The sequence below is a fragment of the Myotis daubentonii genome, chromosome 6 (assembly GCF_963259705.1).
Source record: "Myotis daubentonii chromosome 6, mMyoDau2.1, whole genome shotgun sequence".
Taxonomy (NCBI): domain Eukaryota; kingdom Metazoa; phylum Chordata; class Mammalia; order Chiroptera; family Vespertilionidae; genus Myotis; species Myotis daubentonii.
Window position 1 is genome coordinate 95572560 of NC_081845.1, and position 135038 is coordinate 95707597.

Here is a 135038-nt window from a genome sequence, read left to right on the forward strand (position 1 = left end):
GTATGGGTAGTGATTAGAGCGTTGGCCCATGCACCAAAGGGTCGTGGGTTCAATTCCTGGTCAGGACACATACATTGGTTGCAGGTTTGGTTCGGGAGGCAACCGATCGATGTTTCTCTCTCCCCTGCCCCCCTCTTCACTTCCTCCCTTCCACTCTCTATAAAATCAATGGAAAAATATCCTCGGGTGAGGATTAACCGCCCTCCCCCCAAAAAAACTTACATAAATTATATCATTCAACATCCATTTTTGCAAACTCTTTTTACTCATGGTACTGATAAATACGGCTATAATCCATTTAACTACGGTGCAGCAGGCCATTGTAAGAAAGAAGACACCATACTTTACCCATTCCTTCATCTAAAGACAGATTAGCTCGTATCCACTCTCCTTGCCAATCACCAGTCCTGCGCTGCCCTCGTGCACATGTGGGACGCTCTCTGAGGAACACTGTAGAAGCCGGTGTTAGGGTTGGGCATCTTCACCACTGAGCGTTGCTAAACGACTCTAATTTGTTAGCGCTGTTCATATCTCCACACAAACTGTAAGTTCCTATTGGTGTTATCAGAGTGATTTTATTTTGCTGATTCAACTTGTATAAAGCAATATATCATAGTTTTTATATGCATTTCTACATTCCCGGTGACGCTGAGAATCTTTCAATGTTTATTGGCCATTTGGTGGCTAGAAATAGTAAAAAGTCATAACCTTGTATTGACGTCAGAAGCTATTTACTATTCCTAGCCATCTTTGGTGTCTTGCCTGGCATAGCTTTTGCTAATTTTATCCTGCTTTATCTTTTCTTTTCTTTCTTTCTTTATTTAATTTTGTAAAATTGATTTCAGAGAGGAAGGGAGAGGGAGAAAGAGAGAGAAACATCAATGAGAGAGAATCATTGATAGGCTGCCTCCTGCATGCCCCCCACTGGGGATTGAGCCTGAACCCGGGCATGTGCCCTGAGGGGCAATCCAACTGTGACCTCCTGGTTTACAGGTCTACACTCAACCACTGAGCCACAGCCAGTGGGCTCATTAATGGAGTTTTTAAAGTAGCCTGTCCTTGCATTTCTGGAATAATCCCTTTTTTGTCACACATACACATATATACACATACACATATAGACACAGTTGCACTGGATTCGGTTTGTAATGTTTTATTTAGGATTATTAGTCTTATAAGTGTGATTGGCTCTCTTTTTCCAGGGTCTGGGACAGTTTATATAAATAATCATTTTCTTTAAGAGTTGGCAGAACACATCTATAAAACTATCTAGGGACTGTGTGTGTGCACTTTTTGGCTTCTAGTTCACTTTATTAGAATTCACAGATTTGTTTAGGTTTTCTATTTCTTCTTGAGTCCCCTTAGACTACCTTCCATCTAATTTCCCCGCCTCCTCGCCTGCCCTCAGGCGGCTAAAACTCAGGCCCCTAGTAACAGCACTGGTCCCCTTCCACCCCCTTTTAGTAACCAGAGCGTCAGCTGGTCCTCTGCCTTCAGTTTCCTCTTTGTTCCTAGCGCCTGTGATTTTACTTTCCCTTTGAGAACTCAGCCACATGTTTAATTTTCCTTATATTTTACCCATATTTCTAAGTGAGGTGCTTTTTCTAATTCTTCTATCTGGCTTGATTCTGAGGGTGTTCCCATTTTATAGGTGAGAAAGCGAGGGTCAGAGTGGTCTCGCAGCCTACTGAAGGTCACACCACGAGTCCTTTCCACCTCTTGTTGATCCCAGATCTCCCAGTCCGCAATCCTGTGCGTTGCCACATTATTCCACGCTGTCTTCTAAGGCCTGAAATACCTAGCGCCCTGCCCAGATCCTGGCGCACGGCGTCCATTCAACCAATATTTCAACTCACTATTTATGGTGCGTTCAGTTCTAGGCCCAGGGAATGCAAGTGAGCACGAGCGGCCATGGCCCTGGCCTGGGCGGCTGACCCGTGGCTCACCAGGAAACGCACGCTCGCAGTTGTGCCATATGCGCAGTAGGTGTGCACTGAGCTGACCGGGGCTACAGATACCGGGAACGGTACTCTTTGGTGTGGGAGCTCAGAAAAGGGGAATTTGACCCTGAAAGGAAGGTTAGGGTACCTCCGGGGGAGGGGGGGGGTAAGGAGCTGAGATCTGAAGAATGAAGAGGCGCTAACAGAGGAGTGGAAGAGCCTTTCGGCGGGGGTCCAGCTGGCACAAAGGCTCTGCCAGGGAGCAGTGTGGACAGGAAGCGAAGTGGCGGGCTGGGGGGAGGGGGGAGGGGGGAGGGGGGCGGCGTCTGGAGAGGCGGGCGGACCACACCTCGGAGGGCCTGAGCGGCGGGGGCAGGGACTCGGGGGTCTTTAACCTAAGATCACTGGGAAACCCTGGAAGGAGTTTCAATAGGTGCCCGGAACAATCCGATTTGCATTTCAAAAGGTCTCTCTTACTCCACAGTGCAGCCATTCCCAGCCTCTCCCGCTCTCGCAAGGGTTCAGAGAGCCCCATGGTCCAGGGGGAGGAGTGGACAGAGAGATATTACAGGGGATGCACCGGATCGATTCTGGATTCAATATTGGGGTGCTCACTGTGAACACGTCTAGATCCAGCCCTTGGAAGGCAGGGGCCGCGTCACATGTCTGTGTGACATCCAGGCCCCAGAGCAGCCCGCGGGCGGCATCGGGCTCCAGCATTTTCTGAAAGCGTGAAACTGCCCCGCGGCCTCCGGGCGATTCCTTCCCGCGTGCCGGTCTGCCGGACCAGTACCAGTCCTCCCCGCGCTGCCCCTTTGCGTTGTTATTTCTCCCACACGCATCCAGCGCCGCGTCAACAGTCAGGTTCTCGGTGTACTTTGTGTCTCCCTTTGCCTGACCAGGACGCGCAGGCTTAACCGAGAGGCTGAAGGACTTGGGGGCCTGACCCAGGGAAGCCGAGTGGGAGTCTGTGCCCCCCGCCTCCTCTGCCAGCACCGGGCACAGGTGGTGGGTAGAGGAGACTTACCTAGGTCAGCACGTCTGTGCACACCCCCCCCCCCCCGGGTGTCACCTGAAAGCACAGGCGCGTCTTCCAAGTGCGCTGTCCTGGGCCCAGGAGGGGAGAGGACACGGTGGCCGACAGGGGCTGGAGGAGACACGGAGGGTTGAGAGGAGACGGGTGGGCAAAGGCATCCACTGGGGACTAAGGCGGGAGGGGGGCTGTGAGAGGGCAAGACGGGGCCCCTGGGCCGCAGGCTGCTCCCGCGGGAAGCGGAGGCCGGGAGGGAGACCGAAGACGCCCCTGGAACCAGAAGTGGAGGCCAGTGCATTTCGTATTCGTGGGCGCCCTCTCCGGACCGCGGCAAGTTTCTCTTTGAAATTCCGGGAGCGACGCCTACCTCCTCCCGCCCCAACCTTCTGGGAGCGCCACCCGCCCTGGAAACTGGGGTGGGGGTCGGGTCTGGTTCCAGGAGGCGGTGCACCAAGGGCTCCTTAGAGGGCGGGGTGCGTGTCTATCTGCAGGGCAGGCGGGCGCAGAGGCTGGAGGACTCCCCGTGTTCCCGGACTGAGGGGACAAACTGGGAATCCCGAGCGTGCTGGGGGCCCTGGGCCGGTCACCCCGGGCTGGCTCCTCCGCCAGCGCCAGCGGGGCAGAGAGCGAGCACGCAGCAGGAATTTGGGGTGCACCCGGTGGGGGCGCGAAGGGCGCGACGGAAGCAGGAAGTGAGGGGCAGAACCGGTGAAGCCGGGGAGGGGCTCCGCCAGCCCCTTGAGGCCAGGCGATGGCTGCTCCCACCCACCGGCCGGCCGGGACCCGCCGGCAGCCCGCGCCCTGCTCGCCCGCCCGCGGAGGGAGGCTTCACTTCCACGCCCCCCGCTCCCCCAGCCGCTGCCCAGCCACCGGGGGACCTCAGGGGCGGCCCTCCCCCAACTCGGCCGAGGCTGGGGAGGTGGGGCAGATGGGTTCTCGCAGCCCTCCCCCTCCCCCCAGCTATAGAACCAGCTTCAGTTTCCCCTGCAAACCCTCTACAAAGAAGCCTGGCCCTAGAGCAGTGGTTCTCAACCTTCCTAATGCCGCGACCCTTTAATACAGTTCCTCATGTTGTGGGGACCCCCAACCATAAAATTATTTTCGTTGCTACTTCATAACTGTAATTTTGCTACTTTTATGAATCGTAATGTAAATGATATGCAGGATGTATTTTCATTGTTACAAATGGAACAGAATTAAAGCATAGTGATTAATCACAAAAACAGTATGTAATTATATGTGTTTTCCGATGGTCTTAGGCGACCCCTGTGAAAAGGTCGTTCCATCCCCAAAGGGGTCGCGACCCACAGGTTGAGAACCGCTGCTCTAGAGCCACTTCCTTTTGGAATTGAAACTGATTTCAGCCTGGGCTTCTCAGGATTTAGGGGGCAAATTCAGGACCTGACCTCACAGGGCCCTGAGCTCTTCATCCTGTCTCTATCAGCCTCAGGGATGGTCCCGACCCATTTTTGTACGGATTTGCTATTTGGAGGTTCAGAATAAGGGAAGGACACGCCTTTAATAACCTTTGACGTTTTCCCATCGCCAAGGCTGATTCTACATGATGTCCCGGCTTCCCACCTCACCCCCCTTCTAGTGCACCCCCATAGAGACACAGAACTGCGGGTTTCAAAGAGGAAAAAAGCACGTTTGTTGTTGCTGGTAGGAGGTTCTTCACCTGACCCAACACCTGGTGTAGGTGGGAAGTTTGGGGCAATAGAAAAGGCAGTAGATGTGGGTGCGTCTGTACAATATAGAAGAATCTGATATACTTTGTATAAAAGCCACGTCCTCATTTGTGTCCTCTTGCTGGCTGGCTGGGCTGGGGGCACTGGGGGACAGAAGCTGGGGTGGGGGGCCAGGACACAGGGATGCCCGCGGTCCCCATCTGCTGGCTGTCCCCTTGTGGGGTCACTTAGGATCCTTGGTGGGGGCATAGCAGAGCTCCAGTGGTCGGGACACTTTCCAGAATTTCTCATTCACCAGCTCCAGGGTCAGAGAGCCATTTAGTGTCTGCAGAGGGGGTGGAGGAAGAGGCAGGGAAGAGAAAATGAAGTTGGAGAAGACAGTAAAGGAAATGAATGAGAGGTGACCACGGGAGGCGGCAAGGAAAGGAGTGATAAAGAGATGGGGCAAAGCAGGGGCGCGTGGAGTAAGGGAGAAGGGAGAGGGAGAGGGGGGGGGGAGGGAAGGGGAGGGGAGGGAGAGGAGGAGGGGCAGCGAGAGGTGGTCAGTCAGAAATCAGGATCCTGGTTGTGGGGCCCCAGGCCGCCCTCCCTGCTCCCCCCACACCAGGGCCCTCAAAGGCTCTCACCGTGAAAGCTCCACCCCCGGGGGCGATGTAGATGGTGTACTGCTTTTCGCTGACACCCTCAAGGCTGGGCAAGGCAGGCTCTTCAGGGCTGTCACCTCCGCCAGCGCCCCCACCCTCCCCACCACCCCCATCAGGTCCCCCAGCATCAGAGGCACCCCCTCCAGGTCCCCCTGGTTCCCCCGCCTCTTGCTGCTGTCTCCGCTCGAGGGCTATGCGCAGGGCCAAGTACTTGGAGAGATGGTCCACGGTGGCGTTCCCCGTTGTCTTCACATACCTGGGTGGGAAAGGGGGCAGGCACATTTAGGGCAGAGGACGCCTCGAATGCAGAGGGAAGTAGGGACTTCCAAAAGGGCCTCTGGGTGAGGGTTTTTCTGGGTTGGGCAAAGCCCACTCCGAGGGAAGGCTGTATGATCTTTGGGTTCTCAGTGGGCTGGGGAAAGACAGGGCTCTCACCTCGTCTGGCAGTATTCTCCCTTCTCCACGAGCAGTGGGTGGGGCCGGAACACGAGCTCAATTTCTCCACCTGGCTCAGGGGGACTAGGGGCCCCAGGAGGGCTTGGGGGGCCCAGGGTGCCCCCTCCCAGAGTCCCTCCCCGGTCACCAGAGTCTTCAGAACCAGCGCCCCCACCCACCCCACCAGTGCCTCCTACCCCTGTCCCTATACTGCTCCCCCCTGCTCCCCCTCCACGGGGTCGCTTGGGGGCAGGGCCTGGGGCAGAGTCAGGAGCAGAGTCTGAGCTCACATCCTCCCCATCGCCCTCTCCCTCCCCTGGTTCTCCTTCCCCTCCACTCATCGTGGTGGTCTGATCTGACCCAGGCATCGGCCGCCTCACACGCTGGGCCCTGTAGAAGAAAGCAGTTGAGGTTAGAAAGCATCAAGGATAAGAAGATTTAGATTTTAAACTTCAGAGATTGAAAAGATCAGGGAAATCTTAACGATGACACCTAATATTTGTTAAATACTAACTACCCGCCAAGCACACTGCTAACTATTTTGCATTGATCGTCTCCCGTAATACAAGTCTTACGAGGCAGGTAATCACATTATCTCTATTTTCTGGCTGAGGAAACTGAGGCTTAGAGAGGTTAAATAACTTGTTTGAAATCATATAGTCCCTTCCTTTCAAAGTGTGCTCCAAGAACCTGTAGCATAGGCTTGTAGAAATGCAGAACTTCAGGCCAACTCCAAGCCGACTGAATCAAGTTTTGCATTTCTAAGGCGACTCTTAGGTAACCTGGATACACATTAAAGACCGAGCAGTGCTGGCCTGGGGGGGTGTTAATTCCCAGAATGTGAGCCCAGAGCTTACACTCCAGGTCACTCTCCTATTCTGCCGTACAGAAAGTTAGAAGGTGAGCTATTCTCCTTTTAAGATAGTACTGCCCGTTGCTAAGAAGCTGCAATTTACATCCACGACTTCCAGGCCTGACAATCGGGCCACAGTTAGCTCTCAGGGCGCTAGGTTTAGAAGATGGCGGGCAGCAAGTGGATCTGTCCCACCAGCCCTGCGGCGGCTTCGCTCCTGGCCCCGCACCTGTGCATGGCCTGCATGCGCAGCCCCTCCTCGATGCTGGAGCTCAGCGCCTGCTGGTTGTGCAGGCGGCTGAGGCGGATGAGCACCCGGTCTTGGTGGGCCTCGTATTCCTCCCGGCTGGGGTAGATCTTCGAGATCAGGGCATCAAAATTGGGGTCTGGTCGCAAAGACCGCTTGGATACCAGCTTCTTGCGGCAGGTAGGGCACTCCTTGTTCCTGGGGCGGGAGAGAGGAGGCCCTGAGCGGTCAGTCGCCAGGGCACTGAGGCCTCAGCTCTGCGCCTGGAACCCCATCTCCAGTGCGTCCCTCCCATTACCCGCTCCGCAGCGCCGTGACAATGCAGTCGGAGCAGAACCGGTGGAGGCACTCCTTGGTGGTCATCGTGTTCTTCAGCATGTCCAGGCAGATGGGGCACATGAGTTCCGAATGCAGCGACCGAGGGGACACTGCGATCTCCGTACCGTCCATGATGGCTTCCTGGAGGCACCAGTGAGGGGAAAGGTGGTGGTGGGTTGGGGGTAAAGAGCTTTAGAAGCAAGTGGTCTGCCCTGGCTGGGTAGCTCAGTTGGTCAGAACATTGTCCTGATACACCAAGGTTGCAGGTTCAATGCCCGGCCAGGGCACAGATAAGAATTAACCAATGGATGTATAAATAAGTGGAACAAATTGTTTTTTCCCCTCTCTCCTCTCTCTCTAAAACAAACAAATAAACAGACAGACAGACAGACAAGTGGTCCATGAAATGGGAGTTTTGAGAAATACATTGAGATGGCAGAATCTGGATACCCCATTATGGCCACTTGAGAAAGATGGGAATTCTGAGAGAGAAGGAGCTACTGACTTGGAGGGAATGGAGAAGAGAATTAATGTCCCTTAATTAAGTGTAGGAGCTTTGAGGAGGATCTGAGGATGGAGAGACACCTGAGGGTGAGGGTGGCACAGATCTGTGGTTTGGGGAAGCCTTAGTTAACAGAATTTCTTAAAGTGTGGCCGTGGTGCTACCTATATCAGGGTCTGGGCTCCATCCCATCCTGCATCAGAAGCTCCATTTTCAATAAACTCCCAAGGAGAGGCTCACAGCGCCGCTCTACCACGCAGAACTGTTTACACCTTTCAGAAGAAGGCAGTGATATTGCTCTACCTCTCTGGCTGCTTTGAGAATTAAATAAAATAAATGTGGAAGTGGTTTGAAAAGGTTAAGGTGATTCAAAGGTAGGACCAGGGTCATTAGAAGGGGGCGGAAAACGGAGAAGAGGCCGGGCGCGGGGTCCGGGATGGCGGGGCTTGGGCACGGGCGTGCTGAGGGACCCTGTCACCTGCGGGGTGCGGTGGAGCTCGTACAGACTCAGTTCCCACGTCTTGCTGGCGTTCTGGGCATTCGCGGGCGTCGTCATGGTGACGGAGCGCGGACCCCCGCCGCGGCGGAGGCGAGGTGGGCTGGGAGAGGGGGAGGGGAGGGAAGGGACCGGGTTAGGGGCCTCGCGCAGACCCCGCCCCTCCGGGGCCTCGCCGCTCCGGCCCCCGCCGGCCCTCACCCGGCTCCGCCGTCCGCGCAGCCGCCGCAGCGCCGCGCCCGGGTCCGACTCCCGGGCCGAGTTTGCTGGGTCCGCAGCCGCTGCTCCGACAGCAGCTCCCGCCGCCGCCGCCGCCGCCAAGGCCCGGGCACTGGGGCCCGACGTCACTTCCGCCGGCCCCTCCGCTCCGCTCCCCCCGCGGCGGAGACGTCACCGCACTCGCGGCCCGGGTGGGACGCGACGTGGGCGCCCTGGCCCCCGCCCTCGGGAGGCGCCGCGCCCCGCGTCCCCGGAGTCTCACCACGTGGGGCCGCGCCCCCGCCCCGGCCCGCCCCGCCGCGCGCCAGCTCGGCCGCCGGTCCCTGCCCGCCGCCCCGCGGGCCTCCGCGCCGGAGGGCGGGGCCTGGGCTCGCCTAGATCCCGGGAGGGACGGGAGGGGGTGGCAGAAGGGCCGCCTCCCCCACGCCGCGGCCCCGGCGGCTCTCGGCCCAGCCCCATCCCGCACAACTTCCCGGAGCCCCGCCCGGTTCCGGGAACAAAGCTGCGAGGACCCCTCCGCTCGGCCCTCCGGTCCCGGGAAGGCACTAGGTCCCGAAGGGCCCGGGACCCCCGCCACCGGGGCCTCGCTCCGCCCTCCGCGGGGGCTCCCCCAGGCCCTCCGACCTGCTCGCCCCTCGAGGTTTGGGGGCGGCGGCTCGGGACGTCCAGACTCAACTCTCGGCCGAGCCGGAGACTCGAGAATTGCGTTTGGACAATCAGGAGCCGCGGCCCGTGCGGGGAGGAGGCGCACGGGAGCGCCACGCGGAAGCGGGACACACCGGCGGGGCCCTGTCGGGGCGGGGTGCGCGCGTGTGCGGGGGCCCGAGTGTCTGGAGTGGGACGCGGGCAGGGGCCCCCGCCAGGACTTGGCAGTAAAGGAAGGGGCCCGGGAGGAAAGCGGAGAGGAAGGGGCCGAGCGATCCCCGCTGAGGGCAGGGGGTGAGGGACACAGGGGAAAAGAGACCGTGATGGGCGTCCCGTCCCCGCCGGCCTGAGCTCCCGGGCTTGGGCTGCAGCTGCCAGGGGTGGCCTGTTTCTGGGACAAGGCAGCGGTGGGTCCCCTCGCCCCTTCCCCCAGTTACCCTACTTCCCTGTCCTCTCTCCTCCAGTCCGTGGCCAGTCCTCATGTGGCTCCAGAGCCGATCAGCGCAGACCCCCTCCCTTTCCTCCTCCTCCTCCCGCCCCCTCCCTTCTACTCTCCTCCAGCTCCTTTCATCGCTGGTCCATTCCCCTAATCCTGGCCCCCTCCTGTAATCCCCCCCATCCGACCCCAGGCCGGCTGCAGCTATTGTAAGGTGGAGAGAAAGGAGAGGGGGGACTCGAGAAAGGAGGGGGTGGGGGAGGGCCACCTGTTCCAAGACCCCCTCCTAAGGCCAGACTGGACACTGGGATGGGGCCACGAACAAATCGCCGCTGGGGACCACAACGACCAGGGTATTGGGGGGAGGAAACTGGGGCTGCAGGACTGGTGCTGGGGGGTGGGGCAAAGACCCTCTCCCTCCAAAAAGACCCAGAGAGTCAGGAATACACAGTGACACACACTCCCTCAGCACACCCGGTGGCAGGGGTTGCCCTGGGAGACCAGGCAGTGAAAGGGAACAATCCTTTGGGGAAAGGGGGAGGTGGGGAAGGGTCTGAGGGCTTGGACACAAGAAGAACCGGAGGTGGCAGGGAAGAGGATTTGGAATTTATTAAGGTCACAAGCACCCCTGCCTCCCATATTCAGCATTCCTGAGCCAGACACTGGCACCTCTTTTGTAGCCTGGGAACTCGGAGTCCTCGTCAGCAGGAGGCCGCAGTGGTGGGGGGCGCGCAGAGTCCAGGCTCCTTGAGGCAGTTACATGAAGAGTCCTCCTGGGAGGGGCAGGACATTTGGGCAGATGCACAGGTGGAGACAGGTGGGTGGGGGGCGCCCACCCTGCTCTGTCCCTGGCCCTCGGGAACTTCTGCCCTTCCTCCAGTGGCTCCAGGCTCCCCTCACTGGCTCAGATCAGCCCTCTCCCTCCCCAGGGCGGCCTCATACCAGTGACTTCCACTGAGGCCCCGGTGATGTATCCACTGTCGTCAGATGCCAAGAATGCGACCACATCTGCCACATCTACGGGAACAGCGAGGAGAGGGCAGCTCCTACGTACTCCCGTGGACCCAAAGGAGCCATCACCTCTCACCAGAAACCCTCCCCCGGAAACAGAACCAACCGTCAACCCTGTGCGACCCTCTCTGATACCACAGGCTGTGGGGCCTGTTCACTCAGGGCCTCCCAGAGCCTCCCCTTCACTCAGCGCTCACCCTCAGGGGTCCCCAGATGTCCCATCGGGATCATTCCAGTCACCTGTAAGGAAACACTCATGTGTGGCTCAAAGTTTCTTTTATGGATTTTTTTTGGAGATTGAGTCTGCGACCCTTTTTCTTCTGTCTTCATTCCTGTGCACATACTGATGTCCTACTTCTAGCCAGGTACTGTGTCCAGCATTCCCTCGCTCTCTCAAACCCAGAGAGGCTGGGCTCTGCACGGCTCTGCTCTCTGCCCTCCCCCCATGCCTACCTTGTCCAGCACTTTCTGTGGCACTTTCTGTGTCATGGGTGTTGCAATGAACCCTGGGAGGACAGAGTTACAGCGGATCCCATGTCTGTGGAAGGGAGAGCAGCCGCTGACTGTGGAGAGGACTGGACAATGACCTTTCCCCCGGAGCTCCCACCTGCCTCAGCACAGTCCTCTGTACCCCCAGGTGTCTGACCGACCTTCCAAGTTCCCGGGCCACAGTGTGGGTCAGCCCAATCACGCCAGCCTTGGATGCTGAGTAGTTTGTCTGTCCCAGGTTCCCCACCTACAGGTGAGCCGGAGATGTGGGATGAATCAGGAGGCCCAAGGAGCAGCTCTCCTCTCTATGCCCTGACCTCATCCCAACTCAACCTGACCTTCCCTACGATGCTACTGATGTTGATGATGGAGCCATGACAACCACTGGACACCAGGGCTTGGGCTGCAGCCTGAGTGACGAGAAAGATACCCTGGTTGGGGGGAGGGGGAGGGGAAGAGGAACAAGGTAGAAGGGTCAGCTGGGGCGAGAGTCATCCTCCAACTCCCTTCCCAAGATAAAGGGGCCAGAAATCAGATTCAGAGTCACCACCTTGAGGTTGACAGCTATGACTTTGTCCCAGTCATCCTCAGACATGTGGAGCAGAAACTCATCCCTAGTAATGCCCGCGCAGGACACGACGACAGACGGCGGGCGAGAAAAGCGGGCCTATGGAAGAGGGAGGTCACACACCAAAAACCATGGCGAGCCGCGGGGGAGGCAGGGAGCGCTGTGAGGGGAGGTCGCCCGCGTTCACCTGCACTTGCTCCAGCAGGCGCCTGGCGGCCCCGGCCTCCGACACGTCAGCCTGGAAGGCAGCGTGGGCCCCACGGGGCGCCCCCTTCTCGCTCCCCGGCCCGCCCAGCAGCCGCACAGTCTCCCGTGCCGCTGCCCCGTCCAGGTCGCAGGCGGCCACGGCGGCCCCCTCTCGGGCCAGGCGCACACTGACGGCTCGGCCAATGCCGCTTCCCGCACCTGCGGGTGGGAGAACACGCGGGCGTGGGTGCGGGAGGCACGGGCAGGGGTCAGAGGTTAGCAGGGCGGCTAGTAAAATTCGGGCCAGCGGCTGCAGAGGCCGCGGGCACCCCAACCCGCCCTGAAAGAGCACCCCCTCAACCTGTGACCAGGGCCAGCGCGGAGCCGAGCCGGAGCGGAGCCGCCATGGCTGGCCGTGGGCGGGGACCAGCCCGGAGCCAACCGGGCGCAGCGGGGGCGTGGCGAGGGCAAAGCCTGGCCAATTGTAGCCGCCGGCGGCCACCGACGGGAGCCGACCTCCCACCGCGGGGGCGTGGCCAGGCACTGCCACTTGGGGCCAAGAGGAGTGGGAAGACGAGGGGCCCCCATTTCCCCCCAAAAGACAAAGAATGCATTTGGGGCGGAAGATCCGAGGACTTTATTTCCGGTCACCACCCCACCCCCTCGATTCAAACAGCGATATAAAAAATATTAGAAACAAAAATCAGGCAATGAGATTAGCAACTAAAGCCCCTCCCCTCCAAATCAAGACACACGATTGAAGTTTAGGAGATGTTTATCGCGACGCCTGCTGCTCCCACTCCCAGGGCTCTAGCCCTCCCTGCAGCCCCCACCCACAGGTGGGAGGGAGGGAGGAGGAGGGCCTTGGGGAAACCTGTGTGTGGCAGCTTGGTTCTCTGAGAACAGGTGGGGTAGGAGACTCCGTAGGCCGCCATCAGTGGTCTCTTCCAGCCTTCTCCATGGCCCCATTTAGTGCCCCACACCCAACAACATGGTCAGCACATGCCCAACACTATGGTCCCTCTGGCCTCTCATACTCGTCCCTACAGCTCCTATAAGACTGTCAAATCTTGCTGCTTTCATGCCAAAATCAGGAAACAACTCCTTCCTTTGGCAGATGAGTCTGGCCAGGCCCCCAACCTCCACAGACCCCAGACCCAGAGGACTGAGAGGCTAAAGGCTTGGGGTTGGGGTGGGGGCAGTTTATCCCACCTCTCACTCGAGGTGGGCAATCAGCACCATCATGACAACTCCCCCCAGCAGCCCCAGCACCTCCAGAAGTGACTGCAATGGTGAAGCCTCCTTCAACAGCTCAGGCAACACAGACACCGTCGCTACGTAGATAAAGCCACCTGCAGTGAATGGCAGAATCCAGCCAGGGCCTGTACCACCTGCAACTTCACTGCCCACTGCCCCTCCTTCAGTTAGGAGGGCACAGGCTGTGCCTGCCAGCGCCCCTATTGCCGTCAGTAGTTGCAGACACATTGCCTGGTGGGCAGAAAAGAGAGAGAGGCACTCAGCATCATCTAAAGATTATCGGTAGGTTAGACTTGGCTGGTAGGATATAGGTATATACGGGTAGGGTATATATCTTTGGAAACAAAAGAGTATGATAAAGTCCTAGCTGGTTTGGCTCAGTGGTGCAGTGCTGCACTGCAGACTGAAGGGTTCTGGGTTCCAGTCAAGGGCATGTGCCCAGTAGGGGGAATGCAGGAGGCAGCCAATCAATGACTCTCATCACTGATGTTTCTATCTCTCTCTCCCTTCCTCTGAAATAAATAAAAATGTATTTTTTTTAAAAAAGAGTATGCCGAAACTGGTTTGGCTCAGTGGATAGAGCGTCGGCCTGCGGACTGAAAGGTCCCAGGTTCGATTCCGGTCAAGGGCATGTACCTGGGTTGCGGGCACATCCCCAGTAGGGGGTGTGCAGGAGGCGGCTGATCGATGTTTCTCTCTCATCGATGTTTCTAACTATCTCTCTCCCTTCCTCTCTGTAAAAAATCAATAAAATATATTAAAAAAAAGAGTATGATAAGAAGAGGGGATCTAGAATAAACATTTTCTGAAAAATCTTAGATATCAAAAAGGTCCTTTTCACAGACCTTTTGATTCAGTAATCCAGGGTGGGGAGTGTGGTCTGAAAGACCCCAATAAACCATTCAGATGGTTTATGGACCACAGTTCAAGAAATATTAAGCGCCCTGGCTTATGTGGCTCAGTTGGTTGGAGTGCTGTCCTGTGCATGGAAAGGTTCTGGGTTCTATTCCTGGTCAGGACACATACCTAAGTTGCAGGTTTGGTCCCGATTGGGACTCGTGCAAAAGGCAACCAATCAATGTTTCTCTCTCTTTCCCTTTCTCTCTCTAAAAACAAAGAACATGTGCTCAGGTTAGGGTTTAAAAAAAATACTAAGCTATAGAAAAAAGAAACCGAACTTCCCCTCATTTCTAGACTTATTGTCAGTAACAGTATGACTTGTTTGAAACTAAGGAGAGGCAAACTTGGGTTTGGGGTGGATGAGCAGGGAGAAGAGGGTAGGAGGCACGTCATCACTCACCTGCTTCTTGCTGCAGCCGGACTGGACCAAGATGGCGAAGTCCCCAACTTCGTGGGGCACTTCATGTAGCAGCACAGTCGTCGTGGTCAGGACCCCCAATCCCAAACCCCCTCGAAATGACGCACCAATGGCCAGACCGTCTGTGAAGTTGTGTGCCAGGTCAGCAGCCAGATTGAGGTACCCTGATACGCGGAGATCTTATACAGGAGGAAAGGAAGACAAAACAATTAGATGCTCCATCACCCCATCCCAGCCCTGGTCAGTCATTATCACATATTCCCCCAGAGAGCACTTCACAACCAGCCCCTCCGTGTTTTGCAGACATCTACCATTACCCACTGCACATGTTCCACGTGATTCATGATGATGTCCCTTGCCCAGGCTTATTACCAACCCTGGACCTCACCTGAACCTGTTTTTTCCTCTTCAGAATTCTGAGGTCTCACTGACCCATCTTTGGGCCCTGTGCCCCCTCCTCTCCGCTTCCTCAACCCCTCTGCTTTCTTTTCTTCTTCCTCTGAGTTCTGTTTCTCCTTTGCAGAACGCTCTGAGAGAAGGAAGGAGTTGATAAGAGTGGGGAACTCCCCTCCCACCTAAGGGCCATAAGATGAAGGGATTCTGAGGCAAGCGAGGTGGCTAGCAGTAAAGGTGTTCCTGGGCTTACCCTGTGTTCCATGTCCATGACTTCCGTGTGTGTGACCATATCCATGAGTGTGTCCGTGTCCTCCTTTCACGTGTCTCACAAATTTCTCCACCACAAGAAAGGCGACAATTCCACTGAGGACCCACAGTCCCACTGACAAAATAGGGCCCTGGCCTGGCGATGGATGCATTGAGACATTAAGGGAGATGTGGGTTCCAGACTCCTCCTCAAGTATAGAAAAATTGGGAGGGATAGACCTTCCCCAGCTCCCCAATCCCTGCCTCCATCTTCCCCTTCCTCACCACTGTGGGAGTGTCCATGTCCCGGCTGCTCCTGAAGGTGGTGAGAATGAGGTTCTGAAAGAAGGGGGAGAAAAGGGCAGATGAGAAAATACCTGCCCCAAGCGGGGTATATTTGCAGAAATATTGGAAGGCCAGAGATCACAAAGGGGAAAGGACCCTTGCCCAAAGAACAAAATATATTAAGACTAGAGGCCCGGCACACAAAATTCGCACGGGGCGGGGGGGCGGGGAGAGGGTCTCTCAGCCCAGCCTGCATCCTATCGCAGTCGGTGAGCCCTTGGGGATGTCCAACTGACGGCTTAGGCTGTGGGGAGCTATCAGTTGGACATTCACTGCTGCTGCTGCTGCGCTAGCCAGCCGTGAGCCGGGTATCTGACTGAGTGGTGCGCCCCCTATGGGAGCGCAGACCATCAGGGGGCAGCTCCTGCATTGAGTGTCTCCCCTGGTGGTCAGTGCATGTCATAGAGACTGGTCGTTCTGCTGTTCGGTTGATTTGCATATTAGCCTTTTATTATGTAGGATTTGAGGTAGTGACTTGAAGTTACTTACCCAGGGCATGAGGGATGAGGTGCAGGAAAGCATCTCCCAGGAGCCCACCAGAAGCAAAACTGAGCAAGATCTGGAGCAGAGAGCGGTGCCGGGGGGAGTTTGACTCCACAGGGATAAGGAAGAGGACGAAAAATGGAGCTGCAGAGATCAGCACTGTGGCCCCCAGTGCCTGGTGAGGGAGAGTCAGGGGTCAAGTGTGCAGGATTTCCCAACAATCCAGAACCAGTCCCTCTCTCCCCCATCCCCTAGGGACTTACATAGGCCCAGAGAGTGACAGTATCCAGGTCCCGCTTGCTGCCTGGAACCTCCCCATAGCCTCCATGGCTGTGCTCATGGTCATGTCCATGTCCTCTGTGGTAGAGGCTCTCATGGGAGTGACCATTGCTATGGTCACGATGCAAATCCTCATGCAAATGTTCGTGGTCATGACCATGGGTATGCCCATGCCAGATGCTCTCGTGAGTGTGGCCATGGCCGTGGGCGTGGCTGTGTCCATGATGGAAATCCTCATGTGAGTGGCTGTGGCCATGGAAGTCTTCGTGCCGGTCCTCGTGCAGGTCGCCATGACCCCCGTGTCCGGCCACTAGCAGCCCCAGGGCCGCCCAGGTCAGCAGTCCCACGGCCACCCAGTGGGGGGCCCCCAGGCTTCTGGCCATCACGCTGACCAGAGGGACAGAAACAGTGACTCCGCTTGATCACCTCTATACCTGCGCGGGGTCCGCTTACTCCGCTCGCGCCCTCCGCGCCCGTCTACCAGCCGCTCCCCCATTCCATGTTGCCCCCAACCGCGCGCTTCCCAACTCGTTCTTTTCCTTCCGAACCTCCTCCCGACTAGGGCCCGGGACACCGCTCTAAGCGCCGCTCCTCCACTTCACAGACTCTCTGGGCCCTCGTCTCTATGATGAGGTGGGGAAGCCTGGAAAGGACGTGGGGAAAAGCGGGGAATGCTCACCAGCTCCGGGATCCGCTCCGCGCCAGGTCTACTCGGACGTGGCAGTCCCGCCTCCAGCTCCCGCGGGAACAGGAAGTCTCGTCTCTCGGTTCCAGTCCTTTACCAAGATGGCGGCGCCCGGCGGCGGCGGCCCTACCCCGGCGCGCATGCGCGGGTGAGGAGGTTATTTGAGGGGAGGGTGGGCGAGGCCGGCTCCCGGGCCGGAGACCGCCTCCTCCGTTTTCAAGGAGGCGAGGGGGCGGGAACTAGCACGGCGACTTCCCTTCTGTACCAAGATGGCTGCCACATCGGCGCTGTCATTTTGGTGCAGAGCAGCGCGAAGCGCTTAATCCGACGCGGTTCAGGCCAGAGTCTTTTTCTCTAGGGCTGCTTCGTGCTCAGCCGGCCCCTCAATCAACCCTTGGGGACCTCTGGTGCCTCTTCGGCATCCGACACTCAGCCCGGAGTCATGTCTTGGGCCGCTCGCCCGCCCTTCCTCCCCCAGCGGCATGCCGCAGGGCAGTGTGGGCCGGTGGGGGTGCGAAAAGAAATGCATTGTGGGGTCGCGTCCCGGTGGCGGCGGCGACGGCCCTGGCTGGATCCTGCGGCGGCGGCGGCGGCGGCGGCCGGAGAACAACAAACCCCGGAGCCGGAGCCGGGGGAGACTGGACGGGACGGGATGGGCGACAGCGGGCGGGGTGAGTGTCCAGCGAGCGGACCTGCGAACCGGGGACCGCGCGCTCTGCACCCCTCCCCCTCCCTGGGTGCTCTTCCCCCGGCGCTCCCGCCCCCTTGTTTGTAAACACGCGTCCCCTCCCTCCCCGGGGCCTCAGCGCCCTCCCTCCGGGGCGGGGCGGGGAGGGGGCAGCTTCCGCCCTCCGGCCCCTGCGGTCCGAGGCCCCGCACACCGCCCTCCCCGGCGGGGGCCAGGCGTCCTGGTTTGAGGATCCTGACTTTGGAGGGCGGGTCCTGCGTCCCGGGAGGGGTCTCTCCCGCTCAGGCCACGAGCTGGGAGTGGAGGGCTTAGCCCACGTGTTGCCCCACCCACCGGAGACCGGCTGGGGCGCCTGGCCTTGGGTGACCGAATACATTGCTTGGAGTTTTCCTCGCCTGAATCACCCTTCTCTCCTTTGTGAACCCCCTCCTGTCGCCACAGTTAGGAGTGGAGCTGTTGTGTGATAACCGGGTGTCTCTGGGCTTGGGAACGGGGTAGGTGTGTGGGGGGCAGGGAGCAGTGGGGGATTTGCAAGTCTTCAGTTGAGTGATCGAAGACTCATTTTCTCTTTTTGTCTCTCCTGTCTGTGTGTCTTTGTGCCTCTGTGTACCCCTCCCTCAGACTCCCGAAGCCCAGACAGTTCCTCCCCAAATCCTCTTTCCCAGGGGGCCCCTCCCCATTCTCCTCCTGGGCCACCTCTACCCCCTTCAGCAGCCCCTTCCCTTGGAGGCTCTGGGGCCCCACCCCCACCCCCGATGCCACCCCCTCCCCTGGGCTCCCCCTTCCCTGTCATCAGCTCTTCCATGGGCTCCCCTGGCCTGCCCCCTCCAGCTCCCCCAGGATTCTCCGGGCCTGTCAGCAGTCCCCAGGTGAGAGGTTGTGACCCACATTCTGCCTCTCCACTTGCATTTCCTTGTTTTCCTTGTGACCCTAGATCCTTGTGTGAACTTCCCCATGACCCACTGACCTCCAGACCTCTAATTCTGGCAGGCCTGTTGTCCCTGTGAGACCCCCTGAGGTGACTGATCTTGCAGTGCATGTGTCCACCCCAACCCCAAAAGGAACCCCAATATTCCTGATGTCCCTTTCACCCGTCAGTGACTTTCTGCCCTTTTGGTCCCACCTGCCCTTCTGAGATAATACCTTTCAGGGCCACTGTGTTGCACTATCTCAAGGGACGCTGTGTGCCAGTCTCTGGGTTGTGCTCCAGGGCTGGCCCTCCCCGCAGACCGCAGTGTAACAGTGCTCTCCGGGGTGTGCAATGCAGGGCCCTGCCAGGTGTTAGGGCATGATTTCCGTCGCCTCTGATTCTCTTTCCCAGTGAGTCTCCCCATGACCTCCCTATTTCCCCTATCCCAGATTAACTCAACAGTGTCGCTCCCTGGGGGTGGGTCTGGCACCCCTGAAGATGTGAAGCCACCAGTCTTAGGGGTCCGGGGCCTGCACTGTCCACCCCCTCCAGGTGGCCCTGGGGCTGGCAAACGGCTATGTGCAATCTGCGGGGACCGAAGCTCAGGTATGGGGTTCAGAGGACCAGCAGACAGGAAGAGAGAGAGAGAGAGATGTCTGCCACTGACCATCCCCTGTGGGAGTCCCAGGGCCTCATGGGGTTTCTTTGGAGCGAGTAGCTGGGGGAGGCCCAGTGAGAGCTAAAGAACCTGAAGCTCAGACGGGATGGGGGTGGTAGAGGGAAGGGTGGACTGGACCACCTCACGTCCTCGTTTCCCAGCTCCGTGTGTGGCAGACACAGAGCAGACTTGGCAAGAGACCTAATGGTGAGCGGTCTGCATGCAGCCTTGCTGTTGCCGTCCCCGCCCCCTGTAGGCAAACACTATGGCGTTTACAGCTGCGAGGGCTGCAAAGGCTTCTTCAAGCGCACCATTCGCAAGGACCTGACCTACTCGTGCCGGGACAACAAGGACTGCACAGTGGACAAGCGCCAGCGGAACCGCTGTCAGTACTGCCGCTATCAGAAGTGCTTGGCCACTGGCATGAAGAGGGAAGGTAAGGGCCTGCCCACCCAGGCTTCCCAGTCTACCCTCTGGGAGAGGAGGGAGGAGGGAGGGGGAAGAGGGAAGGTTTAGGGAAGACGGGACTGTTTTCTCTCTCCTCCAGAGGGCGATATTTGATCTCTCTCTCCCTCATCAGCTCTTCTCCCCGAAACCCTCATCTGATCCCTTGAGTTTCCTTCCTAATGGTTGTGCCTCTGGCCTGTCCCTGTGACCCCTGCCTAGTCTGGTGTGAGGGTAGGCTCACTTTCCTTACCCGTGATGGGCTCTCTGTGTCCCTCTCTAACCTGAATAGCCCTTCCTCTCTTTGACCCAGCGTTCCCTCTCTGGTCTTCTCCAAACTCTGGGATTCCACTCTCTTAAGCTACAGAGTTTACTGAAGACCTCAGGGCACCTTCCCTTTTTCAATCTTACCTTCTTCAGTCTGACTCTGGAATTCTGAGAGACACCCTGTAGAGAGTATCTTGATCAAATCTCATTTTCGAGATGAGCCTGAGGCCTAGCTTCTCCAAGGCCATGCAATAAATGAGTGGTAGAGCTGTGATCAGAACTCACGTCTCTGAAGACCGAGGCCGGTGCTCCTCATACTGCCTCTGGGTTGAGTTAGAAGAGTACAGAATTTGCAGGCAGGCACTCTTGGATTCAGTTGCATGACTTACCATGTACTGTGTGAACTTGGGCATGCTATTTAACTTCTCTAGGCCAAAATTCTTCATCTTTAAAAATGGAGACAAGAGCCCTGGCCGGTGTTTCTCGGTGGTTAGAACATTGGCCTGCACTCCGAAGGGTCCACTGGTTCCATTCCAGGTCAGGGGCATGTACCTGTGTTGCAGGTTGGATCCCCACCCTAGATGGGGCGGGGCACCTGTGATCTAAGGAGTTAGGGAGGCAACCAATCAGTGTTTCTCCCTTCTCCCCCTCCCCCTCCCTCCCTCCCTCTCAAAATTAATGGAAAAAATATCCTTGGGTGAAGATTACCAAAAAAAAAAAAAAAAAAAAAAATGAAAAAGAGAAAAGGGAAAAAAAATGGAGACAAGAACTCACAGGGTTGTTATAATAGAGTGAATGTTAAAATGTGCTTGGCCCTCATTTAAATGTTAGCTTTCTCCCTTATTCCTTTATCCTCTCCTTCCCTTCTCCTTCTTGGCTTCTGTGCCCTTTTACAACCCCTGCTTCCAGACTGTCCCTAGTCTGTTATTTGTAATGACTTCCCCAGTTCCTATAAATATCTCCTAAGGGCCATCAGATGCTGATAAGGCCCTACGGACATTTCAGAACCTCCTCATGGCAGGCTGCTGACTTTCCACTTTTTGTCCTCCCTCCCCCACCAGCGGTACAGGAGGAGCGTCAACGGGGGAAGGACAAGGACGGGGATGGGGAGGGGGCTGGGGGAGCCCCCGAGGAGATGCCTGTGGACAGGATCCTGGAGGCAGAGCTTGCTGTGGAGCAGAAGAGTGACCAGGGCGTTGAGGGTCCTGGGGGAACCGGGGGTAGCGGCAGCAGCGTGAGTGATGGGGTCAATCCATTCTCCCTGATGGGGGTTGGGGAAGTGGGAGCCTAGGTCTGTCCTGCCTCCGCCTCCCCTCCGTTCCCCTCACAACCCTCCTAACACTGTCTGGGACTGGAAGTGCTGCCGAACAAGGTCTCTTAAATATCTGAGGTGGGTGTGATAGTGTCCTCTGTCCCACCCCCAGAACAACCCACTGGTTGGCAGAACCACAGCGAGTCCCAAAAGCCTGACTTACAGGGGTCAGTTCAGATGGGGCTTGAAGAGGTATACCACGTTGTAGGAGGGGGTATCAGAGTCTCTTACAAGGGGGCTCCCAGTGTACTTCTAAACCTCCCATAACTCTTACCCCACACCCCCTGCAGCCAAACGACCCTGTGACTAACATCTGTCAGGCAGCTGACAAGCAGCTATTCACGCTTGTTGAGTGGGCGAAGAGGATCCCACACTTTTCCTCCTTGCCTCTGGATGACCAGGTCATATTGCTACGGGCAGGTCAGTGACCTTGGATCCCTTTGACCTCTTGACATTTGACCCCTTTTGACATGACCTTTAGTGACCCCAGTGCAGACTTGCATACTCAGGGAGCCAAGCTCATTGACCTCGCCACCTTTTCTTCTCTTCCCCTGGTGTGCTTTGAATCCCATGGCCTGATCTCTGGCTCTTGGCCCTTGTTGCTCTCCGCCCAGGCTGGAATGAGCTCCTCATTGCCTCCTTCTCCCATCGATCCATTGATGTCCGAGATGGCATCCTCCTCGCCACAGGTCTTCACGTGCACCGCAACTCAGCCCATTCTGCAGGCGTGGGAGCCATCTTTGATCGGTCAGTGGCCCTCCGCTGGGCTGGCCTATAGGTGGAGGGGGTGGGGCTATAGGCTGGTCCGTGTCCAAGGCTGGCTGAGCTGTGACCTTTGAGTGACCTGCAGGTCCCTCTCCAGGGTGCTGACAGAGCTAGTGTCCAAAATGCGTGACATGAGGATGGACAAGACAGAGCTTGGCTGCCTGAGGGCAATCATTCTGTTCAATCCAGGTAAGAGGAGGTCATCCCATCTCTCAAGACCAAAGCAACCTTGGAGCCTCCTCTTCTCCGGAGACTCCTAAGTTACCCAGCTATCCCCTCAGTAAGACCCTCTGCCCGGAAATCTCCCAGATAGCTAAGAACATCCCATATCCATGATGCATTCCCCTTCTGACCCCCTCCCACAAACCCAGTGTGCCCTGCTCCCTGACCAGGCATCTGGAGAAGGGCAAGTAGATGGGGCCCGGAAGGAGACAGCTATTCACGTGGGCCACATCTCCCCGTTTGTGCTGATGTGATTGGCCTGCCTCCTCCTCCCTCCTCTCTTCCCTGCTGTTCCAGACGCCAAGGGCCTCTCCAACCCCAGTGAGGTGGAGGTCCTGCGGGAGAAAGTGTACGCATCACTGGAGACCTATTGCAAACAGAAGTACCCTGAGCAGCAGGGACGGTGAGAAGGAGTTGTGGGGGCGAGGGATTGTGGGGACTGAGGATCCCATGGGGTGGAGGTTGGGGGGCCACGGGTGTGTTCAGGGCCCATGCGATTGCAGCTCTCACTCCCTTTCTCTCGCCCCCCCTCAGGTTTGCCAAGCTGCTGCTACGTCTTCCTGCTCTCAGATCCATTGGCCTTAAGTGTCTAGAGCACCTGTTTTTCTTCAAGCTCATCGGTGACACCCCCATCGACACCTTCCTCATGGAGATGCTCGAGGCGCCCCACCAGCTGGCCTGAGCCCAGACACAGACGTGGTGCTTCCTGCACTTGAGGAGTGCACACCTGAGGGGGACGCCAAGCCTTGGGGCAGGGTGGGGAGGGCCGTGTGCCTGGAGTCTTGGTGGGGTGAGGACTAGGGAGCAGGACTGAGACCTCCAGGGGATCCATCAACCCTCCAAGGGGTTTGCTTGATATCTCAAGTCAGAGGGGACCCCAGGCCCTTATGAGAGCTGGACCTCTTCCTTCAGTGGCCTCTAGCCTCTGAGTTGGTCTGGGTCTGCCATGACTTGGGGTGAGTTCCCACCCCGCCTGGAATGATCTCCCCCAGCAGAAAGCACTGGCCTTCTCCCAGGGCCTGGCTTCCTTCTCATCTTGCCTCACTTAGCTCCCTGTGTGGAGAGTGGATATGGGAACTCTCCCAGAGATGGATATTGGGGGGCAGGCCCCCCAAAGTGATGGACATGGGAGTAGGGCTCTGACAGGCCTTCCTCTAGCCAAGCCTGGCAGATCGGGGCTACTCTGTCACTGCCTTCTGTCCGGAGTCACCTCTCGCACGTCACCTCCTGCAGTCAGACTGAGAAAGGAGGTGGTGGTGGTGAAGGGGTGGGTAGAGATGTAGGAACCCATCTGCTATTTTTAATTTCCTCTGAGGATAGAGATTTACAGTTAGACTCAAAGAAGTACTGTACTTCCCCAGGTTGACTAAGATGCCAGTGGTGGAGGTGGACTGTGGGAAAGGCAGGGCCCCAAGGCGGTGGCCCTGAGGCTCCTGAAGCCCTGGCCTTCTCACCCCTCGCCCGCCCGTCTCTCCCCGCCTGACTGACGGGGACGCCTGACTGACGGGACGGGGCCTGGGCTGCGATGGCCGGGCTTCCCCAGCCCTGGGCCAGGCCTGCGTGAGGGGAGGTGGCCGGCCCGTAGAGATGGGGTGCCGGGGCTGCATGACTTTTGCCCTGCATTTCTTCTCTCTGGGGTTTCTTTCCCTCTTTCACTCACGTATAAAATCGCTTTCAAATTAAAATCGCTGTTTTCTGGACTGAGGTGACTGTTGGCGTGGACAGCGCTGCATCTCGCTGGGTGTGGGGGATCCGGTCGGTTGGGACCTCCAGACACGCTCCCTTGACACTAACGGTGCTGAGGTTCCCTGGGGCCGGAGAGGCGGCGCAAGGGGGGGGACACAAGGCGCCCTTTGTCGGGGAGGGGGGAAGAGGGTGTGCCAGGCGGGGGGCGGGGCGGCCGAGGAGGAAGGGGGGCGGCGGTTCTCAAAGGCGCCTTGTTCGCCTGCGCCCTCCCAGCGCCAGCGGGCGGCGGCGCCTCGCCTCGCTCCCGTCTCACCGCTGCCGCGGGCTCCGGGCAGACCCGGCGCCGTGCCCGTCCGAGGGGCTCGCCGGGCGCCGCGGCCCGTGGCCTCCGGGAGGCGGCCTCCTGTCCCCGAGTGACCCTGTTTCCCAGGCTTCCAGCTGGGCAGACTGTGCCCTCGCCCTCCACGGGGTCCCTTTCCACCTGGGCTCCGGGCCTCCCTTACCCCCCCCCCCCTTTCATCTCCTGGGACCTGGTTAGCCCGTTTGTCTGTGCGGTCTGCCCCACCCCCCGGGGGTCCCAACACCCCCCCCCCCATGCGGCCGTGGAGCTGCAGGTCGCCAGCCGCTATCTATAGCCGCGTCTATAAATACCAGCCCCCGCCGCTCTGTAATTACGGGGCGCGCCCGGGAGTAATTACGGAGACCTGATGGGGGGGCGACCCCCAGGCCCGCCTCTCTCCTCCCACTGTCCCCTAAACCCCACCCAGGGCGCTGCTGAAGGAGGGTTCTGGGCCCCCAGGCAGAGGGAACCGGAGGGGGGGGCGCTGTGACGACGTCGGGGTCCTAGAAAAGGAGGGGGCTGGGGAGAAGATATTGGGGTCCCCGAGAAGCATCGTAGGGTAGAGCCACCGAGTCCTTGCGAGGAGCTGGGTCTGCGAGGAAGCGCTCCGTCCCGCCCCCGCCCCAGGTGGAGTCGAGGGTGGGGTTTCTGCCGTGCGGCTGGGGGCGGGGGCGGGCCGGGGGCCGGGCCGGGGGCGGGGGCGGAGTGGGGGCTCTGGGCCGCCGGGGTGGCCGGGGACACACAGGAGCGGCGGCCGCCGAGGAGGGAGCAGCGCCGGAGCCCCGACGGCGCCTCGCTGCATGGAGCCGGGCCGCTGAGCGCTGTCGCCCCCCGACAGCCTCTGACCTCCCGGGACCCCGAGACCCCGTGCCCGGGCTCGCCGTCGGCTCGCTCCCTGTCAGCCTCGGGACGTCCCGTGCCTCCGGCGCCCCTGGGTCCCTGGAGCCCGGCGTTCCGTCCGGCCATGGAGCGGTGCAGCCGCTGCCGCCGCCTCCTGCTGCTCGTGCCGCTGGTGCTGGGGCTGAGCGGGGCCCCCGCCGGGGCAGGTAAGCGGAGCCCCGACGCCCGGGTCCCTGGAGTCAGTCAGGCTGGAGCTGAGTGCCCCGGGACAGCGAGTTTGGGGGGGGGGTGCAGCTTTTGAGTCCCCCAGGGGGCTTTGGGATCAAAGGTCCAGGGCGGAGGGCAGGCACCTGGATCCCTTGGAGCCAGCGCGGGGGCCTTTTCACTGAGGTGACGGGAGGGCCGCTAAGGCTGAAGGCCGTTGAGTGGGGCTGGGTGCTGGGTCCTGGGAGAGCAAAGCGGCCAGCCCGTGTGGTCCAGCCGGTGGGGAGAGGGAGATGCCGGTGGACGGTGAGGGGTGCATGCCTGTCTTCTGGGCTTTCTCTCTGTATCTTGGGGCTGCGGGGCGCATCTGTGTGGGTCAGAGCAGAGCCGGTAAGTAGAGAACGAAGGGGGGCCTGGGCTGCTTTTTCCATTGGCCTCTCGGACAGGATCCCCTTCCCCCTCCCTGTGCCCTCGATGCTGCCACGCGGCTGGCTCTGGGGAGCACCGGGGCTGGCTGCCAACAGGACGGCCGCTGGACGGAGGGGGATCAGGTGTCTGAGGTGGGAGCCAACTCTTTGCATTCCTGCCCCGCCCCTCCCCCTCTGGCCAGCCGGGCTCTCCTGGGACCCTGGTGTCCACAACCCCAATCTTTTCCTTCTTTTTCCCAGGATCCGGAACTCCTGGCTCCTAGGAAAGGGGATTTGATGCGGGGGTGGGGTGGGGGGTGGGGATGGGGGTGGTGGGAGGGGAGGGGAGGGCAGGGAAGGGGACTGAGAGCACCCGGGTGCTAGGCAGGCTGGAGCCAGCCGCCCCCCACTCCTGAAAACACTGGAGACTGATTTGCATATAACTTGACTATTCATTTCCTCTGCTTTGGAAAGAAAGTGGTCCGAATAACAGCAGAAAGGATTTAGATTAGATTACAGAAGGAAGAACTTCCCAGCTGTGAGCAGTGTGAGCTCAGGGACAAGGAGCAGGGTCTCTCTAAGAGTCTTTCTTGGCGGAAAGGGACCCTGGGGCATGGAGGTGGGGAGATGCTGAGATGACGCTCTTATTTGGGAGCTGAGTTGTAGAGATGGGACTCCGCAAGGGGAATTCAGAGTAAGGAAGGGGGCACTTGACCCAGAGGTGGAGGGCGGGGGTGATGGGGCTGCAGGGGGAGCCTGTGGGTGGGTTGAGGCCTGAGATATGGGGCACGTGTGTGCCTGAGGTGCGGAGACAGGTGGGCAGCCTGTGGGAGTCATCTTTAGGATGGAGTTGCACTTTCCTGGGGGTTGGTGGGCGCGGGGCCTCTGAGGTCTCCTTGGCCTGGGGTCTCTGTGAGTCTCTGTGTCTCTGTCTCACTCACCCGCTGTCTCTCAAAGCAGCCCTTGTGTGTTGGTGTTTGTGGAGCTGCCACACGCAGGGGCCAGGCTAGGTTGGGGGGGAGGTGGGGGGGGGGGGGCCGAAGCCGTGGTTTCCCGGCTCCTGGACTCAAAGGGCCTTTTCTCTGCCTGCCGGCACCACCTCACCCACCCCACCCAGCTCCCTCTCCAGACCGCTCTGCCCTGCCCTGCCTCATGCTTCTATGAAAGTTTTGCAGGAACTTTCTTTGGGGCTTTTCCAATCTGGAGCTGATGGTGTGAGGAGTGTGAATGGCAGGAGCAAGGAATGGAGAGGTGACCTTTGTCTCCGGAGTGTGAGCCCGAGGAAGCCCAGTGCTAGGGGACAGGGCTGGTGGCCCGGGTCTTGGGTGCTGAGGGGTGGAGGTGGGGGGGAGGGTCAGAGTTCCAGGTGTGGGGAGCCTGCCTGGTTTTGGGCAAGGGCTCTGATGGGATCCACAGATGTGTGGCTCAGGGCCCTGGACTTGCTCTGGGTCCGCGTGGCAGCTGCAGGCTCCCCTCCACCCCCACCCCCCCAGCCCATCTCTCACGCTAGGGACACCGGCCCTGGGTGGCTCTTTCTGGCGCCTCCTGCCTCCGCGTGGGCAGAACGACCACCTCCCCGGCAGGGCAGCGGCAGCAGCCTGAAGCCCGCTCATTCCCCGCGGAGCGCCTCTCTGCTCCCTCCCGGAGCCCTGCCTCCCGTGCCCAGGATGATCGATTGCCCAGATGTTGTTTGTGCTGGAGACATGGGCCAGAGGCCAGAGGCCAGAGACCCAGAGATACAGAGAGGGAGTGAGAGAGGGAGAACGACCAGGAAAGGAGAAGGCGGACAGAGTATGAGGTTATGGAGGAAGACAGAAAAGACAGGGAGACAGAAGACCGGCGGATACAGAGGCAAAGCCTGGAAGGGACATAGTGAGAGAAGGAAGGGGCGGTCGCGGTGGAGAGTTGAGAGAGAGATTAAGAGAGAATAGAGAGGGATTCTCAGGCAGAGACTGGGAGAGAGCGAGCCCCACAGGCTGCTGGGAGGGAGGCGGCAGGAGTGAGCATGAACACAGGGTCTCCGCTGTGCTCCTGTGGCGGTTCCGCCCATCCAGGAGCAGGTAAGGGAAAGGTGGCCTTTGCTCTCAGGGGGTGCGAGCCCAGGAGTAGAGTTCTGCACCACAAATGTCCCCTCTGCAGGCCCTCCTGAGGGTGTGTCCCTTCCCCTGACCCTCACGGACTCTCCCAGGTGCACCCTCTGTGGATGTGCTCCGGGCACTGAGGTTCCCCTCCCTCCCTGATGGTGTCCGGAGGGCAAGAGGCATGTGTCCAGCTAATGTGGCCTACCGAGTGTCCCGACCTGCTCAGCTCAGCGCACCCACCCGCCAGCTCTTCCCAGGTACGGGCGACAGGGTGGAGCAGGGAGAGCTGGGCTAGGTCACGGGTGGGGCCTGAGAGCAGAAACCTGAAGGAAATGGGTTTATGGCTCTTTTTGCCTTTCATTCCACCTGTCTGTGTCTCTCTTGGGTCCTAGGAGGTTTTCCCAAAGATTTCTCTCTGTTGACTGTGGTCCGGACCCGCCCTGGTCTGCAAGCTCCCCTCCTGACTCTCTATAGTGCCCAGGGCATCCGACAGCTGGGCCTGGAGCTTGGCCGACCTGTCCGCTTCCTGTATGAGGACCAGACTGGCCGGCCTCGACCTCCAGCTCAGCCCGTCTTCAGAGGCCTCAACCTAGCAGATGGCAAGTAAGTTAGTTTGTTCCCCTGCTCTGCCTGGCCTGTGCTTTCAGGAACTCCCCTGTGGCCACTGCCCCAGAACCCCTGCTCCCTAAACTAGAAAACCCTGCCCAGCCTTTGGCCATACCTCACCTACCCACTGCCCACACTTCAGTCACTAGTAGCTCAGAGTTTGGGCTTTAGAGTTTAAATCCTTGTGTGTAGCACTAGCCTGTACCTTGGACAAGTTACTTAACTTTTTGAGCCTCCATTCTGTGTTTGTAAAGGAGGGATAATACAATCAAGAGAATCAAATGAGAAATGTATTTCTTGGTGCTGGGTGCATTGTAAGCACTCAATAAATAATGGCTACTGTGATTACTACTACTACTACTATTATTATTATTATTATTATTAGTAGTAGTAGTAGTAGTAGTAGTAGTAGTATTAGCCTTAACCCTTCCATCAACTGCTCCCCAGCTCTGTTGACTTCCCCTCTTCAGTCAGTCACTTAAGCCTCTCCCACCATGACCAGGTGGCACCGTGTGGGTGTGGCTGTGAAGGGCCAATCTGTCACCCTCATTGTTGACTGCAAGAAGCGAGTCACCCGGCCGCTCCCCCGAAGTGCTCGTCCAGTGTTGGACACCCATGGAGTGATCATCTTTGGTGCCCGTATCCTGGATGAAGAAGTCTTTGAGGTAACCAGGGCAGCCAGAGGGCAGAGTGACTTCTGGTCCCATATCTTGTGCCCATTATCCTCCTGGCCCCAGCATGCCATCTTCCTATGTCCTAGCTCGTCATTTTTCCTCTCTTGAGTTTATATTTTCATTTCCTATCCTCAGGGCTAATCTTCTCTATAGGAGAACTAGTGTCCACTTATATTGCAGGAATGTCCACAGCCACTTATTTTGTCACTCAGTCTTCATCACTCTGCCCATCCATCCGTTCAACCAACCTCTCTTTCCATTCACCCATTCACCCACTCACCCATCTGTCCAGCTACACAGTCACCCACCTACTCAAGCATCCAGGTTTGTATCCTTCCATCTGCCCATCCTTCCCCTGCTCAGCCACTCGCTCCTTCAAACCACTTATCTATCAATCTATCCTTTCATCCATCTATCCTCTTTAACCCACCCGCCCATCTACTCACTCATCCATCCACCCACCCACCCCATCTACCCATGCATATAAGGTTGCATGCAACCATTGATCCACCATTTACACAGCCCTCTCCTCACCTTCACACCCTCCATCCAACCATTCATTTATCCACATAGTTACTTCTATACATCTACCCACCAATCTGATTCTATCTATTCACCAACTTCATTCATTCATTCATTCATTTCACCATCCATCAACCTTCCCATTCAGTCATGCGTTTGAATCCCCATTTACTCACCTACCCGCCCACCCAGCCAGTCAGTTAACATTTTCTGAAGACCTGCTTACCCAATGCCAAGGGGAAAACAGAAGAAGAATATAAGGTTTCTGTCATTCCAAGGCGCTCCCCCGTTCTCCTCTGGAGATGAGACAGTATCTCCAAACGACAATACAAGGCAGGTTGTGTTAAGCACCACATATGAGCACAAATAAAGGCCATTGGAATCCCCCTCCCTCATTCTAGAGGTCCTGAGAATTCCCATCATTACTGCCAGTGGAAGGTCAAAGCAGCTAAGGCTGGGCCACTGTCTCCAGAAGCCCCTGTGAAAAGGCTCAGGCAAAACCACCAGGGCAGGCGGATAGGCAGAGTACTGAATGCAGAGTTGGACGGAATTCTAGTTCTGACTCTACCACTGTGAGTGACCTTGGGCCAGCCATTGGCTCTGAGCCTTTCTGAATGGAATGCATATGAAAAGTGGGCATAAAGATCCTGTGCTACTGATTTTCCCAGTGGTTGTGAAGGTCCCACGGGAACTGGAAAGGGCTGTGCCCATGGAGGGCTGGTAATGACCTTCCATTATATAGTTTTACCTAGGATTGGCCGCCTGCCTTTTGTCCCAGACTATACCCTTTGTCTCTCCCTGAAGCCCTTTCTGTCTCCTTCCATTGGTGTTCCTTCCTCGTATCTCTACAGGGTGATGTCCAAGAGCTTGTCATTGTTCCGGGGGTCCAAGCTGCCTACGGATCCTGTGAACAGAAGGAGCTGGAGTGTGAGGGGGATTGGAGGGAGAGACCTCAGAAACAACAGTCTCACAGAGCCCAAAGGTCTCCAAAGCAGCAACCAGCAAGACTTCATCGGCCCCAAAACCAGGAACCCCAGAGACAGGTGAGGGAGTTGGGTGGACCCCAAACTGCAGCACCCCCCAGGGAGGGAAGATTCCCAGATATCTCCCCAGGGGAATTCCCCAATGTCCAGAGCTCCCCATTTTTTTGGGCTCCTTTTATCCCCTCCCTCATGCCCATCCCCAACCATACCTCCCTATTCCCATCACTCACCCCCAGTCCTCATTCATCAACCTTTTTATTTTCACTTAAAAATAAAAAGAGTCGTTATGAAGAGTTCGTGGCTGGGAGCTGTGTCCCCTCCTTGTGTCTCCTCTGCCAGTCTTCCTGGACTATGTCCTGGGGTTCCCCATCCCTTCCTTGAATTAAGAGATTGGGAGAGAGGGTGTGGGTGAGACTTGGGGACAGAGGATGGGAGAGCAGATTAGAGGAGAGACCGAAACAGGGAGAAAGAAGTTGTAATGGTAAGGCCTAGGAGGAGAAACGGGGGAGGAACAGTAGAGGGAATCCTAAAAGAGTGGTGAGTCTGTGGAAGGTGGGGTGAGGCCATATCTGGCCCCTGCACATGGAGGGGTAGGATAAGGGGCTGCGTGGGAGAAGGACAAGAAGACTCTGGGTTGGGTGGAGCTCTGAAGGTTCGGGTGACAGATATGATCTGGGGTCTGTAGTCTAAAGTTGAAGAATCAATCTCTTAATTATGTCTGCTTCTGTCTCACATGCGGGACCCATCCCTCCTTCCTGCCTCTCCCCATCTCTCTCCTGTACCCCAACCTCTCTTTTCATCCCCAACTCTGTTTTCCAATTCCTCTCCTACCTCATTTCCCAATCCCATACCATCTCACCTCCCTCACCCCCCCCCCCACCTATCCCACTGCCCCTTCCCTAACCCCAGCCCACTGAGTCTCTCCACTATGACTACGAGCCCCTCTATTACGATGAGATGACTGCGGGGACAACCCCTGACTACCAGGTAAACTTGAGGGACCCCTTCCTTTCTCCTGTTCCGCCCACCACATCTGTGACACCCAGTTCAAGGAGAGAAGCCGTGTAGTTAGATTATGGGGGTTTCCTCACTGTCGCCTCCCATGTCTCTGCTGCAGCGGCCTCGGAGCCCCAGCCAAAGGGCTCCCTCTTCCCCCAGGGGGCGTCGCACCCCACCCCGAAAGCCTGCCCCACCTGCCAAGAGGTCCGCAGCCCCCTCATCAGGCTGGAGATCCTCTCGAATTGGAGGTTCTGGGCCAGCGCGGGGCCAGCCTTCCCCCTCCCGGCGCCCAGCCCGACGGGCAGCTCCCCCCACTGCCCGGGGCCCCCCCAGGACCAGAGGCAGCAGTTACCGGCAGGTAGAGCCGGGGCATCCAGATCTTTGCCCCCAAATCTTTAGGACCTGGGAGAATCATTCTCCCTCAGCTGTCCTCCCTCCAAAGGGGCTGCAAGATCTGCGATTTCCCCCACCCCCCCCCACACAGAGACACTGCCCTCCGCCAGGGACAGGGTGCTGCTTTGCCTTCCTTCTTGCTAACCGCTCTTCTTCCTCCCACCCCATCCCCACGGTCCTCTTCCCCCTCCCCTTGGGATTAGTACCCCACCCCCGGAGAAGAGGAAGGAATCCTGGAGTCCAGCCCCTTGCCACCCCCTGAGGAGGTAACTCCATCCCCCCCACCCAGCGGGGGGCAGTGGGTGGCTGTGACCCACCCCTCAGGCCCCCTGTCATCTGGATGAGTCAGCTCCCCTCTGGCCGGAGGGCTCTTTGTCATATCCACTACGGCCTTCTGTCTCCTGGTCCTCCCAGACCAGTGGGTCTGCTCGTCTCTCAGTACAGCCATTTTCCTTTAGTGTCCTTGTCTCCTTTCATTATTCCTTGATTCTGGAGTAGCCGCCTCTCCGTGTTGGTGTCAGATGTTTTACTTCCTGTGTCATGTTCTGTTCCTAGGAGCCACTTTCTGTCCAGTGCTATCATTTCTTCTCTTCTACCTTTCTTTCCATCCATTTCTTTGGTCATTTCCTGGACTCTATTGTCTATCATTATGTCCATGGACTGTCCACTCTGTGTCCAGCCCTCCGGCCACCCTTCTTGTTGTGCACCACGTCTTCTACCAAGCCCGTATTCTGGACATCTCTCCCGATTTCGGGTCTTTGATGGCCATCACCTATCTACACAACTGCTTCCCTTGCTCTTCTTGGGAGAGAAACTCCAGTCCCAATTACCCTCAGCATCCTTTGGGCTAGGAGTTGTCACACCTGGGGTCCAGGGAAAAACTCCTCTCAGCCCTAATGCCCCCGTCTACCCCTCTCCCTCCCCATCCCCATCCCCGGGAAGGAGCAGACAGATCTCCAGGTCCCCTCCACAGCTGACAGGTTCCTGACAGAGGAATATGGGGAGGGTGGCACAGACCCCCCAGCAGGGCCCTACGATTACACCTATGGCTATGGGGACGATTACCGTGAGGAGACGGAACTTGGCCCTGCCCTCTCTGCGGAGACAGCCCACTCAGGAGCCGTAAGTGCAAGGGGCTCCTCTTCTCTTGACCTCCAGTGGGAGCTACAGAATTGCTTCTTGTTGTTTTTGATTCTTGTCTGTTGGCTCTGAACTGCTTCCCACTGGTGGTTTGCCATTTTCTGTCCACATAAGATGTATATGTTGCTTGAACATACTCCTTCCTTCCTTCCCTTGTGATATATCTTACCCTGTGACTCCTTATGAATCCTTCTGCCTAGGGCAATGGGATTTAAAATATATATTATGGCCACTTCTTGTCTTTTTGGCCACTTGCTGCCTTTTTGGTCGCTTCCTGTCTCAATCAAGCTGGATTTCATAAAGCTTTTGGTCAATAAGCCCTACCTTGTGTCCATTTTGAGTCTGTCTCCATCATTTTTTCTTGATCAAAACAATTTTCTTATCCATGTTGCTGCCAAATGATCTAATTTCCTATGTCTCACTTTCTAACCTGTCTGTCCCTTCCTCTCTTCTCTAGCCATGCCATCTGTCTTGGTGACTGTGCCGTATTGGACAGAAAGGGACTTATTATTTGTGTTTCGACTCTAGTTGTCATGCTTTCCGTGACAGTTTCCTTTGACAGTAAGCTACTTCCAGTGTGTCTCAGGTCATCCAAATCATAAAGTGTCCATTGTGGGCCTAGATATTTGTCATGATCACTTCCTGTGTGTACTCACTTTGATGCTTGTGTTTTCTGGAAGAATTCTCTTGCATTGTCATCAGCTCCTATCCAGGAATCACTTTCTGTCTGTTTTCTGAATTTCTTCCACTGGTCATGGTAGCCAGGGTGTCGTTGAAGGTCCACTTCCTGAAGTCTCTTTTCTTGGCTGCTTCCTGTCTATCCAACCACTTCCTGTTTGTTCAGTTCACTTTCTAGCCATTTTGGCCATGTTTAATTTTTCTTGGCCCTGGCATCATTCTTGCTTCCAAGTGTTTGTCCCTTCATTCTGTCTCCCTTAATTGTTCCCCATGGCTTCAACCACTCCCTCTTAGATAGGATATTTCCTGTCCACTCCACTTCACCTTTTGCCTGTCTTGCAGTTAGAGCTGCCTTCTCTACCCTGCTGCATCGTCCCATACCTCCTTTCTCTAACATTGCCACCCTTTACCCTCTGCTGTCTTTCTTTTATGCTGCTTTCTGGAAATTTGAGGTTGATCTGTAATATGGGAGAGTTTGGAAATTGATCATTACTGTTCGGTCAGGATGGAGGTGGGGGGCATTCTGATGGTGTTTGTTGGGAGAGTTGCGGGTGGTGGTGAATGTCCTCTGTTCTCCCTGTCCTTGTCTTGGTTCTGGCCCTAGAGTTGGGGGGGGGGGGGGTTGTGAATAGAAGTGTGGAACAGAGGCAACTGCTATGCTTGGAGTACAAATGAGCACCAGAGTGAGAGTATAGTGTCCTTGCTGAGAGCGGAACTGTGGGGACTTGAGGGGGACCTGCTCTGAAGCTTGAGTAACGTGGCCCAAGAGCTGTATTTTTTGCTGTTAATCCTCACCTGAGGATATTTTTCCACTGATTTTTAGGGAGAGTGGAAGAGAGAGGGAAAGACGAAGAGAAGCATCGATGTGAGAGAAACACATCGATTGGTTGCCTCCTGCATGAGCCTGACCAGGGCCCGGGCTGGGGAGGAGCCTGCAACCGAGGTATATGCTCTTGACCAGAATCGAGCCTGGTACCCTTTGGTCCACAGGCTGACGCTCTATCCACCGAACCAAGCCAGCTAGGACAAGAGCTGTATTTTTTTAAAAAACCTATTATGGGGTGGAAGTTTCAGATATCAGTGGGGATTGCCCTCCAAATCTACTTAGAGTATGTATGTTTTCCCTCCAAGGAGTTCTTAGCTTGTGAACTCCTTGAAATTCTAGGGAAAATTCTGTGCATAAGGGCATACATTTTTTCTGAAGACTATAGATTACATCAGATTCTCATATGGCTCCATACTCTCCCCTCAGACTCCAATAAAAATCTATCCACAATCTTGGAGAGCTTCTTATCTGGTGGATTGGAGTAAGGGTGAGGAAGTTGATGGTTTCCTAAAGTTCTCAGGATGCCTGGGGTCAGAGAAAGTTTGGAGGATAGGGTGGGGTCCTCCAGAAGAGGCTTTGGGAAGGTTGGGGGGTTCAGATACCCAGGAAACATGTGGGGACCTTCCTGAAAGAAGTTCTCAGGGAGGTGAGGAGGTTGCCTTGCTGAGGTGGGGCTGAGAATCGGGGGGTGGGGAGCCCTGAGGTCTCCTTGGCAGGCCTGGAGGTCTGTGAAGAGAGTCTTGGGGGAGGGTTGGGGTGGGAGGTAGACTCAAGGAGGCCTCCAGAAGACCTGAGAATAAAGGTGAGAGTTGGGATGGGAGGAGTCCCTGTGTCCTGGCTGCTCACAGGCCCCACTGGGGGTTACATGTGTGTCTCCCTCAGGCTGCCCATGGACCCCGGGGGCTGAAGGGAGAGAAGGGGGAGCCTGCAGTTCTGGAACCTGTAAGTCACTCTGGTCATTGAGCTGAGGGCAGTGGGAAGAAGGGAAGAAGGCAGGGGTGCTAGTCCTGTAGCCTCTGACTTTTAACGTTTGACTCTGCAGGGTATGCTAGTGGAGGGGCCGCCTGGCCCAGAAGGCCCTGCGGTGAGTCTGTACACTCTCATGCATGTCTTCCCCATGTGTGCCCAGGCCTCCTTCTCAGAACCCCAGAGCATTCTTACATCCGAGCTCTCTCTTCTGTAGAGACCACCCCTCAGCTACATACCCCTTTTCTCTCTGAATGCCCACAACTGACCCCTTCCTCTTTTGTTCCTCAGGGATTGACTGGCCCCCCTGGCATCCAGGGCAACCCAGGCCCAGTTGGAGACCCTGGCGAGAGGGTAAGGGAGTGCCTTCTGTATGGGGGGTGGGGGGGGCACTGCAGAGGAGCCACTAGTTCCTAATGGGGCCACATGCTTAGTAATTTCTCATTAGCTGGCTGATCAATGAACAAGGGACTGGTGTGCTCCCCAGCACTTGCAAAGTAGGGCAGACTGGTTGGGGAGGAGGACAGTAGTCTGGTGTCTTACCCTGATTTTTCTCCAGGGGGTTGGGGTGGGGCTCAGGAAAGATCTAGGGAAGTCTGCATTTGTCCTGTTGAGGGGGGTTCCCAAAGGTCTCTAGGCCTAATATTCCCCTATCTGTCACCTCTCCTTCTCCTTCTCTCCCCACTCCAGGGCCCTCCTGGCCGAGCAGGGCTCCCTGGATCAGATGGGGCCCCTGGCCCTCCCGGCACATCTCTCATGCTCCCAGTGAGTGTCTTCTGGGCTTTGGAATGGGCTGCTGGGGAGGGCAGGGGAATTGTGTTGTGTCACCAAGAACCAGAAGGCCAGGAAAGCTGAGGAGTCTCTAAAGACCATCAATGCAAAGAGATCGATCTCTTGGTGGAGGTGACGAGGGCCTCATTAGATGACCTAGAGCCAAACATGATCTAGAATCAAACTTGGATCTTCTAGAATGGAGCAGAAAATTCTATATTTCAGGGGATCTAGAACCCAAAGGAGAGTCTTTGGAGGAAGAGGCTAGACATCGGGGGAGGAGGATAGAAGCTGAGTTTCTGAAAACCTCTAAGTCAGTGGTTCTCAACCTTCCTAATGCCGCGACCCTTTAGTACAGTTCCTCATGTTGTGGTGACCCCCAACCATAAAATTCTTTTTGTTGCTACTTCATAACTGTAATTTTGCTACTGTTTTGAATCGTCATGTAAATATCTGATATGCAGGATGTATTTTCATTGTTACAAATTGAACATAATGAAAGCATAGTGATTCATCACAAAAACAATATGTAATTATATATGTGTTTTCCGATGGTCTTAGGCGACCCCTGTTGAAATGGTTGTTCGACCCCCAAAGGGGTCACGACCCACAGGTTGAGAACCGCTGCTCTAAGTGATTATCTGAAAACCTCCACTAGAAGATGCTGGAAGAGGGCATGGGGCCTGTGTATGTGTGTGTGTGTGTGTGTGTGTGTGTGTGTGTGTGTGTGTGTGTGTCTGGGCCTGGGAGATGGGGCAGAAATGCTGGAGGACACCTCTGGCTGGGAAGGTCCCAGGGATTTCCTGGAAGAGAACCTGGACCTTCTCTCCTTGCCCACCAGTTCCGGTTTGGCAGTGGTGGGGGAGACAAGGGCCCTGTGGTGGCTGCCCAGGAGGCTCAGGCCCAGGCGATTCTGCAGCAGGCTCGGGTGAGTAGGGCTGGAGAGCATCTTGGTGGAGGGAGGGGAGGGGTGGGAAAGGGAAGACTCTAGCAGGGGTTGGAAGGGTAGGCTGGAGGGATACAGGGAAGGGAAGGTCTGGGTTGGTTTGAGGCTGAGAGGGAGGTCGGGGAGCACATAAGGCAGTGATACAAGGATCAGGAGTGGAAGGGGGAATGTGGAGGGTGCCCTGGTGATGGGAGTTTTCCAGCTGCCTCTTCTCAGCTCTGCTGTGTCTGCTGTCTCCTAGCTGGCGCTCCGTGGACCCCCTGGACCCATGGGATACACAGGTCGCCCTGGACCCTTGGTGAGCGAATGGGGTGTGGGGTAGGAGGTTCTTTATTTGTGTGTGGGGGTATGGGTAGTTCTGGAAAGGGCCCAAATCCAAAAGTCATTTTGCTTCATTTGGGGAGGTTTTGAGGTCACTGTTGGATATGTCCTTCAATATAGCCAACCTCTCTTCTCTCACAGGGACAACCTGGGAGTCCTGGTCTGAAGGGAGAATCTGGAGACCTAGGACCTCAGGTGACATCCCCACCCATTTGATTCCCAACCCAGTGCCTCCTCCTCTGTCTATGGCCATAGCCCTGACCTCAACTTTCCCTCATCAGGGCCCCAGAGGACCTCAGGGCCTCACAGGCCCTCCCGGCAAGGCTGGGCGGAGGGTGAGTGCCGGAGCGTGGGGTGGGTGTGGTGGGAGATGGGGCACACAGTGTGAGGACTGTCCCCTGCTTGCTCTGACATTGCCCGTGCCTCTGCAGGGCCGAGCGGGTGCTGATGGAGCCCGAGGGATGCCTGGAGAACCTGGAGTAAAGGTGACAGGCTGGGCCTCTCTCTGATGCTCAGCTCCAGCCCCATCTGAGCTCATTCGTTTTCAGGGTGACTGAGTTCCCAGGGTTCCCTCATGAAGTGGCACCTCCCCACTCAGGACACAGAGGGAGGGGTGGGGAGGGAAAGGGACTGGGGCTTCACACAGGGTGCCCCTCTTTCCCCTAGGGCGACCGAGGCTTTGATGGGCTCCCAGGGCTTCCTGGGGAGAAGGGACACAGGGTGAGTATATTGGGGGTAGGGATCTCACGGCAAGGGGAGGGGGCTGAGGGTCTCCGCAGGAGCTCAATGGATGAAACTGGTTGGTTAGTTGAAGAGGGTCGGTGTCTGTGTGGGGAGCTCTGAAGCCCCTCTTACCTATTTTCCAGGGAGATACTGGTGTCCACGGCCTTCCTGGCCCCCCTGGCGAGGATGGAGAGCGGGTGAGTGTGGCCAGGGCCGGGGCTGGTGTGGGGGAGGCCTAGAAGGTGAGGCCACTTCACCATGTCCTCCTTCTCCAGGGAGACGATGGGGAGATTGGGCCTCGGGGGCTGCCTGGAGAGTCGGTGAGTGTCCAGGGGGTCAGGTTGCAGGGGTGTGGGGAAGGAGGGTGGGAGTGAGGAGGGCTCTGGGAATGCCAGAGGAGGGACACACATGTGAAAGAGACACCTTTCCTCTCACTCATGCATCCTTATCCTCTCCTCACCTGAGTGTAGGGACCTCGAGGTCTCCTTGGCCCCAAAGGCCCACCTGGTATCCCTGGACCCCCGGTAAGTGACGGCCCCTGACTTCTGACCCTGATCTGACCCCTGACTTCTCCAAATCTCATCTTCCTAACTGCCCCACCTCCCCTCCAGTTCCCCCTTGCCGCACCCCCAGTCCCGCTTCAGCCTCTGCCCCCACGGGCCCTTTTTAGGGCTTATGGTGTGGGGCACCAAAGGCTCTGAGAACAGTAAAAAAAAAAAAAACCCTCAAGAGAAACAAAACAAAAACCCACAAACCCACAGGCCCACGCCCTGCGGGTCTGGGCCGGCTGTGTTTGCTTAGGTCTGGGATGAACGGGAGGACTGACCCGTGCTCCTCTGCCCTGTCCCACCCTCACCCTCGGGAACCACAGGGCCTCCCGTGTGGGCTGCCTTCCTGCTCACACCCCTCTCATGTTTCAGGGCGTCCGAGGCATGGATGGTCCCCATGGTCCCAAAGGGAGCTTGGTGAGTGATAGGCACGGAGACTCCACCCGACCCTTGGCCTGCCAGCGTCCTGCTCCCTTTGCCCCACTCGGAGCCCTGCCCCTCTGGTTCTCGCCCTCTGGATACTCCTGCTGGGACTCAGCTCTTCACCATATGTTTTGCCACCATCTCCTCTGACCCTCCTGGTCGCCTGTTTCTAGGGACCCCAAGGGGAGCCGGGACCTCCCGGACAGCAGGGAACTCCTGGGACCCAGGTGAGTGGTCTGTCCACTCCCCCCCCAACTTTAGCGACTTCCCCTGGGCTTCCACGTGGGTCAGACCCGAACGGGGACAGGAAATTAAGGGTCTCCAGTCTTCACTGCTCATGCTCTGAAGGGGGGTGCTGGCTGGAGGAGAGAGCGCCCCCCGCTTCGGGGCCCGTGTGACTTCTTTCTCCCTGCATATAGGGCCTCCCTGGGCCTCAGGGTGCCATCGGCCCTCATGGAGAGAAGGTGAGAGACTAAATGATCTGGGAGCAGGGATGTGCCGGGGCGGGTGCCGGGACGGCCTAAATGTCTGGCTGGGACTTGGCCGTGTTCAGACCTGACCTCTTTGGTGACCCTGAACCCCCTCGCCTTCCTGCAGGGTCCTCTGGGGAAACCAGGGCTCCCCGGCATGCCTGGCTCAGACGGACTCCCGGTGAGTGGACCCACTTCTTCTTCCAAATACCCCTTGACCTTCCACCCCACCTGGTGGCCTCCAAGGGCCCTCAGTGACTATCCGTCCGTGTGTCCCTTGCACTGGGAGGTCACCGGTGGCACCTGCCCGTGGTCAGTGGCTTCATCAGGTCACAGGGGAGTTTGGGGTGAGGAAGTATAGAGAGGGGTGCAGGAGGGTGACAGGGGCCAGTGGTCACATTCTTCTTCCCTCCCCCCAGGGTCACCCCGGGAAGGAAGGTCCCCCAGGAACCAAAGGAAACCAGGTGAGGTCTTCCACGCCTCCTCTCACCTTCCAAAGGGCTCTCCCCCCAGACCCTGGCCTGCGAAGTCCTTGGGATGCCCTTGTCTCATCATTAACGAGGCTCTGACTGTTTTCTTCGAGGTCACTTCCAATTTCCCAAGCCCTGAGGCTACCGCGACGACACCCCACGAACCCTTTATAGATACCTCTCTTTCTTGTTCCAGGGTCCATCTGGACCTCAGGGCCCTCTCGGGTACCCCGGACCCCGAGGTGTCAAGGTAAAGACCCCCAGGCCGGGAGATAAAGGACTGCTTTCGGGGGAACCAGTCGGGGTCTCGGGAGCTCGGTCCTTCCAACCCAAGCCCCGCCCTGACCTCTGTCTCTGCCCTGTCTGACTCCAGGGTGTGGACGGAATTCGGGGTCTGAAGGGTCATAAGGGTGAAAAGGTGAGCAGTGTGCCCCGACTTCCCAACACCCCCATTCTGCCTCCACTAGCCTCTCAGTCACCTCTTCCTCACTCGCTCCCCTCCTGCTGCCCCTGCTGCCCTCCAGCTCCTGACACCCACCCTTCCACTCGTGTTCTCCAGAACCCTCCATTTTAACCTCCCGACCCTCTACCATCTGGGGTGTCCTCTCCCAATTTTTTTTAGGGCGACGATGGCTTCCCTGGGTTCAAAGGTGACATGGGTGTGAAAGGTGACAGGGTGAGTAGAAACCCCCACACTGCTCCCCAAGTCTGCGTCCTAATGATCCTTCACTTTGGAGCCCCCAGCCGATTCCTCTGATACCCCGGAGTCCTGTCTCCAGTGCTCTGCACCCTTTAGGCCTGATCCCAGCAGGTTAACAGCCCCACAGCCTGTGTCCCTCCAACCACAACAGTCTCCCTGACCTGTGGCCCCCTGTCGTGCAATAGCGTCTGGGACCCCCGCCAACCCTCACAGCCTCACCGGGCCTGCCTCTCCCCTGGGGCCTAGCCCCACCCCAGAGCCTGACACTCACCTCTTCAACCCTCTCACTCAGGGCGAGGTCGGAGTCCCTGGTTCCAGAGGAGAGGATGGTCCCGAGGGGCCGAAGGGCCGCACCGGACCCACCGGAGACCCTGGGCCCACTGGGCTCATGGGCGAGAAGGTGACGGGGATGAGGGACCTGTGTGTTCTCCAGGGATATGGAGGGCTGCGGGCCTGGGCCCAGGGATCAGGGTGGGCATGGGTTGCCAACAGCTGGAGCAGTGAGCCAATCGAAGACGACCGTGCATTAATTATGCTCCTCCTGTATGTGGCACCTCCTGGACACTGGCGGTTTGAGGGGTGATGGATAAGAAGTCAAAGAAAAGTCCCCGTCCTAGGAGTTTACAACAGATGGATGGGGACAAGGCATAGAGGCCGCCATAGGGTGGCCGTAGGTGCAGGACAGAGTGCAAATGTGTCCAGATTCGCGCATGGGAGTTCTGAGAGGAGAGGCAGGAGCGGGTGAGCGGGTGAGCGGGCTCTCGGACTCATCAGAGACGCCCGGGCAAAGGCTGCACCGTCTGGCCTCCCAGAGGCCCCAGGAGGTTAAGATGCTCCCTAGTTGTGCAGCCAGTGAGTCAGAGCAGGGTGTGAGCCCATGCAGCCAGGTTGCAGAATCCCTGCTCCCAGCGCAGCCCACAGCTGCCTCCTGACAGCCCTGCAGCGTGGGAGGCAGGGGTGCACGGGAGTGAGTGGGGGTGCAGAGCAGGAGCAGAGGGCAGAGCTGTCCCGCCGTGTGGGGCAGGGGCAGGCGCGTGTGCTGGGGAAGGTGGAGCCGAGGGTGACAGGCAGGGACTAGGTCACAGCCCCTAAGACCCGATGGAGCTGGAGCGGCAGGCAAGACCCCAGCCCGCTGGGGAGGAGAGCTTACCAGGCCGCAGCCCTGGGCGGAGATGAGGGGCTGGGGCCTGATGGGCGTGTTGCTGGGTGGGGGTGGCTCCGGCCCCTGAGGGTTGGGGTCTCCAGGGATGGAGGGGTGTCTGTGGCTCCTCCAGCTCCTCATTGCTCCCCATCCCTCCGCAGGGCAAGCTGGGTGTTCCTGGTCTGCCTGGCTATCCCGGACGCCAGGGTCCCAAGGTGACGTGATGCCCCACTCGTACCCTCCTCTGTCCCTCCCAGGACACAGGCTGACAGAGCAGTGGGGTCCCACGGGGGAGGGAGCAGGCCCGAGAGCAGCAGGGTTTGCCGCGGAGCCAGGCCTCACACCACGCCCCCCACCTCTCCAGCCCCTCTGGCCTTCCTGGGCCTCCCTTTCCTGACTTTCATGTTTTTCCTTCTCCATCTTCACCAGGGGTCCCTAGGATTTCCTGGTTTTCCCGGAGCCGGCGGAGAGAAGGGAGCCCGGGTAGGCGGGGAAGAGGGAGCGGAGGGAAGGCTGCTCTGGGGGGAGCCAGGCCCTGTGTGATGTGCTGTCTGCTTCCTTCCGCCAGGGCCTGTCCGGGAAGTCAGGGCCTCGGGGCGAGCGGGGCCCCACGGTGAGTGCAGGGGAGACCTGTGGCTCGGGATCTAGAGCGGTGCCTTGGTTTTCTGACAACACCTCTCCCTCTTCCAGGGTCCACGGGGTCAGCGGGGGCCCCGAGGCGCCACTGGGAAGTCTGGAGCTAAGGTGAGTGGCCCGCAGGGCTCCCTCGGCGGCCTGCCCCTTGGCCCAGCCCCGCAGCCCCTCTAACTCCGTCTCCCCCCAGGGAACATCGGGTGGCGACGGCCCCCACGGGCCCCCCGGAGAAAGGGTGAGTGTGGCTGGCGCGTCTGGCCCCGTGCTCCCCGGGGAGCCTGAGCGAGCAGCTCCCTGTCCGCCCAGCATCCCACCCCACCCTCAGGACTCAACCCAGCTCTGTCTCTAGGGTCTCCCTGGGCCTCAGGGCCCCAACGGATTTCCTGGCCCCAAAGGCCCTCCGGTAAGCTGACCTCTGACCTCTGGCCGACCTTGGTTCTCGGAATCCTTCTTCTCCATTCCCTTCCCTGCCTAGAATTCACCAGCATCTGCACCCCTTCCAGGGCCCCTCTGGGAAGGACGGGCTGCCGGGACACCCGGGCCAGAGAGGAGAAGTGGTAAGTGATGGCCGGGCCCCCACGGGCCCTCAAACTCCAGAGCCGTGGGGAAGGCCCGCCTGGGGGTGTGGGGGGGTTCTCCTGGCAGCGGAGAGCATCCGGGTGCACGTGGGGGGCTGGGGGCTGGGCATGTGGGGGACTCCGACTGCGGGCAAGGACGACAGTGACCCTGCCTTCCTCTGGGGAGGGGCCGCCTGTGTTCTGACTGCTCTCTCGTCTCCTCTTCTCTCAGGGTTTCCAAGGGAAGACCGGCCCGCCTGGTCCCCCAGGGGTGGTGGGGCCTCAGGTACGTCTGCCTCTGGAGAGAGGGACCCCGACCTGGAGCCAGTGCCCCGTCCTTCTCCCTTTCCCGGCCTGGGGGCTGGGCACGTGGGGAGCTGGGGGCTGGGCACGTGGGGGGCTGGAGGCTGGGCACGTGGGGGGCTGGAGGCTGGGCACGTGGGGGCTGGGCATGTGGGGGGCTGGGCATGTGGGGGGCTGGGGGCTGGGCACGTGGGGGGCTGGAGGCTGGGCACGTGGGGGGCTGGGCACGTGGGGGGGCTGGGGGCTAGGCACGTGGGTGCTGGGCACGTGGGGGGCTGGGCACGTGGGGGGCTGGGGGCTGGGCACGTGGGGGGCTGGGCACATGGGTGGCTGGGGCTGGGCACGTGGGGGGTTGGGGCTGGTCATGTGGGGGGCTGGGGGCTGGTCATGTGGGGGGCCGGGCACGTGGGGGGCTGGGGCTGGGCACGTGGGGGCTGGGGCTGGAGCTCTGGTGCTGAACTTCGTGTGTTTCCTGGGCCGGTTCTCATCTTCTTGGCTCAGAGGAGAGGCGGGTCCCCAACCTGAGGCAGGTGGTGCAGGTGCTCCTCACGGGGCCTGCACGGGGCGGGCCGGGAGACCCCGCAGCTTTGGGCAGGGGTGCAGGGGTCCGGGGGGGTAGTTTAGGGTGGCCAGGGGGGCTGCTTTGGGCCCAGTGGAATGAAAGGCTATCCCTGAGGTTGGAGTCTCTCGGCCCCTTTCCCAGGGAGCAGCAGGAGAAACCGGGCCCATGGGGGAGAGAGGTCACCCAGGCCCCCCAGGGCCCCCTGGAGAGCAAGGACTGACGGGAACAGCTGGAAAAGAAGGCACGAAGGTCAGTCCGGGTGCTCCCTCCGGCAGCGCACCAGCTAGAGCGGGACCCACGGAGCCCCGCATGGCCCCTGCGCGAGGACGACACGCAAATTCGTGAAGCGCCCCCTAACTGTGGGCAAAGCAGGGGAAATGGGGCGAGAGGCGCACGATGCGTGTGCAGACGCTGTTTTATTGAGTTTACACTTAAAACCTGTATGGTTTTTCGAGCCAATGTCACCCCAATAAATTCAATTTTAAAAAGGTTTAGTAGAGGCTGGGCAGAGGGGAAGTTGGGGACCAGGTTGGGGATGTGAGGGGGTCAGAGATCGCTCTGCATGATTTGGGAGCATGGCTATGGCTCACCACCTCTCCTTTCCTCCTAGGGAGACCCGGGCCCTCCTGGGGCCCCAGGGAAGGATGGCCCCGCTGGGCTGAGGGGCTTCCCAGGAGAGAGAGGCCTCCCCGGCACTGCTGTGAGTGTGACCCCAGCGACCGCCTGTAACGAGTCCCCGTGAGCCCTGGCGCCCCAGAACCCCCGCTCCCTTCCCTCGGAGCCCGACCCACCCCTAACCCTGCGTGTCTCCTGGGCCCGCCCCGTGTTGTCCCACTTCCTGTCTCTCATCTGTTGCTCCGAATCTCTGGTTCATAGGGCGGAGCCGGTTTGAAGGGAAATGAAGGTCCAGCTGGCCCCCCTGGTCCTGCGGTGAGTCTGGGGTCCCTGGGGGCAGTGGGAGGACCAGGAAGGGGTGGGTGAGGAAGAGTGAGGAGCGGCATCTGCACCTCGGTGGCCGGGCGGTGGCCGGGGCGGGCACAGCACGGATGGCAGGGCCAGACATAATGCATCCAATTCGGGGCGCTTCTCCTGGGAACTGTGGTGGGGGGGGGGGGGCCTGTCCTGTGGTGTGTAGGCTGTGGTCTCCTCCTTGGCGTCTGACTGCATTTCCTCTCTTAGGGCTCCCCTGGGGAACGCGGTGCAGCGGGATCCGGGGGACCCATTGGCCCCCCTGGGCGCCCAGGACCTCAGGGTCCCCCGGGAGCAGCAGGAGAGAAAGGTGTCCCGGTGAGTGTGGCTGGGGGTCTGTGCAGCGCCGCGCAAGGGGCCGTCCAGGCCCTGACTCCTCTCTCCACTTCCACAGGGTGAGAAGGGCCCCATTGGCCCCACTGGCCGCGATGGGGTGCAGGGCCCCGTGGGGCTTCCCGGGCCTGCTGGGCCCCCAGGCGGGGCAGGAGAAGACGGGGACAAGGTGAGGGAACCACAGCCTCTGGACCCAGGTTCTTTCCAGATGACACTGCAGATCTGGACACATCCCCCCTCCCCGCCTCCCACTGTCCCCCCTCCCCGCCTCCTACTGTCCCCCCTCCCCGCCTCCCACTGTCCCCCCTCCCCCGCCTCCCACTGCCCCCCCCTCCTCCCTCCACTAACATCTCACCTGCCTCTCCTCCAGGGTGAGGTGGGCGACCCTGGACAGAAGGGCACTAAAGGGAACAAAGGTGAACATGTGAGTGTCCGTGAGCTTTGAGTTCTGGCCTCTGGCCCTCGGCCTCATTCCCGCCGGGCCTGCTTGTCTGGGTGTCTGACTCTCCTCTCTCCCAGGGCCCTCCTGGACCCCCTGGACCCATCGGGCCTGTGGGGCAGCCTGGAGCCGCGGTGAGTGGTGACGCCCGCCTGCTCCCGGCAGCCCTGCCTTTGGGATGGGGGTGGGAGGAGGCACTCTGGGCCTGCTGCCACCTTGGGGTGGGTTTGTGGATGGAGAACACCTGACCGTGGTCATCGGTGTCCTTGTCCCTCCCCCCCACTTCAGGGAGCAGATGGGGAGCCCGGGGCCCGGGGACCTCAGGGACACTTTGGAGCCAAAGGTGATGAAGGAACGAGAGGATTCAATGGGCCCCCTGGACCCATTGGCCTGCAGGTGAGCTGGGGGGTGGAGACGGGCTGAGAGTTGGGGTCAGGAGCCCATTCTGAGAGGACTGGGGCCAAGCCTGTGGGGTCTGAGGGAGGGAACTGGGCCTGGGGCGGTTGCTCACCCGGGTCTGTGCCCTGTACACCTGCTCAGGGCTTGCCAGGCCCCTCGGGGGAGAAGGGAGAAACAGGAGACGTGGGCCCTATGGTGAGTGTGACCCCAACTGGCCCCAGCCCCACCTCTGGTCACCCCCCCCATCCAGCCCACCCCGGCACCCTGCTCCCTGTCCTGCCCCTCCTCCTCTTCTCTGCCGAGATCTCTGCCCTGCCCAACCCCCCACATTCCTGGGCACCCCCCCCCCCCCCCCGCTGTGTCCCCTGCTCCCTGCTAGCTCTGGTGCATCTGTTTCTCCCCAGGGACCACCTGGCCCCCCAGGACCTCGGGGCCCCGCTGGACCCAATGGAGCTGATGTGAGTCCTCTCAGCCTCTGGTCCCTTCAGACCAGTGTGGCCGGTCCTCTACCTCCCTTTCCCCATAAACTCTGGTCTCATCTCAGGCATCTCAGGCGCCACCTCTGGGAAGGCCTCCCACTGTCTCCCTGCTGAGACCTCGGGTGCGGGGAGGGCCCTCATCCTGGCCCCGCCCTGGGATGGCACCTCCTCCCCTGAGCTCTGACCCCTATTTCTGTTCTCTTCCAGGGTCCTCAAGGTCCCCCAGGAGGTGTTGGGAACCTGGGTCCCCCTGGAGAGAAGGTAACTCGGAAGGGGGAAAGGCCTGGGCCTGGAGTCGGCCAACTTTGGTTGGGGGTCAGAAGCGAGGGAGGTGTGGGGACTATCAGGGGTTTTGGGGGGAAGGAGGATTCTGACCCCAGTCTCCTTGCAGGGGGAGCCAGGAGATTCAGGATCTCCCGGGGTCCAGGGAGAGCCAGGCGCCAAGGTGAGTGATGGCTTGGAGGTATCGCTCCCCGTCCCCTTTCACCCCCTCAGCCCACCCCACTTTTCCCATGACCTGCTCTGCTGCCCCACAGTCCGTGCCCCGGACTTCTTGATGGGGCCCTGTCCCTGGGTCTTTGGGAGCCCTGCCCCCTTTCCTGGAAGGGCAGGGCCGGGGACCGTCGTGGGCTTGCCTTTCTGTGCGCATCCTTCTGTCACGAGGGCCTGGGGGAGGCTGAAGGGGTCTTGGAAGCAGGGGCTGCATCCTTGACCTTCAAGATCCACTTGGGACCATCTGTACCTGCCCCTCATCCTCCAGGGCCCACGTGGGGAGCGTGGGGAGAAAGGCGAGTCCGGGCAGCCGGGAGAGGCGGGACCACCAGGGCCCAAAGGCCCCACCGGGGACGACGGCCCCAAAGGGAACCCTGTGAGTTGGGGGAGGGGCTGAGAGGAGGGTCCTGCGGCTGGGCAGCCTGGGAATGTGTGTGAGGGTCGGAGTGTGGGGAGCCCAAGTGTGGGGGGACCTGGGGGGAAGGCTGTGGGAGTAAGGTCTCCTGGGGAGGCTGTGGGGTCTAGAGCGAGAGGACACGCGAGCCGGCCTCTAGTTAATCCTGGGAAGGGGGAGGTGCGGTGGGCACTGCCCGCAGAGGGAGTGGCTGTGCCCCGAGGTCTGGGGTGGGCTAGGCGGTGTGAGCCTGCCTTTTGTCCTCTCTCTGCGTTAGGGCCCTGTTGGCTTTCCTGGCGACCCTGGCCCTCCTGGAGAAGGTGGCCCTCGCGTGAGTCTTGGCCAGTGCGGGGACGGGCAAAGGCCTCTGTGGCTGCTGGGCTGGGCTTGGGTGTGGCCGGCAGGAGGGGAGGGTCACAGCGCTCAGGTGATCCCAGCCAGGCCGGGCCCTCTGACCTTGCTCCGTCCCTGCAGGGCCAGGATGGTGCGAAGGGTGACCGTGGAGAGGACGGCGAGCCCGGGCAGCCTGTGAGTGAGCAGTGCCCCCCACCTTTGTGCCCTAGCCTTCAGACCACTGCTCCCTTCTGTGCCCCACTCCTGGGGGTTCCCTGGCTCGAAGCTAAACCCTTACCCACCCTATTCCTCCCTCCTTAGGGATCCCCTGGTCCCACTGGGGAGAATGGACCCCCTGGGCCACTTGGAAAGCGGGTAAGTGAGGTGGACACCTGGGGCCTTCCGGGGTGCCCCTGGGTGGTGGGCGGAGGACGGGTGATGGCAGGGGCCTGGCAGGGAGATGCCTGTGTCTGGGCTGTCCTGGGGGGGTGTGTATGTGCTTGAGCATGTGTGTTTGTAAGTGCTGTGCGTATCTGGGTATGTTTGTTTCTGGGGTTTCGTATGAAAGTTCTTGCCAAGGGTGTGGTGTGCACCCACCAATCAGAATAGACGGGGGAGGGCTGGCTTCCTGGCCCCTGCTGGGCCGGGCTCACCTTCAGTTGCTGGGGCAGGAGGTGGGCGTACGTGGCTCTTCACCCGATGCTCAGGGCCACTCAGTACTTTCACACCCGGCGCAGCTGTGCCCGCCTCTCCCGTGATGGGCCTCTCCCGTGATGGGCCTCCTCCCCGTAATGGGCCTCCTCCCTGTGATGGGCCTCCTCCCCGTGATGGGCCTCTCCCGTGATGGGCCTCCTCCCCGTGATGGGCCTCCTCCCCGTGATGGGCCTCTCCCGTGATGGGCCTCTCCCGTGATGGGCCTCCTCCCGTGATGGGCCTCTCCCGTGATGGGCCTCTCCCGTGATGGGCCTCCTCCTGTGATGGGCCTCTCCCGTGATGGGCCTCCTCCCGTGATGGGCCTCTCCCCGTGATGGGCCTCCTCCCCGTGATGGGCCTCCTCCCCGTGATGGGCCTCTCCCGTGATGGGCCTCCTCCCTGTGATGGGCCTCTCCCATGATGGGCCTCTCCCCGTGATGGGCCTCTCCCGTGATGGGCCTCTCCCGTGATGGGCCTCCTCCCTGTGATGGGCCTCTCCCATGATGGGCCTCCTCCCCGTGATGGGCCTCCTCCCCGTGATGGGCCTCTCCCGTGATGGGCCTCTCCCGTGATGGGCCTCTCCCGTGATGGGCCTCCTCCTGTGATGGGCCTCTCCCGTGATGGGCCTCCTCCCGTGATGGGCCTCTCCCCGTGATGGGCCTCCTCCCCGTGATGGGCCTCCTCCCCGTGATGGGCCTCTCCCCGTGATGGGCCTCCTCCCCGTGATGGGCCTCCTCCCCGTGATGGGCCTCTCCCGTGATGGGCCTCCTCCCTGTGATGGGCCTCTCCCATGATGGGCCTCTCCCCGTGATGGGCCTCTCCCGTGATGGGCCTCTCCCGTGATGGGCCTCCTCCCTGTGATGGGCCTCTCCCATGATGGGCCTCCTCCCCGTGATGGGCCTCCTCCCCGTGATGGGCCTCTCCCGTGATGGGCCTCTCCCGTGATGGGCCTCTCCCGTGATGGGCCTCCTCCTGTGATGGGCCTCTCCCGTGATGGGCCTCCTCCCGTGATGGGCCTCTCCCCGTGATGGGCCTCCTCCCCGTGATGGGCCTCCTCCCCGTGATGGGCCTCTCCCGTGATGGGCCTCCTCCCTGTGATGGGCCTCTCCCTGTGATGGGCCTCTCCCCGTGATGGGCCTCTCCCGTGATGGGCCTCCTCCCTGTGATGGGCCTCTCCCGTGATGGGCCTCTCTCGTGATGGGCCTCTCCCCGTGATGGGCCTCTCCCGTGATGGGCCTCCTCCCTGTGATGGGCCTCTCCCGTGATGGGCCTCTCCCCGTGATGGGCCTCTCCTGTGATGGGCCTCTCCCGTGATGGGCCTCCTCCCCGTGATGGGCCTCCTCCCCGTGATGGGCCTCTCCCGTGATGGGCCTCTCCCGTGATGGGCCTCCTCCCCGTGATGGGCCTCTCCCGTGATGGGCCTCCTCCCCGTGATGGGCCTCTCCCGTGATGGGCCTCTCCCGTGATGGGCCTCCTCCCCGTGATGGGCCTCCTCCCTGTGATGGGCCTCTGTGCCCTTATCCGTCTTCCTGCCTCCCCTGCAGGGTCCTGCCGGCACGTCTGGTCCTGAGGGGCGACAAGGAGAGAAGGGAGCCAAGGTGGGGAGGCCGCCCTGGATGCTGGAACGTTCCCTCCATCTTCCTGCCTCCTTGGCTCCTCAGAGTCCTCTGTCCTTCTCCACAACCACCCCCCCCCCCCACTGAGCCCCTTGTGGGAAGGGGGTTCCCTCTACCTGCTCCTGCCCCCGGGCTCCTGGGGCTCAGACCTATTTCCTGCATCGCCCTACCTACCTTGGACTCCCTGCCCCCTTCCTCCCCTTAGAACCCCTTCCTTGTGTGCGTTTCAGGGGGATCCCGGTGCTGTGGGTGCCCCGGGAAAGACAGGCCCAGTGGGTCCCGCAGGCCCAGCAGGAAAACCTGGTCCCGATGGTCTCAGGGGGCTCCCGGGCTCAGTGGTGAGTCTGGAGGGAGAGGCTGGGCTGGGGGTGCCGTGGGAGGGGACACTCTGCCTGACCTCTGGGGTCTCCTCAATCTGCAGGGCCAGCAAGGTCGTCCTGGGGCCACAGGTCAGGCCGGGCCCCCAGGTCCTGTGGTGAGTGACTGGCCGGGGGGCGGGGGGGAGGGGGGTGGGGTGAATGGGGGCGGGGGCACCCAGGGCAGTGGGCAGGAGCTGAAACCCCGGAGGCAGCGGGAAGTGGTGGGGGCTTGGCTTCACCTCTCCCTGGAAAGAGTGACTTTCTCTCTCCCCACAGGGACCCCCAGGGCTCCCTGGCCTCCGTGGTGACGCAGGGGCCAAGGGAGAGAAGGTGAGTGACAGACACGTGGCCCGATGTCTCCCCCGACCCCCACACCGGCCCTCACCCCAGACGGCGGGACCTGCGCTCCCTGCTCTGCTCTGGCCTCCAGCACCGGGCCTTCGGGCCTTTGCGAGGGCTCCTCACAGCCCTGGGTTCTGGGCTCTGAGCGTGGTCCCCAGCACCCATCTCCTCTGCTTCTCCTGACCACCCGTCCTCTTCTCCAGGGCCACCCAGGTCTCATCGGGCTGATCGGGCCCCCGGGGGAGCAGGGAGAGAAGGGAGACCGGGGGCTTCCTGGCCCTCAGGGCTCCGCTGGACAGAAGGGGGAGACGGTGAGGAGAGGCGCGGTCCTGGTGGGAGGAGGTGGAGATTCCTGTTGGGGGTGGGCTGGGGGCGTGGGGAGGACCCAGTTGAACGAGGCCCTCCCTTTCCTAGGGCATCCCCGGAGCCTCTGGCCCCATTGGTCCTGGAGGGCCCCCTGGCCTCACTGTGAGTACCATCTGTTCCCCCACAAAACCCTAACCCCCGGCTTCCATGGCAACGCCAGCCTAACAGGCACAGGCCTCAGTTTCCCCCGTGTGTCCTCACACCGCAGTGTCTCCTCCCCCTTCCCAGGTCTCCTGCCCCCATGTCCCCTCACGCCCCCCTGTAATCCCACTGCCCGGTGGACGCCTGGCCTTGCCTCTCCATTCCTGTGTCCTGACCTTCCCTGTGCGACCGTCTCTTTCTTGTTTCTCATTTCACAGGGACCTGCTGGCCCCAAGGGAGCCAAGGGAGCCACAGTGAGTGACCCCGGCCCTGGCCTGCCCGCCCCACGCTGGACTGGGCACTGTCTCTCCAGAGCAGTGCTCCCCCCAGGGTGCCCCTCACTCCCAGCCTGGGTACTGAGTTGATCCCACTGTGACCTTGACCCCCCCATGACCTCATTTGCTCCTTTGGCAGGGCCCAGCGGGACCCAAGGGAGAGAAGGGTGTCCAGGGCCCTCCGGGACATCCGGTGAGTTGGAGGCCTGCCCGCTTCCCTGGCGTCCCTCCCTGTCCTGCACCTTCTTGGCTTCACCCCCACCCTCCATCTGTCCCTCCGCCAGGGCCCCCCAGGCGAGGTGATCCAGCCCCTGCCCATCCAGATGCCCAAGAAGACTCGGCGCTCAGTGGACGGGAGCCGCCTGATGCAGGAAGATGAGGCCGTGCCGACCGGGGGCGCCCCGGGCAGTGCTGGGGGGCTGGAGGAGATCTTTGGCTCGCTGGACTCCCTGCGGGAGGAGATCGAGCAGATGAGGCGGCCGACAGGGACCCAGGACAGCCCTGGGCGCACCTGCCAGGACCTGAAGCTCTGCCACCCAGAGCTGCCCGATGGTCAGTGCCAGCCTCAGGGCACACAGCAAGACCCACAGCCTCATGGGCGAGATGAGCAGAGGGGTGTTGCCGGAGTCGGGACGGTGTTGGGTGGGGTGAGGGGACTGGAACAGTGGCTCCTACCAGTACTAGAAACCGACATGGTCCTACCAGTGTGCAGCAGCCGCTACCAGCCCGCCCGCCGTCTGCAGGAATAGATAGCATACACGTGTGCACAGGGCCTGCATTCACACAGACGGACACATGTGCAAACCTACAGCCACACGTGTGTAAACCTACAGCCACACGTGTGTGCAAACCTACAGCCACACATGTGTGCAAACCTATAGCTACATGTGTGTGCAAACCTACAGCCACACATATGTGCAAACCTACAGCCACACGTGTGCAAACCTACAGCCACACGTGTGCAAACCTACAGCCACACACGTGTGCAAACCTACAGCCACACGTGTGTAAACCTACAGCCACACGTGTGTGCAAACCTACAGCCACATGTGTGTGCAAACCTACAGCCACACATGTGCAAACCTACAGCCACACGTGTGTAAACCTACAGCCACATGTGTGTGCAAACCTACAGCCACACGTGTGCAAACCTACAGCCACACGTGTGCAAACCTACAGCCACACACTCATCGTGATTAGGGCCTGGGGATGCTGCTGGTGGGTGTCAGGGAAGGGGTGGGTGCGAGGGAACGGAAGTGCAGGACTGTGCTAGGCGCTCTGGTGGAGGGCCGGGGCTGGAGGCTGGGGGCGTTGTAGGCAGGGCTGGGGTGTGGGGATCGTGGGTCTGAGCTCCCGCCCGCCCCCCCAGGAGAGTACTGGGTGGACCCCAACCAGGGCTGCGCCCGGGACGCCTTCCGCGTGTTCTGCAACTTCACGGCGGGCGGGGAGACCTGCGTGCTGCCCCGGGACGACGTCACACAGGTGCTGCCCGGCGCCCAGCCTGTGTGTGTGTGGGGGGGTGGTTCTGGGTTTACGTGACAGTCACGTTCCCCGGCGCCGCCCCTGCAGAGGCGTTACCCCTGCAGACAACTGGCCCTTCTCCATTCCTGCGCCCTCTTCCTTCCTCCTCACCAGCCCCGTGCTCACCGCCCCTGCAACCCAAGGCAGACATTCGCCTGTCCTGTACCCCAGTCTCCTGGCTCCCACTCAGGCATCCCTCCCCCCCCCCCCATTCCCTGCCCATGCCGCGGCCCAGCCACCCTCTTCTGGCCTTGACCGCAGCCCCTCTCCTCCAGTTCTCCTATGTGGACTCAGAGGGCTCCCCGGTAGGCGTTGTCCAGCTCACCTTCCTGCGGCTGCTCAGCGTCTCCGCCCACCAGGACGTCTCCTACCCGTGCTCTGGGCTGGCCCGGGACGGCCCCCTGAAGCTCAGGGGGGCCAATGAGGATGAGCTGAGCCCTGACACCAGCCCCTATGTCAAGGAATTCAGAGCCGGCTGTCAGGTGGGAAGGGAGGCAGGAAGAGCTCAGGTGGGGGTGTGGGGGTGGGGAGGATGGAAATGGGTTCACCTGTGTGTGGACAGCAGCACCCCCTCCCTCACCAAGTACACACGTTTACACAGGTGGCCCAGCAGAGGCACAGCGTCACACAGGTACATGCACATGTGAATCACGCCAGCTAATATCACACAGCCCCCCCCGCCCCCCCCCCCGCCCAACACACATATACACACACCCCAGTGGAGCGGCACAGACTCACCACCACAGGCCTCGATCTCAAAGACCGCCCCCCCCCCCCCACACACACAGGCACATACACCTCCCTGCCTTTCCTGTCATGGGACGTGTTGGGGGAATCACCTCTCACGGTGCTCAGAGGAGAGACCAGCCTGGGCTGTGCCCTCCACCCAGCTCACCCCTCCTGTCTCCCCCTCCAGACACAGCAAGGCCGGACGGTGCTGGAGGTGCGGACCCCTGTGCTGGAGCAGCTGCCAGTGCTGGACGCCTCCTTCTCAGACCTGGGGGCCCCCCCGAGGCGGGGTGGGGTGCTGCTGGGGCCTGTCTGCTTCATGGGCTAGGATTCTTCTCTGTCCGACCCTGTCAGTGGAAACCAGGCCCCTGCAGCCCACCGCATCGGCTCGGGCCACCTCCCAGGAGGGCTCCTCACCAGCCGGGGCCCTGTGTCAGGGCACGGAGAGCCCCCATCAGGGGCCGACCAGGGAGGGGGGAGCGGTGCCAGGCCACCCCGGGGAGGGGTGGCACCTGGGGCTCCGGGCCCCCCACCTGGAGCCTGTGACCTGTTAGACAGCTGACACACTTATTTAAAACTTACCTCCCAATCACCCCAAACAAGAGGAAGAGAAAGGACACTGTGTATTTTGTATTTAAAAGTAATTATATTAATTATTTAAAGAGTGGAAAACTGAATAACAACAAAGAGAGAAATGCCAACCAGATCAGCGGACCTGGGACAGGGCTCTGCAGGGATGACCCTGGTCCCGTCCTTGCCTCAGGGCTTCCCCAGGGACTGAACCCCAGCTCCTGCCCGCCCCCGGAGCGTAGCACCCACTGTGAACATTGGAATACACGGCTCTTGCCTCAGGGCTCTCTCATCTCCACTTGCTGGGTGTTTGGCTCCGACCCACACACTTGCTCTCCTTCACCTGCCTGGGCCTGGGGGGCTGGGCTGAGCTTGGGGACCAGGCCCCTGCCCTGGGCGGAAGGGGATAGTGAGGGGGTGTGCAGGGCCTGGATGCACGGACTGCTGAAGATCAAATCGATATCAGCTGGGCGGTCACCAGGCCCCGAGCCCCTAGGACCCCCATGGCCATCCTGGCCCGTCCAGTCCCTCCCCTGGGCACCCTCCGTCCCCTGACCCTGCAGTTGAAGGGCTAACGTGCGGCCATGGATGGAAGGGCCCCCAGGGCCTTGTCTACCCTAGACCCAGCGTCTGCTCTGACTGATGGTTAAACAATGTGATTGTTCCTCCTAGGGTGTGTGTGTGATGCTGTTACTTCCATCCCCACGAACCCCTGTCCACCCCCCATTCCTCCGGGCGGAGCTGTGGCCAGAAATGGACGGCTTACTCCCTGTCCCCTGGGGCCTGCCCGGCTGGTGTCACGGTGGCTCCCGGTCCCACCTGACACCCGCGCTGGCCGGGCTCCGGGGAAGGTGTGCCTCCAACTCCCCGGCCCGTCTTTAGGGACTTCAGGCCCGGAAGGAGCCAAGGCTCGTCTCCATGACAACGTTCCCGCACCTGTAGCTCGGGGCCTCCCTCCCTTCTCCCCCCCCTCCCGCCCCCCAGGCTCGCACCTCCGGTGGTGCCGCAGCCCTAGTTGCTCCGCCCGGTGTCAGGACGCGCAGTCCCCGCCTCCCGCGACCCCTCCTCGGCCTCACCCTGCAGGCAGCTCGGCGCGGTCCGGTCCAGGACCGGGTCGGTCCCTAGCGGGCCCCCCGCCGCCCACGGGGCTTCCCACCGAGCCCGCGCTTCCTGGCTCCGCCCACCTGGCGGGGATCCCAGCGATTCCAGGACCTCGGCCCAGCCCGCCTTCCGCGCCGGAGCCTGGCCGCGGGGCTGGAGGGAAGGGGGCGCGGGTGGGTTCTGGGTTCGCGTCTGCACCCGGCCCCTAGGGCCCCCCTCGCCCACGCACACACCCCTACTTCCTCCTCCCGCGGACCTCCGACGGCACCGCCCGGATCGTCCTGATCCCAGGGACAAAACCGCAAACCCCGGAGTGTAGGAGCAAACTCCTCCGAGCAAAGCTCTCCAGGGGGGCGGGGTGGTCGGGGGGCGGGGGCAGGGGTGGTGGTGGTGGGGGTGTGTGTGTCTAGAAACCTGCGCAGAAAACCCCTCCGCGCCCGCCCCTCAGGCGCCGCGTCTCTCCGCCTCTGCTGCCCCCTGGCGCCCAGACCTTCGCCCGCTAACGGGCCCGGGAAAGGTCCCGGTCCCCAAGAAACCCTACTCCTCCTCCGCCACCCACGGATCCCTCACCCCACTCCGCCCAACCTAGGAGGGGACGGACGGGAGGGAAGCCCCGACCTCAGCGACGGACGGGGTTTCTGGGACCCCCACGCCCTCCATCTCAATCTCCAATCCCGAGGACCTCAGACACCCACCTTCCTTCCCTCCTTCCTTCCCGGCTTCCGTGAAGCAATGATCCGACCTAAGTAGACGCTCCCCACCTCCTCGCCTGCCCCCACCCCCCGCCCCCCAAGCACGCCTTGCAGAGCGGAGGCTTCTCAGCTTCTCCCTGCGATCGGAGCCAAACCCACGGAGCAAACCCACGGAGGTCGCCCCTGGAGCGCAAAGGGGCGAGTCCCCAAGGTCACCCTCGTCTGGCGCTCTGAGCTCAGAGGGCTTTTCTCCGCCCACACGGTGCCACACAGCCGCTCACATAACCGTTATCCACGGCGTCAGGTCCCCTGGCCCATCCACAAACGCCTAGTTTAGGAGCGACTCCGTGCCAGGAGCCGTGGAGGGTGCCAGGACCACAGCCCTCTCCTCCTCCCAGGGGCAAGCTGGGGCGCCCCAGGCAAAGATGAGGAGGGTGAGGGGCTTGGCCACGTGGGACCGGCAGTGGCTCTAGTCACTAGTCTCGTGGCTTCTGGGGCCATAAAGGAGAGAGAGGCCGCGACCTTGAGGATTTGGGGTTTGATTGGGTCAGAATAGACACTCCTGTAGGAGGGCCTGGGTTCTTGACTGCCCCTTAAAGGAGTTTAACTTGAACGTGACAAGGAAGAGGGAGTCCTCGATGGTGTTGGAAAAGGTGAGCGAACTGATGGAGCTGGGTGCTGCCGAGGCCCCACTCAGGGTGGAGGAGGGTGGAGGACCTGGAGGACGCCACAGAGCCAGCGGCCGGGTGGGTCCTCTGCCTGTGACGCCCTTGGAGCTACTTCTCAGACTTGGGCTGATCCTTTTGGCGCCTGTGACGCCCTTGGAGCTACTTCTCAGACTTGGGCTGATCCTTTTGGCCTCTGTGACTTATGGCCAAAAACAACTTGTAAAATTTAGGCCACTTAGATCTCGGCACCTGGGAACACTGCATATCCCAGAAGGCCCTGGGCTCCCTATCCCTCCTCCCCTTTGGCCACGCGCTTTGCTGGATTTGCAGTTTATGAATGGTCAGGTCAGGTGTGGGGTGGAGATGAGATGGGGAAGGGAGGGGGTCAAAGCAGGCTCTAGCTGCCTCAGAAAGAAGTTCCTGTGTGGAAGGGGTGGCAACCTAGTTTGGGGGTTTGCTGCCCCCTTCCTGCCCATTGGGTGTGGCCAGCAAGGGGTGTCGGGCCCAGCCGAGCTGCTCCCTGGCCAGTGTGCAGTTCACCTCGTGAGCATGTTCCCCATTCAAACCCGCTGGGGTGGGCAGCCGCCCTGGGTGCATGCGCTCGCCTTGTTATCGTTTCCTCATCTCCGGGTAGTTTCGTGGGAGCTGGCATTGCCAGCAGAGTGCCAGCTCAATGGTGAGACCTGTCCCCCAGCCCTTGAATGAAGACCAGGGACACCCATGGGGCACCTCCTGTAGGGCTACCCCCGAACAGCCAGGATGCGTCAGCCCCGGGAGCGCGGCCACTGCACCACTTCCCGCAGTTGGCTGGGCCACAGCGTTCCATTTGTTCACTGTTCTGGCCTCTCGTTCTGTTAGCAACATCTTGCTTCTGCGCTGAAGTATTTTGATTCCGAGGAAAAATGGGCGGTTTTCCAAAGCATAAAGGTAAAAGCCACGCTGGACACTGTGTCAGCCTGAGCAAATGTTCCGTTTCCCGTCTCACACTGCATCGGGAAGAGCTGGGATTCCACAGAGACCCGGGCCAAAGTACGTGGCTCGTGGCTCTATATCCCTGTGCGGTGTCTCCGCAGGGCCTGGGCTACGTTGCTGGAGCGGGTTAATCCTTCTCACTGAATGAGGCAGACCTCTATTACTAGTGCTGCTAGAGAGCGCTTATAACTGCAACTTTCCACTTGTGGTTATTTTTATCAATACCTCAAGATTTTCCTTACTTTTCAAAATTAAAAATCTGTAGAAACAATTACAAACTAAAAACTAAGAAACATGTTTCGGAGATATTAGGGTTCAGGAGAAGATGGGAGGCGGTGCCATGTTTAATTGGAGCCCTGGCAGTCAGACGGCAAAGCCTGCAGTGGCAGACGGCCTGGCTGAGCCGCCATGGGGCTGACGGTGGCCCTGGCGGTGGCGCGGACAGCGGCTGGCAGGAGACCTCTCTGTAATCCTCGTAAGGGCTTCTCCTTCATTTAGCTTCCGGTGGTGCTCTGCTTCTGACTGGGCTGCTGAATCTGAGCATCAGTTTTCTCATCTGTAGAATATAAGGGACTAATTCCCGCTAATGACACCTTTGCCCTGGAAAGACAAGGGAGGGAGCCGCCAGGCTGCCTGGTCACTGCGACACTGGCGCCTGGCCCAGAGCTCCCCTTACCTCCCGATCGCTGTGCTGCCCAAACCTCATGCTTTTTGAGTTTTTGTTACAAACAGCTGTTGGTAATCCGTTTTGTTACAGATTTTTCTTACAAAAATCTGATTCAGAACAGTTTAAGTTCCAAGGGAATGTGTTATGAAATATTGGGGTACTCAGGATTTGGAGGAAAGGTTGGCTCTACTGGGAAAAGCAAAGACAGTTCTGGGACCTCATGGCTTCTTCATAGACGTTTCCCTGGAGCAGGGCCACGACCACCCGGCTGATCTGCTCTCAATCTCTGCGGCTTGGGTGCCAAGGCTCAGGTTGCTGGAGGCCCAAGCTGGTTGGTTTAGCTGTTGGGTCAGCTGTCTCCCTGAGAACCCACGAGCCCTCTTTCCGTGGTTGGGGGCCCAGTGAGATATGTGTACATATACAGGATGTACGAAGCATGGGGGAGGGTGGAGAAGTGTTGGGGGCATAAGGTGGGATTGCTGAGGTTCACCAAGAGGTGTCTGCGTCTGTCCCCTCTGTGCATTTGACCAGCAGCCTCTTCATGACCACACGTGCACTCCCCACCCCTCTCCCCAGGGGGCGGCCCGAGGTCATGTTCAGCTGTTGTAGCCACGATGTCATGAGCTCTCTGTCCCTGAAGTCCAGCACCTCTACTAGCTTGTCACTGCTGCTTTGCTCTTCAGCACGTAAATGTTCATGACCCTCATATCCAGGGATGCATTCTGACTTCTGTGGACCCTAAGCATTTTGTCTTTTCTGGACACTTTCCTAAAATATTCAAAAGTATATTTTATGGCTATGTTGGTTATAGATAGTATATTAATATTATAAATTAATTTTTTTCAACCTAAAAGTTTATTTAAAAAACAAAGTAAACATTTTTATGAACCCAAAAAATATTGTGGGTCCTATGCACGGTGTCTACTATGCCTAATAGATAAGTGGACCCTGATTGTGTCTTTGTGGAAAGTTTTGTACTTTATTAATAAAAACCCCTTTTCCTGTTTACTGGATTTGTCTTGATCAGCGATTTTCAACTGGTGTGCCCCAAGAATTTTTAAAACATGCAGCACCTGACTATACAGGGGCACTGGCCTCTTTTCCCTTAGGTTGTCAAGTAAAAAAAAAAGCCAACACAATAGCCGTCCAATGGGAATGAACCAAAATGATATCGGTGGCGTGGTGCTGCCACAACCGCCACATCTGGCCACATCTGCTTTGACCATGTCCTTGTGTATGCCTACTTGTTACTCTAACCCCTTCACTAAGAATGTTGGAGTATTCCCAGTGTTGACAAGTTCCCTTCCGGTTTGTTCCAAGTCCAGATCCCACTGGCGGCCTCTAGGTGGAGATAGGACCTATTTAATACTCCCCATTTTAAAGAGCATTTTAGCCGCGGTGCCGTGGTTGAGCATCGACCTATGAACCAGGATGTCGCAGTTCGATGAAATGACAGAAGCAAATATGACTTTTGTCTTGGTCTTAAATATTCATTAAAATGATTAACAAGAACCCTAATGACTGTATTCTAAACCAGGCCTTTGTCTGAAAAACTGATATACACGTATCTTTGACCTTTTGAAGCCGGAGATGTACTCCCCCCTGACTGACTCAGAAGGAGTGTAAGGTGATCCGATGAACACAGAGTTATGGGACATCTGCTCCCATAAGCTGATGCAAATGACAATATAAAAGATAACTATAATATGTTATTCTCTTATGCCTGTTATTTATAATCCTGATCTATGGTGATTGTTAAACTTGGAAAACATTCTTAGTGACTGACATGCTTTGTCCTGTATGAATTTCAGTAGCAGATCCAGGGGTTGGAGCCCTGGCTGGCGTGGCTCAGTTCGTTGAGCGTCCTCTTGTGCACCAAAAGGTCGCCAGTTTGATTCCCCGTCAGGGCACGTGCCCGGGTTGCGGTTTCCACCCTTGGTTGGGGTATATAGGGAGGCAACTGATCAATGTATCTCTCTCACGTCGACATTTCTCTCTCTCTCTCTCTCTCTCTCTCTCTCTTCCTTTCCCTCTCTCTAAAAATATCAATAAAAGATATTTTTAAAAAATTCAGGCTCAGTCCCACCAGGGATTACTAGGAGTAATGGTTCCACGCCTCTCTGGTAAGAGTACAACATGAACTTGGGTACAACAATGAAATAAAGCATGTTTCAGGAGGTCTGCTATCAGTTGCCCTCCTATTCAATAAGAAGAATTGATTACCAGCAAGAAACTTATTTCTCCATGCCTGGGTAAAGCGACAATGACATCCCAGGCTCTTCACTGGACGCAATGGTCGCCAAGCCCTTGAGGCATAAACATGGCCACACGGCCACGCCTTCCTGTCAAGAAGAACGGAGGACCATGATGTTGGATTCAGGTGGTTTATGTTCCTCAGGAAAGGGCACTCGATAGACTGGGGAACTTGAGAAAGAGGCAGCACATTGAAGCAAAGTGCAGGGACTCAGAGGCTGGCGTCAGGGGCACGATTCCGTCATGATGTCCTTTTGGAGGGGGGAGGTTTCTGGGCGTCAGAAGCATCAGAAATCCTGTCCCAAGGCTACAGGATGCTTGAGATCAGCTCCGCAGCCCTGGGAAGAAGGAGAGGAATTAAAGACAACCGAGCTCAGGGCCACACCCCTTTCCCTCTAGAGTCCCAGGACAGAAGAAATCCAGAGAGAGGCTGAGTGTTGGTCTGGTGAGCGATGGAAGCTCACCTTCAGCTCAGTGCTCACACCCGCCCGAAGGTGGACATGGACCAAGAGTTGGGGGCAACTGGCTCAACTTGAGAAGCAGGGACAGCCCCCGAGAGTTCTCCCAGGCCAAGGGCACTTCCTAGGACACACCCTGAACACAGATGCTCATTAAATGCTCCCAAACTCATGTGCAATGAAGTGGATTGCACCCCAAGAAGGAGGAAGGGAGCAGAAATACCACCTACTGGCTGAGGTCTTTGTCGTCCTTAAATGAATGAAAAGGAAGCTGAATGTAGTAATTGAGAAAGTAAAGAGCAACACCATCTTAGAAAGGCGCACAGACATTTGCACCCTCCGCCCACATCACCGGGAATGAAAGCAGGGCCCAATTTGTAGACTGAAGCTGAGCCCAGGCTTAAAGGAACAGCCTGCAGGACAGGGCAGCAGTCAGCAGCCTCAGGCGTGCTGCTGGGCCAAGATCTCCATCAAGGCATCTTCCTGTCCGCAGGGCGGTCATGGCCTGACCAGAATCTGATTGCAGTGGCCTCATTCGCTCTGTCATTTTGCTGTTCTGCCTCAACGTCATCACCGAATGAGACAGTGGAAGGGCAATATCAACCAGTTTCCAGAGGCGCTTACCTTGCTGGCCTCTGAAATGGAGAGTGACGCTCACCACGAGGGCGAGGAGCCCCAGCACAAAGCCCCCGGCTCCAGTCAGCATCTTGCTCCGGGCGGAATCTGACTGAGCCTCTGGGAAGAACAGACCCAGGGTCAGTCTCCCCTCCACCTGCTGCAACGCCCCCCGACACCTGGAGCCTGACCTAGTGCGCCACGGAGGGAAGCGGGAGGACAGGCGGAGCTGGGGGCCACTGTGGGGAAGGAGTAGATGTGGAAAGCACCCCAAAGTTCTGGGTCTCATACTGGCGACGTCCACAGGAGGCAAATGCTGGTTTCAGGTCAACTGTTTAGTCCAAGCAAAGGGACTGAAGGGAGACAGAGGGAGAGGCCAGGTCCCAGGCTGAGGGCCAGACCTGAAGGTGATTGCTTTCCTGACAAGGACAGGTTCTTTAGGACCGCCCTCCCCGCCCCCGCCCACCCCCCGCCCCCGGGCAGGGATAAATGCAGCCAGATCCCTGATGCTCCCAGCCTAGACTACAGTTAGGGGGTTGGTGAGGACACATGGGGTGACGTGACCCCGGTGGGTAGTGAGTGGAGCCCAGAGGACCATCAGGGAGTAACTCACTCCACTCTACAGTGACAGCACTGTCCAGGCTGGGGTGCTCCACGCGGCAGGTGTAGACATCCCCCTGCTGAGGGGTCATTTCCAGCATCACCAGGATCTGGAAGGTCCAGTCCCCGTTATGGATCAGGTTGGTGGACACGACCCCCGCGGTCTCCTCCTGTCCATTCAGGAACCAGCGGACTTGAACGTGGCCGGGGTAGAAATCGGTCACGTGGCAGACAAGCAGGTCGGGGTGCTGCAGGGGCCCCTTCTTGGAGGGGGACACGTTCACTTTAGGCTGGACTGGGAGTGGGAAAAAGAACCTTGTTGTGACAACGGAGACAGTTAACGCAGTGCACTTAGCAAATTTCTTGCAAACTGACTTCTAGAGGTTAAAGTAAATATGTCATCTGTTAAGCTATTGGAGGCAGAAGACGGGGAACTGTGCAGGAAAAACAATAAAACATTGCAATGTTCCAAGGACGACCTTGTCATCCACGATAAAGAAAGAGCAGCGAACAGGAGAGGGTCACATTTGGCACTTTCTCCAGAAACGGAGGACGTTGTAACTAATGTTTTCAACGGAAATGTTGAACCAGCTATGAAACTACCTAAATTTACATTTTCCCATCTTGTTCAGGAGGATGGACACTCCTTCCAGATATTACCTTGGAATCGGATCTATCAGTCTGATGTCCTCATTACAAAGAGGTGAGGAATTGAAGAACCTTGATTCGTCTTTCATTTAACCTCTATGTCTCCTGGCCATCTCAGCCAAGGAAAGTTCCCAGCAAGACCCACCAACCCATGTTCTCAGCTCTCTCATGTTGCATTAACAGGGAGCGTGCCCTTTCCCACGTGGTCTGGCCCCTGCGCCTGGTTAAGCCCCCTGGGATCCGGCCCCCCGCCTGGGACGGCTGGGCTTGGAGATGGGAAAGAGAGCACGCCCTTCTCTGCCCCAAGCCCACCCTGCCGGCCTCCCCTTCCCCGCCCACCTCTGCGCTCCAGGGTGAAGGCCCGGTCCAGCTCGTAGTTGTGCCTGCACACCGCTTCCACGGCGCCCCGCCGCAGCTCCAGGAACTCCCCCTGGATGTTCCAGTTCCTGGCGGTGGTGCGCCCGAGCTCGGTCACGGCCACAAACACGCCCACGGTGCTGTCGAACTGCACGAACACGTCTCTGTTGTACACGTATCGCTCCAGGAAGCAGTGCGTCCCGTTGGACTCGTAGCAGTCGCTCCTCCTCTGATACACGTGGACCGCTGAGAGCGAGAAGGACCGGGCGGGCTGAGCGGGCTGCCCGGTGCCGCCAGACACGCTGCCCACCTGGCTGCCCCCCTCGCTGCTGAGGCTCAATCCCCAGTAGGGGATGTGCAGAAGGCTGCTAATCAATGATTCTCTCTCATCATTGATGTTTCTATCTCCCTTTATAAAAAAGTAAAATAAATAAATAAATAAATCCTACATAATCACAAAATTTACCAATAGTGATCTGAAACCGAATAGGGGCTCAGAGTTTATGAGCATATGGGATTTAATACACAACAAAGGGAGTCCCTCAGCAGATGGGGTTGAGGAAACCGGCTTAGATAAGAAGGGAAAAAAATCTAGATCTGCATTTAACATAAAAACTTGGGCCCCAGAAGGATTAAAAACCTAAACATAAATAGTAAACTCTACGGTAACTATAAGAAGGTACAGGAAAATACAATTATGAACATGGGGTGAGGAAGCATTTCTTAAGCAAATATAAGAACACTAGAGGCCCAGTGCATAGAATTCATGCACTGGGGGGGCGGGGCGGTGTCCCTCAGCCCCACCTGCGCCCTCTCATAGTGCGGGAGCCCTCGGGGATGTCAGCCATCCTTCCGGCTGAGCAGAGCTCCCCTGTGGGGGCACACTGACCAGTCATTCCACCGTTCAGTCAATTTGCATATTAGCCTTTTATTATATAGGATAAGGGGGAAATATAATAAAATGCATTACATTAAAATTTAATACTTCTATTAAGCAGAGGGTATCACTAATAAGTTAGTAGACAGGGAATAGAAATAGACTCACAATACCTAAAATGGAGATAGTGTCATATCCAAAAATCATTGCCCAGACCAATGTCAAGAAGCTTTAACTCTATGTTTTCTTCTAGGAGTTTTATGGTTTCAGATCTGACATTTAGGTCTTTAGCCCATTATGAGTTGATGTTTGCATATGGTGAGAGGTAAGGGATCATTTCATGTTTTTCTGCGGGTGGATACAGAAACTGTCATTTCCCCACTGTGTGTTCTTGGCTCTTGTTGATATCAGCTGACTGTAGATGTGTAGATTATTTCTGGGTTCTCCATTTCTTTCTATGGGTCTATATGTCTGTTTTTGTGCTGGTACCATACTGCTTTGGTTATTGTAGCTTTGTGATATATTTTGAAATCAGAAGTGTGAAACCTCCATCTTTGCTCTTCTTTGCTCGTGCCTTGGCCAGACAACTGATTATAAATGGCTGGCTGAGGAGAACCAAGATGGCGGCATAGGTTAACGCCGGAATTACCTGCTTTGAACAACTACTTCCAAAGTGAAACTAAAAGACGGAACGGACATCACCCAGAACCACAGGAACGCTGACTGAGTGGAAGTCCTACAACTAGGAGGAAAGAGAAATGCATACGGACACTCAGAGGAGGTGCAGTGCTGAAGTCAAATTCTGAGGTGCGGAGTGCGTGGAGCGGGCTGGCGGCGGAGGGTGCGGTTGTTGTTTTCAATCCGGAGGGAGTCGCAGACTCTGAGCTCCTGATACAGGCGAGTCTTTAGGGACCCAGACTCAAACGGGAGAAGTGGGACTGTCTGGCTTCGGTCAGAGGAGTGCAGCTTTCTCTCCGAGCTTTCCAGCGGGTGCTGGGACTCAGAGAGGCAGAGCCCCTGGGGACAGGACTGAGAGCAGCCATAACTGCTCTCTCTGGCCCACCCTGTTGATCCTGTGCGACCCGCCCTACCCAAGCCCTGCACAGAGGCATTTGCCGGATAGCCTCAGGCAAAGGCTAGATTAGCACCTCCCTAGAGGACAGAAGTTCTCTCACTGCTGACACAGCTGATTCTCATAGCCACTTGGCCTGGAGGTCAAACCCTCCCTGGTATTAGCTACAACAATCAAGGTTTAACTATAAGACTGCGAACAAAGACCACTAGGGGGTGCACCAAGGAAGCATAACAAAATGCGGAGACAAAGAAACAGGACAAAATTGTCAATGGAAGATATAGAGTTCAGAACCACACTTTTAAGGTCTCTCAAGAACTGTTTAGAAGCCGCCGATAAACTTAATGAGATCTACAAGAAAACTAATAAGACCCTCGATCTTATATTGGGGAACCAACTAGAAATTAAGCATACACAGACTGAAATAACAAATATTATACAGACTCCCGACAGCAGACCAGAGGAGCGCAAGAATCAAGTCAATGATTTGAAATGCGAGGAAGCAAAAAACACCCAACCGGAAAAGCAAAATGAAAAAAGAATCCAAAAATGCGAGGATAATGTAAGGAGCCTCTGGGACAGCTTCAAGCACACCAACATCAGAATTATAGGGGTGCCAGAAGATGAGAGAGAGCAAGAAATTGAAAACCTATTTGAAGAAATAATGACAGAAAACTTCCCCCACCTGGTGAAAGAAATGGACTTACAGGTCCAAGAAGCGCGGAGAACCCCAAACAAAAGGAATCCAAAGAGGACCACACCAAGACACATCATAATTAAAATGCCAAGAGCAAAAGATAAAGAGAGAATCTTAAAAACAGCAAGAGAAAGAAACTCAGTTACCTACAAGGGAATACCCATACGACTGTCAGCTGATTTCTCAACAGAAACTTTGCAGGCCAGAAGGGAGTGGCAAGAAATATTCAAAGTGATGAATAGCAAGAACCTACAACCAAGATTACTTTATCCAGCAAAGCTATCATTCAGAATTGAAGGTCAGATAAAGAGCTTCACAGATAAGGAAAAGCTAAAGGAGTTCATCACCACCAAACCAGGATTATATGAAATGCTGAAAGGTATCCTTTAAGAAGAGGAAGATGAAGAAAAAGTAAAGATACAAATTATGAACAACAAATATGCATCTATCAACAAGTGAATCTAAGAATCAAGTGAATAAATAATCTGATGGACAGAATGAACTGGTGATTATAATAGAATCAGGGACATAGAAAGGGAATGGACTGACTATTCTTGGGGGGTAAAGGGGTGTGGGAGATTCGGGAAGAGACTGGACAAAAATCGTGTACCTATGGATGAGGACAGTGGGTGGGGAGTGAGGGCGGAGGGTGGGCGGGAACTAGGAGGAGGGGAGTTATGGGGGGGGGGGAAAGAGGAACAAATGTAATAATGTGAAAAGAGGAACAAATGTAATAATCTGAACAATAAAGATTTAATAAAAAAAAAATAAATAAATGGCTGGCTGCCTGCAATCCAATTGGGGGATGTCTACTGAAGGAGTCGTAGGGTGCAGCTTCTCTATGTGACTTAAAATGTATCATAAGTGGAAACTGCAGGTGGAATTTATCACAGAACTTCCCAGGCCACAGAAATGAGGGTGATGCTGCCCAGAGACGGAAGGAAAGACTCAGAAGAGTATGTCAACCTGAGGCTCACCACGTCAGGTCAGGGCGGAGCTCAGGGAGCCCAGGCTCCAGGTGGCGCTCCTCTGCTTGCTCTTCCCGTGGCTCAGGAGTCTCCCCAAGTGGCTGTCAAGGAGCCTTGAGGTTCCAGGAGCAGCAGGAGGAGGGTGTGAGGGGCCCTCCATCGTCTCTGTCACTGCAGAGCTGGCCAGGGTTGATCTGGGTGATCTGGTCAGCGTCCCTGTCTTTCCCAGTGTTCCCCGCACCCCAACTTGAAGCTGGGGTCAGGAGCTGCCACACCAGCCTCGGGGACACCTCGACTTTTAGCCCACAGGATTCCAGCTGCGCTCTTTCCTCTCCGACCACCTGAGCCTGCCTCCTTGCCCAGTGCCTGCCCTCAGCCTCTGAGCTCCGGGCCCATCCAGCTGGGGTCCCTGTGGCATGTCTTCACCTGCCTCCTGCTCCACTCCCCGTCTCTAACTCCGTTTCCTGTCCCACTGATAGGGCTCCCCACCTGGTTTCCAATCAGGGCACATTTCTGTTGGTCCTGGGTAGTGGTTTGAATTTTTTTCTTTTTCAAAGCAATTGACTTTTCTCTCCCTCATGAAATCTAATTTGCAAAGCAGAGAACTGTCACACAAGGGTTTCTCAAAACTGCTTTTTTTGTGTGTATGTGAAACATAGAGTTTGTGAAACTCTTGGAAACACCCAAACTTTCTAGAGCAAAGCCTGACAACTTCTGTAAGGTAAGCCGTCTTTTCGGAACGGGCCATGTTAAGAGCCTGTGATGGCGCCGGGGTCTGAGGAAGGCAGCACAGCGAGGGTGCCGCGCCCAGCTGTGTGCCCGGGGCCAATGGAGTCCCACCCTGTTCACCCCAAAAGGAATGTTCTATCTATTGGTGTATCTGGAAGGACTACAACTAAAATGATATCAGTTGATGTAAAGGAAGGCTAGAGCGCAGTGTTGTCCGCTCACTGGAGGCGAGAGCCCTGCCCCCTTCAAGCTGTGATGTCTGTGGAGACGAGGAGAAACCTGCTTGTTCAGAATGACTCACAGGGCTGCCCTCGGGCCCAGCCTGGCTGCTCACAAAGGAGCGTTATTAACCGATGCTGACGTCTCTCTGTTTCACCTCCTCTTTCCTTGCTCTGGGGGAAGGTGCAGACGCCCCGGGGGGCGGAGGGAGAAGGAAACGGAGGGCTCTGTCCAGCCCACTGGCGCCCGGACCCCACATTTCACCGCAGCGAGTTCCTCAGCATGATTGGTGCGGAGAGCTCTGGGCCCTGACGCGACTCTCACACGCGGAACTCATCTCATGCCTCTCACTGATCGGAACCCCTTGGCCTTCCACCTCCACCCCCACACTGCTCACTGCTCACCCCAAAGAAGCCCCGCCCTGACTGCAGTGCACTCATAGATGCCCCGCTGTCCCCGCTGCCAGAGGCCTTCTGTGCCTCCTGCACCGCCTCCCCTCTCACCTCCTGCCGGACGGTCCCATCTCCCAGCCGCTCCCAGGGCCCCCTGCTCTCTGACTCACGCTCCTCCACTCTCCTCTCACCTGCAGGCACAGCCCCACAGCTGAGCTGCCCCGTCCAGTTCTCTGCCCCCTTGAGTGGTGAGTGTCAGAAATCTCCTTCCTTCTGTCTGAGACATGGGTGCAACGGGATGGGGTTTGAGCAGATGACTGGGAGCTTTAAATGCTATTAACCCTAGAAGCTGGGAAAGACGCTGGAGGGAACCTGAGTCTCAGAGACAAGTGGGACTGGCTTTCTGGGCGGAGATGGAGAGGTTGGGGAATTGTAACATAAACGACTTCATGGTCGGTTCCCTGTTCTGCATGCCTGGGCTTGGGGGGAAATGGGAACGAAAGGGGCATTTCCTGCTTCCCACTTCCTCTCTGGCCCGGGGTCGCCTGGTTCTGTGGAAGGGCCTCCGCCTGGGGCACGGTTGGCTGTGGGACCCTGGGTCCCGGACACTGCAGAGTAGCGTGGTTCTGGTCTCTGATGCTGGAACGTCACCCTGACCCCTCCGTGAGAGCCTTGTCCCCCCAAAGCCATTCCTGGCCGCCAGGCCCGTTGTGTCCAGCAGGCACACACCCTGCTCTCTTCTGTCTCTGGTGGGAATTGTGGCCCCTGGGTGATGTCGGGCCTCAGAGCCTCTCTGTGGGTTGGGCCCACATGGGATACGCTCCCCCCCCCGTCATTCCCCTGAGCCAGGCCCCCCAAAAGCAGTGGCTCTGCACTTACCTGGGGTGTCTCTGCCCTGAGCCCAAGAGGAGCTCAACATCACCAAGGGCAGCAGCAGAGCGGCCATGCAGGGGGCCCCAGCGGCTTGCGGGCCCACCATCCTGGATCCCGGGGGAAAGACCTGGCCGAGAGATTTGCAGAAGGAGCAGGGCACTCAGTGGGCTGCCCTCCTAAATATTAGAGTCGATGAGCCAGGACAGCCCCTGCATCCCTGGGTGTGGCCGGTTCCAAAAAGGGAACCAATGGGTAGGACTTGTCCCTCCAGGCAGAGGGCGGGGTGAAGCACATGAGCCTTCAAGGGGTAAGAGCCACTGAGGACAGTGAGGAAAGGGGTCCTCCTGTGAGGAACTGGGTGAGTCACGGACTTGTTTCTGTGCTTCCCTTGCTCGGGTGCAGACACCAGCATGCCGGTCCCGCTCTGCTCTGGGGTGAGCGCCACCCCCCCACGACGAGTTCCGGGAGTGGGCAGCCCTGAGCAGTCACAGTCCGGGGGCTGGACTGTCCCGCAGAGCTCGGGCACAGCCATGGGAGTGCGGTCTCTGACCTCCCGGCACAGGGCAGAGGGGGGCCCCTGACCTAGCGCCACGGCAGGCAAGCGTGCAGCTCTGGGCAGCGCTTCTTGTCCTTCCTGGGCCAGTTTCTTCATGTTTGAAGTGGGGGTGGTAGCGCCGCCTCCTCCGTCACTCTGTGCGGGTGAGTGAGAGCAGACATGTAAACTGCCCGAGACACTTGAAGATCTGAGAGGGTTTGAATAGACCAATGATGTTACAAGGACCATCCTTTCCTTGCAATTCAGTATATTTTTGGGGGGTAACATTTTAATCCAAAAAATCCCCAACAAACCAAATTACATATAGTTCTTATACTGAGGTGACTACATCCCCCTGCACACAAACATCAGAGAGAAAATGACAAAAGAATCTAATTCCCCACCAGCTTATTAAGGGCCTAAGTAAAATGCCGACAATGAAGTCTAAGATGGCCCCGGTGGGGTTGAAACGGCCCCGGTGAGGTTGAGACGGCCCCGGTGGGGTTGAAACGGCCCCAGTGAGGTTGAATCAGCCCCGGTGAGGCTGAGACGGCCCCTGTGAGACTGAGACAGCCCCTGGGAAGCTGAGAAAAATACCACATGAACTCACTCATTTATGGATAATAAGGACCATTATAGACTGATGAACAAAAATGGATACAGAGGCAGAGCAGCATTGAGCAGACTGTCAAACCACAGTGGGAAGCCTGGGGAGGGTTGGGGGGGTAGGAGATCAACCGAAGGACTTATATGCATGCATATGAGAATAACTAATGGACACAAGACGCTGGGGGGTGGGGGAAGCTGGGGGAATGTCAAGGGGGGGAAAAAGGAGACATGTGTAATACTCTTTGTAATACTTTAAGAAATAAAAAAAAAATGCCAACAATGAGTGAAAGCACATCTGGGAATTGGGGGTAGGTTTGCTGCTGGGACCAGGATGTTCCAGTGAAGCGGTCAGACTCAGGGCTGTGGGAGACCTCCCAGCTGGGAAGCCCTCCCTGCTGCTGCCCGCCTCCGGCCGAAGCCAGGGCCACGCTGTTGAGGCACCTGTGACTCGGTTCCTCTCACGTAGGATGGAGATCACTGTGGCACCTATGCCGCTGGTTTATTTGGAGAAGTAATTGGGATCCTCTCTAAACAGAGCCTTGTGCGGGGAAGGTATCAAGCTATGCTAATTATTACAATGCTAGGCTAGTTCAGAGCACCACAAACTCTTCATTCAATACATTATTTAATCCAATAATAGAAGCTCTATTATCTATATACATATATAAAAAGCCAGCGACTGTAACACCATAACAACCGGTAGCTATGATGCCCTCTGCAGCCAGCAAACCCACCTGATGGGCGTTGGGGCCGGCCAGCCAACCTCCCTCGGTCCCTCCCCCCCAGATGGCCCTGATCGGCCTTTCCCACCCCAATCATGGGTGGGGTGCTGGCCACCCCCCCTGTACCCCTCTCCTGGTCAGCTGTGCCCCTGATTGCCCTCCCCCACCCCAATAGGGGGTGGGCTGGCTGGCCAATGGCATGCAGTGCCTCCCCCCAACTGGCCCCCATCACACCCATCGGACCATGGCCCCTTCCCCCAGCCAGCTCTGCCTCTGATCGCCCCTCCCCCACACCAATTGAGGGTGGGGCTGGCCGGCCAACCTCCCACTGCCCCTCCCCTGACTGCTGACCCCATATCGGCGCCCCCACCTCATTTGGGGCAAGGCCTGTTGGCCCACCGCCCCTTCTCAAGGCTGGCCCCGGCCCCAATCGGCCACCCATCCCCATCAGTGGTGGGGCCCCCCCAGCCAATCACCCTCGACCCCTCCCTCCAGTTGGCCTGGCCCTGCTCCACCCAGGGTGGGCCAGCTGGCCAACCTCCCACCCCAATTCGCTCCAATTGGGGCCGGGCTGGCCGGACCCCACTGGTGCACAAATTCGTGCACTGGGCCTCTAGTTTTACAATAAATACCAGAGAAACTACTCCCCTTTATTATAGTTTCAAATTTCTCTGTAATAAAACACAGGATATAAAGGAAAGATATACCATTAGACTTAGTGTGAAATGATTAGAGAAATTATTCTTAAGAATAAGAATTTAAAAAGGTGACTTATACCATCACAGTATTGTATGAAGAAGAAATAAAAGATAATAATTAGAAATTAAACAATAAAATACGTGCTTTCTCTTTATATGTCTGGAATAATCAAAGAATTCTAGAATTATCAAGGGTAAAAAATGATAAAAATAATATCATTTGATAACAATCAAATTAATTTCTCCATGATATTAATTTCAATGTGAAATTCTGAAGAAAAATTATCCATGCAGAAAAATAAAAAAATCACTACAGATAAAAAATACTCATGGTAAACTTCAATGACATATTTTCAGGCATCCCCATCAAAAGGAAGGTGATCACACCCTGGCTGGTTTGCTAAGTGGTCAGAGCATCAGCCTACACACCGAAGGGTCAAGGGTTGGATTCCCCATCAAGGGCACGTACCTGGTGCGGGAGGCAACCAATCAATGTATCTCTCTCATATTGATGTTTCTCTCTCTCTCTCTCTCCTATTATCTCTTAAAAAATCAATGAGAAAAATATCCTCAGGTGAGGATTAACAACAACAAACCAATTACAAAAATAAAAGGAAGGTGAGCACGTCTCCTTTTAGCAGTCCTCCTCTTAGCCCCAACCCCACATGCTGGTCCTGACAGCTCTCCCACCTCCCCCCAGTAGGGCCTGCGTCTCCCTTCCCCTTCCCATGTGGTCTGGTTGGCTGAGCCCCTTCAAGCTGCCGCCCCGCCCGCCCGCTTCTCCCTCCCAGGGGGAGGAGAGTAAGTGCAGGAGCCAGCCCCTCCCGCCCCGCCCCGCCTCCTTCTCCCCGCTGTCTGGCCCAGGTGGCCACTGCAGATGCACCTGGACACAGAGGAGCCAGACCAGAGCCATGCTCCTGCCGGCTGTCGCCCTGGCTGTGCTGCTGAGCCCCTGTGGGACTGGGGCCATCAGGGGTGAGTGCTCAGGGGGCCAGCGCGGGTGGGGCTCCTGGAAGCTTTGCAGCGGCACGGAGCCTCTTCTCTCTTCTTTCTCCTCTTCTGTGAGGTCATCTTTCTTGCTCTCGTTCTAACAACAGTAATAACCACCGTCTGTGAGCACCTACCAAGTGCCAAATCTCACTTCATTTCACAGCAACCCTTCCAGGAAGGTGCTTATTATTCTCATTTTGGAAAGACAGAGGCTCAAAGAGATTAATAAATGTCTCACGAGCCCATGTCACAGCACTGATGACTGAGGAGCCACAGTTCTGCATCCTCCTCAGGACAGTCTGTCTGTCTCCATCTCCATCTGTCTCTCTCACATTTCCAAGGCAAACCTCTTAAAACAGGAGTCTGCAGTGTCTGCCCACTGCCTGCCCCTTTGCCTGCCCATCTCTGGTGGCCTCCGAACAACAAACCAGCATCACTCCGTGCGTCTTACCTGTGTGATTAGTCATATCTGCAGTGCGACCACTTCCGCCTTCCTGGAACCTTTCTCTTGTTCCCTGTCTCTTATGAGCACACTTCTCCTTGTTCTCTTCCTACTCCTTAGGCCTGTCCTTTTCAGCCTTTAAAAATGTCCATGTTGCCAGGACACGGGACCGCACACTCAGACCCTGCTGCTAGGACTTCCCATACTTTTCTTGGGTGACCCCACCCAACCGTATAACCTCACCTGCCAGACGACTCCTAGCCCATGTCTAGCGCAGTCAAGCCCAAGGTCCATCCACTTATTTCAACCTCCCTCAAATCCACTCCACGTTGTCCCCTGGGATTCAAACCCAGCCTGTCCCAAACAGAACGTTTTCTCTTCTCTCAATCACGTCCTTACCCTCATTACCGTTTCAGATGCCACAGTTCTCCACTGCCTGCCTCTTCCTATCCCTCCTCTCATCCCTTCAGTTACTGATCCCCGTGGCTTCTCACCTCCCATCTGCTCTTCTACCCCTGTGTTCCTGGCCCACCACGCCTGTCACTTCTCACCTGATTGTCCGAGAGTCCTACTGGTCTTGCTTTCACACGGCCTCCCCCGTCCATCCCCACTGTGGCCACCTCCTAGTACAAATCTGACCACGTCACGCTCTTGATTGAGAGCCTTCCATCACTTCCCAGGGGCTGTGGGATCAAGTCCAAACACCTGCTCAGCACACAGGCCAGGTCACCATGCGCCCCCACCCTCACACCGACCACTGCACTTCTCCAGGCGCCGTCTCCTGCTGGCGATGCCCTTCCCTGTTCTCTGTTTCCCTAAGACCCGGTGAGCCTCCCCGCGCCCCCCCCCCCCCCCCCCGGCAGCCCCGCTCAGATCTCATTTGACGCAGATGCTCTCCGTTGGCTCCCGGCAGCACCTGTGTCCCTGTGTCCCTCAGCACTGATCAGTGTACCCAGCGTTCATCTTTCTTTGTCTTTCTCATCCTTTGGATTCCAAGCAGCAGAGGACAAGGACCATGTCTTCCGGGTTATCTCCTTAGTCCCTGGAGAGTGAAGTTTCACAATAAATGTTATGGGGCTTTGTTCTTTTTTTTTACTGAATGAAAATTAACATGTTTGCTTTAAAAGGCACAGACCCTCAGCTTTAAGAATTTGTGAAAATGATAAAGATGAAACATCCTAAGGTGGACAGACTCATCCATTTAGCAAGTTTGTACTGTTTCTCTCTCTTCTCCTCCAGCTTCTTCTCCGTAGGTGAGCAATTCTCTAGCCATGAAATTCAGTGAATTCATTCATTGACAATGAATCCTGCCACGCATCGAAAAAGAGAATTGTTTTCCACGTATTGGCGCTGTGAGCGGGAATCTTTAATTAGGGAGTTAGACCATTGAACCCTGCAGTGTCATTTCCCCTGAGTTCCTCTGTCTTTCTCAACTCCAAACTCTGTCACTTTTATTGTTTTACTATAAGACTAATAGATTTTTCTGTTGCCAGCCTTTTGTTGCTTCTTACACATCCGTTAAAATTAATATACTATCCCATAGATATTTTAAATGCAACGATTTTTATTTCCAATGGAAACTATACTTAAAAACATAAATTCAACAAGAAAATTTGTGAACGTTGTATGAATATTAATACTTTTAATTTTAATATGCCTAAAATAAAAGTGTTTTTGTTACTGAATAAGGCCCAGGCCCAAAGAGGGTCTGCCTCAGATGGGGGTGTAGTGTGTGGGGTCTTTTTTTATTTAAAATATATTTTTATTGATTTCAGAGAGGAAGGGAGAGGGAGAGATAGAAACATCAATGATGAGAGAGAATCATTAATTGGCTGCCTCTTACATGCCCACACTGGGGATTGATCCCACAACCCGGGCATGTGCCCCGATTGGGAATTGAACCGTGACCTCCTAGTTCATAGGTTGATGCTGAACCACAGAGCCATGCCAGCTGGGTGTGTGTGGGTTCTTGACTTCGAGCAGGAAAGATTTCACAACACAAGTCCAGGTGATATAGAGAGTATGTTTATTAATGCTGGGAACGAAGGGAGGACTTAGGGTAGAAGAAGCAACGGGAGAGAGCCGAGGCTGGGCTGTTTTGGTTCTCTAGAAATGTTACAGGAAGGAAGCGAGCCGAGGAGCGGCTGCTGCCAGCTCACTGGAAAGTGACAGTCACAGTGAAAGAGCTAAGTCAAGGTGGGGCTGCTGTTAGCTCCCTGGAAAATCAGAGAGGAGAACCAAGATGGTGTCATAGGCAAACGCCTGTACTCACCACCTCCCACAGCTACATCAAAATTGTAACTAAAATACAGAACAACCATCATTCAGAACCGCCTGAAAGCTGGAAGTCCTACAACTACAGAACTAAAGAAGAAAGCACACTGAGGCTGGCAGGAGGGGCGGAGTTGCAGAACGGGCTTGTCCAACACTCACTTGAAGCGTTTTGTTTTTGTTTTTACTCGGGAGGGATATCTCCAAGGCCTCCCAGGAGAAGCAGGAGGTCGCAGCCCCACACCAGCCCACCAGCCCAAGGTTCCAGAGCTGGGAAGAGAAGTTCCCATAACTCTAGACTGTAAAAACCGGTGGGGATTACGGCTGAGTGACATAGAGGCTGCTGAAGTCCCAGGTGTTCCTCTTAAGGGGCCCACACACAAACTTACAGTCTCGCTTCCTCTGAGCCCCAGAGCCTGGTGGCACCTTTGGGGGAATGTAGGAGCATACGGGGAGGAACTGGACTGTCTGGCATTGGGGCAGAAACTTGGGGTTGGCTTTCTCCCAGACAGGAGTGCTCACAGGAGTCATTGTTCCTGTGCTGGGACCTCCCCCGTCACAGAGCTGACTGGCAGCCATATCTGAGTTTCCATCAGCTTGGCCCACACTGTTTTCTCTGCCCTGGTGACTCCCTGAGACCCCACCCCATCCAATTTGCAGCCCCACCCAAGCTGTTTGCAGCAGCTTTTCCATATGAATGGCCTGTTCTGGCTCAGGCTTCAGACTTTCCTAAAATCTCTTAAACAAACAGCAGCTGGAGTCAGCATGCCCCAAACCTATCAATAAAAGGCCCAAGACCTGATTCCAGCCTTGCTTCATAGCTGGGTCTCCCTTGGGCACTTCCTAGCCCAATGCAAGTAGCAGCCATCTGCAGATCTCTCTGTAGCTCCTGCCAGGTGCCCCCAGGTATTGGCTGACTTTGCACCTCCCTGGAGACCCAAGAGCCAGTGCACCCAGTGAACAGCTTCAGACCATACCAGGTTACAACTCTACACATCCACAAATAACACACAGAAGAGGCAGACTCAGTGAGCTCCAAAGACTCATTGAAGCAAGTCCTGCTCCATAGGGTGTCTCCTGTACAGTAGCTCTTCCACTGTAGCCACAGCTGGTCCTCACAGCCAATTGGCCAGGACGTCAACTCCTCCCAGTAATGCCAATAGCAATCAAGACTCAACTACGCCCTAGTTGGTTTGGCTCAGTGGATAGAGCATCAGCCTGTGAACTGAAGGATCCCAGGCTTGATTCTAGTCAAGGGCATATGCCTGGGTTGCGGGTTTGATTCCTAGTAGGGGGTGGGCAGAAGGCAGCCAATCAGTGATTCTCTCTCTCATCATTGATGTTTCTAGCTCTTTCTCCCTCTCCCTTCCTTTCTGAAATCAATAAAAATACATTTTAAAAAGAAGACTCAACTACAAGACTGTGCACATAGTCCACACCTAGAGTGCCAGCTCAGGTGACTAGGAAGGCTGAGCCACTGGGCTCTACAGGACACCTACTGCACAAGGCCACTCTACTAACTCCAGGAGAAATAACAGCTCTACATGGAATACATAGAAATAAATACAGGAAAGCAGTCAGATTGCAGAGACAAAGAAACATGTCACAAATTAAAGAAATGGAAGACATCTCCAGAAAAAGAACTAAATGAAATGGAAGCAAGAAAACTACAGATACAGAGTTCATAACAATGTTTAAAAGGTTACTCAAGGATCTTAACGAAAGTTTCAAGGAACTTAATGAGAGCTTCAAGAGAATTAATGAGAGCAGGACTTAGTGAGACTTTCATAATCTTTTTTTCTTTTTTAATATATATTTTTATTGATTTTTTACAGAGAGGAAGGGAGAGGGATAGAGAGTTAGAAACATCGATGAGAGAGAAACATTGACCAGCTGCCTCCTGCACACCTCCCACTGGGGATGTGCCCGCAACCAAGATACATGCCCTTGACCGGAATCGAACCTGGGACTCTTTAGTCCGCAGGCCGACGCTCTATCCACCAAGCCAAACCGGTTTCGGCTAAAATTTTCTTTTTATTTTAAAAAATCTTTATTGTTGAGAGCATTACAGATGTCCCTCCCCCGCCCACCCCCCCCCATTGCCTCCCTCCACCTGGTTCCTGCCTTGCCCCAGGTCTTCGAAACCTTATTGTCTGTGTCCATAGCTAATGCACATACGCATATAAGATCTTTGTTTACTCTCTCCCCCCCCCACCCTCCTGCACTCTGAGAATTGTCAGTCTGTTCCATTTCCATGCCTCTGATTCTATTTTATTCACCAATGTATTCTGTTCATTAGATTTCTTATTATTAATTTTTTAAATTTTAGATTCAAATGTTGATAGATATGTATTTATTGCCATTTTATTATTCATTTTCTTCTTCTTCTTCTTCTTCTTCTTCTTCTTCTTCTTCTTCTTCTTCTTCTTCTTCTTCTTCTTCTTTTTCTCTTTTCTCTTATTAAAGAACTAGAGGACCGGTGCACAAAAATTTGTGCATTCGCGGGGGGGAGGTCCCTCAGCCCGGCCTGTGCCCTCTCGCAGTCTGGGACCCCTCGGGATATAACGACCTGCTGGCTTAGGCCTGCTCCCAGGTGTCAGAGGGCAGGCCTAATCCCTAGGTGCAGCCCCTGGTCGGGCTCAGAGCAGGGCCAATTGGGGAATTGGGGCGCTGCCCCCTGTCATACACAGAGCAGGGCGGATTGGGAGGTTGCGATGCCACCCTCAGTCACGCTCAGGGTAGGGCCGATTGGGGGGTTGGGGCACCGCCCCCTGTCACACTCAAGGCAGGGTCGATGGGGAGGTTACGGCGCCACCCCCTGTCACGCACAGAGCAGGGCCAATCTGGGGGTTGAGGAGCTCCCCCCTGTTACGCACAGAGCAGGGCCCATCAGGGGGTTGGGGAGCTCCCCCCTGTCACGCACAGAGCAGGGCGGATCAGGGGGTTGGGGCGCCGCCCTCTATCACCCACAGAGCAGGGCTGATCAGGGGGTTGGGGCACCGCCACTGTCACACTCAGGGCAGGGCCGATGGGGAGGTTATGGCTCTCCCCCATCACACACAGAGCAGGGCCCGTGGGGTGGGGGGGGGTTGGGGTGCCGCACCCTGTCACACACAGAGCCGCAGGGTGATCAGGGGTTTGGGGAGCTCCGCCCTATCAGGCACAGAGCAGGGCCGATCAGGGGGTTGGGGCGCCTTCCCCTGTCAGGAACAGAGCAGGGCGGATAGGGAGGTTGTGGCCCCGCCCCGTCACACACAGAGCTGCAGGGCGATCAGGGGGTTTGGGCGCTGCCCCCTGTCATGCTGATCCCGGTGCTGGGAGGCATATTACCCTTTTACTATATAGAATAGAGGCCTGGTGCATGGGTGGGGGCTGGCTGGTTTGCCCTGAAGGGTGTCCCGGATCAGGGTGGGGGTCCCCACTGGGGTGCCTGGCCAGCCTGGGTGAGGGGCTGATGGCTGTTTGCAGCTGGTCACACACCCTTCAGGGTGGGGGTTCCCACTGGGGTGCCTGGCCAGTCTGAGTGAGGGGCTGAGGGCTGTTTTCAGGCTGGGACTGAAGCTCCCAACTGCTCCTTTTTTTCTTTTCTTTTTTTATTATTCTGAGCCAGCTTTAGCTCTGAGGCTCCAGCTCTTAGGCCTCCGCTCCTGAAAGCAGGTATCTGGTTTGTTTAGGTTCTACAATCGAAACTCTGTATCAACTCCAGGTCTGAGATCCCGGCTAGCTGAAAGCTGGTTTCTGGGGTTTTGTTTAGCTTCTATTTTTGTAACTACGTTTCAAACTGCCAGCTCAGAGGCCGGCAAGGCAGGCGGGAAAGTTGCAGTCCTCCGTCACTGTAGCAAGCAAGTCTCATGTTAGTTTCAAGCTGCCTGGCTGCCAGCCGCCATCTTGGCTGGCAGTTAATTTGCATATCTCCCTGATTAGCCAATGGGAAGGGTAGCGGTCATACACCAATTACCATGTTTCTCTTTTATTAGATAGGATACCCTTTGACATTTCATGTAATACTGGTTTGGTGGTGATAAACTCCTTTAGCTTTTTCTAGTCTGTGAAGCTCTTTATCTGACCTTCAATTCTAGATAATAGCTTTGCTGGGTAGAGTAATCTTGGTTATAGATCCTTGCTATTCATCACTTTGAATATTTCCTTCCACTTCCCCCATAATGTAAATGTTGGTACCCTTGAAGTTGTCCCAGAGGCTCCTTACACTATCTCCATATTTTTGGATTCTTTTTTCTTTTTGCTCTTTTGATTGGGTGTTTTTTTGCTTCCTCATATTTCAAATTGTTGATTTGATTCTCAGAAGCCTCTACTGTTGAATCCCTGTAAATTATTCTTTGTTTCAATTAGTGTATGCTTGATTTCTGACTGGTCCTTTTCCATGTCTTTGACATTCTCAGTAAGATCCTGAAAGTCTCACCAAGTCCCTTGATGCTCTCATTAATTTTCTTGAAGCTCACATTAAGTCCCTTAAAGCTCTCATGAAGATCCTTGAGTAACCTTATAACCATTGTTTTGAACTCTGTATCCAGTAGTTTGCTTGCTTTCATTTCTTTAATTTGTGACATGTTTCTTTGTCTCCGCATTTTGGCCGCCTCCCTGTGTTTGTTCCTATGTATTGGGTAGAGTTGCTATGTCCTCTTGGGTTGGTAGAGTGGCTTGTGTATTGGGTGTCCTGTAGAGAGAGAGAAGAACATCGATCAGCTGCCTCCTACACGTCCGCTACCAGGGATCAACTCCACACCCGGGTCATGCGCCCTGACTGGGAATCGAACTGACAACCAGGAATGACGGATGTTTAAGTCTTCAGGAACAAGAGAAACAACCTGAATTTAAAACAGTAATTTCTCTCATTGTTATCCCCAGTTCTTTTCTTTCATTTTGCATTTCTCATGGTCTGTGTTATTCCTTCATGTTCCCAATAACCTTCCTTTATCTACTCTACTGGCTCTCTGTGTTCTGTGTATTTTTCCTACTTATTCACCTGTTCTCCAACCTCCCTCCTTGCAGCCGACCACGTGTCAACATATGCGGAGTTTGTGCAGACGCACAGCCCCTCTGGGGAGTACATGTTCCAGTTTGACGGGGACGAGCAGTTCTACGTGGACCTGGATAAGAAGGAGACTGTCTGGCGGCTGCCGGAGTTTATTCACAGCTTTGACTATGATGCTCGGAGGGGGATTGCGGACATCGTCATGGCAAGAAAGAACTTGGACACCCTGATCCAGCGGTCCAACCACACCAGGGCCACGAATGGTACTGCTTACCCTCGCTCGTCCCTCCGCCCAGCGGCAGGGCGGGGGAGCCCAGAGCCCACTCGTGGTGGCCCCGTGAGGGGGCAGTATCCAGAGGGTCAGAGGAGGCATTGCCTTCTTATTCGAGGTAGAGGTTGGGCTGAGGGAGGCCAGGTCAGGGGCACAAGAAGCCGTGACTCTGACCTGGGAGCCCTGGGGGCAAAGGGTGGGCCTGAGACAGTTATTCTATAACTGGAGAATATTGGGCCCGCGGTGGACCCTTGAGAGGCAGCCGGTGGCCTAGACTCACCAGGTGCTGTTCCTTCAGAGCCCCCGGAGGTGACTGTGTTTCCCAAGGAGCCCGTGGAGCTGGGTCAGCCCAACACCCTCATCTGCCACGTGGACAAGTTCTTCCCACCCGTGCTCAACGTCACCTGGCTGCGCAACGGGCGGGCGGTGACGGAAGGCGTGGCTGAGACCATCTTCCTGCCCAGCACAGAGTTCAGGTTCCACAAGTTCCACTACCTGACCTTTGTGCCCTCGGCCGAGGACGTCTACGACTGCAGGGTGGAGCACTGGGGCCTGGCCGGGCCACTGCTCGGGCACTGGGGTACGGAGCCGCGCCCTCGCAACACCATCCTGACACTGGCTCTAGTCCAGGACTCTCTCTCCTCAGCGCCTGCTCTCCTGCTTTCCTTAATTCTGTGGCATATTGTCCCTCTACCCAACATCACCATCTCTTGGTTTCTAACTCTTTTTTTTTTTTTTTTTTAATTTTCACATGAGGATATTTTTTCCATTGCTTTTCAGAGAGAGTGGAAGGGAGGGGGAGAGAGAAACATCGATGTGAGATAGACACAGAGACGGGTGGCCTCCTGCATGCACCCGACTGGGGGTGGCGGGGAATGAAGCCCCCACCCAGGTATGTGCCAGTGACCAGGAACCGAACCTGAGACGCTTGGGTGCCCCGGACAGCACTCTCACCACTGAGCACACCAGCCAGGGCCCCTGAAAGCCCACAGCCAAGGCCAGCTCCTGCTCCTACACTTCTGACTTCATCTTTCCTTTGTGCCCAGAGGCCCAGGAGCCGATCCAGGTGCCTGAGACAACGGAGACTGTGGTCTGTGCCCTGGGCCTGCTGGTGGGCCTGGCGGGGGTCATTGCTGGCACCATCGTCCTGAAGAGCAGGCGACCCGACAGCGTCCCTGGGTGCAGGGGCCCCTGTGAGTCCTCGGGTGTGGGTAGGAGGGGCACAGTGGCAAGGAGTGGCCAGCGCTATGGGTGGGGATGTGTTACTGCACGAGAGCCCAGGCAAGTCGGAGCCAACACCGTGGCGCCGGCTTTGGGGAGGAGAAAAGGCCTGTACCTGCGGGGCGCTGGCCGGGAGCTGCAGGCAGAGGCTCCAGCCTGTCTACCGGGCTGGCCGGTGTGAGGGGCAGCAGTGAAGGGCTCACAGGTGGTGCTCGTGAGTGGAGTTTCGCAAGGCTTCCTGGTAGGTGATGGATCCACTTTGGTTCTGGGTGTCGTTAGACATGTAAGAAACACACACGACGTTAATGTGCACCGTGAATATCAGCAGGAAGCAGAAGCTCCTTTTACCCAGAATGCACAGTTCCTGGCACACAGTGGGTCCTCAGCACATGTAATATGTACTCATTGAATACTTTCTACCTCCAAAGACTGCAACTCATTTGGAGCTCGATGCAGCCATGCGGCTTCTTGGAACGATGAAATGTAGGAAGTGATGTGATTTCCAGGGGGGACCACTCAGAGGTTGCGTGCGGTTCGCTAGGTCCCGTCAACCCCCCTGGGGCGCTGGGCGCAGGCGCTGAGAAAAGGTCTGTCAGTGGCGCCCAGCAGCCCTGATCAGCAGCTGCCCGCTGGCGGCTGGACACGCGGCAGGAGCAAACGCTGGGCGCCAGGGATGTGCTGCTCAGCGGGCTCACCTCACTGCGCAAGGGTGGAGGCTCAGGGAGCAGGGGGGCAGGAGGTTAGAAAGGTTTCACCGCAGAAGCCACCGGAGCGGGGATTTCGGAAGGAGGCAGCGGTTACTCGTGTCAGCTGTCAGCAGCCAAGTACTCAAAGTGCTCAGCATCGTAGGAGATGGTGCTTGGAGGCCCTTAGAGAGCGGCCTCTCACAGTGTCCAGCCCTCTCCGCCCTGCACCCCCCCCCCCAACTCCGTCCACTTGTCTCGCTGCTGGGCCTCGCTGTCTTGGAGCTCAGAGCAGCTGCGCTGGGGAGAGCTGGGGAAAGTGAAGGGACATCTCCCTGGGTGCCCTGGCTTCTCACCCACCTGCTGGGACCCCCCCCCCTCCCCACCAACCCCTAGGCCTGGGAGGAGGCAGGGGAGGGAGGCGGGAGAGGGACGAGGGTCAGTGCCCCACTGGGTGTCCTAACCCTGCTGTTTGTTCTTCTGCAGGCGACAAGCTGTCCGTGACAGAAGAGGATGGAGGGGAGACACCAGGGTCAGGCCTACTTTGAAGCTCGAGGTCCTTTGAGCCTCTGTATTCAGCATCAGTGACTGAGGTCCCCAAGGACCCCTCACCTCCGCCTGTCTGCCTTTGAGCCTCTGTATTCAGCCTCAGTGACTGAGGTCCCCAAGGACCCCTCACCTCCGCCTGTCTGCCTTTGAGCCTCTGTATTCAGCATCAGTGACTGAGGTCCCCAAGGACCCCTCACCTCCGCCTGTCTGTGCCCTTTCTCCCACTTAGCAACCTGCAAAGCCTCGCCTGCAGAAGTCAATAAATGATGAGATTTGAAATGTGGTGATGCCGCATGGTCTCTGAGCCCCGGTCTCCCCTGGGACTTCTCCCGCCAGGCTCCGGCCTGAGACCCCCCCCCCCCCCCCAGACCAACACACCTGCGTGTCAGGGCTGGTTGCACCTCCAGGGCCTTTTCCGGGCTCTACACCTGCAGCTCCCCCGGGGCACACATCCTGGGCCTGGGACGTGGTGCCATGCGGCACTTTGTGGCCCTGCCGGGGGTAGGTCTAGGGCACGTTGGCCCCGCCCCGGGCACTTCCCCAGCCTCAGCGCGGGCACAGGAGCAAGCAGGTCAGTGCTCACAATTCCTCACATCCTCTCTGTGCACTGCTCACCGCCTTAGCCGCTCTCTCTTATTTCACCCGGAACCAGACCCCTTCTGGCCTCTGAACTCTGGGCCCCCTCCTCTCTGGTCAGCAGAAAAGACCCATCTCCACCAGACCCACTGTTTCTCCACAGGAGGCTGCTAAGCCCTTAGCGCGCCAGTGTCTTCTCTCAGGGCACAGCCCCTCCCAGAGCGCAGACAGTCGGGCGCTGGGCCTGGGCCAGGAGGACAGGCATGGTGTCGGTGTCGTCTGTACTGTGCCCCCTGCTGCCCCCACCCCACACTTCCAGCCTCATTTCTCCCCCTATTTTCTTTCCAGGGCATCCACACCCACCTGTGGAGGCCCCCAGTGTGCTAGCTGGTTTATTCATGTCTAAGCCCCATGTGGTTAAGGTCCTAGCTCTCCCCCACTCTCTTCCCCCTCCCCCTCCCCAGCAAAGCATGGGAATGAGTAGAGTTTCAATGGGGGAATTGGAACATAAACTACTTCACTGTCTTATTCTGCATGGTCTTGGGGTGAACTCGAACTAGAAGTAAGGGGTGCGATGAGGAGTTGATACAGGAACCTAGTTTGGCAGAAGGGGCAGGTTGGGGAGGAGGCATCTCCCGTTCCTCACTCCCTCTCTGGCCGGGCCCTAAGGTGCTGGGCGTGGGGATGCAGCAGGTGCTCATGGGCCTGACCTCAGCTCGTCCTCGCTGCCCATCACTGGCCTTGGGGTGGGGTCGCCTGGTTCTGGGGCAGGGCCTGCGCCTGGAGCACGGGTTGTACTGTGCGACCCTGGGACCCAGGCTCTGCAGGGTCCCCATGGTTTCCCCTTTCGGATCTTTGATGTTGAAATGGTGGTGGGTTTGTGTGTGTGTGTGTGTGTGTGTGTGTGTGTGTGTGTGTGTGTGTGTATTTTTGCATTTGTTTGTTCTTGTTGTTTTTTTTCTTTTGAGGTTTAATTGACATACAACATTATATTAATTTCAGTTATTGCTAAGAGAGTCTCAAAAGTTCTCATTACGAGAAAAATGTTTGTAACTGCGTATGGTGAAGGCTGTTAACTACTTATGATGGTGATCATTTTACAATATATGCAAATATCGAGTCCTTATGCTGTACGCCCCGACGTCACCCTGACCCCTCCGTGAGAGCCTTGTCCCCCAAAGCCATTCCTGGCCGCCAGGCGCGTTGTGTCCCGCAGGCACACACCCTGCTCTCTTCTCTCTCTGGTGGGAATTGTGGCCCCTGGGTGATGTCGGGCCTCAGAGCCTCTCTGTGGGTTGGGCCCACATGGGATACGCTCCCCCCCCCCATCATTCCCCTGAACCAGGCCCCCCAAGAGCAGTGGCTCTGCACTTACCTGGGGTGTCTCTGCCCTGAGCCCAAGGGGAGCTCAAGGGCATCAGCAGAGCGGCCATACAGCCTGCGGGGCCACCATCCTGGATCCCGGGTGGGGGTGGGGTGCGGGGGGTGGAGTGGGGGAAGGCCTGGCGGAGAGATTCGCAGAAGGAGCAGGGCACTCTGGGCCTCCCTCCTCAGCTATTAGAGTCATGAGCCAGGACAGCCCCTGCATCCCTGGGCGTGGCCACGTTCCAAAAAGGGAACCAATGGGTAGGACTTGCCCCTCCAGGCAGAGGGCGGGGGTGGGGGTGGGGGGACGCCGCTGGCCGCTGCCCAGATCACCGGGAGCCAGCAGTAGGCGGCGGCGAGGCAGCGGAGTTGCACCGGGATCCACCGGGAGGGCGCTGCGCGGGTGGCTCCGCTTCACCTTCACCCGGAGAAGGGGAAGCAGACGCTGCAGCGCAGGTACCTGCGGCCGCGGGGCCTCCTCGCTTCCCCTCGGGCTGGGGCTCGCACACACCAGGAGGCAGGAAAGGCGACCAGGGTCAGAGCACCCCCTTCTTGGGGTCAGGAGACTGAGTCCACCTGGATTTCAGGCCCGGCACCGGAGAGTGAGCTGCCCAGAGGGCCCACCCTTCTCTCCGGGCCGGTTAGGGTGCAGTCTCTCGCTCTGATGTTTCTATCTCTCTATCCCTCTCCTTTCTCCCTCTAAAAAAACCCCAAAACATACATACATATTTAAAAAATACTAGCACAGCCCTGGAGTCCCACTCAGTCATTAGCAATGAGTCCAGCCCATCATCCTAGTGAGCACGTTTACATGGCCCATAAATTTATGAAAATTGCTCAACATTTTTAGTCAGGAAATTCACATTAAGCCAGAAGGTGATGTCACTGCACCCCTCCCAGAATGGCGAAATGAAAAACTCAGACAAAACCAATTGCTGGCGAGACTTTGGACTAATTCTATGTCATGTATTGTTAGTGCGAGAGTAAGTTGATGCAAATACTTTGACAAACGCTTAGACAGTGCTCTCTACACCCAAACATTTGCTCTCAGCAATTTCCCTCAGTTATATACCCAGCAGCCATGCATGCACCTTGTGCCAACATATATGAAGGGATTATTCACAGAAGTGTGACTTGTACAATCGGGGTACAGCACACATGCCCGTGAGCAGTAGAGGGCCAAGAGTGTGGTCGTCCGCATGTGGGACCCCCTGCAGCCATGGGAGGGAATAAGCTACAGCCACAGGAATGAGGCCGGACAACAGTGAGTGAGAGCCAGGCACAGAGGGGCGCCCCTGGAATATCTCACCTCAGAATCTGACAGAACTCATCTCTGGTGTTAGACACGAAGGGAGTGGTTACTGGGGTGGGGCAGTGTGTGACCAAATAAGATCCGAGGGCCCTGGGGTGCTGGGAGCACCGTGGGCGGTGTCCATCCTGACATTCCCTCTGTGGAAGCCACTGGACACCACGCTTTGTCCACCCTCTCTGGGGTGTGGTCCTTCATGAAAGTAGACGTTTCTGGATTTTTGAAATAATTCTCTTAAAGCCAACCTGGAATTATTCTCACTAACGCTGTTGGAAATGTGTCTGGGGTGTGGACGGTGGCAGGTGGCCACGCGCCTTCCCGGTCCTGCGCCCCCGCCGGGTCCCCTCGCTCCTGCCGCAGAGGCCACTCCCTCCCGACAGCACTCACCTCCCAGGTCTCGGTCAGGGCCAGGGCCCGAGAGCAGCAGGAGGAGGGTGTGGGACCTGGGGGCTCGCATCCTGGGGGTCTGGGGAGGCTGAGTCCCCCGCGGAGACGTTAAAACCGGGAACCGCGGTGACGCCTATTGGCTTCTTTAGAAACCGGACCCGGGCTGGGCCGTGAGTATCCAGGAGGAGGACCCCACAGGGGTTGTGAGAGGGAGAAGTGAAACCCCAGAGAGACGGGGGGACTCCCTGACGCCGAGCTTCCCCCTTAGACTGCGCCCTCGGGCTGAGCCCCTGAGAGCCAGGCCTGGGCTGCCCATACTACATTACCAGACCCGATCCCCCATCGCACCGGTTTCCGAGCTTAGGCCGCCCTGCGGGGATGCTGGGGAGGTGGTGGCAGAGCCTGGGAGTGGAAATGCCGGCGGTGGAAGGGCGGGCTGTTGGCAATGACCAGGGCGAGGGGACGGCAAGGGAGTGGGGCCGGGAGAGCCGAGCGGAAGGTCAGGGAGGAGCGGAGCTCAGGGCCGCGAGCCGCAGGCTGAGAGCACCCTTTCCGCTGGGCGTGCCCTGTCCCTGCTGTAAAATCACCGCCAACCGAGTGGCTTTACACGCGGCCATTCATTATCTCGCGGCTGCAGGCTACACAGCCCCGGCCCTCACGGGGCCAGAACCAGGCGCGGCAGGTCCCTGCTCCTCACCGGGCACTGGAGGCACCCACTGCTCAGCCCGTCGCTTGGTTGTCTGAATGCAGATTCCTGCGGAGCTCCTTGCTGGCTGTCAGCTGGAGCCCCCTGAGCTCCTAGAGGACGGCTTGGGCCCTGGAACGTGGCCCCGGCGGCACCGATCCTTCCCCCGTGGACACCCCCCCACCCCTGACCTCCTGGCCCTCATCTCTCCTGCAGCGTCTCCCACTGCAGCCGAGGAACTGCTCTGCTTTCCGGGTTCCAGTGGTGACTGCGGCCCACTCACCCAGCGCTCCCTGTCCAAGGTCCTGAACCGCAATGCACCAGCCAAGTCTCTGCGTGTAAGGACACTGCCCACCCCACCGGCTCCAAGGACTGGGCTAGACGTCTGTTCGGCCTTCCGCGTCTGCTTGTGCTGAAAGCACCGAGGATCGAGGAGGGAGCACCCTGGGGAGAGTGACAGCGAGCGGGAGCTAAAAAAGAATGGGGTCCCTGCAATGAGGGGGTGGGGGCTCCAATCTGACGATGGATTAGGGGGTGTTAGGGAAGAGGGAGGGTCAAAGCAGCTGAGGAGCAAGCACCCCACCCACCACAGGCCCCGCGGCACAAAGTCAGACGGAGAGGAGACCCCGTGGGAGCGTGGACTCAGGGCACCTCCTTTATGTTCTGGCTTATAATCCAGCACGTTGTTGCTCGCACTGTCCCAGCTGCGGTCATAGCCAGCGGTGCTGGGGCTCGGGGGGCCCAGCCTCGCACTCCACCTTGGGGTGCTACATTCCCCTTCCCACATTCCAAGGTGTTCCTGGCTCACCTTGTATTTGTTTATGTCTTACCCAGGAATCAGCTATTTTTCTGAAGAGCACTGGGTTCTTTTATTGGAGGATGATATTTTGAGACCTACAGTGACCTGCAGGGTGGGTTTCAGGATGACCTGTAGGAGGGCTGATGCACAATGAAGATACTACATACGAAATATGAATTTTTAAGGCATGGGAGGCCAGGTGGAGCCTCTTGCAAGAAGAGGAACCACAGGGACTGCTTTTATTCAGTTTGGTTACACATTTGCCCTTTAGCAATGCATGCAGGCAGAATAGACAGAATCAAAGGTCAGTAAAGCTCAGTAAAGTTTAGTAAACAACGTAAAGATTATCAATCAGGGAGTCCCCTCGAGCCATTGCCATCACTGCAGGGGCGATCTATCCTGATATCAGCCCAGCTGAGATTGAGGTCCACCGGCCTTCCAGTGTCTCTCGCACTTTCGTGCTAATGCTGCTACGGGTGGTTTCCGGCAGAGACCAGGTCTGTACTCATTTCACTTTCCGAGGGCTGCCCGTGCTCCGCTGCCCGGCAGGCGGCTCTCGGCACTTGCTGGGGCAGCCTTGTGTGGCCAGCACTCTGGGCCAGTCCTCCACGCGCACCTTTATTTCTTAAAGCTTCTTGTTCCACTCTGCAGGGCTCACACTTTCATAATTATATTCCCAAATATTTGGAGATTTTCCTAAAAACACTAATTTTAAGTTTCAGTAACAAGTTTCACTTATAAAATTGACCAGAATAGGCAAGAGGGAGAGGGAGGAATCCCTCACGTTTTCTCTTCAGGTGGGATATTTCTCAGTTCCTGATGCTCCTTCCGTGGGCCCGGGCCTGGGGGAAGGATGGCTCCCTTGGACCATGAGAGAAAAATGATGATGTGGGAACACCTTCTCCATCACCTCCCCAACCTTCAGCTTTCCCTCCTGCCGGCCGTGCCCATTCTCCCTCCCCACTCCCTCCCAGGAACCTTTCCCTCTCTCACCTCCACTATTACCCAGCCTCTGCCAAGAGAGAGTCCCTGCCCAGTGGGAGGTGAGCCAGTCTTTCCACTGAAGGGCAGAGAGGAGAGAGGTCAGAGCCAGGGAAGGAAGGACGTGAGAGCAGGAAGGACTTGGGAATGAGGGAGAGGTGTGAGGGATTAGAGTGGCTGAGTTTACTCCTGGCCTCTGTTTAGGAGGGAATGGAGGGGCCTTGGGTGCAGGGGCAGAGAGCGTGGGCAGAGCACGGGTGAGCTCCACCCTCACCTTCACCCCTGGCTCTGACAGCACCTCACCCCAGGTCACACGGAGGGCCCTTCAGCCCAGGTGCCCCACCAGGCAGGTGTGTCTCAGCTCCTCTCTGGGGAGGACCCCCACAGCTGTCTATCACTCACGTGTCTTACCCCCCAGGTCGGGTCCCCCTCTGTCCTGAGTCCACAGTCAGCAACTTCCCTTCCCGCAGCCACGTCCGCCTGTTGCTGGCAGGTACAGAGACGAGTGGTCATCCCCTGATAGTGTGGCTGCCCTCACTGTCCTACTTCAGTCACCACAACCTGGGGGACTGGATCCAGAGGAGCCACAGCAGAGGGACACGAGCGCTTCCCACCTCCACTTCCCCCATCACTACTTCTTCCCTCGCCTCCCAGTCTCCCTCCACACAGCAGCGCCCCCCACTCCCCCTCCCCGCTTCAGGACTTGTAAAAGCCAGAGCAGGAAGGAGAGACTGCAGAGACTGAGGACCCCACCATTCCCTGCCGGAAGTCTGCCCTGTGTGCCCGTCTATTCCCACGGCAGTTTTATCATCTGTCCGAGCAGAGGCATGTACCTGGGTTGCGGGCACATCCCCAGTGGGGGGTGTGCAGGAGGCAGCTGATCGGTGTTTCTCTCTCATCGATGTTTCTAACTCTTTATCCCTCTCCCTTCCTCTCTGTAAAAAATCAATAAAATACTTTTTAAAAAATTTCAAACTCTGCCGATACAAAGGAAGAGAGATTTTAACTTAAACATTTTTCTGCTTCTTTCCAGGAGCGAGGTTGAGCCTATTAATTTCGAGGTCAGGAGACGGGAAGGAAAAGCTCTAGCGAGCAGCTTCTAGCTACTCCGCAAAGTCTGGGGCCTGAGAAGCGGCGACCAGGAAGAACCCCGCTAAGGCAGGAGCTTGTTGCAGGAGGAGGAGCAAGAGAGGATGCGGGCCGCCTGGCAAGTGCAAGCACACACCTGCACCGTCTCTGTCCGGGGGATTCTGGGGAGAAAACTAGACCAGCGATTTCTGCAGTTTTGTGGGTTTGGCACTTGAAACTATTCCATTCATTACTAAGGAAAGGGTCCCCCCAGGAAGGTGAAGGCCAGGTGGACATTTGTAGTGACATTAGTATAATGGGTGTTCTTTCGCCCCATGTTAGTTCTGTGTACGCCTTCACGGCAGATGGGAAGATCCTTGACGGAAGGAGCCACACTGCGGTCCCAGAGCCTTGCCCAGGGCCCAGAGCCAGAGCAAAACAGACTCAAAGTGATCAAATACAAATACACATTCACAAAACAGATCCCACTCCAACATGGAAACGTTGCAAGGAAAGATCACCATCGGGTGGGCCTCCTAGGCAGTAACAGGCTGGCAAACGAAGAATCCAGGGAAAGGAGTGAGGGGGTCCTAGGATATGGGGGCAGGAGAAGGTCTGACTTCGGGTGGTGAGCGCATGGTGCAATGCACACATCCTGTAACAACACAGAAGCCCCACCTGAAACCTACATGTGCATGCTGACCAATGGCACCACCACCCATCTGATTAGAAAAATAAAGAGAAAAACATAAGACAAGGAGTGACTGGCCAGCTGGGAGCTGCTGAGACAAGCGGAGCAGCACTGCCCAATAGAAATGTAAGGGAGTCACATACTCAATAGCCAGCTTTCCACAGCCACATTAGAAAAGTAATAAGAAACAGGCGAAATTAATTTAATATATTTTACACCAAATAAATCCGAAATATTGTTAATTAAGCACCAATCAAAAGTATTAACAAGATAATATGTGTAAATATGTAATGTACTTTAAAAACGTAGTGGTTCCAGGAAAGCAGACTGGTGCAGCCACTGTGGAAAGCAGTATGGAGTTACTTCAGAGAATTAAAAGCGTGCCCTGGCCAGCGTTGCTCAGTGGTTAGAGAGTGGGCCCCGAGAACTGAAAGGCTGCTGGTTTGATTCCAGTCACGAGCACATACCTGGGTTGCAGGTTCCCCGCACAGGTCCGGGCGCATGCAGGAGGCAACCAATTGATGTGGCGCTCTCACACCAATGTTTTTTTTTTTCTCTCTCTCTCTCTATTTCCCCTCCCCCCTCCCACGCTCTCTAAAATCAATGGAAAAAATATCCTCCAGTGAGGATTAACAACAACAAAAATTAAAAGCGGAATTGCCTTATGACCCAGTGATTCCTCTTCTCCCCTGCTCTCCTCAGTCCCCTCTCCCTCTGTCCCCGCTCCTGCCCAGCGGCTACCTGCCCGCAGGCGGCTAACTAGGAGGAAATGTCCATTGCAGCCCTAGTGAGGCCCCTGCAGGGAGAGCCTTTGGGATCAGGGCTCCTTTCTCCTAGTGCCCCAAGGGTGACGTACTCCCCAGCGTCCTCATCTGCATCATGGATAGTACCCCCCCCCCCCATCACCTGGCTGCACAGTGGCCAGTCACTGAGGGGGATGGGGGCGGGGGGAGACCAGCTTCTGTTCCCAGCCAGACCACTTGTTCTGCAAGTTCCACTACCTGACCTCACGCCCTCAATAGAGGACGCCTGCCGGGCACCCTCGGGGCACTGGGGCCTGGAGCCACTTCCCTGCCCCCCCCCCCCCCAGTCCCCGTTTCCTTTCCTCCAGAATCCCTCACTGCACCGTGACCTTCCTTCCTTTCCCAGAGGCCCAGTGCCTCCCCCGCTGCCAGACAACAGGCAGACCGTGGTCTGTGCCCTGGGCTGCCACGGCCTTGGGCGTCCTCACAGCACAGGCACCTGCTTGTCCAGCGCCCCCAGGGGCGGGCCCGGGGCTCTAAGGGGAACGGCAGAGTCTGAGCAGGATGAGGCTGGAGAACCGGGCACTCCGTGGGGAGGAACGGGCCGGGGAAGGGTGATATGGGCGGGTAGAGGGCAGGGCACAGAGCAGAGGTGGGCCGGGGGGAGTGAGGGGAGGTGGCCTCAGAGGAAGGACCCCAGAGTGGTGTGTCACGTGGTTTCCTCCCGTAGGTAATGGCCCGTCTGGAGAAATGGGTGTGGGAGCTGTCATGCGGGCCCCTCCAAGTCTCTGGCCGCCCCTGCCTGCTCCGCCGCAGCCCAGTGCAATCCTGTGCTGACCTGAGTGGGACCAGCCTGTCCCATAGGCCTCCTCCTGCTCGTCCCCAGGACTCATGGCAGGACTCGCAGGGCACCAGCTAGCAACGCTTCCCACCCCAACACACATACACACAGTACACGCACACGCACACACACAGACACACAACACACACAGTACACATACACACACAGACACACAGAGACAGACACACATAGACACACACAGTACACACACACACAGACACACAACACACACAGACACACAGTACACATACACATACACACAGGCACACAACACACAGTACACAAACATACACAGACACACACAGTACACACACAGAGACACACACCACACATACAAAAAACATGCACACACATGCATGCACACACAATATACACAGTACACACGCACACAAAATGCACGCATACATGCACACACATGCACACACACACGCAACTCACACAGTACACACACACAACAAACACAGCACACATACACAGACACACAACAGACACAATACACATACACAAATAATACACACACCACACACATACATAGACACACATACACGCACACACAGGACACATACACATACACATGCACACACAGACACAACAAAGTACACACACACTACACACACACCACACACCACACACACATACACATACACACACAACACACAGCTCACATACACACTATACACACAGTACACACACATACACACACAAAACAGTACACATACACACAACACAGTACATACACACATACACAGACACAACACACAGTACACATACACACTACGCACAGACACACACAGTACACACACAGTGCGCACACACAACATACACAGTACACATACACACAATACACACTACACACATAAACATACAAGCATGCACACACGCTATACATACACATCAACACACACAAAATGCACACATGCGTGCACACACAAAGTATACATACACATGCACACAGACAACACACAGTACACATACACACTACACAGACACACAGTATACACACACACCACACACAAAGTACACACACAACACACAATACACACACAATACACACATACACGGATACATGCATGCACACAATACACACACCACACACACATGCACATGCAACACAGTACACATACACAACACAGACACACACCATACACAGAGAGACACAACACACAGTACACATACACACTACACACACAGCACACACACTACACAGTACACATACACACAGGCACACAGAAACAACACACACAGCACACATACGCATACACAGTACACACACAACAGTACACACACATACACAAACAACACAGTACACACACAGACACACAGTACACATGCAGCACAATACACACTACAGACACATAACACACATGTACATACCACACACATGTACACACTTGTGCATACAATACACGTACATATACACATTACACACGTGTGGGCACACAAAACACATGCACACCACACATATTACACACCGGCACACACGACACGCACACACAACACACATGGTACACGCGTGCATACACACATGCATACACATGCACAGACACAGCTTGCGCCACCCAAAGCTCTGGCGGCAGCAGTAAGTTCATTCGCGTGTTTGTACTGTCCCCGGTTCTTGGCCGGTCCTCCCAGGCCGAGGCCCCGGGGACTGGACTTGGCAGTTACCCTCAGGCCGGTCCAGCCATGTCCTGCTTCAGTCACCTCATCAGGGGGGCCCACTGGGTGTCACTTGTGAACGGGCTGTTCCATAAAGGCTTCGAGAAGTTTGCCTCCCGCGTTCAGATTTGCCCTGAAAGGGATGCAGATACTCTGTTCGTCCCCGGTCCCGCAGCCAACAGCATTCTGAGGGCCTGGGGCGCAGCCGGGACCTACCGCTCCCGTCTTTGTCTACATTCCTAGTCCACCGCATGACGGGGTCACTGTGACCGCTAGGAGGGCAGCAGAGCGGAGGGCGGGCGCCTGGTGAGGGGGCGGCCTAAGGGAGACCCACTTGAATGCTCTCCAAACTGTGGCCTGGAAGGTTCTGGTTTACTGTGAACGAAATAAAAAATACACACAGGGAGACAAGTAGCCCTACAAACTAGCTTATGTCCAGGACCGAAAGAGGGGCGTAGGCGCGGGGTTCCAAACCGGAGTGAACCGAAGGCGGGCGTCCCTGGGAGCCTTCAACAAGTGCAGCCCCGCCCTCACCTGCCGAGCAGACTCTGGGGAGGGAGGCGTGGGCACAGCGGGCCGGGTCCTGGGCAAGTTCTGGGTGACCTGAGGCAGCTCTGCTGCAGGCTCCCTTCCTGTCTTCAGCCTCCGAGCCGGCGGGAGTGACCAGGCCTTTGCAGGAGCCGTCTCTTCCCGCCTCGCCCCTCCGCGCACGGACGGTGCACTCAGCAAGCCGAGGCTCCCAGGAGAGGCTGCCAGCACGTCTGGGCCCTGAGGCTCCGCGCCTCCTCCCTGCAGCCCAGCCCCCCTCCCGAGACGCGGTTGGCCTCCCAGGTGCCCGCACCCCGCCCTTCGGGCTGTGACTCTGCTCCAAGCACAGGTTCTTCCCATAAGCCCAGCATGGCAGTAAATGCTGCAGCAAGAACTGACTGAGAGCAAAACGTGTCCATTCAGCTCTCAAGTTTCTTAGTAACGTGCCCAGGTAAAGACAAATAAATAATACAGTTTCTGCCGCTATTACTTTTATTGCTACTATCTTTCATTTATTAAGCACATCCAATGTGCCAAGCACTAGTCTAAACACCTCACATTTGTCAAATTTACACCTCAGGTTCCCGGAATTGTTTCATGAAACTCAAGTGCTTGGAAGAATGTTAATTAAAAACAAGTCAACATAAGCAATATTTTCCTTCTATGATATATTTTAATGTGGGCAAGGAAATGCCAGGCATATGTATGTAGCCATTTAAGACATGTATGTAATCATTATTAGTCACCTGCCATTTAAGACGGACCTGCCATTTTTGGTCATTGCAAAAGGTTGGAAACACATTCAGTGAGAGTGGGATGGCCGGGAGAGCACAGCCACATAAGGGGGTGACCAAGCTGACAGGAAGGGTGAGGGAGATCTCTTCGAAATGACGTGGAGGGACCTCGAGGATGTAGTGGAACATGCGAGATACAAAGAAATGCATGTGCTGCCTTTGGGTGAGAAAGAGAGGAGATATACATTTGCAAAAAGCCACACTGGAAAGATAAACCAGAAATTGAGGGAAATCAGGGGAAAGGAGAATAGATCTGAAGGAATGGGTTTGAAGCAACAGTGTACATTGACTTCTGAAACACATAAATGCTTTATAAGAGAAAATATTAAAGTAATTAGTTAAAATATTAAAGTAATTAGAAAGCAATCCTATATAATAAAAGCATGGAATGCAAATTGTCCCCTGGACTGGGAGTTGTCCAGGAGTTCGACCAGGGGGCTGGGCCGGCCAGGGGAAGGGAGGGAGGCCCTGGAGGCGGCAGGTTGCTGGGGGAAGGGAGGGAGTACCTGGCTGGCAGCTAGGGACCCTACCAGTGTATGAATTTCGTGCACTGGGCCTCTAGTACTGTATATTTCCAATGGAAACTATTTTAAGGACAAAAAGAAATATCAAAACTGTTAAATGTTGCTTAGTAGTTTTAATAGTCATTGTTAATAGTAATATTGTATATTATTTTGAAACTTGTGTATATTACAGGATAAAGTAAATTAGTAATTACTGATGTAATTAGGAACCAAGATCTTCAGTGTAGAAAAAAGGAAGGAAAAGGAGCTGAATTATAACAAATATCAAGTTTAACTAATGATTTATTATATATAGGGTTGCCCAAAAAATGTATACACACTTTGAATGATTATAAAGTCAGTGTTTATTAATGTACAGTTCATTTTCAAAATTTAAAAGAATCTACAGAAATGAATAATTTTTTTTGTGTCAATGCCCTTTTTCAAACTGATGACTGTTCTGGTCCAGGCACTGCTGATAATGTGAAACAATGGAATCGCAAACATCAAGAATCATTTCGTTCACTTTTGTGTGCCCTCAATTCGTCAACTGTTGCCGGTTTTTGTGTTTTTAAAAATATATATATATTTGTTGATTTCAGAGAGGAAGGGAGAGGGGAGAGAGATAGAAACATCAGTGATGAGAGAGAGAATCATTGATTGGCAACCTCCTGCACACCCTCTACTGGGGATCGAGCCTGCAACCTGGGCATGTGCCCTTGACCGGAATCAAACCCAAGACCCTTCAGTCCGCAGGCCAATGCTCTATCTAGGGCCATGGTCGGCAAACCATGGCTCGCGAGCCACATGCGACTCTTTGGCCCCTTGAGTGTGGCTCTTCCACAAAATACCACGTGCGGGCGCGTGTGTACAGTGCAATTGAAACTTCGTGGCCCATGCGCAGAAGTCGGTATTTTGTGGAAGAGCCACACTCAAGGGGCCAAAGAGCCACATGTGGCTCGAAACTGTGATTTTCCAAGCCGCAGTTTGCCGACCACTGATCTAGGGCAACTGTGGCTGGTTTTGTACCATAAACTTTATATTTTATGCATCCTCGTAATAAAGTCTAGTGGATGAATTTCCTTTGTTCAAAGCTTAGTCTGACTGAAAAGAAAGAAACAACATTGAGGCATCCGCTGTTAAAGTGTGTGTACATGTCTCAGGGACACCTGTGTCCGTAGGTCCCAGCCCCAGCAGTGAAGAGCCTGGCCCTGGTGAGCCCCAGGAGCGATGGGCATCCCTAGTGCAGAGGCTGTGGTTTCCAAACACCACCGCCCATAAAAGGGGCGGAGCTGCTTGGAGAAGTGACTGACTTCAGGCCTGGGGTAGGGAGAGCAAGGCAAGCCTGCTTTAGAAACCAAGAAGTGTTCAAAGACTAATGGAGTCATGTCAAAAAAAGGAGCAGCCAGCTGGAGGGAGTTCTCATTGGCCAAATTAGGGACAATCTGAGCACCAGAAAAACGGCCATAATCGACTGAAATCATTGACTACATAAAAATCCACAAACCCCTAATAATGATCAAATAAATGTAAAATGAACAAGCAACACCAACACTTTACTGTCACTGGGATGTGATGTTCGAACTTCTAACACAGAAAGCTGGTCCTTAGAGAAAACAAGCTTTGTATCCTGCCCTTTGCAGGAGGAACTGCATACTGGTAGTTCCCTGAGTGAGAAAAGCTCTCCTTTTAGATGCCTGCCAGCTGGTCAGTGCAGACAGAGTAATGGAATCAGAAAGTCAGCACTGTGCACTCCAATGTGGCCACTGGCTCCGGGAAGGCATTGTAATTAGAGTCGTTAGAACAGATGACGGGGAGCCAGAGTCACTTCGAACCAAAGTCTCACGCCCATAGATTGTTTGCTATTGACAAAAGGGAGAAAATATCTTTACGGAGCAGAGAGACTGGCTGTCACCACCATCTCAGTGATCAGCACAGGCCAACCAATAAAGGACAAGACAGTAATCATTGCTTCCAGAGATAACAGTGAAGCACACAGCATCACCTGTTAGGTTATTGCTAAAACCTTTCACTGAATCTAATCAAGCCTTTGGTTCAAGGTTTGTTGGTAGAGGAATAAGTCAAATTAAACCACTAAGAAACATCAGACACATTCAGAATGTGAGCTATTCTATGAGATGGTTGGCCTGGTCTCTTTAAAAAGGCAGTGCAAGAAATGGTGGGGTGGGGAGGGATTAAAAGGGACTTAAGAGACATTACAATAAAATTTAGTGGGTGATTCTCTACAACATCTTTGGGGGGAAAACAGATATAAAGGCACTTTTTGAGACAGATTGGAACATTTAAATGTGGGTAATCAATGATATTAGGAAATTATTTTCAGTTTTGTTCAGTATGATTATGGTACTCTAGTTATGTAGCAAGTATCCTATATAATAAAAGGCTAGTATGCAAATAGACAGAATGGTGGAACAACCGGAACAACCAAATAACTGGTTGCTATGACATGCGTGGACCACCAGGAGGCATGTGGGGAACATGGTGGGTGTTGGCCACAGTGGGATGGTGGAGCAGGTGAGTGGGGGCGCCAGACCAAGGCAGGGCGCCAGTCGCTGTCATGGGGGTGAGCCTCTGGTGGTTACTGAAAGTTCTTTGCTCCCACGCACCGCAGTCCCGCCAACGCTCGCACCCACCAGAGCTGCCACTCGCACCTGCTACTGGTGCCTGGTGCGGTCCCAATCACTTGGCTGGTGCCATCAGTGGGTGCAAGTGGCGGCTGCAGGCTTTAATTGCCCCTGAGGGCTTCTCCACCTCCCCCTGCTCCTGAGGGACAAAAGGGGCAGCAGCCACTGACCAGGGATTGAACCCACAACCTTGGCATATGGGGGCAACACTCTACCTTGCCAGGGCTGAGGACCACTTTAGAAACACACCATGGTTTCTTTCCAATGAACATCTGACAAAAATTCTGATCCCTGGATAAGCTCTCACTGTCCCCCTCCACCGCCAAGGTGATGTGATGAGGTGATCACTCACCCCAATGCCCAGGACTTCCCCAGTTCCATTGCTGCAAATCCCATGTCCTGGGCAAACCAGAGGCGGTAGCTCCCCTCCACTTAGCACACCTTGATGATGCACTGTCCAAGCCTCAGCTCCGGGACTGCCAGGCGTAGGGCAGGGCTGGGAGCCCCTGTGGGAACCTGTGTGGGGTCCCTGGATGAACACAAATGTGAGGAGGCGGTGTAGCCATCGTAGATGTTTACATTGAAACGTCCCAGGCGCTGGGCGGCTTAAGGCTGTGACGAACACGACAGTCCATACCTCACAGGGGAGACGTGTATGCACAAAGGGGCAAAGCTAAGGAGGAAGGACGTGCTTAAGTGTGAACTAAAAGTGGAAGTTGCCAGTCTGATGGTTCGTTGGGAGAGTCGTCCAAGGCTGCGAACAGCCACGATGGAGAGCCCACGTCAACTCAATGCAGGGCACTCCTGCTGGAGTCTGGAGACAGGGCAGTGGTTGAACGGAGAGGGCCCAGTCTGCTCAGCGAGGTTCCTTGTAGGCTTGTGTGTGTATATGCGTGCGTTTGTGTGTGTGATGGAAGATAGAAGGGCAGTTAGAAAAGCCTTTACAGTGGACGTAACAAGTTGTTCTTGGAAATTCTGTAGGATTTGCTGATGGGAGAGGGAGGATATTCTGGGCAGGAAGAACAGCATGTGCCAAGGCCCAGTAGCACTAAGCAGCATGGGAGAACCCAAGCAGGCCCGTCTTTATATAAATACTAGAGGCCCGTTGCAGGAAGATTCCTGCAAGAATAGGGCTTCCTGAGGCCGGAGCAAAGCAGAGAAGGGAGTGAAGCCAGCGGGAAGCTCCCTCCCGTCTCCGCTTTTTCTCCACCTTGCTCCCTCCCTTCTCTGCCGCTTCGCTCCCTTCTGCAGCGCTTGGTTTCCTTCTACGCTGTCTTCAGTCTTCGCTCCATGTCTGTGTATGCAAATTAACCGGCATCTTTGTTGGGTTAATTTGCATAGCACTCTGATTGGCTGGTGGGCAAAGCGGAGGGATGGTCAATTTGCATGTTTCTCTTTTATTAGTGTAGATGCATTTATTTTTATTGATTTCAGAGTGGAAGGGAAAGGGAGAGTGAGATAGAAACATCAATGAAGAGAGAGAATCTTTGATCAGCTGCCTCTTGCATGCCCCACACTGGGGATTGAGCCCACAACCTGGGCATGTGCCCTGACTGGAAATCAAACCATGATGTCCTGGTTCATAGGTGGATGCTCAACCACAGAGCCACACCCACCGGCCGGACAAGAGGAGGCCCATCTTTTGCCCCGAGTTGAGCACTGAGTTCAAGGAAGGGCGAATGAGGGACATTTCTTGAAGAGGCAACAAGGGCTATAGAGAGGCTTGCAAAGGGTTTTCCACCTTAAGGGTAATAAGCAGCATGATCAGATTTGTTCTCCAAAGAATCTTTCTGGCAACTAGAGTGTCAGGGATAGACTCATCAGATGGAAAGGAGACTGTGGACAGAAGACCAGACTAGTAGTCTGAAGAGTCGTGATGGTCCAGCCGAATGGGGCGCTGACAGAAATGACAGAGGAAACCTCAACAGGTGTCATGGATGAGCAGGGAGGGGGCGAGAGAGCAAGGGGCAGAAGTCCAGGCAGAGTACCAGTCTCTGGCTCAAGTGACTGGGCGAATATAGCACATTAATAATCCTGACTCTGCTCCCACTAATTTATGGTAGAGCTGTTACTTAATCTCTCTGATTCCTCATCTGTGAAGGGTGGTGACTACCTCATGGTGTGACTGAGGACTTAAAGAGCTGTTACTTAATCTCTCAGTTTCCTCATCTGTAAAGGGTGGTGACTACCTCATGGTGTCACTGGGGACTTAAACTGTAAAGGCGCTCAGAAGTGTCTGGCACGCCCCCTCGCCCTTCACACAATGCACATTTGTGGGGAACCTGGTGCTAAGCCGTTTGTAGACGACCTGCTTCTGGGTCGGGGTTTCGTATGTAGCAGAGCAGCTCCCTCGCTGCGATCTATTGAAAGTCAGCCCTGGACACAGGGTTTGTAAAAAGAACAACAAAAAGAAGTGCCTGGCACATTGCGAATTCTGTATGAGTGCTTATTACAGAAACAGAGAAGTCACAAAGGGACACATTTAGGGGGAAAAATCAGGGTGTTTCTGGACACGGGCTGAGTGCCGGAGCCTGTGGGACATTGCCATCAGGCAGCTGAAGAACAGATTTGCCACTTTGGAGCAAGGTCTGGACAGAGTTTTCCTCCAGACAAATGGGTCAAATTGCTTAGCAACACTGGGCAAACGAGAAGAGAACCAAGAAGGTAACACGGGAGCCCAGCATCTCCCGGGAGGCTGAGCCCGACCTTGGGGACCCCGACTAGGAGGGGCCGTGTGAAAAGTGTGAGGGTAGGAGTGCATCAAAGGAGCCGGGGAAGCCCAGGAGACACTTCAGAGAAACTCATGCTTCAAACTGGAAGTAACAGGGAAGTAAAAAGGGAAGGGAAGAACCCAGAGAGGGGAGGCTGGGCACAAAAGTAACGAGATTCGGAGGAAGTCATGGGTGACATGCTCACCAGGTGGCGCCAGAGACCTGTCTGTCCTACCAAGTGTCTCAGAGCCAGCGCCAGCCTTGCTGGAGCGCCATTCACACCTGCCAGCCAGCCAGGTGGCACTCCTTCAGCCACTCGATCAGACTCCCATACTGCCAAGCTCTGGGCCTACCTGTGTCCCTGCATCTACATCGCTGCCTCTCCATCCCAAACCTCCCCTCACTTGCTGGACTGAGCGTGGCAACTGCTTTCTAAATGAGCACTCTGCATCCCTCCCCGGCTCCCACAAACCCATGACTCCTGACAACAATTGCTTCAAAGTATGTCTCCTCGCTGCCCACCAGCCCACGGTATTGGGGTTCAAGTCCCCCCTCTAGCACTTACGTTGCCACTTTGGGTAAATTCCTTACCCTTTCTCTGTGCCTCATTTCCTCATCTGTTAAATGGAGATAAATGACTTACCTCATAGAGCCAAAATGAGGATGAAATGAGTTTATAGTTTCCATCTTTTCGTTAGTAGAGTGCTTGGCATAGTAAAATGTTTGGGATAAAAATTCAAGTCCTTATCGTCGCTTGCCCACTTTTCTGGCCTTGTCTGAAAGCACTCCCTTCATTCTCGCTGCCCATCTCCTTTCCTCAGCGTTTACTCTCCGCCTCCTCTCTGATGCCATCACTCACCCATCTGCTGGGAGCTGTCATCTCTGATTAGCCATCTCTCAGATCAGAGCCCTCTCCTACGAATTCGTTTCAGATCTTCACATATCGTGCTGCTAAGACCACTTAAAATTACGAAACACACAAAAACCCTGCAGCTGCCTAATGTTGCCCCTTTCCTCACTCCCAGCACGCCAACCATGGGGCAGAAAGCTGTCTCATTCAGGCTGGAGGCCAGCTAGCAGGAATTTGGAAAGAGCTTGCACAAGGCGATCTGGAAAGGTGATCAGCAAAGATGCGAGATCATGGAAACGTCAGCTCAGTTCCCACCTACCATTCCCACATCTTCCCAGCTTGCTATCAGTCCCTCTCGTTGCACGGGGAGACCTCCCTCAGCTATTTGGGCAAGCCCCCGAGAATCTTCGGTCCTTGTCCTGGGGCCCTCATGCTGGTCCCTTGGAGGGCCGGGCTTCCCAATGAGGACAGTCCTGAACGGACCTAAGAGAAAGGTTTGCAGGGCCGCGACTGGGGTCACACATTGAAGCCAATCAGTACAACCACTGTTTCCATGATTAATCATCGAACCCTATGACAGAGCAAGCTTCTTGAAGACAGGGCCCTGTCTTCTATCTACATCCCTACATCCCAACTTAGCAGAACTTGTTGAAAAACAAAAAGCAAGCAAGGAAACTCAACAAAAGATGTCAACTGAATACTTCCTATGGAAACACTACGGGCCCAGTACACGAATTTGTGCACCATGAAAGGAACTGTGGGCTGCGAGGCTGCTGTAGGCACAGGGGCGGGACTTGGCTCATCCTCTGTGCCTTGACCCGGCCCCTCCCACTGCGGCCTCCCACCCCCCACCCAGGTCCTGTCTGCCGGTAGCCCCGCTTCCGCTGCCACCACTCACATGCACTGACAGTGCTGCTCTGCTCACAGATGCTGAAGGTGTGAAGCGATTGGGGCCAGCGCCAGCAGCAAATGCGAGTGGGGCCGGCACCATCAGTGGGTGCGAGTGGCAGCTGCTGCCCCGATCGCCCCTCAGGAGCAGGGGGAGGTGGAGAAGCCCTGAGGGGCGATCAAGGCTGCAGCTGCAGCTTGCACCCACTGATGGCGCCGAGCTATCGGGGCCAGTGCCGGGTGCCAGCAGTGGGTGTAAGTGGCAGCTCCAATGCTGGCAGTGGGTGCGAGTGGGACTGGTGCCAGCAGCAGGTGCGAGTGCCGGTGAGACCACAGCGTGCGAGAGCAAAGAATTTTCAGTAACCACCAGAGGCTCGCCCCGATGACAGTGACCGGCGCCCTGCCTTGGTCTGGCGCCCCTGCTCATCTGCTTCCTCATCCTGCTGCGACCGATGCCTGCCATGTTCTGGTGGTCAACACACATCATAGCAACTGGTTGTTTGGTGGTTCCGCCGTTTGGTCTATTTGCATACCAGCCCTTTATTATATAGGATTTAGGGGGAGCAAATGGCATGAGATGAAGAAACAAAAAGTGGCAGTGGGTCAGGACTGTAAGAGCTGGGCTGCCTGGGAATTAACCCCTCCCCTCCTGGCCCCAGCACCAGCTGGGCAGGAGACCAGCTACTGTGGGAGGCGTTATCCCAACAGGACCGCGCTCAGACCATCTCCTGCCACCACTACAGCGTCCAAAGGGTGGGGGAGTGTAGAGCTGGGGTTTAGACTAAGAGAGAAAGTGAATCAAAGGACAGACTGGCTCAAACTGAAGCCTCAGAGTTCAGGGAACATGGCAGGGGCTCTACCAAAGGTTGCTGATCAGGAAATGCATGTACTATGTAAACTGCCTAACGTGGCAGGGCGGGAGGTGAGCCACAGGGCCGGGCCACTTCCCCAGTCTCAGCCTTTTCTACAGAGGATGAGCCAGGCTCTTCTCACAGCATTCAGTGGGTCTCAGGTCTGGGTACATGAAACTGTTTACAGGAAACGAGACTAAGGTGTCTTCAAAGGTACAATGTTAGAAACACACCTAACATTTGATAGTTGACATTTTTTATTTTTCCAAACTATAATAAAAAACATCTTGAGTACATGAACATAAGGAATGGAACTACAGTCTGCCTTAAGATGCTGTAACTAGCCTCCTTCCCAAACTCAACTCAAACATGAAATTCCTTCTGAAATGTCACGTGCCCTTTGAGTCAGCTGACTCCTGGCGACCTGTGAATCATGTCCACTGTCCTATCCACAAAACTGCTGTTCCTGGACTCAGGCCAATGGCTTCTTCCTTGGAGTCAATCCAGCTCACACCTGGACCCTCTTTCCCATTTTATTCTTCCTAGAACTCTCAGCCTTCTCTTCCAAAGCCTTGCCTTGTCATCAGCCTGTAGTCCTCCACATTTATTCCTTTCTAAGACTTTGAAATCATAGCCCACTAACATAAACTTTGATAAAGTACCTCTAGTTTTCAAAATCTTCTCTAACGCTCAAGGACGAGAACTCAAAGGGAACTACCCGAGGGCACCGAGTGCCACACTGAGGTTGGCCAAAAAGCCCACTCGGGTTTCCTCCCCATTAAAATGGAGGACTTTGAACAACAGTAAGTTTTCAATCCTGCTGCACATTGCCATCTCCTGAGCTTTTGAAGTGTTGCCCAGGACCCAATTTGCTGAGAATTCACAACCATAGAATACAGAAATAATTGCATTGTTTTTATAAGCTCAGTCCTAATATGTAAGCAGGGTTGAAAAATCGCCTTCAAAATCTTCACTACTATCTCCACCTTCTACCTTCTTTCAGCATTACTTATGGGAGAATAAACCATTTGCTTTAAATTCCCAATTCAGTGTTTATAACAATATTCAGGTTTCTTACATGTCCCATTACACTAAAATAGATGTCTTCCTTTTAGTCTAAGTCCCAAATTCCAGAGCCTCCAAGTCCCAGCTCCCTGATCTATATACAGCCCCTCCCCTTAGAGCAAGACAAGGGGTTAGACTTGTGGAGGTGCTTTTGTGACTGAACTTCAATTGCTGGAATGCCCTGAATTGGCATATTAATAAACTACGCCGGGCCCTGTCAATCTATAATCCGAAGCCAAAGCAGCAAATTATAAAAGCAGGCACCAGTGCCTTCTCAGGCAGATGCTCAGTGCCCCGAGTCCCCACTGTGCTTCCTCCCATCCCTTCCCATTTGGTGGTTCCAGAGACAACCCACACCCACGCGGCGCTGCAGAAAACCTCAATGCCTGCCGTCTTGAGCTTTAACCTCATGATGAAGGCACACAGGAGCCCAAGGGTTTGCTTTGTTCATCTAAACTGGCGCAAGTCATGAACCTAAAGGTTATTCTGGACGCCCTTTACAATGGGCAGATCCATTTCCTTTCAGCACCACAGCAACCGCCTACGGGTTTGTATAAAAACCAAGACACAACCCAACTACAGGATGACTCTACCTTTTCCCCACCTCAAAAATACTTCTCAAAATTCTCAGATAATTCTACCATGTTCCTTTGGAAGCACCACAGAAACAGACGTTAAGATAACAAAAAACTTGAATAATACTTTCTTTATTTACAAGTTAGAATCAACAGACAAAGACAATCCAGGGGACCAAATGGGGAGATGATAGAAACCCCAAGGGCCCCAAATGGAGCAGAAGAAAAAGGGAAAACAGAGTAGAAAAATGTCAACGTAAAAAATGAGCTCCCCCTTCTCCCTTCCCCACGGAGGCCAAAGGGACCATGGCCCCACACGCCTCAGCCTTACCTAGCTTAAATAAATTAGAACCAACCTCACAACTGGGCCTTTACAAGTGAACAGGGCCGCTATGGCCTCAGGCAACCCCTACTGGAGTCTTTGCCCACTCCCACCGTCCGGTCCCAATCATTTTGAATGGGGACCCTGCCCAAGAGGTCACTTTCAATGGGGCTGGGAACACAACCATATTTTGTCCATTATGTCCCTCCTTCGGCAAATGTCCCCACATCCCTCCCCCCTGCAGAGCCAGCTCTCCTACAGTGGGGGGAGTGGGTGAGATGAGGAAGTGTCACAGCACGGGGGGAAGGGATGGGGCAGGGTAGTCTAAGGGTCCGGTCCTGCGGAGCCTCCTGCCCCATCTGGCCGGGCCCTTAGCCTGAGTCTGAATCACTGGTGTCTGAAGAGGATGACGATGAAGAGGAGGAGCTGGAGTCTGAGCTGGAGCTGGAAGCGCTGAGGCGTGACACTGCTACTTGCTGAGCAGATGACGACTCTGTTTTCTCACTCGCTGCAAAACAAAGTTAAAGGTTAAAGATATCTAAGTTTGATCTCCATTTGTGAAGAAAGGACAGTCAAGTTGGCAGAATACAGTGGACTTGCAGTGGTGTACAGGTACTCACCTTTCTTGGGGGGCTTTTTGGTGGAATTGAGCTGCCCACTGACATCTTGTAACCGCTTTTCTAGTTCCCGCTTCTTCTCCAAAGCCAGTTCCTCCTTTGTCTTTCCCACAGGTTTTTTAATGGCTAGAAAAGAGATGCACCAGGCCTAAGACACTGCACCCTAGTGCTGCCAAGTTCCTTCCATCCCGGGAGCTGACAGGAGCACACCAAGTATGCACACTACTGCCGCCTTTCGAACCTGCCCCGAGCGAGACTCTCACAAAGACTGGTGGACCCCATTCATACTCACTGTAGGGCTTCCGCGGTTTCTTTCTAAGGCAAGAAAGGACGTAGCGCTCAAGCTCTCGAAGCGTGGATGGCTTGAGAGTTTCAAAATCAATCTCAATCTCTTCTGGGTTTGAGTCACGTAAGGAGGGCTCCCTGGCTTGGATTATGTGCACAACTCGACCCAGCTTCTCCCCAGGTAATTTATTGATGTCCAGGCTCAACTGACGCTTCTCATCGTAACTCATGGGCCGACTTTCCTCCTCCTCCTCTGAATCGTAGCCTGTAGGCAGGGTTGGTGGGGCTGTCTTTGTGGCCTTTTTGGGTAGTCTATGGACAAAAGAAAATTCTGTTAGAGAAGCATCCTTTCACCCTCTCTGAACAGGTTCCTACTGTTCAATCCAATGATGTCTGTTGTTTTTGTTTGGTGGTATTGCATACTTGTTTCCCGGTTTTTTTTTTTTTTTAAATATATTTTTATTGATTTTTTAGAGAGGAAGGGGGAGAGATAGAGAGTTAGAAACATCGATGAGAAACATCAATCAGCTGCCTCCTGCATACTTCCTACTGGGGATGTGCCCGCAACCCAGGTACATGCCCTTGACTGGAATCGAACCTGGGACCCTTCGGTCCACAGGCCGACGCTCTATCCACTGAGCCAAACCGGTTTCGGCCGTTTCCTTTCTTAAGCTGTGTCCTGGTTTGGGGATTTTTGTGTGTGGTTACCAAAATAAAGTTTTATTGGAACATATATTCATGTTCGTATCTTTACTGTCTATGGCTACTTTTGCACTGTCAGAGTTGAGTAGCTTTGAGAGACCCTGTGGTCCTCAGAGTCTGTGTCTGTCACCTGGCCACTTACAGGAGAAAACATGTAAGGAATGGGAGAATGCATCCTCCTGTTACAACTCACTTGGTGCCACTTCCTCCAGACGGTACAAAGCCAGGGGGACCTAGCGTAGCAGCACTGCCAACCCCACTGCCACTTGCTTTCTTGGACTTCTTGGGCTGAGAGAGGCGGGGTGCCCGAGACCCCCTGTCATCTTCATCTACCCCAGCTCGGCCTCGATGCTTCTCTGCCTTCCGTTTCTTCTTCTTCTCTTTTTTCTCTCTCTTCCGCTTGGGCTTGGATATTGGGCCTTGGGACAGGGCAGCCAGTTGTTCATGTACTGCCCGAAGCTAGAAAGGAAAAAAGAATCAAGATGTGAAATGAGAAAAACACATCAAGTAAAACAATCTGAAAAGAGAAGAAAAAAGGGGCAAAGACAGGCAAGAATGTCTTAATGAGCTGAACAGGGACAAGTACCTGTTCCTGCAGCTCAGCCAGGCGATGAGCCCGTTCTTCCTCAGAGTCAGAGCTCTCACTCTCTTCCTCCTCTTCCTCCTCCTCCTCCTCGGAAGAGCTCTCGCTGCTACTCTCCTCACTAGAGGACTCTGAAGATGACTTGGCCAGGCCGGCAGGCAAGGCAGCAGAGATTGGCAGAGGCCCTGGCTCCAGTGGTTCATCTGGCATCTTGGCGTAACGGAACTCAAATACGTCCTAGAAAGAGAGGCTGACTCAAAACCATGCTGGGGGATAGTGCCCTGACTATACCCAGCCACCTGGGGACACGGCTCCAATTTACAACTGTAAAGATTAAGGGGTCCTCATGTTAAGATGGTACAGTGCAGATGACAAAACTCTCTCTCCCCAGACCTAGTCATTCTCCAGACTCCAACCTTGACACTCACCTGTAGCTTTCGTGCCATGGCCACAACATCGTGGTCTGGGGGATTGTACTTATAGCAGTTGGAGAACATAAGCCGCACATCAGCAGCAAACTCCTGGGCATCCCGGTAATCCCGATTCTCCATCTTCCGCTGCAGAAGGAGGCAGCATCAGAAGCTGCACAGGCAGGGAGACTCACCTTTCCCTGCCAGCCCGACACCGCAAGAGCAGCCCGCTCGAGCACAGTGGGGGTGTGACTTTAAGGATCTGTGCCCTGGGGTTCAAATTTGAAGTCAAAGGAATTTGGGTGGGTTGAAGAAATATCTATGTCTAGGAAAAAAAATCCTTTCTAAGTCACAGGGGTCAGTGGCCTCTGACTATCCTTCACTCCTTAACTACCCTAACCCAATACCCCCAATAAGCAAGACAAATGAAATATAGTGTTGCTCTGAAGACCCACCATAATACAATTTCAAACTCCAGAAAATAGGGACTCTTATCAAGCACTTGACCAATTGCCACATTACTATTTAGTAAAAATAAAATAGTAAAAAACAAAGATTGCTGTGTTCCCTTAAGAGGTGACTGAGTTTTTATTGATCCCTAGGCTCCAATCACTGCCTGAGTGTCCCATCTGCCCCATGCAGTGGGTACCTTTACAGTGCTGAGGTCCATGGGGTGTTTAATGATGTCATGGTAATCATGCAGGCCCAGAGCAGAAGCATCCACTGGTTTATAGAAAGGCCAGGCATAGGCAGCATGCTTCTTAGAGAGTAACTCCTTCAAAATCCCATTGCAATGTTTCAACTGTTCCGACAGCTTTCCTTTCTTGGAGCTCTGGTGTTGCTGCTGAGAGTCAGGTAAGTCTTTGCGTGGGGGCTTGATGGGGCGGCCACTCTCCCTGCGCATAGGGGGAAGCCGTGCTGCCTTCGGCTCAAGACCCCCGGGGGGGCTAGCTGGGGAACCAGGAGCCAGGATGGCTGTAGGTGTTGGGGTAGTAGTATCTGCTTTCCGCTTTACCCCCTTTTTCTGCAAAGAAAAACAAGACGGAAACCTTTTATCTCAGGTCCACCTCAATCAAGCTTTCCCTCCCGACTGTCCAAAAGAAATCCATGGATCTATACCTTGGCAAGGGGCTGGGCTGGGGGAGCTGCAGAGACAGCAAGGAGCGGGGGTCCGGCGGAGTGCAAGGACTTGAGAAGGGGAGAAGAGATGACCGATGAGTGGGGAATGTTGAGGACAGTGGTAGGTATCTCAGGAGGTGGAGTATACAAGGCTGTGTGAGATACAGAGGAGATAGCAGGCACCTGGTGGGCACTGGTGATACTGCCCTGGAGTGCTAAAAGAGAAAAAAAGGTTAGTGTGGTCATCTTTCCCACCTTTTGGTCTCCCATTAGCAAAACTGCCACTCTTCCTACCTGCCAACTTGGCCCCCTTCTTGTGGCTGTTCTTAGGGATGGTCACCACAAGCTCTTGTTCCTCTTGTGGCATTGATGCCACTTTCTGTAGGAAGATCTTTTCCAGCGTTTGTGCCATCAGGACAATATCATCAGTGGGCTACAGAAAACAAACAAAAAGGTTCAAATATCAGCAAAGTATAGATTACTTTCCTCAAAGGAATTCCTAGCTCCAGGCATCATCACCACTCCTTTGATATAAGTTTGTCACGGAGTACTAAAAATTACCTACACGGGGCCACTAATTCCCACTTTCTCTCCCAAACCCTGTCCCTCAAAATGCAACCAAGAAAGAAAATTCAGAAATAAGGAAAGTAGATCCCGCTCTTTTCAGATCTCTAGGAATTCCTAACAAAAGGGCCACCACCCAAGTATGAAGAGTGTTCTACTTAAACCTTTAACTCTGGATTTCTGAAGCCACATCACTGGGTGATGATACCCTTTGGAGCTCAGGTTTTCTAGATCCTGACTACTGAGAACACCTATTATAGTAAAAGAATTGTGTAGACAAAACTCCAGCAATGAAAACACCGTCTGTCCCCATTTATTAATGAACACACAGAGAAAAACTCACTTTGTTGTAGATGTAACAGTTGGTGAACATGGTATTAAAATCCTGCATACACTCTGAAGCAGCCCAATAATAGTTGTTTTCAAGTCTCCTCTTAATAGTACCCATGTCCATAGGCTGCTTTATAATTTTGTGGTAATCCTAGAAAAACACAAAACAAAAAAAAGTAGGTCAGAGCCACCAAAAAATGCATACCTGTTCTCCTAAGCAAATTACTGATCCCCCAACACACTCACATACACACACACACCCTGTGTCGAAGGAGTACAGTTCCCTAAACTGCGGCCCCAATTAAACTACAGGACAGAAAAAAATGGAATAGGATTCTTAACACCCAGCAGGAGGCCCCTACTGTCTTTCTCTAACCACCCACACCTCCCCCACCCACTCTGCAAGGTTTCCCATCCTGTGACATTACCTCTGGGGCTGGCTATCCATGGGCTGCATGAGGGAGAGGAAGAAGCTAAGAATTTTGGCCACCGTGGTCCTCTCCCAACCAGGGGTGGGAATCTGTAAAATGGAGCCAGGGCACAAAAGTTAAGGAAGGACACACGGAGGGCACAAAGAGAAATGCCAAGATAGCAAACTGTTGGATCAATGGCAAAGGACCAAAAATTCAGAAATCTGGTGGCTATACGCTCAATGTGGGGGAGATGGGAAATCCCTAGGGGCCGCAGCAACTATACTAGACAACCCACCCCCACTCACACACATTCTTGCTCATTCCCACACCTCCCCACTTCAACTTCTCAACTCACCGGCAGACCCAGTTTGACTGCATCCACAGGCTGCCGGAAGGGCCATGCAAACTGATGTTTCCACAGAGCCTTCATCACCACCTTGTGCAGGTACTGCAGCTGGTTGGTAACCCGTCCTGGCTTTTTGGGATTGGATACCTCCGGGGGTGGTGGGTTGGCAGGGGTCAGTTGTAAAGCTGGCACTGAAGCCATTGTGGGGCTTTCGAATCCCTCATACAACAGGGAGGGCTTTCGAATCCTTTTCCCAGGCGCTGCAGCTTCTGGGCCCAGCCCCAGTAACCCTGCATTCCCCTCCCCAGGGAGCCTGTGAAAATGGGAAACAAGATTAGATGTGGCAAGCTATAGAAACTAGGGAAGAGTGTAATTTACACTACACACCCAACAAATCCACACTTGGGGCCTAGTGAGAGGTAGGCAAACTTGACAACCAGTACTCAAACATCCGAGATTTTGTTCTTGTCCCCCATTCCCATGTTTTTGTTTCCTTATTTCTACCACACCTATTTAGATCCCACCTTCTGGAGTCTGAGAGGCTCTATCATGTTTTTCTAAAATTACTTAGGGGGGGGGGGGGAAGCCCCCAAATGGTTTCTTGTAGGACATAACTGAGAACCACAGGCTAATGGGGAAGAGACTTAAGTGAAATGGGTGGAGCCTGGAAACTCAAGCTCCAAGCCTGAGGACCTCTAGGCCCTACTGACTAGGGGCTTGATGGTTGCCATGGTGGTCGAGCCTGGGGGAAGCAAGTGGAAAGAGGAAGGGAACTAAAAAGGGAGAATTTCATAAAATGTTGATCAGACAGCTAAGAATCCACAAGGGCAGAAGAGATCAGCATCCTCCACATGCTCTGCATAGTTAACTTCAAAGAGAAAATAGACCCCGGAAATCTAACGGAAAACCATACCAACTTAAAAAAAAAAAATCAGACAGGGAGCATATTTGTCGGACTTCACAGCCTGTAATAATCCGGCTGCCAGCCCCAGGAATTTTTGGCAAATCCAATCTCCTCGCTCCAAGGGCCTCAAAATATAGAGCTGCCCAGTCAAGGTCACAAGAGGGATAGACCCTCGCCCCCACCTTGCCAAAAAACAAGATTCCAACAACAGTTCCCACTGGAGCATCAACTCTGGAGATTCAAGGCCAACAGTGGTTCAGGTTTACATTCTCCTTGGTGCTCCTCTGGCCCAGGTGTTTCCAGGGCCGACGATTAAGATCACTACCCTGAGATCTTATTGACACCCGAAGACAGCTGGACCGGAATCCTTAGTTCCACCTCCCACCTTGAATGAAACTCAAGGATATCAAAACCGTCCCCACCACCGAACAAAACACTCATCCACCCCAACACAAAACCGACCCAGTTATTGTAAGACAAGCAGGGGTTTAATGATCCAGCCCAGATACCAAGAACCCACAGGCTAACAATAATCCCTGTCCCTACTCTGGGAATACCCGTAGCCAGTCCCCGAAGCTGTCACCATGGCAACCCTATAAGGCACTAGTTGTGGCCGCGAACACCTCAAAAGGACTATGACAAACCGTCGCTAAACACAAGGCCCACTACCCGCAGCCCAATCAATGTGGTCCTTCCCCATTACATTCCGCCGCCAACCTAGCTGGGACCGACTCGGTTAAGACCGGGCCACCGCCGGGGAAGTAGCGGAGACACTGACAACCTGTACTCCCTCCATACGCAGCGGCCGGGACACGACCACGGTTCCAAAACCGTCGCTCAAGTCCCTCCGCGAGCCCCCGAGTCAACAGTCGCGCCGCGGACGAGCAGCGCGCCCGTCAGTTCTGTATTCCCCCAGAACCCGACCCCTCGCCCCCGTGCCGCAGCCCCCAACGTCCCCGTCCCGCTCGCGACGACGTACTTGTGGGGAGTTACGTTTTGCAGCATCTTGACCGCGGGGAACCGGCGCTGCACTCAGCCGCGGCAAGTCCGGGTGGCCTCGGTTCCCCTCGCCGCCCGGTCCAGCATAACCCGGGAAGTAGGGGGGGCCGCTGCCCTTGCCTTCCAGGCGACAACCCCCCCCCCCACCGGGCAGGAAAGAAAGTCTCCTCCGCTGTTTCACCGAAAGCTCCCGGCAGCTTGGCGCGCTCCGCAGGAGGCGGACAGCGAGAAAATGGCGGCGGCCTCAGCAGAGGCGGGCGAGCGAGGGGACTCTTCCAACCCTAGGAAGGCCCCCGATCCCAGACAACGTCGTCAATATTGCCCGCTGTTGATCTGCAAGAATCCCCTCTTCCTGCGGGGACCGTCCGGGGCGGACGAAGTCCCGTTTCAATCTCGATGGAGGCGGATGAACACGGAAAGTGGTTTAAGGAGCCGCCGCCTCCATCTTTGAAATCCTCTTGAGGGCGGAGTAGAGGGGGTGGACAGATTCCGAGGATTGGGCGGGGCCCGAAAAAGGGGAGCTTCGGGGGCTTCTATGGGGTCTGTACTGTCCGCCGGGAACGGTCATAGGCCGAGACGAAGGCCATTTCCAAGCGGATGGACGTGGATTGCAATGGCGGGCCCCGACGACTCGAAAGCTCTGTATCGGTAGGCAGAATCCTCCAGCCTGTTCTAGAGGTTGCTCCACTCCAGCGCGAAATGGCGCCGCCGAGCCCCGCGCCAGCCCTTTATATATAGGCGGAGGGGCGGAGCTTCGCCGCTCATGCGCGCCACCGCGCTCGAGACTTCCCCCACCCGCGGCGCGCGCGCACGCCCGGGAAGAAGTCCAGGCGAAGGGGAAGGAACGCCTCTCCGCGGGAGCATCTTCTATTGGTCCGCTGGAGCGATTACGTCATAAACTTGATTCCCAGAGCGTCGGTCACCAGGCAGAAGAGTGCCGCAGAGCCCCTCAGGGAAGCGGCGGCCGCTATGTCGCTGAGCCAATTGGCTGCGCCGGGGGTCGGCGACTCCAGGGGAAGGACGTCGGCGGGGGGCAGCACCCTCTCCCCACCTCCCTCTCCAACAGTCTTCCCAGGCCTCCGGGCCCGGGGCGACCGGCGACCGCCACGCTGGGGCAGGTCGGGCCATTCGTAGCTCCTCCACAGGCCAGACCCGCAGGACCGGTGGGGCCGCGTGGGCGTCGCCAGCCTCGCCGGCAGGGTGTGGCCGCAGGACGCCGCCGGGGGATGGTTCTCCACTGGGAGGCCGTGCTGCGAAGAATCTGAAATGAGGAAGAAGACGCCATCTTAAAGCCACGGCCTGGTACTCGGGCAAACAGCTAAGGGCCCCCAACGCAGCGGAGACGGGACCCAGCGTCTCTAGGTCCCACCACGAAAAACACAGGCTTGCCCGAGTCTTAAAATAGCCCCTGCCCTGCCCCAGGTCAGACAACAGAAAGACAAAGGCAAAAAGCTCCCCAAAACTTGTATCAACAAGGTAAAACCTACAATTCGTTCCAAAAGCTTGCACCCCGAGCACATCTCCGACCGCGGCCCACTCACACTATGAATACAAATACCTGCGGGCTCGACCCGATCTCAGGAGCCCCAAGTGGGGCCAAAACCTGGAAACACACCTACAGACGAAACCCACCTCCTCCCAACCTCATTCCGACGTCTGCTCAGCGGAAAAAGCAAGTCCCGCGAGGGGCGAGTCTCGGGGAGCACCCTCCCGGGTCAGCGCTCGGACTGCCCCCCGGGCCGAGGGCGAGCCCGCACCCCCTGAGGGTCCCTCCTTCCCGCGGCCGGAAGGGCCCCCATCCCCCACCGGGGTCCGCAGTCCTCCCCACGGAGCGGCGGGTCCTTCGGTCAGCGCCAGGGAGGAGGGCGAGCGGAGGAGGCGGCCGCTGCGGCTCACTAGCCCTCCCCCTCCTCCCCTCCCCTCCCCCCGGGCCGTCCGCCTCCGAGGAGGGGCAGGAGCCATTTTGGGAGCTCGGTTTCGCCCCCTCCCCCCGGCCCACGCAGCTAAGTCTTCCCACAATCTGCTGTCTGAACAGGGCTGGGCTACCAATGGACAGAACCAGAGCACAGCAAGGTCAGACCTCTGAAGCCGTGATCTCTGGGCTCCCAGGCCCCTCCGTTCCCCTTTTCTGGACACCAAAGAGAACAGGCTGCACATCCGAAAGGAAATGAGTGCAAGGCCACGAGGACGTAGGCCCCCTCCCCTCGGCAGGGCTCCCGAGGGCCCCGACCCCCGAGTGCCAACCCCGCCGCCCGCCCGCCCTCTGCAGCAGCTCTCGAGCCTTGACCTCGTCACTGCGTCTAAAATGGCCGTCAGCCTCCTGTCTTCACGGCCACCCAGTCGGGCAGGCAGCCCCTGCGGGGCAGGTGCGCCCCGGGAAGGACGGTGTGCCGGCCCCCCTCCCTCCAGGGACCAGGCCTCGGCCCCCAAGTACACGGGGCCGCCCGGCGGCGGCGGCGGGAGGGCAGTGACACAGCAACTTTGCAGAACCGCCTCCCCTCCCCCCGGCCCGGCCTCCCAGCCGCTCCCTCCCCCCGGGCCGCGCCAGTCTGCACAGAGGCCGCCAGGAAGGGGCGGCTGGGAGGGGAGAACGCGGGGCCGGGGAAGCGAAAGGGCGGCCAGGCATGGCCGTGGCGCTCCCCGCATTCCGGAAAGTCACGGCCCCGCTCCCTCCCGCCCTCCCTCCCCCGTGAGTCACTGGAGGCTCCAGCGACTCAGGAATTTGGAAAAGCAACTCCCCTCCTTTCCGTCCCCTCCCCCGCGGCGCACAAGGGGAGACCTGTTCAGGGAGGGGGAGGGGCGGAAGACACCCCCCGAGAAACCCGAGGCCTCGAGAGCTGGGGAGCCACGGCCGGGCCTAAGCCGCGCGCCCCGCCTCAGCCCCGCCACCCCCTGCCCTCCCGCAGCCCCGGGCCTGGCTCTGCCCCCGCGGGCCCGAGCTCGCGGCCTGGGGCGAGCACATGCTCAGTGAAGACCCAACGGAGCCAAGAAGTTTGTCAGCAGCTCCGCGGGCCGTGCCCACGTGAAGGCACGGTCTCGGCAAGAACTCGAAGCGCGAACTGGATCGCGCCATGTGCCCGCGGCGGCCCCCACGGCTGACAAAGGCGACGGGCGCGCCGCTTCCTGAGTCGGGGGGAGGGAGCGGGCCCGGGAGCAGCCTCGGTCCCACGCGGACGGCCCACTTCAACCCTCACCCCGCGCACCGGGTCACACCCCAGTCCTCAACCCACTGGGCCACCCCAACACTCCCCACAGACACCCCCGCCCAAAGGAAACCTCACCAGGCTCCGGGCTCTGTACCCCCAGGGGACGAAGGGAATGGGGGAGGGGGGCACAGTCCCCAGCCCCTTCGCCCTCCAATGGGCATGGAGGCATGAGGTTGGCCATTCCCCTCCCCCACCCGAGGTGCCCTCCTGCTCGCCCCCCTCCACCTCCATTGGTTGTGAAATATCTGAAGGGCAAACCCACCCTCAGGATTACACTCTGAACCCCAAGAACCTCCCCCCCGGACTCCCCACCGCTGGTGAAGCACTAAACGACTGGCAACATCCCCGCTCAAGGGCCCTACTTACCTGGGTCCTGGGACCTTCCAGGGGGGATCCAGTGTCCCCTCGGCTTGGTGTGGGGGAAGATGTAATCCGGGGTGTCACCCCCCACCCCGGAAACTGAAGCTGTGTGGGGGAGGGGGCGTAGCCCCCCGCCCCTCCCCTCTCAGCGAGTGTGGGGGTGGGGAAAGCATCGGGCCGCGCGGACACGTCAGCAACGCCCGGATTGGCTGGCGCGCGTCACGTGCCCGCCGCCCCCTCCTTCCCTCCTGGGGGCCGGTTTCCGAAGGTTCCGGGGGTCGCACAGGGGCCGAGGGGAGCGCCGGGCCCAGGCCCGCTTCCAGGGTCCCCGCGCGCCCTAACGCCGCTGCGTCTCTAGGCCCCGGCCTCCTAGCCCCTGGCGCCGACCCGCTCCCCCCCACGCCTCTCCTCACGGGTTCAGCATGGCTGCCGCGGCCGGGAACGTGGCACTGCGCCGGCGCGAGGGTGCGCCCGGGCGGGGGAGGGGCAGGGCCCGCGGCGGCGGGAGCGGCAGAGCGCAGGCGCCCGCGGCGGCGCGGCGGGGCGCGCGGTGGGTGGGGCGCGAGCGGGAGCGGGCGGCGCGGCCTGTCGCCTCCCCCGCTCCTCTCCCCTCCCCCTCCCTGCCCCGCGCCCCGCGGGCTGGAGGTGCTCCTCGGCCTGCCCTATCCCGCGCCCCGCGGGCTGGAGGTGCTGCTCGGCCTGCCCTGACCCGCGCCCCGCGGAAATGCGCGCCCCGGAAGCCAGTGGAGGAGAGCGGGGCCTGCCTGGGTGCGGGGTGTGAGGATGGGAGGATGGGCGGCCCCCCCCCCCCCCCGGGCTTGGACCGCGGGACAAGGACTCGGTCACCCGTGGTGCCCGCCGCGGGGGCATGAGAAGCCGCTGCGCTGTGGGCGTTTTGTTTCCACCTTTGACTTACGCAGTTTTGCAGCCTCTCGCTTGCCCTGAACCTAACTAAACTTTTAAAAATATATATATTTTATTGATTTTTACAGCGAGGAAGGGAAAGGGACAGAGAGTTAGAAACATGGATCAGCTGCCTCCCGCACACCCCCCACTGGGGATGTGCCCTCAACCGAGGTACCTGCCCTTGACCGGAACCGGGGACCCTTCAGGCCGAGGCTCTGTCCACTGAGCACACCGGCCAGGGCCTAACTAGACTTCTTAGTGGAGACCTGCTAGTCCTGCCCGCCCCCCAGAACTTACGGGCCTTCTGGTCACTTTTTCACTCACCTCGTGCCCGACCACTGAAATTAAAACGGATAGTTCCTGTCCTTAAGGCTTTGCCCTCTACTCTTTCCATCTTGAGTCCATCCCGTAAAAAGCTAATCTAGGATGTTACAGTGATCGAGCTGCCACCTGAAGCAGACCTTGTACTCGTTAACAGACAACAGTCGCTTCCTTGACCCTCAGAGTGTAGGTAAATGTTCGCTCTGGAGTCCATAACCCCGCTCTCCCCATCAATAGCAACAGAGGGCCACCCGGAGAGCTCGCAGCTTTCCCTCCCGTCCGTCCGTCCGCACACATGACTGTTCCACTGTCCTAGAAGTCCTCTCTTCTGCTTCAGAAAATACCTTTTCTTTTGACCTGGTTGACCTTATCTATTACTCTGAAGCTAACCTATTTTCTACAAATTGGCATTTTTAACATCTCCATTCTACAAGTTTCCCAGCTCCCCCCCCCCCAAGAAAAGAAAATAACCTTATCACTATTGTACCCCTTTAGACTCTTACCTTATCTCCCCTGCACAGTCAAGACCTGAAATTACCTATTTTCTTCTCTGCCCTCTCTTCCACCAGGGAAACTCCTGGCAGAGGGCACCAAGGCCCTCCTAATTGGCAAAGGCAGAAGGCACTTTTCAGTTCTTACCTTGAGTGACCTCTCTGAAGCATTTGACACTTGATCATGCTTCCTTCCTGAAAGTCTCACCCTTGATTTCTGTGGCCAGTCTTGCTGGTGTCTCTCCCTACTTGTCCAGCGGTTCCTCTCCGTCTCCTCATGAACTCTCCTTTATTCCTACCTGTTGATGTTTGCCAGGATGTTGCTTCAGGTTGCTTCTAGTTCTGTTCTTCTTCTCTAAGTAATTTCATTCAGTGACGACAAGCTCAAATCTGTACCTTTTGTTCAGACTGCTCTCCTGAGCTTAACTTGCTACTAAGTATTACCGCTTGGATAACCCCCAACCGTTTCAACTTGGTCAGAATTGATGTGATCTGTACGCCCGGGGAGACCTGCTCCCTGTTATCCTGGCTGATGGCCGCTGTTCTGTCACAAAGCCTGGAATCTGACAGTGCATTCTTGGTTTCTTTTACTCACAACTTTCTACCCACTATACTTACCATTTTGCCTCTAAAATATCTATTGAATCACACTGTCCTTTTCCTATCACCTGAGCTACATCAATAGCTTCCTAACTGGTTTTTCTTGTCACTAAAGCTGCACTGTTCAGTAGAGCAGCCACTAGCTACATGTGGCTATTTAAGTTAACGTTAAATACAATTTTAAATGTAGTGACTCAGTTGCACTGGCCACATATCAAGGTCTCATTAGGTGGCTAATGGCTGACCTGCTGGACAGCACCGATTATAGAACATTTTCGTCATTGCAGAAAGCCCTGTTGACAATGCTGCTCTGGATTTTTCTCTCTGCCTCTGCACTGCGACGAGTGAGGTTTCCAAAGTACAACTCTGGCCATGCACTATTGCTTAAACCAGTGGTTCTCAACCTTCTGGCCCTTTAAATACAGTTCCTCATGTTGTGACCCAACCATAAAATTATTTTCGTTGCTACTTCATAACTGTAATGTTGCAACTGTTATGAATCGTGATGTAAATATCTGATATGCAGGATGGTTTTAGGTGATCTGTGAAAGGGTCGTTTGACCACCAAAGGGGTCGTGACCCACAGGTTGAGAACCGCTGGCTTAAACCCTATGTTAATTCCTCATTGCATGAGGGATAAAATCCAAATTTTTGCACTTGACAGAAAGGTCTGCCTTCCTCTTCAACCTGTGTCTAACCACTTCCTCTTGTGCCCCGTACTCCAGCCATAATGAACTACTATTCCCTAGACACACCATTGTTTTATGCCTTTGTATTTTACACATACTGCAGTCTAACACGTAAGAGGCCTTTCTCCAAACCATTCGAGTCCCCAAAGCATCTGAAAAGCCTATACTTGCCTCCCAAATTCGCTGACTGCGCATTCCTTGGTGTCCTTGTGATTGCACCTTTCACAGTGAATGGCATTTGCGTGATTACAGGTTCCTCTCCCTTAGTAGACTTTGATCTTGAGAGCAGGGCCATGTTGTAGTCTCTCCCCCCCCCCCCCCCCCCCCAGTATAAAACCCCAGCTCCTGGCGTAGTACCTGTCTAGTATGAGGTGCTCACAAAGAGAGCAAATGTTGAAAGAAATTGATGCTTAAGTAAGTATAGGACTTAGGTAAGAATGTAATGTATGTGTTTATGGGGTACCATACATAGTATTGGGGAAATAATCATAGTAAGACACAATCATTGCCGCCAAATACACATTCCGGGCGTACAGATCCCATGGGGGTGGTGTGAGGAAAGACAAAGCGTTACGGCATCGGTCATTTTTACACAGCAGGGCAGTCCAGCCTGGCCAGAAGAGAATATAAGCTACAAGCAGTAAGGCAGTAGGAGGGAAGCCTGGAAGGTAAATTTATTTGAGGTGATGTTGTGAAGGATTTCTAGTGCTGTTAAGTTTGGACTCAGTGGGGAGCCACTGGAAGTTTTTGAGCAGTGACTTGATCAGGGTTATGTGGTAGGATAGGAACTCTATCTTTATATCCCTAGTAGCCGGCACTATACCTGTTAATAAACACAAAATGAAGAGGATAAAGGGGGGATAAATGGTGATGGAAAAAGACTTGACTTTGGGTGGTGAACACACGATACAATACACAGATGGTGTATTATAGAATTGTACTTTTTTTGACCAATGTCACTGCAATAAATTCAATAAAATAATTTTAAAACCCACAAGATGAAATTATCAGGTTGGAATGAGATGAGACTGGTGATAGCTAACATTTATTGAGTACTTGACATGTATCAGGCCCTGTTAAAAGTCCTTTATATGTATTAACTCAATCATTATAACCCTACTAGAGGCTCAGTGCACAAAATTTGTGCATGGGTAGGGTCCCTAGTGGCTGCCGGCTGCTGGCCAGGGCCTCCCTTCCCCGGCTGCTGATCAATCAAACTCCTGGTAGGTCTAACTCCCAAGGGGACACTTTGCATATTAGGTATATATATATATATACTAGAGGCCCGGTGCACAAAAATTTGTGCACTCGGGGGGGAGGGGGGCTCCCTCAGCCAGGCCTGTGCCCTCTCGCAGTCTGGGACCCCTCGGGAGATAACGACCTGCTGGCTTAGGCCTGCTCCCGGGTGGCAGAGGGCACGCCCAATCCCTAGGTGCAGCCCCTGGTCGGGCTCAGAGCAGGGCCGATCGGGGAGTTGGGGCGCCGTCCCCTGTCACACTCAAGGCAGGGTCGATGGGGAGGTTGTGGAGCAACCCCCTGTCACACACAGAGCAGGGCCAATCAGGGGGTTGGGGCGCCGCCACTCTCACACTCAGGGCAGGGCTGATGGGGAGGTTATGGCTCTACCCCGTCACACACAGAGCAGGGCCCGTGGGGGGGGAGCTCCCCCCTATCAGGCACAGAGCAGGGCTGATCAGGGGGTTTGGGCGCTGCCCCCTGTCACGCTGATCCCGGTGCCGGGAGGCATATTACCCTTTTACTATATAGGATAGAGGCCTGGTGCACGGGTGGGGCCGGCTGGTTTGCCCTGAAGGGTGTCCTGGATCAGGGTGGGGTCCCCACTGGGGTGCCTGGCCAGTCTGGGTGAGGGGCTGAGGGCTGTTTTCAGGCTGGGAGTGACTGAAGCTCCCAACCGCTCCATTTTTTCTTTTTTCTTTTTTTTTTTTCTGGGCCAGCTTTAGCTTGAGGCTTGGCTCCAGCTCTTAGGCCTCCAGCTGAAAGGAGGTTTCTGGCCTTTGCTTACAATGTTGCCAATCTGCTGGCTGAAGTCCAGCGGTATTTGTTACAATGTTTCTTAAACTGCCCGCTCAGAGGCCTGCAGCCGCAGGCGGGGAACGTTGGTTTCCTCCGTCACTGAGGCAACCAAGCCTCATGTTAGTTTCAAGCTGCCTGGCTGCCGGCCGCCATCTTGGCTGACAGTTAATTTGCATATCTCGCTGATTAGCCAATGAAAAGGGTATCGGTCGTACGCCAATTACCATGTTTCTCTTTTATTAGATAGGATATGTCAGAGATGAAAGAAAGTAAAATATATATGAAAATCTTACTCCTGTCAGAGTCTGGGGCATGCTGCGGGACCCAGAGTCAAGTCTCCACCCACCCGCATGCACCTCGAAATCATGTGAGACCCAGACCCAGCCAGCCCGATCTCCATTGGGCGAGATCCAGACTTGGCTGGCCCTAGCCCTGTCAAGCCCCACCGGGCGGGGGGGAGGGGGGACACAGCCTCAGGTCCCTCGTCAAGCCCCACCAGGTTGGGGGCGCAGCCTCAGGGCCCCTGTCAAGCCTTGCCAGGTGGGGGACACAGCCTCAGGTCCCCCGTCAAGCCCTGCTGGGTGGGGGGTGCAGCCTCAGATCCCCTGGCCCGGTGCTGGGTGGGGTGCGTGGCCTGAGGTCCCCCGTCAAGCCCTGCCAGGCGGGGGGGGGGGGGGCGCAGCCTCAGGTCCAGCGCCACACAGTCTCAGGTCCCTGCTGATCGCTCGTTATAGGAACCCTGCCTCCACTGTGGGTGTAGCCATCTTGTGACAGAGTGAGGGTCAATTTGCATATTACCTCTTTATTATATAGGATAATGTAGATACTGTTGTCATCACCCTCATTTTTCACATGAAGCAACTGAAGCAAGAGATGTGCAATAATTTGCCCATGGTCACACTTTTAGTAAGTGACCAAGCTGGGGTTTGAACCCAGGCGGTCTGACGCTGAATGGTGTGTACTCTGGTTGCTAAGCGTAGCAGGAAGTTTAAGATCCAGGATTGAGGTTGGAGAAAAACATTAGGAGAGGTAGATTTGGGAGTCATCCTTGGGGCAGTGTTTGATTTATAAGGTAGGTGAGATTTATAAGGGAGGAAGTAGGAAACTGAATTTAGTTGTGGGCAAGGATTGGGCTTTGGGTTCCCTCCCTAGGGAGCAAGAATAGGAAATGGAACCAACAGAAGAGCATCCAAAAGGAAGGAAAAGCAGATCAAGGGAATATGAGTAAGATGTCCTCCATTGAGAACGTCATGTTTGTCAAATGAGTTTTTTAAAGATATATTTTTATTGATTTCAGAGAGAATGGGAGAGGGAGAGAGAGAGATAGAAACATCAATGATGAGAGAGAATCATTGATTGGCTGCCTCCTGCATGCCCCCAACTAGGGATCGAGCCTGCAACCCGGGCATGTGTCTTTGACCAGATTTGAACCCCAGACCCTTCATTCCGCAGGCCAATGCTCTATCCACTGAGTGAAACCAGCCAGGGCTCAAATGAGTTTTTAAGATTATTTGTGCTGTGGACCTCTTTGGCAGTTTGGTGGCACCTTTGGACTGTGTCCAACAATAATATTTGTAAATGCATAAATATACAATTATCAAGATCTTTTAAAAATGTATGGTAGTTTAGTAATTTATGTATGTTTTATAAGATTTCTTAAAATTTATTTTAAAGGGAGGGAGAGAAACATGGATGTGAGAAACATCGACCAGGGATCGAACCCACAACTTGGGTATGTTCCCTGACTGGAATCGAATCCATGACCCTTCGGTGCATGAGATGACACTCCAACTGAGCTACACTGATCAGGGCAAAATGTGTTTTCTTAATACCACACATATGTTTCTTAACTCATACATTAAATAAAATGACTTATTGGCAGGTCTAACAATTCCCATAAGGGTAAAGTAGAGATATTTTGAGATGTCTGTATATGTTGTATGAAAGTATTAATTGATGATGATTTCTGTTGATGACAGTATTAACATACTGCTATTACTACAAAGATTCATTTTCTACATTCATAAAACTAAATTTTAGTTAGATGTTACTGAAAATAAGGTGACTTATTTATTCCATCCAGGTTCATGGACCCCTGGATTTTATGACATGTGGGCTGCAGGCTAAGCACCCCTGTTCTGATTGATGAGTAAGTGAGACCCCACAGGATGTGGCAGAATAAAGAAAGGGAAACAACCACTAGTTGGTATGGGGCTCACGACTGATATTGGAGAGTAGTTTCCGTCATCTGGGGATAGAACTCAAGAGTATGGAGGACCCAGGCCAAGTAATTCAGACTGAATGTAGTACAGAGGAAGGGCTATTTAAGTTTTTTGATTGGGGAAGTGAGAGCTACCTTTGTAGGAAGATTTACATGGGTTGGCTTTGGAGAGACTGGAGGTGGGTCAGCCACCTTAGCACATTCACGCATGAGATGAAGAGGATAAAGTAGTTGCAGCATCAGAACTAACTCTGTGGTCCACAAGGTCCCCCTGCCTCTGGCTCATCTGCTGTCGCTGACTGTGCTCCAGCCACGTGGCCCTCCTCACTTCCTAGAAGGAGCCAGCCCCTTTCCTGCCTTAGGGCCTTACACATGCTGTTCCCTCCATTGGTGCACTCTTTCCACCCTGCCTAACTCTTATCTTCAGATCCCATCTCAATATCAGGTGGTCCCCAACTCCAGTTAGTCTCTCTTAGGGAATCAGAGTTCTTTTTCTTCATAGTATCTTTTCCAATTTGCTTTTATAGGTTTATTTACTTAATGTCCCTTTATATTACAACTAGAGGCCCGGTGCACGAAATTCATGCATGGGTAGGGTCCCTAGGCCTGGCCGGCAATCAGGGCTGATCTGTGGGGCAACTGGTGGGGCAATCGGGGCCCCCACTTGCACTCGCCTTGGCCTGGCACTGCCCGCTCACTTGCCCCACCATCCCACCGCAGTCCTGCTCTTGTTGGGGCCCATAGGGGCCAGCAGCTCCTCCACTGCCATCCGTTGCCAGTGCTGGGTCACCGACGCCCGCCATGTTCCGTGCTGCCCTCTGGTGGTCAGTGCACAACTAACTTCCGGTCGGTCGAACTCCCACCTGAGGGGACAATTTGCATATTAGCCTTTTATTATATAGGATTAGATGGTAGGTGTTTGGTGTTCAGCAAAGTTCCAGGTGTATAGAAGGTGGTCAATAAATATTTGCTAAATAAAGTTTGAAGGCTTCCAGGCTCAGCTTCAACACCTTCAGTAATTAACTAGCAGCCCATTTGAATTTATTTAAAAAAATGTTTTTATTGATTTTAGAGAGCAAGAGAAACATCGATGTGAGAGGGAAGCATTGATTGGCTGCCTCCCACATACACACCTACTGGGGATCAAGCCTGAAACCTGGGCATGTGCCCTGGCTGGGAATCGAACTCAGGACCCTTCAGTGCACAGGATGGCATGAAACCACTGAGCCACACCAGCCAGGGCACTAGCTGTCCAATGGGCAGTCACTTGGTGGGTCTTCTTGGAAGATGCCAAGAAGGTAAAAAAGAATATGACATGATCCCTTAAGGATCTTGCAGTGGGGGTCAGGTGACTGTGAAGCAGACAGGAATAGGAGAGAATAATTAAAACGACGGCAGTGGCAGGCACAGGGTGCTGGGAAGCACACCGAAGGCACTGTGCACTAATCTCTGTTCAGTGCCCTGAAGGCTTCCCGAGGGAGGTGAGGTTTCGTCCCATAGGAATATAGAAGTAGGTTAAGTAGGGTCCAGATCAAAAGAATGATGTGACTGAATATGCATAATAAAAACAACCCTTTAGCTGCACTGGAAAATAACAATGAGACTGGGGACAGAGAAACCAATTATAAGAAAGTTGCTGTAATCCAGGGAAGAAACCAATGATGGCCTGAGCCAGTGGGAATGGAAAGAAAAGGAAGGGCAGGTTTAAGAGCTATGGAGAGGTGATAGGACTTGGCAAACAATGGGATGAGAAGGTTTGAGGAAAATGAGGTTGGCTCACCTTTGTAGCTCAGATAACTGGCTGGATAGTTAAGATATGAAGGTCTTGAATATGAGTGGGAACATGTTGGGAAGGAAAGGTGATGAGTTTGGTTTTGTAAATTTTGAGATGGAGGTGCATTCAGAGTAGTAATTGTTCAACCTAATTTGTCTATTAGAAAATCATCATTGAACCATCAAGAGGGGTTTATGAGACAATATAAAATAGAAAATAGAAAACTCACCAATTTTTAAAAAATATATTTTATTGATTTTTCACAGAGAAGAAGGGAGAGGGATAGAGAGTTAGAAACATCGATGAGAGAGAAACATCGATCAGCTGCCTCCTGCACACCTCCTATTGGGGATGTACCTGCAACCAAGGTACATGCCCTTAGCCAGAATTGAACCTGGGACCTTTCAGTCCGCAGGCCGATGCTCTATCCACTGAGCCAAACCGGTTAGGGCTCACCAATTTTTAAAAAAATGAAAGCACAGTTTAAAAACCATAAGACACTGCTTTTCATTTAAAACATCTTTTAGACATTTTTTAGATAATTGGGGGGGAAAACACATTACGTTAAATGAAGTTAGGTGCTGTTTTTGGTGAGAATATTATAGTTATCATAAAGAAAATTTATCATCTATTATAGATTCCCTTAGAAAGATTTCCTCGTGGACTATAATGACAGAATTTCTGTAAAATACAGGGGAAAAGTGTGTGGAACAGGAGAATAAATGAAACTGAATGGAAGACTCAGAATGTTGAAAATTGTTGAAACTTATGAGAGTACATAGATTCTTCTCTTGTGTATGTTTGAACTTTTTTCTAGTAGAATTTTAAAAAAGCATTTTAGTTATAGATCCAAAGGAAATCTGTTAGTGGAATATAAATATTTTTATTAATCAATATCGAATCATACGTATATTTTGAGTTTGCGGCAAGTGACAGACCAGAGCTCAAGTAGAAGACGTCTCCCCCAGCAGCTCCTGAGCAATGCTGCCTGAGCCTAATGCAGCTTCCACCCCGCTTGTGCTTAGGTGACCTCGTGCAACGGGGATGCTGTACGTTCAAGAGAGCGGTGTTGGGGTGCTTGTTTGCTTCGTGATGATTTCTCCCTGCTTTGGAAATAGCTCTACTGCATAGAGGTGCTGTGCCTGGCCACAGCTGACTGATGTGGAGGTACCGACCTAATACAAGCTGGGCTAGTCGGGTTGTCTCGCCCAGCACGGTGAACCGTGAAAGCTAGAGGCTGGAGGCCGTTGAAGGTGAGGCATATTAATGGCAACTTACCCCTGCTGCTGGGGCCCAGGGCCCCCCTCCCTGGGGCTAGCTTATTCCACTCTTGATTTCATAAGCTCACTCAGTGTCCTTCTAATAAATTGCCATTTAAAAATTTAAGTTAGGCCCTAGCCATTTTTGTTCAGTGGATAGAGGGTCGGCCTGCGGACTACAGCCAATCAATGATTCTCATTATTGATGTTTCTATCTCTCCCTCTCCTTTTCTCTCTAAAAAAATCAATAAATATAAAATTAAAAAATATATAAAATGTACAGTTTACTGATTAAAAAAAAAAATTAAGTTAGGTGTGGCTCAGTGGTTGAGCATCAACCTATGAACCAGGAGGTCATGGTACGATTCTGGTCAGTGCACATGCCTGAGTTGTGGGCTCAATCCCCAGTGTGGGGCATGCAGGAGGCAGCCAATCAATGATTCTTTCTCATTGATGTTTCTATCTCTCCCTTCCTCTCTGAAATCAATAAAAATATATTTAAAAAATTTAAGTTAGCCAGAATTGGTTTCTATCGCTTATAACCAAAAGAGCCTTATTAAATGCAATAAATTATTGCATAATTATTATGCAAATGTGTTTGATGTCAAAATACATTTTAAAATAAAAAATACACTTAAAAATTTCTTGAGGGAGACTTTTGTGCGAAATACGGTCTGAGAATTGCTGTCGTCGACATCCAAATGGAGCCACACAGGCAGCTGGGGACAAGGGGTGTGAATCAGAGCAGAGCTGACCAAAGGGGGAGGTTGGACAATGTCAGCCAGTCGGTGGTAAGGGGTGTGGGAGCAAACGCCATCCTGGACACGGACAGTGTCAGAGAGCCGGTTGAGGACACGCCTCCTGGGACACCAACACTTAAAGGGTAGCTGAAAGGAAGGAGTGCTCGAAGGAGACAGAGGACGCCAGGGAATGGGAGGAGCCGCCAGGAGAGAGCGCCATCTGGATGTCAAAAGGGTAGGCAGGAGGCCTGGCCAACAGTGTCAAATGTTGCTGAGACTGGGAAGAGTCCACGTGATTTAGCAACACAAAAATACTCGTGATAATTCCATTGTGGAGGGTTAAGGATTAAATGGCAAGTATGAGAGGGGAGAGATGGTTCAGAAGATTTGCCAGGGAAGACAGGATGGGAGAGCTGGTGTCAAAGCCGCGGCTGGTTCTGGTGGCACGCGGGCGTCCTCAGGCATTCATATCTGAAGGCCAGGGTGGACAGGGCCTGGGAGGCCCGACTGCCACGTTGCTCCTCTCCTGCCCCGGTTACCACTTCCCCAAACGTAGAGACCGTCTTTGAGATCGTCTGTTCTGGAGGTTGTTAGAAGGTCCTGATGGGAAGAGGGAGTACATAGAGGGGAGGGTAGTTATAAGTGTTTGAACTTTTTGCCATTTATACCAAGAGAGGGAGGAGTTAGCCAAACCTCACTCTTGTCCTGGTTATGGGGGTTATGGTTCTCACACGGGTCTTGCCCTTCTCTAGCCTTTGCCTCGTTCCTCCCACCCAGATGAGCCGCAGTGTCTGCTGTACGCATCCCTCTCCTGGTCCCACCCCCCACCCACCCCCCCGAAACACACAGACCTTCCAAACCATCCGTTGTAGCTGGGGCATAAAGTGTCATTAACCAGTTCTCATTCCCAAGGGCCAGTGGGGGTCTTCGTTGGAGCGTGAGTTTATTTTGGGTCTCCCTCCCGGTTCTGGCCACATGCATACAACAGTGTTTAGCAAACTGTGGTCTGGGAGCAAATCCCTCCCATTGTCTGTTTTTATATGGCAGAACCGTTTTAACGTTCTTAAATGGTTGGAAAAAACCGTTACATTTCATGGTCATGGAAGTTATATGACATTTAAATTTCAGTGTCTCTAAGTAAAAAGAAGGTTAAGAACAAAACCCCAGGGACACCAATATGTGAAAAATAGCGAAAGAAAGTAGCCCAGGAAGGAGTTGGAGAGGCCCAAAAGCAGGAGGAGGAGGGAGCGGGCATGGCCTTGCTCTTTCGCACACGTGCTGCCTGGGGCTGTGTGGAGCCTGGCTAGTCCCTGACCGAGATGGAGTGCACCAACCACAAAGCCGGAAGCATTTGCTATTTGGTCCTTTAAGCAGAAGTTCGCCGACACCCTGGTGCTGCCATACGTCTCCCCCTCCGGCCTGGCACCTCACAGCCTTCCTGCTTTCCTAGGGGCCTGAACCTTCACCACAGCCACTAACGTGGGTTAGTCCACGAAAGGCGGGGCATTGGGAAATGCTCTGCGTTCCGAGTGTAACACAGTGGCTTCCAAACGCTGCTCCGGCCCTGGCAGGCTGCCTCTCCCCACACACCCACGCCCATCTCAGAATATCCCGCAGGCCATGGCTTGTTTTTGTTTTTGTTTTGGGCTCTTACTGCTGTCATTTGCTTTTCTTTTCTTTTTTTTTTAAATATATTTTATTGATTTTTTACAGAGAGGAAGGGAGAGAGATAGAGAGTCAGAAACATCGATGAGAGAGAAACATCGATCAGCTGCCTCCTGCACACTCCCCACTGGGGATGTGCCCGCAACCCAGGTACATGCCCCTGACCGGAATCGAACCCAGGACCCCTCAGTCCGCAGGCCGACGCTCTATCCACTGAGCCAAACCGGTTTCGGCAGTCATTTGCTTTTCTAAAGGGAATATGGATTTTGAAAGTCTCAGAAACATAGATGGGCCGTATTCACATAGATTACTTTCTAAGATTACTTAATTGCCACATGAGTTCTTTCTCCCTGCGTCTTCCCCCATTCCTTCTGTCTTTCTCTTTTCTTCTCTAGCAAACTTGCAGCTATACGCTGACAGCTTCTGCCTCGCCTCCCACTTCCCAGCCCACCACCATCTGGAGCGCTCCCACCACTCGGTGAAATTGCTCTCCATAAAGCCATCAACCATCTCACACTCCCCAAATCGAAGGACACCTTCCAGTCTCTCTGAGAGGCGCTTGACAGTGCTGGCCCTGCCCTTCTTCAGGGGACGCCTCTGTTTCTCTTCACGGGAGCCTTCCTAGTTCTCGTTCCCTGGAGAATGCCGCCAGACTCTCACAAGCTAGTGCATTTCAGTGCCCTGGTTACCAGGCAGTGTCGGCGCCTGGCACGCCCCCTGCAGGTGCTCTGGGCGGCTGGGCCGGCCGAGGAGTCTGCAAGGCGTGTGCTTCCAGCCTCCTGGCCAGTTGGCTCCCGTGGGAGACAGCCCCGCAGGCAGGAGAAACCGGAAGCTTCCCGCTTCGTCTCTAACAGGCGCAGTAGCAGGTAGGCACAGCAGCAGCAGCAAGAACAGGCGAGTCTGGGCAGAGGAAGTACCTTCTCGGTGAGCCAGCCTTGCTGGGGATGACAGTGTTTCAGCAGATCCAGAGCCGACTATGACAGTGTGTCCCCCGGCAACAGAGGTGCAGACACGGTTCCAGCTCAGGCCACAGCGGCTTCTGACATCCGGTATTCCTCCTGTGTGCACCCCAGCCACTCTCTGTTTCCCTTTTGCACTTCTTGCCTTTGCAACGGGTTCTCGATAGTAAACCCAGCCTGGAAAAGCTAGCGCGGCTACGTGCTCCTGGCTGGATCCGGATCCCGACTGGCGTGAGGCTTGGGATTGGAGCCTGTGCAGACCGTGTCCACTCCCCGCGCGTCTGCACAGTTCACTGGGTGATCTCGTCCACCACCTCTGCTTCAACACCTACGCCTCTCAAATGAAGGTCCTTCAGCCCAAAGCGGACATCCACACCCACAAACCTCACACCTCCTGCGTCGCCCTCCCACGGGCATCTCAAAGTCAACACGTGCAAACCTGAATTCATTCTCCTCTTCATCAAACCTGCGTTTATGGCGTTTTCTTCTACCTCAGATGTGTCCATCGTGACTCACCCGCCACCCAGTCAGAAAGCCGGGTGTTACCCCTGACTCCAGCTCCCCTTCCACAGCTAATCACTAGCCAAGCCCTTTAGATTCTACTTCTTAATTATCTCAGTATTGGATCCCCCCACCTCCTCCCCTCGTGACTTAACTCAGGATCTTAGCATTTGTCACCTGGACCGTTGCTATGTCGCTGCAAGAGGGCAGTGTGTGGGCCACTTTTTATTTGATCTCATGCTACAGACTCGTGACCAGCAGTTTTGCCTCACTTCTTTCTAAGCTCCAGCCCAGTGTTTGAAATATTGGAACAGTTCTTTTTGAAGGTTGAAATGATTGTGCACGTGTCAGTTTTAATATCTCCATCGTCTGCCAAGTAAAAGCCGGACTTTCCCTGTGGCCTGTTCTGGCCTGCGTTCCCAGCTCCACCTGAGCACTCCCCAGCCTCCCCAGGACCGGACAGGGATGGGTGAGCAGTGTCCACACACCCGCTCCAGCTTCACGGAGGCGTCACAGGAAGGGGCTCTGTGGCTCTGACTGTACGCACTTGCCCATCCCTTGACCTGGAACGCTCTTCTCTTCACTCACGTCCTGTTGTCAAACTGTTTTTTCTTCAAGACTCTTAGAAGCCGTCCTGATGTGTCTCACCTGTTCCTTCGCCGTCATACAATGACTGCTTCCAAAACCACTCGGCACGTTTTAATTAAATACATTACAATGTTGTGTATTTATTCGTTGACCCTCTCCCCCCACTAGACTTTAAGCTCTTTGAAAGCAGGAATTTGCCTTTGTATTTTCTGGCTCCAGAACGCACTGGAGCTAATGATGGGAGGGAACGCGGAGAGCCAGGGGTTTGCTGCGCCACGGGCGCTGGCTGGGGTGAGACCCCTGGCTGAGGCTGAGCAGGCACCGGAGGGGCCCCCACCAGGAGGCAGACGTCCCTGCTCCCCTACCCAGCCCAGTGACACACCCTGCTCTGGCCTGGGAAAGCCCTCTTCAGGAGGTTGCTGGCCCCAGGCCTCTCTCCCCAGCGACTGGTGATGTTGGAGCTTTCCCTCCTGTGATTGGTTAGCCAAAGGGGCAGGGACACGATTGGAAGTGAGCTGGCGGAACCGGGTCTGGGAGGGAGTTGGGCGGCTGGGGGCAGCTCCCTGCCCGCAGTGTGGGTGAAGGATGGATCCTGTGCGGGGCCCTCGACCTGGACCTGCGCTGCTGCAGCTGCTGCACCTCCTGTGGCTGCTGCCCCACTCCCGGGCCACCCCTCCAGGTATGACAGCACCTCCCCTTGGCGCCAGTGCCCACCCAGAGCCCTGGAGGAGAGCCCGCGCTGTGTAAATGGTGGGAAGTACTGCCGGGTAGTGGACACTAGCAGAATCGGGACAGAGCTACTGTGGATGGATGGCAAGCTGTCAGGGGAACTTTGCACATTTCATGGAAGAGCTTCTTGAAGCAGAGATTATTATATCCATTTTCCAGATGAAGAAAGTGAGACTCGGAGTTTGAGTAACTCCTGTAAGTTCATACACTGGGGGGTGGTAGCGCTGGGATTCGAGCAAAGCAAATGTTATTTCCACGGCTCCACGCAGGAGCCACTGACTCGGGCATCAACTCACCTTGCAATTCTTGAAAAGTCTTCCTTGATTTCCCTCCCTGGAAAGGATGGGGCAGGGTGGAAGAATAATCTGGAAGCTCCCTCTTACTCGGAATGGCTATTATTCTCGGGATTGGGGATTGGGTAGGTTTCCTGCTGGCTGGCGGGATTTCTGCCAGAAGTTTCAAAGACGAGGGCTTATTTCTTGCAGCTCTGGAGTCACTTCCCTAGTCCTGTCGTTGCCAGGGCTGGACGGTGGAGCGAGGGGAAGCCGTTTTCGGGGGCCAGTGAGGTGGCTGCAAAGAAGCCTGGAGACTGTTTTTCAGTTCAGCACGTGTGGGGGGAGGAGGGAGCAGTGTCACCTACTGCCTGGGGAGGGCGTGGCCGTTCCTTCACGCTCCCTTCCAAGCCCGGCCCCCCCACATTCGCGAGGGTGGCCCAGGAATTAGACAAAGGTCTCCCAGGGCGCGTGCGGGTTTCAGCTGCCAGCAGCGACACTTCAGATGCAGACTTCAGACGGTTGGCCTTTTTATGGCAGAGGTAGTTTGGAGAGATCCCAGTGGTTTCTTTTCACCCCATGGGGCGGGAGAGCCCAGATAACAGACACTAGAGGGGCTCCCCCCTCCAGGGCTGCAGGCCTGACCCGCCCTGTCTCCCTCGCAGCAGCCGCAGGGTGGCGGGCCGGCCTGCAGAACCACACGTTCCAGCACACGGTGTACTGTCAGGACTGGAGCCCGGGCGTGGGGTTCTCCGAGGTCTACGACGAGGACCAGCTCTTCTCCTTCGACTTTTCCCAGAACACCCGCGTGCCTCGCCTGCCCGAGTTTGCTGACTGGGCACAGAAGTCTGGAGATGCCTCCACCATTTTCTTTGACAAAGCATTCTGCCAAGCCATGGTCCAGGAAGTAGGCCCGAAGCTGGAAGGGAAAATCCCGGTGTCTAGAGGTCAGGGTTTTGGGGGTGTGGGGTGGGAGCTGCATTCGGAACCTCATTAATCGATACACCAGCCCCCCACCTCTGGGGCTCCGGTTCTCCCCCGGTCCTTGGGTTTTCTCCCAGCCAAGGGCTCCGCCTGTCTCTGTGGGGGTCCGAAGACAGGGGCCTAGATTGGCGCGTCCCCAGGGTGAGTTAGACTTGAAGTCAGCAGGAGCAGGCCCTGGTCATGGTCAGCAAATCATGGCTCGCGGGCCACATGCGGCTCTTTGGCCCCTTGAGTGTGGCTCTTCCTAAGCCTTAGGAGTACCCTAATCTACACTAATAAAAGAGAAAAATGGTAATTGGCGTACAACGCTACCCTTTTCATTGGCTAATCAGGGCTATATGCAAATTAACTGCCAACTAAGATGGCAGTTAACTGCCAACAAAGATGGCGGTTAATTTGCATATGTAGGCACAATGCAGGGAGGCGAAAGGGAAAGCAGGAAGAAGCCCCCTGCCACTGACAGTGATCAGAAACCCAGGGGGGAGCTAAGAGCTGGGGGGCAGCTCTGGATTGGAGGGTGATGGGGGTCAACGCCTGAGGGCCCCCCAGCCATGATTGGAGAATCAGGCGCCTTTGCTGCCCTGGCCAGTGATAGCAGGAAGTAGGGGTGGAGCCAGCGATGGGAGCTGGGCACGGTCGAAGCTGGCAGTCCCGGGAGCTAGAGGTCCCTTGCCTGGGCCTAAAGCGGAGCCCACGATCGCGGGGCCGCTGCAGCTGCGGGTCCCCGCTGCCTGGGCCGGACACCTAGGCCAGAGGCGTTGGGCCTGGGCAGGGGCGGAGCCTGCAACCACGGGAGCTGGGGGTCCCCTGCCCAGGCCTAATTCTTCGGCCAGAGGCGTTAGGCCTGGGCAGGGGCAGGGTGGGAGATCGTGGGGAGCTGGGGGTCCCCTGCCCAGGCCTAATGCCCAGAAGCATCAGGCCTGGGTGGGGGGCGGAGCCAGGGATTGGGGGGATATGATGGTCCCCTTGCCCAGGCCTGAAGCCTGGGTCAGAGGCATCAGGCTTGGGCGGGGGGTGGAGCAAGCGATCAGAGGGAGATGGGGGTCCCCTGCCCAGGCATGATTCCTGGGCCAGAGGCCTCAGGCCTGGGCAGGGGTCAGAGCCAGTGATTGGGGGGAGATGGGGGTCCCCTGTCCAAGCCTGACACCTCTGGCGGAGGCGTCAGGCCTGGGCAAGGGGCCGATCCTGCGATTGGAGGGTGATGGGGGTCAACGCCTGAGGGCTCCCAGTATGTGAGAGGGGGCAGGCTGGGCTGAGGGACACTCCCCCCCACACACACCCAGTGCACGAATTTCTTGCACCAGGCCCCTAGTTAAGTTAATAACAATGTACCCACCTATATAGTTTAAGTTTAAAAATTTGGCTCTCAAAAGAAATTTCAATCATTGTTGACTAATGAGTTTGCCGACCACTGGGGATGTGGGCGCTGGGGATGTGCTCAGCA

The 135038-nt window shown here is 55.6% G+C and overlaps 9 protein-coding genes across 26 annotated transcripts in view; 4 read left to right on the top strand and 5 right to left on the bottom strand.

Annotated features, from left to right (window-relative positions):
• Nucleotides 1–4600: 4600 nt before the first annotated feature.
• RING1 (ring finger protein 1) lies at nt 4601–8491 on the bottom strand. 2 transcript variants are annotated; one of them, XM_059702019.1, is made up of 7 exons: nt 8358–8491; nt 8139–8259; nt 7139–7299; nt 6823–7038; nt 5741–6130; nt 5288–5561; nt 4601–4986 (listed from the first exon to the last, which is right to left on the bottom strand). In XM_059702019.1, exons 2-7 carry the CDS (start codon nt 8214–8216, stop codon nt 4885–4887), a joined length of 1221 nt encoding a protein of 406 aa, XP_059558002.1. In that variant the 5' UTR covers nt 8217–8259; nt 8358–8491; the 3' UTR covers nt 4601–4884. The 2 variants fall into 2 exon arrangements, with proteins under 2 accessions (XP_059558002.1, XP_059558003.1); XM_059702020.1 differs by lacking the exon at nt 8358–8491 and adding an exon at nt 7825–7932 and having other exon boundaries at nt 8139–8260.
• Nucleotides 8492–10040: 1549 nt separating this feature from the next.
• Nucleotides 10041–12163, bottom strand: HSD17B8 (hydroxysteroid 17-beta dehydrogenase 8). 3 transcript variants are annotated; one of them, XM_059702022.1, is made up of 9 exons: nt 12072–12163; nt 11712–11929; nt 11507–11623; nt 11295–11366; nt 11118–11203; nt 10921–11005; nt 10665–10707; nt 10399–10473; nt 10041–10229 (listed from the first exon to the last, which is right to left on the bottom strand). In XM_059702022.1, the coding sequence occupies exons 1-9, from the start codon at nt 12115–12117 to the stop codon at nt 10213–10215; spliced, it is 759 nt and encodes a 252-aa protein (XP_059558005.1). In that variant the 5' UTR covers nt 12118–12163; the 3' UTR covers nt 10041–10212. The 3 variants fall into 3 exon arrangements, with proteins under 3 accessions (XP_059558005.1, XP_059558004.1, XP_059558006.1); XM_059702021.1 differs by having other exon boundaries at nt 11295–11387; XM_059702023.1 differs by lacking the exon at nt 11295–11366.
• Nucleotides 12164–12467: 304 nt separating this feature from the next.
• On the bottom strand, nt 12468–16857 carry SLC39A7 (solute carrier family 39 member 7). Its single transcript, XM_059702018.1, has 8 exons — nt 16714–16857; nt 16019–16421; nt 15762–15930; nt 15213–15266; nt 14932–15084; nt 14674–14814; nt 14268–14464; nt 12468–13198 (listed from the first exon to the last, which is right to left on the bottom strand). Exons 2-8 carry the CDS (start codon nt 16415–16417, stop codon nt 12926–12928), a joined length of 1386 nt encoding a protein of 461 aa, XP_059558001.1. The 5' UTR covers nt 16418–16421; nt 16714–16857; the 3' UTR covers nt 12468–12925.
• A 72-nt stretch (nt 16858–16929) lies between these two features.
• RXRB (retinoid X receptor beta) lies at nt 16930–23685 on the top strand. 6 transcript variants are annotated; one of them, XM_059702011.1, is made up of 11 exons: nt 16930–17390; nt 18029–18276; nt 18767–18923; nt 19232–19411; nt 20118–20249; nt 20748–20920; nt 21289–21418; nt 21613–21745; nt 21849–21952; nt 22283–22388; nt 22520–23685. In XM_059702011.1, exons 1-11 carry the CDS (start codon nt 17162–17164, stop codon nt 22665–22667), a joined length of 1740 nt encoding a protein of 579 aa, XP_059557994.1. In that variant the 5' UTR covers nt 16930–17161; the 3' UTR covers nt 22668–23685. The 6 variants fall into 6 exon arrangements, with proteins under 6 accessions (XP_059557994.1, XP_059557995.1, XP_059557998.1 ...); XM_059702012.1 differs by having other exon boundaries at nt 21861–21952; XM_059702017.1 differs by lacking the exon at nt 16930–17390 and adding an exon at nt 17702–17901.
• A 1083-nt stretch (nt 23686–24768) lies between these two features.
• On the top strand, nt 24769–55019 carry COL11A2 (collagen type XI alpha 2 chain). 3 transcript variants are annotated; one of them, XM_059702024.1, is made up of 66 exons: nt 24769–25057; nt 27651–27800; nt 27936–28146; nt 28652–28814; nt 30197–30388; nt 31238–31315; nt 31924–31986; nt 32663–32842; nt 35247–35306; nt 35407–35448; nt 35622–35684; nt 36021–36095; nt 36943–37029; nt 37289–37345; nt 37510–37563; nt 37650–37703; nt 37800–37853; nt 38035–38088; nt 38235–38288; nt 38367–38411; nt 38562–38615; nt 39012–39056; nt 39236–39289; nt 39482–39526; nt 39660–39713; nt 39952–39996; nt 40199–40252; nt 40376–40420; nt 40625–40678; nt 40995–41102; nt 42005–42058; nt 42273–42326; nt 42412–42456; nt 42534–42587; nt 42667–42711; nt 42826–42879; nt 42980–43033; nt 43266–43319; nt 44040–44147; nt 44509–44598; nt 44775–44828; nt 45078–45185; nt 45262–45369; nt 45571–45624; nt 45720–45773; nt 45928–46035; nt 46180–46233; nt 46443–46496; nt 46725–46778; nt 46909–46962; nt 47278–47385; nt 47681–47734; nt 47878–47931; nt 48058–48111; nt 49974–50027; nt 50276–50383; nt 50467–50520; nt 50681–50734; nt 50950–51057; nt 51161–51214; nt 51472–51507; nt 51668–51721; nt 51813–52080; nt 52898–53010; nt 53325–53531; nt 53966–55019. In XM_059702024.1, exons 1-66 carry the CDS (start codon nt 24976–24978, stop codon nt 54104–54106), a joined length of 5211 nt encoding a protein of 1736 aa, XP_059558007.1. In that variant the 5' UTR covers nt 24769–24975; the 3' UTR covers nt 54107–55019. The 3 variants fall into 3 exon arrangements, with proteins under 3 accessions (XP_059558007.1, XP_059558008.1, XP_059558009.1); XM_059702025.1 differs by lacking the exons at nt 31924–31986; nt 32663–32842; XM_059702026.1 differs by lacking the exons at nt 31238–31315; nt 31924–31986; nt 32663–32842.
• A 5814-nt stretch (nt 55020–60833) lies between these two features.
• LOC132237487 (HLA class II histocompatibility antigen, DP beta 1 chain-like) lies at nt 60834–69363 on the bottom strand. The gene is made up of 5 exons (XM_059702027.1): nt 69213–69363; nt 63362–63625; nt 62388–62669; nt 61784–61894; nt 60834–61039 (listed from the first exon to the last, which is right to left on the bottom strand). The coding sequence occupies exons 1-5, from the start codon at nt 69310–69312 to the stop codon at nt 61026–61028; spliced, it is 771 nt and encodes a 256-aa protein (XP_059558010.1). The 5' UTR covers nt 69313–69363; the 3' UTR covers nt 60834–61025.
• A 3268-nt stretch (nt 69364–72631) lies between these two features.
• Nucleotides 72632–81934, top strand: LOC132236579 (HLA class II histocompatibility antigen, DP alpha 1 chain-like). Its single transcript, XM_059699694.1, is given in 5 exon segments — nt 72632–72745; nt 80484–80729; nt 81036–81317; nt 81784–81905; nt 81908–81934. Coding segments are annotated over 5 exon segments (741 nt in total). The 5' UTR covers nt 72632–72681.
• A 23883-nt stretch (nt 81935–105817) lies between these two features.
• Nucleotides 105818–117252, bottom strand: BRD2 (bromodomain containing 2). Of its 8 annotated transcripts, none has more exons than XM_059702032.1 (13): nt 116868–117252; nt 113276–114556; nt 111402–111705; nt 110647–110784; nt 110034–110172; nt 109740–109954; nt 109270–109644; nt 108639–108767; nt 108214–108447; nt 107821–108086; nt 106933–107237; nt 106644–106766; nt 105818–106531 (listed from the first exon to the last, which is right to left on the bottom strand). In XM_059702032.1, the coding sequence occupies exons 2-13, from the start codon at nt 113299–113301 to the stop codon at nt 106395–106397; spliced, it is 2391 nt and encodes a 796-aa protein (XP_059558015.1). In that variant the 5' UTR covers nt 113302–114556; nt 116868–117252; the 3' UTR covers nt 105818–106394. The 8 variants fall into 8 exon arrangements, with proteins under 8 accessions (XP_059558015.1, XP_059558014.1, XP_059558017.1 ...); XM_059702031.1 differs by lacking the exon at nt 116868–117252 and adding an exon at nt 115583–115742; XM_059702034.1 differs by lacking the exon at nt 116868–117252 and adding an exon at nt 115102–115194.
• A 14861-nt stretch (nt 117253–132113) lies between these two features.
• Nucleotides 132114–135038, top strand: part of LOC132237489 (HLA class II histocompatibility antigen, DM alpha chain) — a 4430-nt gene continuing 1505 nt past the window's right edge. Inside the window, exons 1-2 of the mRNA XM_059702037.1 lie at nt 132114–132288; nt 133276–133557. Coding sequence (XP_059558020.1) covers nt 132195–132288; nt 133276–133557 — 376 coding nt within the window. The 5' untranslated portion in view covers nt 132114–132194. The remainder of the gene's footprint in view (nt 132289–133275; nt 133558–135038) is intronic.

Excerpts from the sequence above, each read along its gene's own strand:
- LOC132237487 (XM_059702027.1), bottom strand. The coding sequence starts at position 69,312 with ATGGTGGGCCCGCAAGCCGCTGGGGCCCCCTGCATGGCCGCTCTGCTG. Across the intron at positions 63,626-69,212 it reads TCAGGGCAGAGACACCCCAG|CGGTCCACGTGTATCAGAGG; the intron begins GTAAGTGCAGAG and ends TCTCGCTCTCAG. Across the intron at positions 62,670-63,361 it reads CTTCACCCTGGAGCGCAGAG|TCCAGCCTAAAGTGAACGTG; the intron begins GTGGGCGGGGAA and ends TCCCACTCCCAG.
- RING1 (XM_059702019.1), bottom strand. The coding sequence starts at position 8,216 with ATGACGACGCCCGCGAATGCCCAGAACGCCAGCAAGACGTGGGAACTG. Across the intron at positions 7,300-8,138 it reads AGCTCCACCGCACCCCGCAG|GAAGCCATCATGGACGGTAC; the intron begins GTGACAGGGTCC and ends TGGTGCCTCCAG. Across the intron at positions 7,039-7,138 it reads GTCACGGCGCTGCGGAGCGG|GAACAAGGAGTGCCCTACCT; the intron begins GTAATGGGAGGG and ends CTCCCGCCCCAG.
- RXRB (XM_059702011.1), top strand. The coding sequence starts at position 17,162 with ATGTCTTGGGCCGCTCGCCCGCCCTTCCTCCCCCAGCGGCATGCCGCA. Across the intron at positions 18,924-19,231 it reads CTGCGGGGACCGAAGCTCAG|GCAAACACTATGGCGTTTAC; the intron begins GTATGGGGTTCA and ends CGCCCCCTGTAG. Across the intron at positions 21,419-21,612 it reads GGTCATATTGCTACGGGCAG|GCTGGAATGAGCTCCTCATT; the intron begins GTCAGTGACCTT and ends CTCTCCGCCCAG.
- BRD2 (XM_059702032.1), bottom strand. The coding sequence starts at position 113,301 with ATGCTGCAAAACGTAACTCCCCACAA. Across the intron at positions 111,706-113,275 it reads CAAAACGTAACTCCCCACAA|GCTCCCTGGGGAGGGGAATG; the intron begins GTACGTCGTCGC and ends CCATTTTCACAG. Across the intron at positions 109,955-110,033 it reads GAAGGGGGCCAAGTTGGCAG|CACTCCAGGGCAGTATCACC; the intron begins GTAGGAAGAGTG and ends TTTCTCTTTTAG.
- SLC39A7 (XM_059702018.1), bottom strand. The coding sequence starts at position 16,417 with ATGGCCAGAAGCCTGGGGGCCCCCCACTGGGTGGCCGTGGGACTGCTG. Across the intron at positions 15,085-15,212 it reads ACATGGACACTCCCACAGTG|GCCAGGGCCCTATTTTGTCA; the intron begins GTGAGGAAGGGG and ends ATCCATCGCCAG. Across the intron at positions 13,199-14,267 it reads CCGGCTGCAGCAAGAAGCAG|GCAATGTGTCTGCAACTACT; the intron begins GTGAGTGATGAC and ends TCTGCCCACCAG.
- HSD17B8 (XM_059702021.1), bottom strand. The coding sequence starts at position 12,117 with ATGGCGGCTCCGCTCCGGCTCGGCTCCGCGCTGGCCCTGGTCACAG. Across the intron at positions 11,388-11,506 it reads TCATAGCTGTCAACCTCAAG|GGTATCTTTCTCGTCACTCA; the intron begins GTGGTGACTCTG and ends CCCCCCAACCAG. Across the intron at positions 10,474-10,664 it reads ACATCTGGGGACCCCTGAGG|ATGTGGCAGATGTGGTCGCA; the intron begins GTGAGCGCTGAG and ends CTGTTCCCGTAG.
- COL11A2 (XM_059702024.1), top strand. The coding sequence starts at position 24,976 with ATGGAGCGGTGCAGCCGCTGCCGCCGCCTCCTGCTGCTCGTGCCGCTG. Across the intron at positions 37,704-37,799 it reads CCGGCAAGGCTGGGCGGAGG|GGCCGAGCGGGTGCTGATGG; the intron begins GTGAGTGCCGGA and ends GTGCCTCTGCAG. Across the intron at positions 42,588-42,666 it reads CTGGGAAGTCTGGAGCTAAG|GGAACATCGGGTGGCGACGG; the intron begins GTGAGTGGCCCG and ends GTCTCCCCCCAG.